The sequence below is a fragment of the Tetrao urogallus genome, assembly GCF_951394365.1.
Source record: "Tetrao urogallus genome assembly, chromosome: 5".
NCBI lineage: Eukaryota > Metazoa > Chordata > Aves > Galliformes > Phasianidae > Tetrao > Tetrao urogallus.
Window position 1 is genome coordinate 1,868,481 of NC_136818.1, and position 142,963 is coordinate 2,011,443.

The 142,963-nt window shown below is 43.9% G+C and overlaps 1 protein-coding gene across 1 annotated transcript; it reads right to left on the reverse strand.

The window, feature by feature from the left end:
• Positions 1 to 10,486: 10,486 nt before the first annotated feature.
• Positions 10,487 to 97,250, reverse strand: CACHD1 (cache domain containing 1; the record flags this gene model as incomplete). The annotated part of the gene is made up of 27 exons (XM_079535561.1): positions 10,487 to 10,725; positions 13,295 to 13,396; positions 14,351 to 14,428; positions 15,254 to 15,415; positions 15,793 to 15,944; positions 16,903 to 17,019; positions 17,205 to 17,291; positions 17,960 to 18,120; positions 19,200 to 19,316; positions 19,442 to 19,541; positions 21,157 to 21,279; positions 23,569 to 23,679; positions 24,814 to 25,004; positions 25,621 to 25,763; positions 27,635 to 27,803; positions 28,456 to 28,573; positions 29,189 to 29,312; positions 29,892 to 30,041; positions 31,638 to 31,871; positions 32,874 to 33,023; positions 35,692 to 35,908; positions 37,165 to 37,309; positions 39,464 to 39,590; positions 45,522 to 45,628; positions 56,630 to 56,778; positions 66,720 to 66,782; positions 97,047 to 97,250. 27 exons carry the CDS (start codon positions 97,248 to 97,250, stop codon positions 10,487 to 10,489), a joined length of 3,840 nt encoding a protein of 1,279 aa, XP_079391687.1.
• Between the last annotated feature and the right edge of the window lie 45,713 nt (positions 97,251 to 142,963).

Sequence of the window (142,963 nt, forward strand, 5' to 3'; positions counted from 1 at the left end):
ATTCAAGCTACAGCACTGAGGAAGCCGTACTAAAAACTGCCTTCTCTAAACCTATCCAAATCATGTCACAGATTAGGAGATGTAAATTACTCAGAACAGAAGATGAACCACCTCCTCAGAAACACTCACCAGATGAAGCAATTAAGAGTAGAAATTACGGATCTGCCCAAACATCGTATGGTTCAGTGAAGCTAATGAAGCTGTGAAAGCAGAGTAATTAATTACCACATTCTTACAGTTTGAAGGTGGACATGCTGGTTCACCTGCATGTTGCTGGTAATTAATCACACCTGTAACAATTACCTTCTGAGAAGCTGCTGTTGTCTCCATTTGATGGGTGCCCTGCAGCCTAAGTGCAACTCATTCCCAGCTGTGGTGCACTGCTAGAATAAGCATTTCAGGAATTAACAGTTCAGTATTAATGGCAGAAATAAAACTGAACTAAAACTAAATAGCTCCAGGAACACACAACAATTTTTCTTGCTTAGTGATGCATATTTAAAAGTTTGTATTTTACAGCTGTATTTCTTTTTATGTATTTCTTTTTTCTCCTCCTCGCAGCATTCTCATTTCTTTCTGTCTGCAAGTCATTGCTGTTGCACAGGTGGACTAATTATAGAATCACAGAATGGCCTGGGTTGCAAAGGAGCACAACACTCATCCAGTTCCAACCCCTGCTGTGTGCAGGTCACCAACCAGCAGCCCAGGCTGCCCAGAGCCACATCCAGCCTGGCCTTGAATGCCTGCAGGGATGGGGCATCCACAGCCTCCTTGGGCAGCCTGTGAACAGTGCCTCACCACCCTCTGGCTGAAAAACTTCCTCCTCATATCCAACCTAAACCTCTCCTGTCTCAGTTTAAAGCCATTCCCCTTGTCCTATCACCATCCACCCTCACAAACATCCGTTCCCCCTCCTGTTTATAGCTCCCTTCAAGCACTGGAAGGCCACAGTGAGGTCTCCCTGGAGCCTTCTCTTTTCCAAGCTAAACAAGCCCAGTTCCCTCAACCTGTTCTCAAGTTCACAAATTTCACAAGTTAATTTTCTGCCCTCAGGAAATCTCCCATTTCACTACGTGGTTCCTGCCAAAGAACCAAGCCCAGGCTGATGGCACAGCTTCCCTCTACCCATGCAGCTGGTTTTGGCCAGCGCTCCTTCAGACCAGCCGTTGTAGCTCCCAGCTTTGTTCTTTGTGCCTGCTACCAGTTCTACCACTCCCACCCTCGCCATGAGAACCGACATTGCTCGGGGAACCCTCTTCTAATGAGCCTCTGCTGCTGCATCTGCAGGAATGAGAAAGCTCATCAGGAGGGTGGTGCTGAGCAAGAACCACGCAATGCAAGTGGGAACAGCCCCCACCAGCAGCACTGCACCCAGCACAGGAGGAGGACAGTGATCCAACACGTATTTTCCTTAGAGGATTTCCTCTGATTACAGACCATCCTTCCACACGCAGGCACAGCACACATGTTTCTATCAGTATAGCTACTCACTTTCTGTTGCTTTCAAAACAAGAACTACACGTTGATGCTCTGCACTCTGAGCAGTCTTTGGTTTTCCAATGCGCTTCCATTAAGTTTCAGAACTGCTGCATAAGCAAAAAAACCCAAACACTATTTAAACACTGTGGAAAACTAGAGTGATCTGTAAGTACAGCTTTGGTTCCATTGCTGGATTGATGCTATTACAGCTAAGCCACTTTGTAGTAATTCATTTGTAGCTCACTAAATTCTCTGTTAATTAAGAATAATGGCCTGTCCACAGGAGTGGCTTTTGCAGCTCTTCTAAGCTGGAGATTAACTTACCACATTTCTGTAGCTTTGAGCCTTCTTTTTGTCTCCCCTCTCCTAACAGGAAGAGAGCACTGAAAAGAACTGTGGCACAAACACCCATGCAGAATTAAGGATGTGGTCGGATGTGAGTATCCAGGTTCAAATGTACAAACAGGCTCTGATCTGTGCACATAAAAGCCAAAGTTTTTAAAATCTGCTGGATATCTGAATATGGGGGAAACTGGGAATGTATCTGTAAGCTCTTCAGAAAATGGATTTCTTACATGAAAGAGAAATCCAAACTGTTTTCTACAACCCAAAACAATCATTTTCCTACAGCAGGTGTCTGGAATCCATCACTAGCTGCAAAGTCCATGTTCACATTAAAATCCTCACTGCTAGCATCACTTCAAGCAGTGCTTTGTTAGTGGTCAAAAGCAACACCGTTCTCTTCAGTCTGTGCTCTCCCCGTAGCTGCCACCTCCTGCTGCTCCTTTTGTTTCATTTGGAACCTAAAATCTCAAAACCCAAAGATGTAGATTCACATGTCAATAATATTAGTTCTGTGTGATCATTACAGAACTTTTTCATTGCCGTCAGCAATGGAGCTCCAACGTTTATTTCACATTTCCAAATTAATTACCTCTAGAATACAACAAACATGCCAAAAGAAGTTCCTTTTACCTTATTTCTTACAAATCTGAATGCATTTGCCAGTCTCAGTGTAACATTCATGCAATAACTGCACGGATCATTAAGAAGCAATGGAACTTCATGTCAAATTCCCAACCTAGCACAGCACAACGAGCAACTGATACCAGCAGCACTCTGATGGAACAGAATCTTCATCATTGCCCTTGGCAGCTACAGCATCACCTCCACTGCACGTCCCTCCCACTTGGACAACACACTGCTTAGCCATCAGAATAACTCAGCTGACATTTTGTTGAGGCAAGTATTGTGGCATGGTAATTCTTCCCAATTAACTGCTAAGCTCATTTTAATACCAGAGAGATCTTGATTGGGCTTGAGTTCTCCAAGCACCGAGGAATGGCAGTAATATAGGATCAGACTTCAGGGCGATCAGATCGCATCCCAGCAGTGCCCATCTTGTCTGAAAGATGCCAGATGGGCAACAGATTGCTCCAGAGGTCACGGCAGACACATGCTTCTCTCAGAGATGCACTCAACAAACAGATATTCCCAGTTTAACTGTGCCTTATTTGCACGGTACGTACAGAATCACAGAATGGCCAGGGTTGGAAGGGACCTCAAGGATCATGAAGCTCCAACCCCCCAGCCACAGGCAGGGCCACCAACCTCTATATGTAATACCAGCCCAGGCTGCCCAGGGCCCCATCCAACCTGGCCTTGAACACCTCCAGGGATGGACGGGGCATCACAGCCTCTCTGGGCAGCTGTTCCAGCACCTCACCACTCTCTGTAAAGAATTTCTCCCGGCATCCAACCTAAATCTCCCTTCCCTCAACTTGAAACCATTTCCCCTTGTCCTGCAGCTATCAGCCTTTTCAAAGGGTTGATTCCCCTAAGTATTCCCCCGTAGCTCACATTCCCTGGAATTTGCCAGGTACTGCAGCGTATGACCAAAAATGGGCCTTTTCTTTACTCTGGAAACACTCTTCCATACAGACACAAAAACATTCCAAGTGACTTTGCCCACAGCTGAACGTTTTCTTTTTAAGAAGGACTTGATAGCTATTAAACTCTGTGTAACACTGCTCCTAACAGTCAGGGATGGTGGATTAACCCAGAGACTGGTTAGCAACATCTCGGTTTCCATTCTGTAGCACAGTGGTTTGTGAGTAAACAGTAAGAAGATAATAAAGGCTATAGAGTGAGTGACTGCTGTCAGGAAACCATTACACTGCAATATAATGTAAGGGGCTATTTTAGGAACCACAGTCTTTGCAGTAGAATTCATTACCTTTGTTGCTTTGTGCGTACCATCAGCAAACCAGCGTGAAGGTTATATCTGAAGACAGCAAAAGTGTAGTAAAATACCCAGCAAGCGTAGTGAAAAACCCCAAAAGCAATCAAAGCCAGTTTCCTGACTAGTCATGGAGAATGGAAGACAGTGAGATCAAAGAGCTGTCAGTGCAGTCCTCTCCCATTTCTGGCCCTGAGGGCTGGAAGCTCTGCAACACCTTCCCTTCAAACAATGCTCCCACTGCTTTAAGTCACCGTTCTTCTTTTCGTAGGCCTCATTTTTCCCTCACCCGGATCCAATTTCAAATTCAGTTATAACCTATTGACAGAAAGTATGTTTTGGCAATGTTAGAATAGAAGGGCTTCTTAGGTTTCTAGTAAAAGCAGGTACAGCCCACCCAGCATTCCTACAGGGTATTTTTATTGGCTGCCCTCTGTTGGGGTGCTGCAAATGCTCGTTTCAAATCGTTCTGTCTCAGCTTCTCCATAAGCGCCTGTTTTCTAGGAGCTGGAAATGAATGCTGAGGAAAACGTGAAATCGTTTTGTGTTAAAACACAGCAAAATCATAACACCAAACCAAAGCATTTCCCTGTGGAAATCAGCACGCCTCCATCACAGTCTCATCTGCAGCCCGTACAGGTTACAGACTTGAAGAATATCCTGGAGGTGAGCGACTGAATAACTGGTACGTACTGGAACAGGCATCATATCAGCAGTTTGTTTTGACTCGATGAACCAGCCCGTGATTTATCCCTGTTAGCAGAGGTTGGAGGTTTGAAATACCACCGCAATATTTTCTCCTTAAAAAACACAGTGAACTTGTTAAATATGGAAAACTGGCATGGAGGACACAATGCAAGCTCAACTTTCCCAATGCGTTCTTAAAAAAATTTATGAGTTTAAAGTGTTCTGCCATTCGGTTATAAAAAGGTTTCCATAGAAACAGTCATGCAACACAACTTTTTGCTATAAACACACTGAAGGGTCTAACTAACTTCTGCGTGTTTATTCTGCCCTGAGCAAAAAAGCCTCCTCCACTTCCTGCCATCCAGGTTGCCTGGCTGTTAGAACAACACACCCTGGCTCAAGCTGCAAATGAAATGAAGATATTAAAGAGGTTAGTATTATTTTGCAGGAATTAGATCATCTAATTACTCAGCTTTTAATCTCTCCCAGTTGCATGCGATTTGCATACATTATACCAGGAGAACGGATAGCTGAAGCAAATCAAATGTGGCAAACTGACAGAAAGTTGGACTACTGAAAATAAGCACACTGGCACTACCTGACCAAGTTCTTGGTTTCCTGCTGGTCTCAGTGCCCACCTACCCCAGTGTGTCTGATTTTATATCTCCAGGTGAGGTGGAAGAGCTTGTAAGTTAGAAAACACCAATGCTGACCACACTGGAAATATTCAGTAGCCTCATCTAAGGTCAACCCAGCTGTGATGCTGCCTATACTTAAAGAGCAGCCTGCCAGCTTTATCAGAACTTCAGCGTAGTGTGGAAATACCTCTTCCTTCACATTATTTTCATGCAGACATACTGCCTGTAAAAATTACCAGCTGGATGGTCTCAGGCAGAAGTAAAGGTTATTCACTTTATGTGCAGAACAGACACTGTCACATGTTGACACCAGGTGGAGGGTGGGGTAGAAAGGTTCCTGGGCTGTGCTTTTTGGCCAACAGTTTCCCTTCTTTGCTATCACTGTTTTTGCTCCATTTGTGGTAATAACAGTGGAGAGCAATTGTTCAGGCAGCTCTCAAAGGTGGTGCTTTTGCCAGTGTCAACTACAGAAATGTAAAACAAAACATAACAGCATCCGCTGGCTCCCAAGTTGTTAAGATAGTACCATCTACCACCACCATCACTGATGGAACCAGCCCAGGAATACAAATTACTTTGGGTTTTTTTCCTACAGAATTTAGATGAGGTCACTGTGGTTCATCTTTGAGCTGAAAGTACAAAGTCCACATCTCATGAACGTTCAGCCTGTCATCCAACTCACGCTCCTCACTCAGGTTCATTGGTATTGCTGCCTGGTATCACCACTTTCTGATGGCATAAGATCGCCTTGCATTACAGTAAAAGCCTTGGTTAAGCAGAGTAGATCTGATTATTTGAAGGAAACTCTTCTTTATGTACTTCGGATATTCGTTTCCCTTTGTTGTATCACTAGATCATCTATTCACTGAAAATCTCCATGGAAGTTTGCAGCAGAGATGTAGAAAATGAAGCCTTTCCCTGGGACTGAGCAGGCAATAAGTGCACGTCACAGTGCAGGCTGCCATGAGTCAGTAAGTCACTTTGGAAACTGCTCTCCATGTATGCCCTGAATTCCTGCCAGCTCAGGCTCCCTTTGGTTCCAAGGCAGGGGATGGGAGGACCCCAGTCTCAAAACGCAACCATCCAAAGCAGGTGATGTAAAAGGTGCCGGGGCAGGGAAGCATCAGCCTCATCTACTGAGATAAAACTGGCAGCAGTTCTGCACAAACACTGGCACACGCACCAGTTATGTCTGGCACTCTGCTAACAAGGCAGGGTTTGGAGGACTTCACTCTTGGACTTGAATGTCCAAATTCCACTGCAGCCTTGGCTCCAAATTGCAAGTCTTTCTGGGCCAAGGTCCTTCTGTGATTCAGTTCAAAGCACATAAAGTAGAGAAAATAATCACCTCTCCTAAAGGAGATGAGCTGCAAATAAGTAATATAAAATATTCTGATGTCTGCATTATTTTTTTCCTACTTAGGATCAATGGCAAAATGGACACTGTGCGGAAAACCACAGCCCAACAGCAACAGAATTAACCGCTGTAGGAACTGATATTCCAAACAGCACCGAATGACAGAAGAGGGGAAACTTCAGTGCAGGCTCCTTTGAAAATCTCAGCCATAGCTGGGATTCTTTTTCAGAAAACAAATGAAAGGGGTATCTAAGAGCTATGAATACTGCAAATTAATCTTTACATTTGCATACAGCCTTCTGGATCCAGGACTTCTTCATCTTATTTCTTCCCCTTTTCCATGCTTGCTGCCAGCTTTGCAGTTATTTCTGCTGTGACAAATACATCTTCTCTCCTCGTCTCCATTTCTGGGTTACTTTACAAAATAAAGCCTTTGAAAGCTAGAGATCTCCTTTTGACCAGTTATAGTCACAAGTTCTGCACACGGGAACACCTGATGAATTCTCATCTGTCTCCTTGCCAGGGGCAAGGATAAAGATAATATTTCATGGAGTAAGCAGCCTTGTTCATGCCCATGGGCTGGTTGTAACACACTCTTCTTTTCAAATCACATTTCAAGGCAATAGTGTAAACAAACAGGAAAGCCTCCATTTTGAAGCAACATACTCTGAACACGTTGGACAGCTTCCATCTCTAGCTTGGTGCCACTGATGGATGACCTGCTTGGTACGGACAGGAAAAGTCAATACACTTCAGAGTGCTCAAAGGCTCAAAGACTGAAAGCATTATGCCTCTTTAACACCTAGCATATGCAAACCAAAGGCAAAGCTCACTGTAATCTTTGGGGGGAAAAAACAAAAACCTGAAAATAACTTTTTTTTTTTCCCTTCACAAAACACACAGGATGTTAAAACAACCAAGTAACTTATGGCCGTAAAGTCTACCAGTTACAAAGGAGGATACAGGATACAAATCCAAGTCAGGCAAACAACTGCTCATTTGTGATCTTGCTCCACAGTCAACACAGTAAAATAATAATGAGGAGGGAAGGCCGTGGAACAGCACCTGCAATGAAAACGGGAGGCCTATCACACAGCTTCTTATAAACCTTGACTGTGTCAATGCCCCCTTTGTCATCTATCAAGGTTTTGCTTTATATGGACTCTAGTATCATTATCAGCATTATATTGATTCCTGCTGAAACAAGGTCAGCATTTGAATTTACATCTGACACACCTTTAGAAATGTGCTTTGTTTTTTTCCCTTGTTTACTCCTTAATAGCAACAGCTTTGGCACTTCTCATTACTTGGAGCACGAGCAAGGTTGTCCAGATCCATGAACCAGGAACACTTCGTATGTCCTAGAACAGAAATGGTGAGGCAGAAATGAGATGCAGCTCATAAAAAAATAAAAGCAAGATAAAGCAAGGGGCTTGTGATTGCTTGGACTTTTTGATAGCTGTTCAAAGAGCAGTGTTATATAGCACTTAGATATCTTTCTGGCAGAGCTGCAACAGAGAGCACTGCAAGCAGATTCTGCCCAGCAAGTAATTTTAACAACAGCATCTCTCCATTGAGACATTTAGTTAGAGCTGGAATTAATAATTTGTTTCTCACTACAGATGTGCTCCGTCCACAATCTTACCTGGGTTAAATTAAAACTGGCACCGGAGCAGACAGGCAAGTGCAGATCAAGCCAAAGGTGTTCCTTCACTCTTGCTAGTGCTGCCTTACATGCAAGGGAACTATTCTAATGTTGCTTGCCCTCAAAAACTACAACTGGGGAGCAAATACTCAGTTTGGGGAACTGCTAATGCACAGGGAGATTCCTCCATACGCAGACGGACAAGGTAACATTTGGGTTCTGTTCACAAGTTGGTAACTTCCAGGGACACTTTTGTCACACCAGGGCAGCTTTGGGCTGAACAGATTGGAACAAATAGAGTCCTGGATACAGCGTCACATCTCACCTCTGAGCTTCAATGAGAACACCTGCAGCTCTGCAGAATTGGGGTTAGGAAAGTTCATCTGCTACCTGCCCTTCATTCTTATGGATTCCACTTCTTGGTCACGGATGTTTTTGTTTGGTCAGGCAATAACATTAAAGTAATGAGTTCTCTTACAAAGGCACACCTGAAAAGAAACAACCATTTGAGCACTGCCCCTAAGCCAGTGTTATGTTGGATACAACATTAGAGATTGTAGCAAACTGTGTCTACAGATGGAACCACAAACTGTTACAGGACATCCAATTCAGCCCTCTGAAAACATAACACACTGCTCAATAGATTTCCACTGCTGTCTGCTCAGCAAATGCAACCTCACAGCCCTTCTTACACAAACACAGCACCAACGCCAACACAAAACATGACTGAGTTTTCAGTAGCACAAGTGAGAACCAAAATGATTAACCCTGGTGAGTCTGCAGCGTCACCAACCACTCTCAAAGCATTCCTTCCCCGAGCAGTGACAGACAGGCTCAGAAAAGCAAACAGCTCTAAAACACATCAACACCTTTATAGGTACAGTTTACATCATTCAAGGTGGCTCCTAAAAACAAGAGCAACCTGATCAAATGCTTCCCTCCTCATTCAGCTGGAATATTAAAGGAAATTGAGACCGAATGATTTCCATCTAGCCAGGTATCCACAGAACTATACTTTATATACAGTTTATTTCACTAGAGATTTCAGTTTTATACATAGTATAAAGGGGTATCCTGATATCACACATATAGTTATTTTACCGTACTGTTTAAGAACCAATTTTTTTTTTTACATAATACAGTATTAAGTACCATATTAATTAAAACAAGTGATTTAAAAGAAACTACATATAAATGGATGTTTATCATATGCACAGTGCAAGAATGATTTTATATCACCGTAATCACAAAACGTGAATCTAAAATACAACACTGTGATTTAAAACTAATTTATGATTATGCTGCAGTGTTGCAGTCAGATTGATTAATCTCTGTTTGAATTACCAAGCAATGTTAAATTCCAGACAAACAGCAGCAGCTTATAATTATGATTTCAAACTGATCTCTTCCACAGTAACCCAAGTTTTACAGAACACTGCTTTGTCCCTACTTCTGATCTTGATGGTGTCCTAAAGAAACATTACAATGGCACAGATTTCATTTGGAATGCTCTGGTAACCAATGCCAAACAAATCCTTTATTACTGCCATACGGGAAACCTTTCGGGATGATCAAAGAGTTTAAAGATGGAGATTTTAATGGGCAGAATTTGCAGAATTTTAGTAAGGAAATACAGGATTTTTTCCTCTGCAAATAGGAAGAAAATACTGCCATGTAAATCAGGTTGTAAAATTAACAGAAAACAATCGTGGAAAAGAAAGCATTCGTAATGTAAACACGTCGGAGACGACTTCTTCATTTTCCCTTTTGCAGAGCAGGGCAGTGGATGAATATCAACTAATAAGAAACAGACGTCTTCCTCAGAAGAACTACTTCACCATCACAGAATATATGTGGTAGCTGTTGAAAACTCCTAACATTTTCTCCCCTCCCTCCCCCCATAGTTTCAAGTTCAATAAATAGTAGAAAAATAATCCTTTACTTAAAAATCTTGAGATGCACTGTCCCAGGTTCCATACAGCAATTGTTGGAGCAATGAACTTTCTAAGAGCACAAAGCTGCAGAGAACCCGACTGACTCCCCCCGCTCCGTCTGGCACCTTTTTAGTCTTCAGCTGCACAGTTTTCTGCTCTTCCAGTTAAGGAAACCAAATCGTCTCTGGCTCTTTTAAGCTCTCCCTTCTCTTGGCTCAGCATAACAGGGCTTCCAAAGCTTCGGCTGCTGTATAAACTTGCATCCCTGGTTTTGGAGGTCTAACGTGCCTCCTGCTCCGTTTTATTAAATGTTATGGCAGGTCCATTCATCAAGCACATTTCCCTGCCATTTCTGAGCCAACCTTACATTTACGAGAACGTAAAGCTCTTATGCCTAAGAGTTTACTCAGGAAGTTCGTTAAACCGCTCCTGGTAAAAAGCACAGAAACAAAGGCGCCCATTGCTGCACGGATCATTGTTCGCAAGGTTTGCTGCTCGTGTTGTTCATTAGCATTCTGCATCCACAGTGTGTACGGTGACTGCAGCCTGTAAATGGTGGCTGTGGTGTAGAGTGGGGTGGTGCAACCGGTAGTGGTGAAACTTGTGGCTCAGCAGGGCCGCTGTCTGAGGTGGTGTGTCCAGGTCTAAGTCTTCGTCGTGGTTTCCAACATCAACACCAGCTGACAGCGGGTCGTTATTGCACGGCGGATTTTCGCTGTCCTCCTGAGGACTCATAGTGCTGTAGCCTAGAAAACAAAACAGAGGAGCTAAGGATGAAAAGCCAGACCTGGAGGTCAATATCCACAGCGCTCAGTGCCACACCTTGCTGCTATCAAACACAGCTGGCGCCTGGCAGAGAACAAATAAGGAGCTGCTGCAGCTGAGAGAAAAGGAATAAGGGACCACTGTCTGCACTGCCCCTCTTCCTTTATAAACTTTGGGAACCTACGGTCTGGAGGACGCACAGTAGCAAAACCATTCAACAGTTGGTTATGGAGGAATTGCTTGCACTAAATTCAGAAACAAAACACAGCAGAAGGGTTACTTTGCTGGGAGTTACGTTGGGAGGTGGCACCTTTAACACATGAGGGTGGTGAGGCACGGGAACAGGTTGCTCAGTGAGGTTGTTCTCCCTCCCTGGAAGCATTCAAGGCCACGCTGGATGGGGCTGTGAGCAACCTGGTCTATAAGGGGAGGTGTCCCTGCCTACAGCAGGATCTTAAAGGCCCCTTCCAACCCAAACCATTCTATGATTCTGTATTACTCGAATTTCACAAACAAAAACCAAGTGGGCCCCACGACCTCTGTCCCCAAACAGCTACATTCGTCCTAGCAAGGACCACTGGCTAATGCCTGGAGGTAACAAAACTTTTTCACATTATCGTGATGCATCATACATAATCACAGCATTATACTTTTAGAAGGAAAGGAACACTTTTCACCTGTTGCAAAAATCCAGCATATGTTTGCAAATGCTGGTCAGCTTTCCATACAGTTAAAGAAATTTACTGAATCCACATGGAAGCATTTTGCACTGTTCCATTAAGCCCAATAGTACCAACTCTTCCAGTTAGGCATGCACGCAGCATAAATTAACAGGAGGCTCTCCCTTGGCTAAAATAACTGCTACCGAAGGCTGAGAGGTTGAAGAAAACCAGACCAGCCATCTTTGTGTGTAATGAAACATTGCATTCACAGGGTTATCCTAAGGAAATTATGTCACCTGAAAGTCAGCTAACAGCTAACTGTTGCAAGACAAGATTGTGCCTTCTCAGGGAGAAAGTCATCCTGTAACATGTCCCTTTGGTATTTTCTGTCCTTTTCTTTTGAAGCAGGTGTTTGTAGTTACTGTGAGATTTGATTTAACATGGAAACCAGCTGTTGCCACTCAGACTCAGTTTGCAGTGTCCTAAACAAAAACACCTGAGTATTTCTAAACATGGAAATGCAGCAAAAGTTTAAAGAAATAAAGATATGTCCTTAATTAGAATAATAATCCTTCTGAGAAAATTTTGGCTAAGAGCTGAAAAAACCCCCTAGTGCTTCTGAGCATCTCCGTTTTTCAGCTTGAGACATCTAGACAAAGAGTGTTGGAAATATCAGGCCAAGTACTCAGTGCTGGTTCTCTCTTTCTATGGTCTGAGTGATGGTTTCTAGTTAGCAGAGGGGAGCTGGGGAAGAAGAACGGGCAGCCCTCTGAAGAAGATGAAATTACAGAGAGTAAAAAATAGAAGTGCACGTTTCAGGTATACGGGAACCCTGCTAGTCCTGTTAACTAGGAAGATGGCAAGGATTGGTGCAAAGGGATTATTAGTCAAGCAAATCTTTCTCAGCACAGGTAATCTGACCCCAAATCCAGGATAATGCCTCCTACAGCAAGATTGTCCCTTGGACATCTGCTCGCTCACATTGCAAGGTTTTGGCCTTGAGATTTCCTGTCCCCAGGAGTTCCATTAGTAAACTATCTTCATATTTGAACACATCTTCTACAAAGTAGATGGTCACTACAACATGCTGTAGTAGACCGCCTTGCTTAACCCTCTCTTAACTTCCATTAAGTCCTCCTCATCAGACAACAGCATGACATCTTTCTAACTGCTTTTAAGGTGTAAGTAGTCTCAAGGCATGAGAGGTGTATCAAAATTCTCTGAATCTAAACAGTACGTATGGTGTGTGGGGGAGGGAGAGGAAACAAAGGCACAAGGTTGGACACCCTTCACTGCTACCCATGTCCACGGTTAATGTTGATTATTATTTGCTTAACAGTCACATAAAATGCCCTCTGTGGTGATAGTATTGGCTGAACGTGCAGCAGAAAGGCTAAGGAGGCACCGGATCTGTAATCCACACCTACTTTACCCCCAGCAAATGCAGGCATCGTGGAATTTCATGAATGATACACATATTCCATCAAAGAAAAAGAGCAGGAGAGATGCTGACTTGATTGCTTTCTCTCACTGAGTAGAAGAGGTCCATTATCTCAACTGAAGATCAAAATTGTTCGGGTTGGTAGTGGAAAACCAGTATGGTAAATATAGTAACATATCTGTCCGTCCAAATTCTGGTCATCCAGTTAAGCTGGCAGATCCCAACAATCAGACAGGGGTAGGATGGCATTTAGCTGCTTTTACTCTACTGCTCCTTCGCTGGACAATAATTATCTGCTGGAGGGTGTCAAAACTGCTTAACTGTGAAGCAATAAAGTGCAAAGGTGGTTTGTTTGTTTGTTTTTTGCAGCCTTATCTGCAACATGCCAGACCTGTGAGTACCCACAATCATTAAAGCTGTGTCCAGGATGGTGATTCAGAGTCTTACCGTGGTCACTCTCCGTTCCTGATCGACCCCAGTATCGGCGTCTGCGTTCTGGGCTGTGCGCATGCCGCTCTATTACTGCTGCTATGAATCGGGTGTTGCTGACTGGGGCAGAAAAAGAGACAGAACTGGTTTAAAAGGAAGTGCTTTTACTGAATTTTATCTGTGGGACACATCAGGCACAGTGAAACAGGCTTTCTGCAAAATCACTGCTCAAACACTACTATTTTAAGACTGTCAAGTGACAGAGCAGTGGGAGTAAAGAGATTGTATCTAAATATAGAGTAGGTCAAGATTCATTCAAACTCATTCACTTGAAATAAGCAATTTAGAGAATTATCCTACCCATGCTAAAGAAACCACGGCAGCACCGCAAGCTCACTCAAACTGGAGCTAACAAGGACTTGGAGAAGCAGTAGATGCAAGCCATCAAACTCAGATGTGCTTATTTCTCCACCTGTAAGCACTGACACAGTTTAGAGTCTTGGGAGTTGTTTTTAGCTCTCTCAGTGAGGGATCAGAGCCAGGGACCTGGTCTGAATCCGGAGCTTTCCCAGGGTTTTGGTGCACCTGTGTCATTTTGCAATACAGTACCACTACATGCAAAGTGTCATTTTTACTGACTGGTTAATTAAAATGAGTGTCCTAAATCAAAGCAAGATAGATTTACTGACATATTTGTTGAAGACTTGTCCTCTCCTTTCCAAGGCTGAACAAAGGTAGCAGCTTTGCATACCCTGTATTGTCACAGTTGCAATTTCTAAGCTGTGGCTCAGCTGCTGCTGGAAATGGTCATGATAGGGAACATAAGAGACAAACTTCCTCCACAAGGATTAAAGTCATTTTAAAATAAGAAACATAATTCTAAAAATAAGAAATGTAAATGAGACTGAAAGTGCATTTGAAGTTACGACTTAAAACACTGTGAAGTCATTTTCTACTGCTCATCAGCACAGCACTGCCTCATGCATATGTTTGTAATTCCAGCTAATTAAGAAAACAAACCACTTGTTTACTCTTAATCTAACCTTTTTTACAGTGAAGTGATTTGGTACTTACTGATTCCTCTGTCTTCATGGCTGTCATCATCCCTCTCATCCCTGTCATTTTCCAGGTTCGACATACGCACGGACATTTCTACACACCATTACAAACAGAAAAATGCAACTGTTAACAGGAAGATTCTCCATCACTTCCTAATGGCTATCACCCTGGTAACGTAGTGGAAGCACCTTGCATTAATGTGCAGCCTTGCAGCCTGAGCTTGGCATGCTTTCTTTCCAAGACAGATGGGGCATAGGGGTATTTTTTCGTATCTGCAATCCCACAAACTGCACACTGAACAGAAGCAGGGATACACGGGAGAAACAGGCACGTTTCAAACAACACAAGGAGTGTAAAAAACTGTATTCCCCAAATTACCACTCCTGTGCAGGAATGAACATATATAACTGATGTGTTATGACAAGGCACACAGAGCTGTGAACTTGGGCTTATCGTTTGAGCTCTGGAAAAATCATAACTTCAGCTTCCTGACAGGAAATGCTATTGAGTTCCTTGGACAGTTTCCTCTGTAGGCAGCAGGTCAGACTGCACCCAGAAGAGGGCAGCAATACACAGGCACCCTTATGAGGATAGGACCTTACTTTTACAGAGGCTGGCATGGAGAAATTAAAAGGGTGAAGCATGGAAGAGAGAGAAACAAAACCAAGGAAGAAGGTGGTTCGTCTGTTTAGGTTGGATATTAGGAGGCTATTTTCACCCAGAGGGTGGTGAGGCACTGGAACAGGTTGCCCAAGGAGGCTGTGGGTGCCCCATCCCTGCAGGCATTCAAGGCCAGGCTGGATGTGGCTCTGGGCAGCCTGGGCTGCTGGTTGGCAACCTGCACACAGCAGGGGGTTGGAACCAGATGAGCACTGTGGTCCTTTTCAACTCAGGCCATTCTGTGATTAATCAGCTCACCCTGTGCTGCCAAAGGTGACATGTGCTGGTGACTCCTCCGATGTATCTGGTGACGATATGCATACACTGCCAGGACGAGCACCATAATGCAGCCCATGATGCCTCCAGCCACTGGGCCAACCGGTGCGCTTTTTATCATGTTCAGAGTAATTACTTCATCTCCTAAATCAACAAAGGGACAAAACAGAGGAAAAAAACCCAACATCAATGCTCTGCAGAAAGGTTTAATGGCTTCTAGGTGTGCAACAGCACACACAGGAGAATACCCTTTAAACAGGAGAAGAAATCTGGAGAGAGCACATCTGAAGATTGCAAATGTGCAAAGCATATTCAGCAACTTGTCGAGACTTTCAAAAATACCATGCCCAGGACTGCCCTGATGCCTTGTTTTTATTTATTCTTTTTAAATTCCTTTATGTACTAATTTATGCTCGTTTACCACTAACACAGAAGACGAATTTGAAGCATGCTGTGACACTGTAAGCATTCATTACTAACTACGAAGAGTTAACGGAGCATCTGTTCAGAACAGCAGTTACCTATTGCTCCCAGGTCATCCACATATGGGCTCTTGGCTCCCACGATGCCACCGAAGCATTCCTTCTGAGGGGCACAGTAGGACTTATCCAGATGAGTCTTCCCATCGCTGTCTACCATACACCACTCACAGTCCAACACACCAAAGCAATCCCTGAAAATTAAAACCAGAAGACCACCACATTTACTGTCAATTCCACAACTTTTCCCTTGACATAGCTCAGACTATTTTAGAATCAAGAGACAAAGAGAGGCCAAAATCATCTATAAACCTGTGCACTGTGTAACATTTGGCACAAAAACTTATCAGTGAAACGTTCAGGTAGCACAAGGTAAAGTTCGACAGGGGACCTGCATCTTGAGCTCACATTTCCAAGCCTGTTTGCCTTCTTTTTCTTCCTCTCTCACACTGAGTAAAGACAGAACTTCCTTTTTAGCTCCTCTAATATGACATTTCTCAGCATAGTAAAGCCTGACTGCAGTTCCACCCCTTTTCTGCAATCCTCTGCAAGATGTAAGACGGGATTTGGAAGACTGGTCAGAGCACAATGTGTTCTAGCAATCTCAGCTCCCTAGAGACCACTCATAACTAACAAAAAATAAATAGGCCCTCAAGCTTCTCTACATAATGCCTGGAGTGGAAGAGAGAAGCAGGAAGCTGACAGGCAGCTAACATCTCCAGTGTGCTCCGAGGTAACCCCAGTTCAAGTACTGTCTCATTTCTCTAAGCACTTTGATCCACATCTTCCCTCAAAAGGCAGACAAACATGGCAGTGCCGTCTGCTTTGCTAAAAGGAAGAATGTGTCCCTTCAACAGCAAGTCTTGTACTTGCACAACCCTCAGTTCTTCACAGAGTCACAAAGTGTGACTGGAAACCATTTGCTTGCTATTAACGGTGCTGTGTGGCTCGATGATATTGAGGTCTTATGCACTGCAGCATGATGTTATCGTTGGTGTGTGCTAAAACATCTCATCCTGGCACTGCATTTCCTTTTTTGTCCTTTCTTTTCTTGTTCGAACTGTGTAAGGAGGAGCTGTTTTCACTTTAAGGAACAGCATGAATTATTTCAGAAACAGTGCAGATCCTCAGGGAGGGAGAAGGGCCCTTTACCCGCTCTCTGTTCTCTGATTGCACTGAGTGTTAATGCACTGAGGGAGCGCATCCTGCAGACTCGGATCGATTGCTGTGAAAGTCATTGGCTCCTGGTGAACTTCACAACTAGGATTCCTAGATTGGGGCAAAAGGAAAAGCCTTGTATTAGAAGCTGCAGTCAAGTAATGAAAAATGTATCACCTTTACCCATTACAAATCATATGCTTAATTATCCCAAACAATGCTGTATATTTATCCTGCTCAGCATGAGCAAGCACTTTATTCTGTGTTAACTTTCACTACACGCCGTTTGCTCTCACCTGCTCTCAGCATTTGTGAGGTTGCCTGTGCATTCGTTTACCTCCAGAGGGCACTCACATGGGCATTCACATTCATTCTGCTCCATTCTGGAGAGACAAAAAGCACAAAAACAACGCATTAGACATCACTGCAATCTTAACCCCACAGTGCAGCTGCACCAGGGCTGCTCACCATGGAGAAAGCTGCTCGGTATCCTTTCTCTTACCCTCGGGAATGCAGGGATTGTTCCTGTTCTGTGCTGGGGTTGAGGACAATGCTCTAACTGAACCTCCCGATCAGTTACCCACCCACTGACATTAAAAAAGCAGGCAGCCCCAGGCAAGTCTGAGAGCCAGATGTAAGGATCCTTCTTTCCAGTGGAACAAACATATGGTGTAGCCAAAATCTCCTGCAGTCGCTGGGACCCCCATGATGAAAAACTACACGTCAACTCGTATAAAATTGTGGGTATTAATATGCCAGAACAAAGGGCCTGATCCACAGCTAACTCCCCCTGACAAACTAAATCAGTTGTGGTCTTAAACCTTATCCACACATGACATATGAACACATCAAGAATAAACTACCCTTAATACAGTGACAGTACAGATTAAAAGACTAAAGGAATACTAAATCACCACGTCCCTTCCAAACAGCACGGGTAAATTTTGTTTTCACTTCAGTTTTGCACTCCATGTTTTCATTTAACTTATCAAATAAACAGGTTATAAGAACCACACCATAAATGCCCACTTGTGCCCTATCTCCAGCTGACCTGTGGCAGTTCAGACACAGCCTGTCCACCATGCTGCAGGCGCAGAAAGCAAGTGAATCACAGGTCTCATTGACGATGCCCACGAAGGCATTGGTGCCCGGTATTCTTGTCAGCCTGTACTTGGAGCAGTGGCTGCCATGCACAAGGTTTGTCAGATCGCCCTAAGGAAAAACAAGCTGTTGTTAATGGCACAGCAAGAAAACAAAGCCTTAGGGAGCTTCAGTCTTTTCTCCTTCTGAAACACGCAGAGCAGAGGGAGCACGAACGTACAGAGACTCGCCTTTAGAAATAAGAGGCTTATACAACTGCTTAACAACCTGTTGTGTTTTGCTCATCTTCCAGACTACTACAAGGTGGAAGCATTTTGCTGAGGATGGAAAAAACGCACTTAGTTTGTAACCATCATTGTACAGCTGTGATCTATTTGGTGGCCAACTCCCTTCTGATTCTGCTTTGCACAGCACAGCTTAAGGGTTTGCTCTGTCCCATACAGTTTCCTTTAGAGTAATACGCTTTCTACTTTGCATTTCAAATGTGGGGGAAACGTTTAAGTCTACCTGACACAAACCATGGTATTCTGACATAGTTTTCAAACAAACCACTGTAGTTTTCATATAGTTTTCAAATATTTTTGACACTCATTTCCCACCTTCTCTTCTCATTAAAGGTTGAAAAGTACTATTTAAAGAACAACTTCTCTCACAGAGCTTAACATCTTTTCAGTAATTCTGCAGTTATCTTGCAAGGGTGGGTCTGTGGCACTGCAGTCAGCATTCATCATACAAACAGAGACGACAGACCCTGGCTTGGACTTCTAAGCATGGCTGAGCACAAGGGGAATCCACACCTCCAGCCTGCAGTCTGACAAGTGATATTCTGAAAATGCTCATGAACATTTCATCAGTAAAAACATCTGTTTTCTTGCCTAAGAAAGCTCTCTCCTTTTCGTGATGCTGGACTAGGCTTTGCAGACATCAACCACAGCTGCCCATCCGTAATCCCTTGTGTGTCAACTGACTTCTCAAGCGAGAACTATTTGTGCAGCCCGGATCACTGATTTCATGTTTGGATGAGGGTGAACAGAGGCCAACCCACACAGCAGGCTGGCTTAGACCCACGTCTGCTGATCCTGGCAAGAGTTCCTGTTACCACCAAAAGAAACCCAACCCAACCAAAGTACATTGAAAAGCAAAATAATAATTAAAAACAAAACAAAACAAAACAAAAACAACACACTTACCACTAGGCTGGTATTAAATTTATAAAACCGCTGAACTGTTCTGTCACTGAAGCTGTTGCAGAGGTTTTTCTTGACAAAATTTGGGTGGTTAAGAATGTCATTTGCTACCAAGGGCTCCTGAGTGGAAAAAAACACAGGATTTTATGCCTTTCAGATCAGGCACAATCAGCAACTTCTCTGCATTCCTTCCCACTTCAGAAGCTGGAAGAGTTAAGAACAGACTAAGGAAAAAGCAGCCAGACCTTGTGTGTAATATGCTGTTGCTCTACCGGCGCGTGTCCTTTGGGATCGATGAGTGTTGGGTGTGCCACCAGGTACCCTCTGTCCTCCATGATAAAGCACCTGCTCGTGGCAAGAAGAGCAAACAGCCTTCCTTTAGACTTCCTTACTAATTAAAGAGAGGTTTTACACTCATTAAATGACATCCCACCCCACAGAAAACACTTGGGCATCATTCACAACCCCCCCAACTGTTTCTTTCTAGCAGTTCCCATCAGTTTCCCAAGGGGAGGTGGTTACTGTGGCCACTCAACACTACCCAAGGTCTACAACGGAATCAGGAAAACATTTTAGAGCTTTGTTCCTTTATTTTTAAATTCTTTATTCCACCAAACTTATGGGGGTTTGCATTAGAAACTCATGTTGTGGATCTTATGTCTTCCCATGTAACATTTTCAAGATGTTGAAGAAAACAGGAGAACTAATAGGCATGTGACTAGAATAATGGAGAGAAAAGTTCTGCAGAGATCCATTTTAAAAATGAACGAATTCCTGCCAAGTAGTTGGAACTGATATCTCTTGATACCTGTAAGCACTTATGGAAAGGCTCTAAGCATTAGCTCCAGCTTCTACATTATAATATCATATATGATGCATATAATAATATGCTTGAAAATTCCAACTTAGAGAATGCAGAACAGAGGAAGCTATCTGATTCTTTTATTATTAACAGCTTTTAACTGGAGAAGGGAGAGTAAGAAAAAAAAAGAATGCCAAACCAGAAATCCTGATATGCATTTTAAACACAATACAAAAAGCACCCAAACCAGAAAAGAACCAGGAGGATGACAGAAAACCACTTCCCTTCTCAAATTTAGAGTTTAAAAACAAAGAAACAACAACAATGCTCAAACCATGTTATCATATTACATCAGATCCAAACTAGAGTCTTTCCCCAACCACGCGATTTTTCAAAGGCCAAGGAAAAAGGAACAATTCCATTCACACAGGTCAAACTAAAATTAGTTGCTCCAGATGAAACTGGACCTCTTGCAACAAATGCTGTGCTAGGTGGTTTTCAAAAATACAGCAAAAGTATATTTTAATAATAATTGTTAAAATGAATAGAGCTGGACTTATCATTACTACATGTGAATATCTGCTTGCAGTGACTAGGTAGGTCATTGTCCCCAAAAGGACATATCTAGGGCAGCCCCAAATGAAAACAAATAGAAGAGAAGTGTGTTCATTTAATAAAACTGTTTTGTTTTTTTTGTTTTGTTTTGACCCAGGGATTCAGTGAAGCCTAAATACAGTCAATGGAAATCTTCCTTTTTGCACGATCAATGACTGTTTTCTTAACTCATCTTGATCTTAAGCAACAAAAAGTCCACATAACCTTTAGGAGAAGAACAAGCACAAGTTCTAGAACAAGTCAGAGAACAGACATCGTTGCCCAAGGAGGCTGTGGATGCCCCATCCCTGCAGGCATCCAAGGCCAGGCTGGATGTGGCTCTGGGCAGCCTGGGCTGCTGGTTGGTGACCTGAACATAGCAGGGGGTTGGAACTGATGAGCGTTGTGCTCCTTTGCAACCCAGGCCATTCTATGGTTCTATCATTCTATGAATGTAATAGAATTCCACAGTAAGACAGGATGGAAAGTACCAGTGGGTTATCGGGTCCAAGAGAAACAGAACAGAACTGTGAAGACAATTATGAACAGAAAGAAAAGGCTTACCTGATTTTGTTTCCTCCATCTTGGTTACAAACTGGCAGCAGGTCCATGAGAACCTTGTAGAAGTACCGCAGGGTGAAGTCAATGCCCATCACAGCCACCGAATGCCCTGAAGACATCTGGGCACTGCAGAACAAGGGAAAAAAGGCATGTGAAACACCAACTCAAATCCATACCTACACACTGAAGCTCTATTCGCTCTGACCACATCTGAATGAGCAGGCACAGTGACTGTAAATAAAGAGAACAATCTCTTATCAATCTACTCTTTGCTTTCTAAATTAAATAGTCAGTGCACACCAACAAATCAGTTTAGATCCAATCACCATGCATCTTCCATCTATGACTTCACAACACAAACTAGGACTGCAGATCCCCTATCATGTTTTGATTTGCTATTTTCCCTCCAATGAAAGGCAACTACAGAACAAACATGTAGGGGAAGTGCAGAACATGAAGTCTCTGTGGATGCTTATGGACAGCAGCAGGAAGGGCTGCTGTGCATTGTAATATCTTGCTCACACTGAAAATATGCTCGTGTGCCTATTTCTACCAATTCAGGAATGCACTCAGTTGCCTTAGCAACTGATACATCAAAGCCTACAAGCCATTCTCAGGCTGATGCATGGAAGTATATTTTCTTATAGCTCTATAATGGTAAAGAATTGTGCTAATTTTGCTCAGTCTCATCTTTTTAACGTTCCTCACCATCAGTACTGTGATTGTACAGTGGTTTACTGATGCAAACTGCATTAAGTAACTTCTTGCATGAGTCTTCTATTCCCAGACTCTAAAGAAGGAAGATGTTCATGAAATGGGAGTTCCAGACAAACTAAGGTTACTGAAACCCACACAGCTGTTTCTAACAAGTAAATCTATTAACTCTACTGACCCTCTTCTTCCCCCCACGCTTTTTTTTTTTTTCTTTAGGGATTATAACTGCATGTGACTATAAGCTTTAGAGGTCATATTTACCCAGGAATCACACTTACATCTGCCAAACTTCATTTAACTCTTCGTTAATCATGTTCTAATAGCCCATGCAACCTCTACGTTCCTAAAGCCAGCTGGAATACCTCTGCCTAGATAAAAATCACAATTTTGATTAAGTGCACTTCTCTTCTTACAGAAGTGCTTATTTCCCTTGAAGAAATCTCTCTGTGAAAAGCATCACACAGGCATTAGGCACTGCTGCTCCTGTCAAAGAAGAGGCAGATGATGTGTGCTGGAAAACCTCAAATGGAGCCAAGATGTGTCCAAGAACAGAAAAACTGTCCCAAGCTCTGCTGGCTCTGAGATCTGGATTTACCAGTGCAGTGTTAGAACTCACCTCCTTATCAGTCAGCTTTTAGATAGAGCACATGAAAAAGCCATGTGCTCAGTGAAGAGCCTCCATATAGAAACCTGAGTATTCCTGAATCCTGGGAGCATTTATTACAGTAAGATTTAGTATATATTCTACCCACCAAACGCCTTTAAGCACCTGACATCTCAAAATGAACCCCTCCTATTGCTGGGGGCCTGGCAGGAGAGAGGTAAAACAAAGTCTGGTCCTCGAGGAAAGGGTCAACCTCAGCACTGACAAGGTCTGCAGTAATATTAACTGCATGAGAATGATGGAAACACCGAGATTCTCCTGACTGACTCTTAAAGAAGGTACCTTAGCATTTTCCACTTCCTTTTTTTAAATCATGGAAAACATCAATGAATATGCTTCTTCCTATATGGCTGTGACGTCCCTTTAGCTACATGTGGTGCTTCAACCCCAAAGGCAAAGGCTGCTGTTTTCATTCTCATGTTTTCTGCAGTCATGTAAGTGCAGTTTAATGCTTACAGACTTTTTCTTACGTTGTCCATACTCCTGAACTCCCACAGAAATGCACAAACTGACCTTTAAGAAAGCAGTTTTGCTGGGCTGGCCTCCGCCGGCAGTTTGGTAGATCTGCCTTCACCTTATTCCCTTCAAGCACCACCATGGTGCATGCAACTCTTATGTGTGCATAACTTCAACAAGCTTCCTCAAATTCAGAGACTGTCTTGATCCCAGCACTCCCAGACCTCCCAATGAAGGTCTGTGACTTCCAGTCACCTCCCCACAGTCCCTCTCCCTCTCCTCAATTCCCACACAGTCATCCAGCAGCACATCCTCCCTCACTCACTCATTCTTTATGCTCTTATCATTCTTACTCTAAAGCCTCCTTCTGAATATAAACCTATTCCTATCCCAGGGATATCCTATTTCCAGTGTATCTACATAAGGTTATACTGCATTTTGTCAAATGCACTTTAAAACCAGGTTGGTTTTCAGTTCTCACACAGCTGTCACTCTGTCTATTTCTCTCCTATCCAAAATAGATCTCTTCAGAAGATAATTGAGAATATTCTTACTTACACAAACCTGGAAACACAATTTACCTGGAAGAGTGAATGGTGTGACTGATGGTAACGACATAACCTGCCCCTCCTACATCTAAATAAGGACCAGTAAAGGTAATTAGCCCCGGATTGGCCACTGCATGTAAGTACCTAAGGGAAGCAAAAGAAACATTGGTAACTAGAGAGAAATTAGAGAGAAACTGTTACTTTAAAATTTAAGACCATATCCTTGATTTTGTAGAAATGCAGTCAAGCATTAAATTCTGCGCACTGACAACGATGTGCTACCAAATTCATGTTTCTTAGCACTAAACAAGTTCCTAAGCACAATTTATGAAACATTTTAACTGCTGAAAATGCTTTAGCGTATGAAAAAGCTGTCAACCCGTTTTCCTCTGCCCAGAACACCAGCTTACAGGGCTGTGCTGCACTGCACAAGCAGCCTGACTGACTTCTAAGTAAAAAGATGGCTTTTGTCTGATGTTGCATCAAAAATGAAAATAACGAGAGGCCTTTACAATCCCTTGTCTCACTGCAAAAACAGAGCAACATTCCATCACTTTCTCTGTCACTAAAAACATAAGCAACGATGAAGAGGAAGAAAACCTGAAGAATCAAAATGAGGGGAAATGATTCTTCAGGCGAAAAGTGGGTTGAGGAGCTCCAGCACGAGCCCCTGTGTGCAGCTGGAGGCATCGCAGCCATCCAGGGGCTCACTCAGAGTCACAGCAGGGCAGCACCTGGCTGCCTGCTTCCAACAAAGCATGTCACAACACACTGCTCGCCAGTCTCAGGCTCTCATTTGTAATGTATACAAATATTTTCCCCAAATCAGCTGCTAGTGCATAATTAATAGCTTGCAGACAAGCCAGCCAATTCGTATTTTACATCAGCGAGGGAACCCACTGCAAACAAACAAACAAACAAGAGGACTGAAATATTCACAGCCCAAAGAAGGCACAAGGAGCTGAAAACACTTCTGAGAGCTGAATTAGTGAATCCCTGCAGGGGCTGCTCATTTTCTGAATATTTATATTCCCATCTGCTACAGCAGAGATATGAAACAGAAGCTATCATTTAAAATAAAGGGGTTGGAATTAGAAGCAAGAGAGGCTCTAACTAGTTGCATGTACGCACGCAGCCTTTCACCCATGATGACAACATTTCTACTTAAGCAGTTTACAGCTGACCGTAACAACCCAGGCTATGAAATCGATACCAAATCTTTTCCTCATTGCCCGACCAGATTATCCAAAGCTTTGATAACAGAACCCTAAAACTCACCATTGTCTCCTGGTGGGATCAAATGCTTTGTCCATGAGGGAACCGGGGTAAATTCGGAGCACCCCATTGGGGGTTGCTATGTAACGGCGCACAATATAACTGTTCAACTGTTCATAACTACTCATTTCCATTTGTGTCATCCATTCATCTGTGACGTGACTGGTAGCCATTACTTCATTTCTGACAGAGAACTGCAAAACAAAGGCAGACCTAGCAGGGTTCCTCTAAGACTTGCATGAAAAGATAATAAGCTGCTCGCGGGGTTTCCTAAAGCTCCATCAGAGATCATCTAAACTCAATTACTTGTTTAAAGTCTTCTCACACCAGACAGATCCGGCACATTCCAAGCAAAGGAAAAGCTTATTAGAATGAAATACCGTTGTCATTACCTCTGTGGCTTTTTTAATTCAGGTAAATAAAAATAGCGCTCCGCTTGCAGAAAAAAAGAACAGAGTTTTCACCTTTACATGCCTAAAAACACCAAAATAATTTCCACTTGGAATTTTCTGCAGCTTTATTTATTCTCATGTTTATTTCAATAGCTGCTCATCAACTTTTTTTTCTCGGCCTCCTGGGGAAAGATGCTCCGTCCTCTCTCTGCTCCTTGAGGCCCACAGCCATCTCTCCAGGCACGAGGATACCACTCCAAAACACCACTACCACCCTATAGCCCTAAGAGCATCAGGAAATAAATGCAGGTACCGCATTCAGGTACCTCTGGGATGAATGACCATCCAGGAGGTCAAGCCAAAGGCCCAAGCTGGGAAGAAAGCAGGGACAGAAGTTTGGCCAACAGCAAGGATGTACCTTAAGGCCAGGATTAGCAATCAGGCGCGTGTTGTCGCTGAGGTACGCCGTGTAGTGCTCCACCATCCGCTTCGTCTCGGGCTGGCTGAGATGTTCATAAGGAGAAGAGAAGCTGCCCGCAGAGAGCATTACTGTAGGGCTTTCTGAAAAGAGCAAGATATTAGAAAGTTAAGGACAGTGAATTGGACGTGGTACATTGTAAACACCTTCATATCATGAAAGGGTATCTGATGTGGTGTTCTATCTGAGGATACATGGAAGAACTATGCAAGTTATGCTCTTTATTCCTCTCAAAAGCAAAGCCAGAAGCAGGCAGAGCAAGAGCTGGAGGAACCCAGCGATCACCATCCTGTCCTCACCCACCCAGCTGGTCCTATGAAAACATGGTCCTATAGCAAGCATCTGCATTCCTAGGCCCCCAAATGCTGCACAAAACAAAGGATGGGTAGTTGATGCAGCACCACGTGGCAAGGCATACAAAACGCTATGGGACTCCAGCTCTCGTGGCAAACAACACCACAAACTCCAAAGCCCAAAGCCAGCTCAACCCAACAGAGCATGCTTACTTGCTTACTGTTGGTGAACTACCTTTCTCATTTCAAACACAGAAGGGACAAAGTTATCCACTCGCTCTGTTCTCTATGGGTTATTTGATAGATTCCAGTGCCCTTGCTCTCAAAATCCAAATAACTTCTAATTGTTATTTTTTGAAAACCTACAGACGTTGGTTTCCATGAAGGGAACAAGACTTTGTGATAAAGAGGTAGAGATTAATTATCCCTGTTTAGATTGGCTATGGCAGAAGAAAACACAAAAGAGCAACTTTCAGTTCCAGCTAAAGAACAAACAGAATTACAAGAGCAGAAGAAGAAGCTCACCAAGAAATGTGCAGTTGGCTGGGCTGTTTTTCAGAACATAGCAGAAAGTAAATGTTCATTGTGCAGAAAATGTAATACCTGAGAGCTTTTTCTTTTTAAAAGAAAAACGATGATGAAGGTTGAGAAGAACATCTTTTCAGAACATCTGACCCACGGAACCCAATTTCTCAGTACATAATGGTCTCCACAGGAAAAAAAAATAAATCACTGGAGTAAGTGATCTGCTTTTATTCACATTCCTCTAAAACACATCACCACACATCCAGGAACCATGTGTACTGCAGCCATCACTTATGAACTTCTGATGTTGCCCTTCATCTGCTTCCCAGACCAAATATTCTGATATGACTGCATTTTGCTTTGTATGAAGTTTTTCCACTTGTCAGCTTAATACCGTGTTTTTGGGGTATTTTCTATTTATATCTTATCTTTTTGGATATAAGGCCATCAAGATAGGCTCCACATTAAAGAAAGAAAGAAAAAACCCTGTATTTTAAACAATTGACAAAGCAATTTCTGTAGGTTTCCTTTGGAAATGCCTCCATTACTTCTCCAGTCTAATCACTCTTAGCTATTTGTGGCACTGCAACACAGATAAGAAAATACCACAACTGTGGATCTAATGCACCACGAGACCCCTCAAGCTTTGCTACAAACAAAAGCAGTTAATTCAGAACTTCTTATGAAACAGCACAGATTTAAGCTCTGCTCTTAGGCTTTTTACTAAAGTGTAAATGCTTGCAACTTCTATATATCTAAAAAAAATAAATCCATGTTCTTAGGATATATTCACAGAACTAATCACAGAATGATGTCAATAAGCTGTTTTGCAGCCAAGAGAACAGAACTCAGTGAGCTATCTTTCCCCCTCCCCACTCCACTTTTTGGAAACTCCATGAAGCAAGACTGACAGTGCTGTGACCTCCTCCCCAGCCCCAGTGCACTCATCCACTCAAGTGCTCAGCAATGAGTAAGTTAGTTCTGGTCAACGGAGAGAACAGACCAGTGGGTATGGCTGATTAGAGAATCAGCCCTGGAGAAAAATGTCCCTCAAGAGGACGATACTGGCAGCATTTTATGAGCACAGTCTGACTTTCTGCTGCCACACTCTACAGAAGCATGCATGAGAGCTCTACCTAAAGTTGCCAGCTGCTTGAAGTGCAGACAGGCGTTTGGCTGGCCCAGCAGATCCAGGCGGTGATACAGGAGCTTGCTGCTGGGGACAGTGTTGAGATTCTTAAGTTGCTTCACAGGTATTTCTGGTTGTATCACCACAACACACAGAATAAAGGACGTGTCCTGAACCTGGAAAACATGAGCAACAATCATTTCTAACACACTTACTGGAGAGTCATTAATAGAGGCCAGGGTTCAGCTTCACAGGTGACAAACATACACTGGTACTCCCATTAGGAGGAATACTGACAATTTAACTCCAGAGGTTTTATCATTCTTAGTCGTGTGCTGCATGGGTCACATGCTTCATTGGTTTGCGTGTATTTAAGTACTCTGTAGTACAACAGAATGGCAAAACTTGCCCAACTGCTCAGTAAGGGTGTTTGGTATTCAGTGCAGCATTATAACATTAGCCTCCTCTGTGAACTTCTGTTATCCAGTGACAGATTTGATCTGTTAAAACTGCCCAGCTTAATCTTTAAGGCTGTATTTAACTTAACGCTGTGAAATGACCCACAGCTACCCTCCTAAGTTTGCTGGCACAAAGAAGTAGCCAATTATTTCGGGCATCAGTAAAATTCACCTGGATTACATTTAATTTTACGCTCTGTTTTAAGGGTCAAGGGTCAAGATTAGAGTTGAAATACATTCAAAAATTAAGCTGAAGAATCAAAGACCAGAGCAATATTTTGTACTTCACTATATTCAATATATTCATATATTCTCCTAAATATTAACTTACTCAGTGCCACCATGCAACAGTGTCACGTTAAGCACTTACCATTTTCCAGGCATAGCTGACATTGTAGGCCTCCTTCCCAACTTCTCTCAGTTTGTTTACATGCCAGGACAGTGAGGAGTTCACAGGGACTGTAATGATCTGGCTGCCCAGGGGAATGCTACAGTGGGAAAAACAGCATCCATCATTTCATTACACACTGAGAAAGCTCCTAAGCAATATGTTCATAAAAAATATTGGAAGCTCTGAAGAGGTCAGCTGTTATCTGTTTTAAGTGAACAAAAAGATGTTTGCCTATCACCACGTTTTGAGAAAAATCTTTTGCAGCAAAAGAGAAAAAACATTTCAGTGTCTGTTCTGTGGCTTCATACAGCACATAATCACCACTTGCCGCTGCCTGACCCATCAGTCTTCATTTATTGTCAATTTAAATTTAAATTAAGAACGACTCAACAGAACGCAATCTGATTGTGAGGAAGGGAAGATGGAGGCTCAAAGTGAGGAGCTGTTTTAACTCTAAAGCTGAAACAAAAATTCATAGTTAGATGAAGGATGAAGAACTGAAACCAAACACTGGAAAATCTTCCTGATGTGGAAGAGAGATTAGAAAGAATATCAGCCACGTTGGCTGTGGAAAGCTTGCTTTCCTTAGCTGCAGACAAAAAATCAAAACAGGACAGTTCTGCATTTTTTATGTTCTCTGAATGCTCCTCCAAAACCACGTCTGGTGCCCAAAGGACTGCTAACGTTCAGACTTGCATCCTGGATTCCATACCTGAGGATGTTCTGCCGCACCAGCTCAAATTTGGGGATGTTCTCATAATGTATGATATCCGTGTGGAGGGGTGGTTCAGACAGCAGGTAGGGCCTGGTAAGGGATGGGTGCATAAGAGTGTACCCTGAAAAATAAAAGACAACGACATGCACTGAACTCACTGACACAACCAAGCACAAGAGGAAAACTTCTAGGAAATAAAAAGCAAACTAACACAGTAATTAAGTACAAGCACTGATTAATTTTTACCCGTTAACAGAAGTAAACAAAATAGCAATATTATCAAAAAGGTTGCAAAGTAAGAACTTCCTAAGTTGCCAATGAAAGACAGCTCAAAGAGCCAGGCAATAAAAACGATGTGGGATCAAAGGAAAACAGCTGAACATACGCGTACACCAGCTCCGCCTTTTGCCCTACGCCACAGAAAACTTAAGGTTTTCCATGTGTACAATTCAAGCAGCAGTAAGCACTTCCACATCAAAACTCCCAGACAGAAATCTCACGTTACGAATCCACCCATAGATTCTAGCTGGCTCTCAGGCCAGCTAGAGAAACTAACTGAACACCACACCATTAATCCTTTCATAAACGCTATCATTCACTACTTACAGACAATTCGGATGCATGAGAATTTAGCACATACTTTTGATGGCTAATGACCTCAGTGGGAATAGAAGAAATTATTTTAACCAAAAAAAATTACCTTTATTATCAATGAGAAATGTGTAGGAACCCAATGAGTCCTGGTAATAGGTGACATCTTCCAAGATATATGCAAGATTAACATCTACTCCAACAATCCCTAGCAGCAGGTTCCCAAAGTAGCACGGTTTACTTACAGTCATTATCAGGCCTTAGAAGGAGACAAATAACATAAAAACATCATATAACAAATAATCACAAAATAACAAAGTGTTAGACAAATTTTATACAGTATTCTTTACTGGAATATGAACAAAAATGGTGCTTCTACATGGAAGCCAAGCAGGTTATTTGTCGGTCTGGCTGTTTTTAGCCACCCTCCCCACTTACTTTCTATGTTTCTGATAGTGCCCTGAGGTACCTTCCATCAGTTTAATAAAACATGGAGAACATTCAATGTTTTAGGCTTTTTGCCAGTTTACAAATAGATACCTTATAATTAGAAATGCATTTACACAATATTAATTTTGTTCCTTCAATGCTGTCATTTAAGACAGTTACAAAAAAAAAAAAGAGGGAGGAAGAAGTAAGAGGGAGGATTCATACCTGTAAAGCAACAACAGAGATGAATTATTGCTCATCTAATTGTGCATTCACAATGTTACACCTCTTCTGCTTAACTAAATCCCAGCATAGCCAGCACACTGGGAATTATTATTACACAAAGATTTCAGAAGCACCTCATGTGCCTGAGGTAAGAACTCTAGGTAATACCTTACTTCTCTTACTTCCTATGCCATTACTGTTTGGAAACTCAGCAATTTATAAATACATCATGAATAAACACTGAAGCATACTTAAAGCTAATGCAAGACAAACCTTCTCTGTTGCACCATTTCTAATCCTTTCCTTGCTCAAATTTTCCATTATGCTTGGATATGGCTTTGTGAGAGAAAGCTGATGTTAGGAGACAACAGCAAGTTGCAAGCATGCTGACTCAGAGGAGATTTATTCTGGAATAGCCTTAAATTTGGTTAGGGCCTAAACACTCAATCTAAACTCAAGTGCCTTTGAAAACCATTCAGCATAACCCTGACTATTACAGAATCACAGAACTGCAGCCAACACTAAGAACATGCAAAGTCTTGAATGAACAAATTACAGTTTTTTTACGTGGTCAGAACAATATGAAATCACAGGTGTAATCCCTAACACCATCGTGATGTTTTTAACAACCCTTTTCAGAACAGCCCTAGAGAAATGTCAGGTGAGCTACCCAAGACCAAGAAGGGCTAAACCCTACAGCACTGACCCTTCAAGTGACATCTATCACTTATCTAGATAGATATCACTGGTATCTATCATTGACACCCACTGATATCAAGAACCTCGAGTCTCTCTGTCATGTGGATATAGTAGTGAGATTAGGTAAAGCTGAACATACGGAGTTTGTTAAAGTGGCATCAAGTTTCAAGGTAAAAGGGCAGATTCATGTGCCTTCCACCTCGTCAACATGAATTAGACACTGGAGGGAGAATCACACTACAGCCATCTGCTGTACGAAGGTATTCTTCCGGATGCAATCACAGTCTAGGGAAAAACTGACCCTAAGACACTAAAAAGCATCCACTGAATTCCATTTACGCCGCACTGCCAGCCTGGCTGGGGGCACTGATAGCCTGCTCAGGCTTCCTGTTCCACCCAGTGCTGGGCGCAGCCCAACTCCGCTGAAGCTGACAGCAAATTTTTGACAACATACAACGATCCCTCTTTGATTTTTATACCCAAATTCAAAGTAAGTATTTACCATCTCCCATTTCATCTGAGAAAGGCAGACTGAAGACCGCCTCGTCGATCATTCGGTTGGGGAGGTTTGTGTAGAAGCGGCCAACTGTAGTTTCCAGGTTACTCAGCTGGTTTAGGACCATCATGCTGCCCTTGATCACAGGCAGGGTTGTTCGATCTGGAACGCCGTACTTCACTGAGTTCTGCTCTGCCAGGTCTCGGAGGAAGGCCAGTTCTTTCAAACCCGTCACTCCCTCTGGAACAGAAACAGAAGGGAGAGGATAAAAAGCTTACTTAGCATCAAGGCTTCTGTATCTGATTCTGTAGTACCATAAATACAAGTAATTAGCAAGTACAAAAGGTAATAAGGTTGCCTTTCATACACTCCATGCACAAATTCATCATGCCACTCACACCAGCACTTTAAACAAAGACTTTTTTAACGAAGACTTATGTGACCTATAAATCCACAGGACAGCTCTTTGTTCTCCACTGATGGCTAGTCCACAGAAAGGACCAGGAGCATATCATATGCCCATAGAGATAACAGGCTTTGTTCTTTAGCTTAAACACTAAAGCCTCCCACTTTACATAAGTCACAGGCTCAACTCCTGCAGGCAAATCAAAGACTTCTGTACATATCAGAACTCAAATGAGTATTTAAACTTACACTAAAATGACATATTAGCTTTAGCATTAGTTTCCTTGGCTGGAGCCTGTGCAATTTTCAGTAATACAATGTATAGCCTTCTTACTTAAAGCTTTGTTGGAAAAACACAGGAAGCCAAACTGAACGAGTGATCTTCATATCTGACTTCTTCAGTTAGGACCTAAGTTATCAAAGCACTTCAGCTTGACTGATGTTACATTTGTGCTCGGTGGCTAATGACTGAAATGCAAATCACGGGTATGCTCCTTTGTGCAAGAGCAAGAAACACCAGCAGTCCCAGGAAGGCTTACAGTTGCAATAGTCATCAAATTTTACTCAGTCTGGTTGAAGCTAGACATTTCAGGCAACAATATTTCATATGCTGAGCAGCTGCACTTTGATACATAAGCACATAGTAGCACAGAGTTTTATACATGAAAGAGGCAACATCTGGATACAGCCTCTGGATTACATGGGCCAAAATCAATTAACAAACTGCTCCCAACAGGGCGTGGAATTACACTTGGATGAGCTTAATAAACTGGTTGTGCTACAAAAGGGAATTTGCATCCATTGGAATGGATGCAAATTTGGATTTGCATTTCTCACCGTTCATAAGAGCGTAAGTGAGAATCATGACTGAGTTATTGAGGAAACTGTTCTCCTCATTGATGACACGTAGAGTAGCCTTTTTATCATCTTCTGAGGAATCTTTCGATGTGATCCCAGCAGAGAGAGAAATTATGACCATATCGGTATCTAAAAAAGAATTACAGATACAACAGAAATTGCATTAGATTTTTAACTTGGGAAAGGATTGCGGTAAGATTCCTTCCATCTGCTTACAAACAAATATAGCAATAGCTTCATTTGTAAGATTTAGAGCAATCCACAGTGGATGAACACAGCAGAGCCTTAAGAATTACTTCTTTCGTTGTTAAACTTCCACTCCCAGCATTTAACAACCACCCACTTAATCCAGTGCCCGCCAGGCAGCCAGCAGCCACGCTGATGGGTTTGGCAGAGCAGACCCACTGACACGTTGTGGTGCACTGGAGGAGAGCAGGCAGAGATGAAAGGCACCTTAGGTCTCCCTGTGTTGCAGGTTGGAGAGCAGTGCTTGAGAAACACACCACGATGCACAGCCCTTCTGCACCGCTCGCTTTGCATGACGCCAAACACGCTTTTCAAGCTGAGTTTGTTCTACACGAATGGCCTCGAAGCCTTTGAAGATGCACATTCAAATCTCTGCTTACACACAATCCGATTTCATCATGTTATATCTCTGTATTAGAAGTTTTATGTGTATAACTAAGGCACTTGCAGTGACCATGCCGCACCACATAATCCAAAGCACATGATGTCAGATGGTTACATGCCAACTTTGCTGACCCACCTCCTGTTGAACTTCTTCTTTCCTAAATAGGTACGAATGCCCTGAATGCTCTGATTTGTATGCTTTGTCCTCGTGACTTGAAATGAATTTCAATCAGAATTAAACACAAACAAGTATGAGGAGATATACTGTAATTCTATATAGATCCAGACACACTGCCCAGTTTCAAGACACGCTACCTAGTTTTCAAGTAATGTTGGCTCTCAGAGGCAGAGTATTTTCTTACAGTTTGGGATGAGGGTCTCCTGAGCAGGACTGCAATAGGAACTGGCACAAAGCAGGAAATCCTGACGTGATCAGCAGCACAATTCCTCTCTCACATCCCAGCAGTTTCCTCCTAAGCTTTCCAATGCAAATTCAGGAGCAAGGCTGTATCTCTATAGCTTCCCTGACACACCCACACATTGTTCTCCGGGAACAGGATGTGAGAAAATTAACAGTAATATGAATAATACTTTTTTCTACTTGTTTTTTTTTTGTTTTATGTTGTGTTTTTGTTTTTTTAAGATGAAAAGATTACTTTAAGAAGATAAGCTATGGTTTATTAACATCCTCTTCTGCAATCTACTGCATCTCGGTGAATTCTGAAGCTTGATTATACATATTAGGTCTTTAGAACCCTTCAACCTTAACAGAAGACACAAAGCCATTTGCCTTGTATTTTAGCTTCACATACCTGTGACCCCAAATAATTGTTCTACACGAAACCTGGACAAAATGTGTTTGTTCTTTTTTCCACATCAGTGAAGAACACACCGAAACCTTCTAATCCTAACACACAATGCCAAACAGAAAAGGTACGTAGGAGGATGTTGTAAGACTGCACAGCTGATGTTCTTGGAATAACCACCCATGACTAACATGCCTTATCCCAGCCAGCTTCAGCAGCAATGGATTTTTTTTCCCTCTAGAAAGTCGCACCCCTTTCATCATTTTGCCAGAGGATGGCAAAAACCTGCCCCTGACAACCCTGTCTTTCAGCTAAGCAACGTACAGACAGATAAACATTGCATTGTATCTGTGGCCTAAAGCTCAGAAATTGAATAAACCTTTAATAGGAAGAACCATCTTATAAACTGAGGGAAAGGGACCTGAAAGAGGAGCGCATTCCCCCAGTCTTTCAAAAGCACTTTCATTCCTGGGCTTTTCTTTTTAACTTTGTTATATTCTGCACTGCAGTCTGAGCCAGGGCCCTCCAGGACAGTGACAAATCTGCAATCATCTGAGCAGTCACAGCACCAAGCTATGGGATCTGCATTACAGAAATGAATTGACTGAAATGATAAAGATCAGCCTGCTTTCTCTCCACCCTGCCACAGCACTGGCAGTGTTACTGAGCTCCAGCACTTGGAGCACAGCTTTAAGAACTTGCTTTCCTCTGCTTCCTGGCAAGCAAAAAACGTGCCACTCCATTTCATATCCATCTTTTCCACATCTTTCACCACATCCTCATTACAACAAAAACACATAAAAAACCCCATGCTTGGAAATGGGAAGGAGAAAGCCCATAATGCATACTGCAAAATTCAGAAGAATATTCTTAGATGAAGGAAAATGTACCCAGCCAACCTCAGATCCCATAAAATATCACCCATAATTGGCATTCTCAAGGAAATCCTTCTCCCTTAGCAACCTAAGTTCCCTAAGTAGCTTCCCTAAGTAGCAAGGATGACTTCCCAAGGATTCCAGTTAGGGAGCTACCCCTACACCTACATTTTAGCAATCAATGACCCTGCAGCAACAGCCATTTTCATTTAAAGGACCCCTCTGCACATCTCTAGCAAGTAACTCAGCTATTGCAATTTCATATAATAGTTCAAAAGAAAGGAAAGTCAGCAAGTAGAATAAAGCAAAAGCGAATGGCCACATTCCACAGTCACCTGTGCAGATTTTGAATCAAGTTAATGCTATTTAATCAAAACATGAGCTTTTTTTTTATTTTAATTTTTGGACATTCGAGACACTACACTCCTTTGGCCTCTGTCAAAGTGAGAAGCTGAAATTTTAAAGAGGATTACAGAAGAGACTTACTTCCTTGGAGTTTCGTGCCATTGTTTGTATTTCGTATCAGCTGGAAAGCCTTTTGAAATCCTATTGCATGCTGCGTGGGGCTGTCAGATGACTTTATACTGCTAACGAAGGTGGACATCTTCCTTTTTGTCTCACTGGTGGCAGGAGACAGGAACGTCTTATAGCACTGATCCAGTGAGCAGGTTCTTACTGTGTCTGCCACGGTTAACACAGAGATCTTGAAAGAGAAGAAACTATATTGGATTATCTTACCAATTATAATTCTTTATGAACCAATACAGAAAACACAATGATAAGCCAACTGAAGAGATTCTGTGGATTTAAAATTCAATTGTTAAGAAATAAACGCTCGAGGCATAAATCCATCAGATTTGAAAAGGATTAGACTTATGGTGATTTCTAGAAAAAGAGACTTCAGTCTTTGTTTCCCAGATGAAGTCAGCTTCACACTGCTCACACATAATAGCTACTACACTGTTCTGGGCAGAAACCTCCACAGACTGGAGGTATCTGAACACAAAACCAGCGGACAGCATTTCCAGTATCCTTGGGCTCCTTTGGAGAAGTGGAGGGCACACAGAAAATGAAAAAAAGAAAACCCCTGAGGAAGTTTCCACAGGAGAAGCATTACAGCTTTTTAATGTTTCAATCAAAGCAAGCCCAATCTACCATCTCTTCTAATTCTGTAAATAAGTAATGGCACGTAGTGGCAACATTTGCATTGATATACGTTCAACATACCAGTCTTATTAAATGAGTGGCATACTTTATTATAAATTATGACTGATGCAAGAAAGTCATAGAATAAAGCAGTAATTATTTACTCGTGTAACAGGTTTCATAACCACTGAGCTACTGACCAAGTAATCTCTCTCTCAAATTCATTTTCTTCACTGGAGGTCTATACTCAGACAAGCATGTTTGACACTTACATTTAAGTGCTATTAATTCTGCTAAACTATAAGCATTTTTATACTATATTCTGGGTATCTTCCAAACATTTTAACACATGTTTCAGATCACTCCAGTGTAACAGCAGAATAAATCTTTTCCATTTCCTCCATGCAAGAAAACAGCCACAGAGGCAAAAATGAGTTACTCAAAGCAATCTCATACTTCAGAAGTCATCAAGCTCAGAGTGTGGTTCTCCTAATTTCACACTGTATCACACTGCTGACCAGTGCCTAAAGTCTGTGCCAAGACAAATGAGCATTTAAGGATTACTCAGAAACAAGATTTTCCCTTAGATCAGTGGTTTTCACTTTTTTCACCTCAAGATGCCCAAATGCTTCCGCCATAATAACACAGACTTCCAAACACGAGTTCAAGTCTTCTTCACTCATTGGAGGTAGACCACAGATCTCCACGAGTCAATGGACCACAAGCTAAAAAATACTGCTTTGGCTGAAGATATCAAGCACAGTTCAAAAAAAAAAACAAAGAAAATACAATCATTGCATACAGAAAGCTCACCTTATCGTGTTCGTCTATAGAGCTCAGAATGACCTGAGCAGCATCTTTGGCAATCTGAAGCTGCGTTTCTGTGACTGAAGCTCCATGGTCCACAATGACAACAATATGCTTGGATTGAGGTCGAACAGTAGAAACATAGACAGGCCTGAAGGAGAATGGAATGCAAACCAACGGCATGAGTCATCATTCCCACTAAAATACTTGTAAGTAAAATGGTCAAGAATTGAAACCCCCAGGAAGAAATAATAAAATTCAAAAGGAACTTTGAATTTTATGGAAGTTGCTACGAGAAGAGACCAGCAGAGGACCTGAACCCAAAGAAAATGCCCTCGTTCCCACTCCCTTTTGTTTTTAATCCAAGCCTGTGTCAGATCCTTCTCCCTGTATCACAGCAGTTGCTTTCAGCTAGAAATAAACAGCTTTGCTGAAGCAGCCTAATATTTGGGACCCCTGTTTGCAGAACTTACACCAGGCTTTGGACTATGCATGGCAAGCAAGAACTGCTTAATGATAAACACTGGGTGCCAGGAATATTACTCCCATCAGAAAGTAAGTGCAATGGTTGGTATTTGCTGGTAATGTGACAAGTAAAAACCTGTGTGCCCACGTAGAGCTGTATTAGCATAGAGAGCTTGGTTTATTTTAATAAGAGAAGGCTTCTGGCCAAGAAAGGGTTTTCTCTTGGTGCCCTGAAGGGTTTCACACCAAGAATTGTGGGCTATGCTCCACAACCCCTCAGGCCTGTGCAGTCTGAACCACATGGGTCCATCTGCCTCACCCCTGGTCAGGGCTCTCAGTGCTGCGTGCATCTATTTGTGCTAACATCAAAAAACTACAGTTGCAGTGAAGCAGCACTCAGATGTAGTCCAGTACTGTGAGGTATGTGTGAAAGATTTCACAAGCTCTACTGCCAAGGTTTCAGCATGGAACAAATTAGGAAGAACTTCACCAAGAAGAGAGAGGAAAAGACAGAACTCTCTTCCTTCTTAAGCCCAGACCCAAACCTACTTACAGTCAAGTGTTCTGGGTTCTGTTTTTATTCTATCAAAGCCACTGAAATCTTATTAAACAGTCAAGGAAATGCAGAATGTTTTAGACAAGTCACTGCAGCAAATAGCTGGCACAAATCAGTTCTAAATTGCAGAACAGCCTGCAGCTCTTCACTGGTCCTAATACCTAGAACTTAAATAGCATGTTTGATCTTCAAAGCACTCAGCATTAACTAATTAATCTGTTCAAACTACCCTCTTAGGTAAATGCTAGCAAAAAAAAAAAAAAAAAAAGAAAAAAAGAAAAAAAGAAAAAAAAAGCTCTAATTTAGCTATGGAGAAACTAAGAGCACAATTAGGTGACTTGCATGAAATCACCAATGGTTTTAGTGTCTAAATTCTGACAGAGATTTGGGTATTCCCAGCTCTCACGTCCTCAGATCACACCTTTCCAAGACCATGGCAAATTTAGTCAAGCCCAAGCTTCAAGCTTTGATGATACACAGCAGATAGCACCCGTAAACATTTGGTTGCTCAAACACAAGCACTGCTTGCTCTCTGTGCATTCAGCTGTGTGGAGATGTACTGGAATGGGTTAATGCTCTCCCGCACAGACTGATTAACTGGTGCAATTAACTAATGAGTGACCTAACAGTGACTAAAGCTTTCTCTTCTGACTTTCTCAGAAGAATCCACTTGATCCATATGCATAATATTGGCAGCAAAGGCCAGGGGAGAAACACCAAACCACAACCGCTTTGCTGCACGCTTACAGAGCAGGCAGGCTATTACCCCGAGCAGGAAAACCACGTCACCACTCAATCCTTTTTTTCCTACAATTTTCTGAGTGGAAACAGAAAACGTTCACTATTGCTGCTTCCCAGCTGCCCGTAATGGTGCAGACTGCAGAAGTGCTCCTGCCCACAGCCTTTCCAAGCTGTCACCCTTCCAGCACCCTTTCCCAAAGCGACGTGCCTGCCCAATCAGTACACTGTGTGCTTATTACTTTGTTAATAGGGACCGAATATGAGCCAAATACAAATCAAATCTTGCCTGTGGGCTGACCAACAGTTTACAGATTACTGCTACTTACAACTTATTTGATTTGGGAGACATGAGGAACCTGGATGCAATTTTATTTCACTTCAGTTTCTTGAAAATGAAAATCAGTACTTTAAAAAACAAACCTAAGAAAACCTGAGGTACTCCAATAGAAGCTGGTCATTAAATGCTGCCGGCTTGGAAAAGCAAAACACTGGAGGCTGTTTGAGGGATGCTGCGTCCACTAAAAGGGAGGGGTCACATCATACCTGCTGCGGTGTTCATAGCTGCCTTTGCACCGGAACTTGTGGGCTGGGAAAACAGTGAAAATGCCTTCTTCTGAGCTGAAATATTGCCATTTGATCCCCGGGTTTGACTTCAGATTATCAGCAAGAACTGAAAGTTGGACAGGAAAAAGCGGGGTTACAAATGGAGATGAGACTTGGAGGCATAATGAACAAACAACGCCTCACAGCTACTTGAAAAAGAAGCAGGGACCCAAGGCCAACCACAAGCAGCTGCAGCTGATGGCCAGAGCTTCATATCTGCTTCACAAACTGTTCAAGTCCTTTAGAAACCTAACAGGAGACATGATAGATACGGGTTCATAGGATGACATTTCTGAATCTCTGAAGTACAACCAGGACTGAAGAAGCCAAGGCAGGAGAAAGGAAGGAAGAGATTAAAGCAACTGTATTATATATGCACACACAATGATAAACCCAACAGAGTTTTAATAAAGATTTAAAAAACTGTTAAAAAAAATGCTGTTAAAAAAATTATACATTTATTACACTGAGGTAACCGCAAAATATAAAACAGGTTTTGCTGCTTACACCTCAGTAACCTCATCTATTAATATTACCTATTCTGGCATCTGTTAAAAAACATGTCTACATGAAGCATGTGATGTACAGTTCTGTACCTTCTATTGAGCATCTTGCTTTTAGTATTCCTCCTTGGAGGGAGGCCAAAAATAATCATAGACAGCTTCATCTCCTGGATCTCATTCAAATCATATCAAATACCCCAATATTGGGATTGGAAATCATTGCAGGGCACATGTCAAGCCTCAGCCAGATCCCCCTACAACAAAATACCCGAGCAGCCTATGGTTTCAGTTCACATCCACAGCAGTTTAGCACTTTCTCAAGTTTCCCAGACTGGCTGCAGCCACGATGCTCTCCCAGCATTCAGCTCAGGGTAATTACCCTGTAAAAACCACTATCTTTGTTCCCCCTCTTCTGCTGCAGCTGTTTATATTTCCACAGTGCCCAGCAGTCCCAGTGACAGCAGCTTTGTCCAATCCCTGCTTCGAAGCAGAAGCTGCAGGATGGGATGAGATGAAGAAGAGAACCAAGGAAGGAACAGAAGAACATGGTATCTGCTTCCCACACAGATGTCTGTGCTCATTTCTCTCTGCCCTGAGCAGAGGTAACATCAACCTGGTGATGCTTAAGAATGTGCACTGCTTTTCTCAAGAACTTCATAGAATGGCTTGGGTTGGAAGGGACCCCAAGCATCCTGAAGCTCCAATCCCCCCACTGCCACAAGCAGGGCCACCGACCTCCCCATTTAACAGCAGCCCAGGCTGCCCAGAGCCCCATCCAACCTGGCCTTGAACACCTCCAGGGATGGACGAGGCATCACAGCCTCTCTGGGCAGCTGTTCCAGCACCTCACCACTCTCTTGGTAAAGAAGTTTCCCCTTCCATGCATTGCACCCGTGATCCTGCAAGCACAAGTCCAACCAATTTGCAAATACCATTTGTTTCACTCGAGCTCTCACTATGCTGAAGTCCTGGTTTTGGCTTCAGGCATGAGATGAAGCAAGTTTATCAGTGCCATTTCTGCTTCGCAAAAAAGCAGGTTCCTTTGGTCACAGATGAGCAGTTTTGCACAGCAGGGAACAGCAATGTGAAAATTCATTTTTGCCAAAATGGAAACTTTGGGAAAGAAATCACTTTTCATTACAAATGAAATAAATCTAAACCATGCACAGTTTCTAGCTTTTATCACCAGGCCTTCCAGAAATTCCTCAGCTCCCTCCCCAGCACCTGCTGTATTCTACTCCCAAAATCTTGCCAGCAAAAACCCACCATCACTTCTGAATGCCTCAACAGCGTGCCAACCCAGACAGGAACACGATGCATGGCCATGGCTGTGGGGACCCAGGAAAGTATTTGATAACCTTTTATCAAGCTGAAAGATAACACTTCAAGTGGGGGAACAAACCAAACAAACCCAACTGCTTAAAAAGCATCAAAATCTTGGCTTATACAGATGGACAGATACACACATATATACAAAGCTATGTATGTACGTATGTAGGGCCAGAGGCTAACTGTGCCCAAATGACCTCTGTGGCAGCACTAGCAGATACGTGCACCAGGCACTACATTGCTGCTCATTTCCTAGGCTGCCATTTACTTGCTAAGACCCGTGGCTCCCATTTCAATCCAAACATCAATCACCTACTTTCTCATTTTCTGACACTTTCAAGTCATTCTGGCAAATGCAACCAGCTACCCATCGCCCTGCCGTACCACAAATTACAAACTGTTTGGTGCTGCTGACTACACCCAATAATTTGTTCACTTCTAAACTGAACTAAATCAAGGCCCAACCTCGATATCACACTGCTTGGAGTAAGTCAGAATCGAAGTCTAAACGCAAAGATGTCAGTGGTACCCATAGCTGGGTGCACAGCCTGGGGATACACGTGCCCAGCAGCTCCAAACTGCTGCAAAGCCACTGCTCCTCCACCACCATCAGGCACCAGCTGAGCCCAAACTGCTGCAGCCAGAAGCAGTTGGGGTTTGTTAGCATGAGAGCATTTGAATTGTCGTTCTCTCTAATTATAAATATCTAAGAAGGCAAAAAGGACTTTTAGAAAGAAAGTCCTGTGTGATAGTTTATAAAACTTCAAAGGGAATGCGATATGATAACACTTAGCACTTCTAGATACCACTTTACATCTTCAAAGGATAGCCAAATCATTAACTAATTAATCTTCAAAGAGAAGCACAAACAGCCTTAAAAAAAAAGGAAGAAAAAAAAAAAGAAGGAACTGCTGAACATAATTGCTCATTATAAAGGAGTTTCTTAGTCCTCTTCTTCACCATTACATTTATGGAGCTGTAGCCTTCAGGTTCCCATCATGCAAAAAAAAAAAAAGAAAAAAAAAAGATGAATTTTCAGAGCAGTGCAATCCTTTCTGGGAGAAACCTCCATTAAAAATAACAGTTCTGAAGATATTTTAACGCTCCTCAGAAATAACAGCAGGCAGCAAACATGCTTATTTTATACTTATACCCTAATTCTCCAGACTCACACGCCTGATCCAGGATTTTCTGATTCTAACTGTGCTCTGGCTCATGTGCTCTCATCAGAAACAAAAGATCCAATTAAAATTCTGCTGATGGCATGAGCCCAGCCTGAAGCTCACTCTTGGGGAGCCGTTTTGGCTCTGAAGGGCAAAGAGGTAACAAACCCTTCATTTAGAGGCTTTCTAGCTTAAATGGACTTGAGCAGATGGGAAGTCTTTGGAGACAGTGCTAGCCCAACTACTTTCACCCACCCTGCCTATCATTTCCAAGTATATATATATTCCAAGAAGGAGCACGACCACAGCACTCCATGTTTCGACTGACCAAGTGTCACAGGTGGGATGTGACAACGAAGCCTTGAACACAGACCTGCTCCCATCCCCTCATCTTCCTGGGGAAGAGCATTCAGCTAATGCTGCTTGATTTGAAACAGACATTTGGGTATTTTGGAGGCTGAGAACATGAAAGATTTACTGGTTCTCTGTTTATCCAGAAAGATAAGGAACGAGGAATCTGATAACACAAAGCAGTGGTGCTGGGCACAAGTTTGTCGTTTAATAAGTAAAGGACTATTCATATGGTGAGGACAGATCTCTTCATCTAACTGACTGAAGCCTGAGATTCCATCTGAAGAATAAAAACTCTCTCCTTATCTGTCTTGTAGTAATGGCTACAAAGTAATCCAAATGGAAAACTCAAGCCAACATAAAACAAACCGTTTCCAAGACTAACAAGACCAAACAAAAAACAAAAACAAAAAAACTCCACCTCAAGATAAGAAGAAATCCTGCTTTTGCCACTTAAGGGCTGCAAGAAATGCATCTATTTTTTTCTTCCCTTCCCCTACGGTTATATTTCCTATGGTATAAAATTCCAAAAGAGAAAAATTGCACAAAAAATTTAAAAATTCCTCATAGTTGAAAGTTTCCTGAGCTAAACTTATCCCTTTTAACAAATGGTTCTGCCTAGAAACCAAGCATGCTGTCTGCACCAGGGGCTCTCCAAGGCTTGGGTCTTGTGGCTTGCCTGGAGCCTGCGGTGCAGATTCCATTTCCTTCCAACATCTACAAGTTCCCCACTCCAACCCCACTTTCTTGCATTGTGCACGGAGCCAGCCAAGATTAACATTTAAAGAACTGAGATTGAGGCCAAGCACAGCTGAGTTTAAATTTATGTTTGACCGAGAGCTTTTTATAGGACAGATTATTTCGTAGGCAAAACTTAGGCAGGGAAAGAGAGATACCCATGGGAATTGTTTTATATTGAGAATGAACTGATCAGCCCATTCAGGAAGACAAGCTGGAAGATGGACTGGCCAGCCTGGTTATGAAAACCGTGGGCAAAGGAGAGCACAGGAGATCCTGCTTTTGGAACTGGGGGAACAGAGGGCTTTCAAACCTTTTCTCTAGATGGCTGACCAGTGTGGGGTCCCAGGGGAAGAGCCAGCATGGCAACAATCTGGGGGAAGTTGTGGCTGCCCAGCCTGCCTAAAGTCTGAATGAGCAAAGTGAAACAACATGAAGCACCAGCAGCTCCTAGGAGGCTTCTCAGTGCAGGGAAATACTTCAGCTAGGGTCTGGGTTCAAAGTGCAACAGATATTCTCACTTGCACTGCCATGGGGACACTGAAGAGAGGAGCAGGAAAAATCAGGGAAACCTTCTGTTGCTTGACCTTCACTCTCAAGGTGAGTTTTAGTTTAGAAATAACAAATACATTTACATAGCTTCATTCAGAAACAGCTCCTGCACAAAGTGCCCTCTCCTGTGTGCATCCTCTGAGGTAAATGGTACTACAGAACTGCACCACGAGCCAAAAAGCTGGTGCTTCTAAAAAACATTAGAGGAGAGGACTGAGGACTCATTGCTTGCAGCTCACCTACAGCAAACCTCGGTTTCACTACGTGTGTACCCATCAGCTGCCAGTTCTCAAAGAAACTTCTTGCTGCTCAATTTCAGTCTTTCCATTCCATTTTTCTCTTAAGGGCATCCTCTGACAGTAGAAAAGATCCCACCAGAGGCTGAGTTTGAGAGCTGCTAACATGAAAGCAGCTAGTGTGCATAACTTCAGGATAGAAAGCACCACAAAAATGATGGTGATGAAACATACCAGGAAATCAGCTTGTTTGCCCAGCAAAGATGTGCTGTACAGTGCACGAGATGGAAAGGAACCTGGGGGAGCTGCTTTGGTTTGGCTTTTTTTTTGGAAAATAAAAACAACCAAACCCAACAACACAACCAAATGACATCTACAACCCAAATCTATAGTGTTTTCTAATTTACAGCACTATCATCATAAAAAGTTGAGAAGCAAGATACAACAGCTAGACAAAAGCACTACTAAGGAACCTGAAAGCCATGTATTAATGCAAGTTGATCACATAAAAAAATAAACAAATCTGTGACACACTGGAGAAACAAAAGCTTAATTGCTCAGGGATAAATCACATGCATTTGGTTCTAAAGCACACTCCTAGCTCTTAAAGTGTGTCAAGGCAATGAATGAGTTGACAATGAAGGCAGAAAAGCTCTGAGAAGACAAAGAAAAAGGGAATATTTCAGAATGTTCCTATATTCTGCAGCTTTTGCAAACACAGCCTCACATTAGCTGGACTGGGCTAAGAAGATCAGAGAAACTTCTGTGTTTGGCCTCATCAGGAGCTGACACTATTGATGCCAAAGCAGACATGCCTAGGAAGGAAAGTACCTTGGAAGGAAAAAAAAAAGAAGAAAAAAGTGCATAAACCACAACAAAATTATCCACGCTAAGCTGAAATCAAATCTTCATGACATTTCTATATAGTACTTAAGGCTAAGGGCATTACTTTAGGTATCATCTTTCAATCATGCGATCTCAAATTAAGAGCATTGTGACAGTTGCAAGGAGAAATAAAAGCTCGTTGCTATGGCAATCAGTGCTAATTCCCTGTGCCAAGGGAATGTTACAGTCCAGTGGAAAAAATCTATAACAGAAGGAAAATAACCCAAACTCTACTACTTACCAGAATTTAAATCACGTCCAGGATTGAAGGCTCTGCTGTTGACAGTGGTGGACAGTCTATCACAGCTAATTGTCCTAGAAACGTTGGTGTTAAAATTGCCATCGAATCTGCAACGACAACAGCAAAATTAGCAGAGCATTCTGACATCACCTACTAAACATACACAGCATTTGCAATGGACATAAATATTTTTGAAGGCCCAGTGAGAAATGATTATTAGTTTAGGAACTCCAACATTACACATATTTTAAGGGCCCTTGAAAAACTGTGAAACCCAAAACCAGGGGATTGAAAACTCATCCCTGTTGGACTGCATCTGCTCTCTACCACAGTAGGTTGCATTTTTTTCCTTGCAGTGTTACTTGGAAGCAATGATCATGAGAGACTGAGCTCTTTCATCTAGATTAGTAGAGGTTCCAGCTTGGGATACATGCACAGCATCCAGGCATGCCATCAGCCTAGATTTCCTGTAGTTTCCTCCTGTAGTTGAACCTTCACCACTATGAATATTTCCTCATTCACCTTATAAAAAAGAATACCAAATATCTTGGAAGGAAAGGATTTCTTCTTTGAGCCCTTAGGAAAAAAATCTACGAGTCAGAGCAACACTAACTGCACTTTTTGTGTACTAACACTGAAGGGTTCTAAGTAACTATAAACATTTCTGAAGCTCTCAAAGACTTAAAGCTAGTTTTGTACCATTTACATAGGCTGATTTTACTCGTGAATATCTTTGTGATCTTGAGCACCTGATGCCGTTTGACTTTCAGCGATTATTCTGGGGCTTCAGAAACTATCTGCCTCCTCTGAAAGATTCTTCTACCATCAATTTATTTCTGAGCAATGACAAGAAACTGCAGGCGAGGCCTGCAGAAGATCACATTCTGGGTGAGGAGCCTTGCTGCAATGCTGGCCGTTACCAAGCAAGTCATGGGGAGAAAATGGGCAGAGCCAGAGTTTGTTCAGTGCTTTCAAGACTACAATAGCAAATGATAAAATATATCTACATCAAAAGATCCTGAACAACTTGATTCATACCAATGGCACCTCAATAACTTACATATGTGCACACAGCCCTCACCCAGCACCACCTGAATGCTTTCACTTCAGCTCCAAGCAATACACATTAAAGACACGCTAAACGTTCTTCATTTAGTTGCTTATTGCCAACTGCACGTAGATCTTTAACCAGTTATACTTTTTCACACGCATGCACATGTACATATAAGCATGTCTACAAACACACACACCCATGTGCTGTAACAGAATGGAAGCCCAAAATCTTGGGAGAAAATAAAGAAAACAAACACCATTCTTATGGCTGGAAATTGTAATTGAGAAATTGAAACTCAAAAAGCTGCACCAAGTGTGGAACCCAGTGGAAACACAGCAAGATGGATTGCCTCATTCTGTCCTTGTAGGGCACTTGGTGGGCTTCCTAGACACAAACAGATAATAAAACAACGTGCTTCTAAATCATCCCATTAAAACAACATTTAACAGAAACAAAAACTGAGGCCACAGACAGATGGAACTGTTTACTGCAAGGAAATGTCATGTTCTGACTGCAGGAAGCAAGTCTTTTAAAGCAAACTAAATCCCTCCTACTCCAGTATCTTTTCTTTCAGTCCTGTTGTTCAAAGCCCTTTCCTCCTAAAGGAATGAAGCAGCTGCCCCAGGACAGCCAGACAGAGGACCAGCTGTGAGCTCATCTCTTGGTTATGGGATACTCAGATGTGGGACACAGAAGAACCTTAGAGGAGATCTGTGAAGACTGAGGAAAAGTGCTTGTTAACGGGCTTAAGATCACCACTTCCATATATAAGTGGGTCCACTTGCAGAAATGCTGGTATCACAAAGCCAAACAAGCACTGCTGAAGCAGGAACAGGAGCTTGCAGAGACTGCAGGTTGGCATCCTGCACCCCACTCATGCCAGCACAGTCACACTGAAGGCTGGGTTGCATTTTTTGCTTAAAGCAGAGGCTTAGCTTCCAAGCAAACAGTGCAGCACAGCCTTCCCCATGTTCAGAAGTGCGCTCTTCAAGTGGAGGAGTCATTTCCTGAGAGCTTAGCAGTGCACTCCTGAATGATTTCCTGATTCACAAATAACCAGTCCTTTATGCAAACACACAACAAAACCACAGACACTTCTTTGGCCTTTGCATCAGGTTAGATGCCATGCTGCAGAGGCACAAGAAGCCCAGTCTTATTACACAGTTCAAGCTTGTGAGAGTAGAGGCTCTTTTCAAAGAAAACCTAATCAAATTTAATTTTTGAATATGCAGGGGAAAAAAATCATTATTGATTACTATTTGTTACCTTCTTAGTGCCTTCACTGTAGCATAGAAGCATCAATGAAAACAGTGTCTCCTTAAGCATGCTGTGAAGTCATTTCATCAATATTCATAAACACTGTATATGTTTTAATGCAATTATGTTAGTCGTAAAAGTGATGAATGAGTCAGTGCCCAACCGAGGCACCAATGCTCCATGACCCCCTCTCAAACTCAAAAGACTTAAAAGAAAGGGAAAGTGAGATGGATGTAATTAAGTGCCCTCCATACAGGCAATCCTTTAAGAATTATTTAGAATTGTAGCAGTTTAAACATAGCTCTAACATATAAAACACTGAAAAGATACATTTTTTAACATTGAAAATCACCGTATAGATACAGATAGGCACAGAGTGAACAGTTTTGCTTTTTTCTTCTCTGTACTTCAGTACACAAAGCACAGAGGGAATCCCAGAGCAGTGGGACACACATGGGTTCTCTCTCCTCTCTTTGCAATATTTCCTACACCTCAGACCTTCGACAGCCACATCAGTGCACACAAACTGCTCCTACCCAGCGAGCAGAAATGGTGCTCATTCTTTTGTTGGATAACGAATCTTAAGACTGAGATTAATTAGCAAAGGATGGGTCTCACATAGTACATGTTTATCTCTGAGCAAAATGAGCTGGGGAAGACCTAGAGACTGCAAATTACACATCTCAGTGCTAGAGAAATATTTCCAAGGGATACCCTTAGACAAACACTTAGGGAAGGATAATGACTTTTCAGGATGTTAGCTAATTGCCCCAGTGCTCCCATCAAAACCTATTAGCGACAGCAACAGGATACCTCATTAGCAACTAACATTATCCACGTCTCAATAAATGCTGAGTTTTAATTCAAAATCACCTGGAATTCTCCTCTGCCCTTACATTAGGTTTTGCCCAAATCACCTCTCACACTCGCTCAGAACGGCGCTCGCCTCGTGCCATGCAACTCTCACACCACTCACTCTACTGGCTGCCAGCTACCCATGGGGGGGGGTTGCATCTCTCTGGGTTTGAAACGTTGACTGTTTTGCTCCATCGTTTCCTCACCCCTGAAAGATGCTGAGCTGCATTTCACATCACTCCCTCGTGGCAGATCTTAGGGTTTCGAGCAGACGACCATTAGGTCCATTTCTGGCCCACTTCTGGGAAGGCAAAAACATAAGTGACCCCCAGCTGTGCCCTCAGCCATGGCCACCGCCATCTCTCGCTGCCCTGCCTCAGCCTGTTGGCATTGCTCCTCTTACTAGACCATGCCAAAGCACTTCAGTGCAAGAATGGACACAGGCAAGTCCCTTCGCTTTTGTTGGTGAGTATTCTATTGCCCATCAGGACAAAGAAGGGACAGATACCTAAATGATCAGCAGCACAGCTGGGAAAAGAAAGCAAAGAAGTCCTGCAGCCTAGGTCAGCCCTCCTTTCTCCTACTACAGCATACACGTAGCAAAAGGAGAATAAAGTTAAGGGGAAAGCAGTATAAATAAAACAGGCAGCAGAGGAATTTTTTATAAGGCCATGAATTAAACAGCAGCCCTCAGACAGAGCTGTCATCCCCAGCTCTGAGCTGAGCAGGTATCTGCTTGCCAGCTGCAGTTGAGCACAGCTCACCTTGGAATGCCTTGGTTTGCATCGTGCTGGACACAGCCAGCTCTGTGACACAGGGACCCAGAGGAAAGAGAGCAGCTCCTGGCACAGCTGTGGGTGGCTCAGGAAGCCCAGAACAGAACCTGGAGAGGCAGCATTGAGGCAAGCTGACACATCAACATTCACCCTCATTTTAATCACAGCGGAGAATTTCCCGCATGCTTCTTACGGCTGCTCTCAGCTGTTTCAGTTATGTGCTGTCAAACAGTTTGGTGATCATCAACATGAAAGCAGCAATTAAACCCAAAGCCTCAGCACTGCAATGGGTGTTTGCAGCCACCACTGCTTTCCTTGGCTGTACCTTTCCTACAGTTTGTGTACAAGTTCCATACAGCGTATGGACACGGGGCACATTTTCCAGAGTTGTTCATGTTATTTATTCTGGAAGAAATTATTTCAGATTTGTATTTCAGGATTTTCAGGCAAGCGCTGATCCCTGTATGAGGAAGGCTGAGGTTTTTTTAACAGCATTTCCCACTTCTGCCCGCAGAAAAGACAACAGATTGGGCAAAGAGAACAACTGAGCTGGCTGACCGAGGCTGCTTTTGGAATTTGGCTCCAAAGCTCGGTGGCACAGCCAACCCTTATGGACATCCTCCAAAATCCTTACCAGAAAAAAAAAAGAAAAAAAAAATAAGAACTCACAATGCTATGTTTAGATGCAATTAGTTTTTGTACTTACTCAAACAAGAGCAAAAAAACCCCCAAAACATTGGCTGAAATTCAGTTTGAAGACCAGCCCTGTTCCCCCACCTCCCCCCCTCCCTAAAAATCCCTTCCTTCTGGATTCACTTTAATGAACAACCGATCGAAACTGCATCCCGAGGGAGCAAACAGAGCAGCGACTCCCACTTTGATCTCTTCCCCATGGAGAAACGCACTCCCTGCCTGGCTTGCAAGATGTTCATTTGATTGACGTTTGCTCTGATGTGCAAACTGCTTTGAACTTCAGACATTTAATTCCCATCAGGCTGCACTCATTTTTATTCTCCTTCAACAGGATTTACAAGCAGGAGATCAGCAAATGCAGAAGATAAAATAAATTTGCAGGAGCTTTGAATCTTACATCAAAACAGCGTTCAAGTGAGCTCCAATTGGATTTTGTTTGGCCTGAATTTGCAGTGTAAATCAGCCTCTTTTGCACAGCTTCAGTCTGGGGACAAATAAGAGAGCAGCGCACAGAAATGACATTCGAGCAGTGACTCTCAATTGTTCTGAAACACATTTTGTTCTCTCCTGTTCCACCCATGCCAATTTCAGGACAATTTTAGTATGCAAATGGAACAACAGAAGATCAATGAAAATTTGGCATTTCGTTTACGATTCTCAGATAAGCACATCTTCCTGATAGTAGGAAAAGGACTTCACTCATATTCTATGTGCTTAAATCCTTAGGTACAGTAGGAACCACATAAACAGAATGTTGGAAAAACAGTTTTTCTATGATCAGTTTCATTAACAAGCTGCTGATGACTCCGTTTACCAATTTCTTAAGGCAAGGCACAGAAGTTGCTCTGATTACTTCACGTCTTGCTTGGAAAAGTCCAAGTATATTTGTATGTAAAGAGTATTTAGCCATTTCCTAAACAATTTCCTGCTGCAGTTCTGGAACAAAACAAGGTGCCACGACTGGCCTCATGCATGCTGCTTGCATCTTCTAGAAACCCACACTCCTGCAGATACTCCATAAGAAGAGGAAATGCATCTTAAATTCCCCTTAGCGTGGCCCACCCACTTCTGCTTTGGAAGTGCAGCTCTTAAGATATTGCAGCAACTGAATGGATCCCCGTTATCTCCCACTTGACTGCTCAGAGAGGAAAGATAAACACTGAAGGAGCTGCGATAAAACTGAACTGCATTAGCAAATATTTAACCATCTGTTTAAAAAGGAAAATCCAGACCACTTCTGAAGGCGGCACCATAGTCTGGGAGTAAATGATTTTCAAACATAGGTTTGTAAATTCACTTACTCAAACAGCTCTGCTATGGGTGCGTAACACAGCGCTGCCAACAAATATTCCTCCATTCCATCTCCTTTCATAAATTTAGATAAAAATGCATTCCTCGGGCACTTATCAGCATTGTTAAGTGAGGAACAAAACCAGATTTCCAGCTGCCTCGAAACACATACGTTAGCAGTAAAGCATTAGCTGCATAGCAACGTGCATCTCCAGGAGACCTGCGACCACCTTCCACAGACTCCAGCAGTGGAACCCACCTCTGTTTTCAGGGTGCAAGCAGATGGTGGGACATTCCCAGCACGTACCAGGACTGCACTGGGAGCCAGAGTGGCGCAGGGAGGAGAGGAGGAGGCCTGCTTTAGGAATACTTTGCTTCCCTTCAAAAACGTCCTCTCTGCCTTTGTGGTGGAAAAGCTGCAGAGGCAGCTGCACATTCCCTAACAAATGCAAGTGAATAAGAACCTATAGCTTTTTTTTTTAACTTTTTTTTTTGGGGGGGGGGGGAAGGGGGGACTCGGGGAACAGGGGGGGAGATGGGGAAAGGGGGGGCAAGCCATCCCACTGCAGTTACACAGGGCTTTCACATGCTGAGAATGCCAATTCCATAAAACCTGTACTCACAAATGGTGCCTGCAAGGCCAGTTGTGTGACAGTGCCTTTACCCTACCTGGTGAAGCTGGCCTTGCACAACCCCACCTCCCAAAGCTTCCCATATGAGACAGCCAGCAGTCAATTCCTCCCAAAAAGGCTGTTCTGCACACCTGGCAGGTGATGACCACTCCAGAATGCACACCACCAAATTAACTTTTTTTTTCCCCATGTGGAAAGTGTTCCATTTTCCTTCAGCTGCAAAAATTCAGTATAACTCACCTACTTGATCCACTCACTACTATCCAACCCAACACAATTTTTATTGGCTCCGGGTACAGGCTGCCCAGAGCTGTGGGTGCCCCATCCCTGGAGGTGCCCGAGGCCATGGATGGGCAGTGGGCAGCCTGAGCTGCTGGGGATGGAGGGGCTTTAAGTCCCTTCCAACACAAGCTATTCTAGGATTCTGTGAACCCAGTGAAGGCCTTCATGGGACTGAAGCATCTGTTGACAAGCAGGCGATACTGTCCTGCACACAAATGCGTATACTTTAATTAAAACATTGTCTTGACCACCCTAATAGAATGTCTGGAGACTGTCTGAGATCTGTTTTCATAGCCTCTTCGGCAGCCTTTATTAGTGAGGAAACACAAAGCCTTACTTTCCAGAAGGAGTTTCTTCAAGGATTAGCAGATTCACGTCACTTGACTTCCATCCTCCTTATCTCCCATCAGTTTACCAATCTGCCTTGCTAGGAGCCCAGAGCACTTTACCCATGTAAACCCTGCCTGGCTGGAGCAATGCCACAGGCTGTACTCATCTCAGTGGCATCAGGATCCTTCTGCACATGGCCACAGCCACAGAAAGAGGCATAAGGTGCCACGCTCTGACCTCATGGGCACTAATATGGCCCATATGTGAGAGTGGGTATGGAATATTAGTGCCATCTGCTTCTGTGCTTGTTGAAATGATGTTGTCTGGTTGCTTTTCTCACCTATTGTCTCTCCTTCCATTGCCACTATGTTTTTTTCATTTCCAAATCTTAACTAGAATAGAAAATGCAAATGGTAGTACCTGAAGCAAGGAACAGCAAAGCTAAAGATCCACCCTTGCTTTGCAATACTTGCATATATACTTAACTGTATGATTCATTTCCACTTATGAGAGCACAAACCAAAATGCTTTGGCAAACCAGATGAGCATAAGCATATGATTAAATGTTCGCTGAATTAAGACCTATGGAAGCATCACTTACACAACTGCTCAACAGCCACCAGCTGCACTGCTTCATCGAGTAGATCTGCCATATTTGGTTTATTAATTTTCACTATTTTCCAAAGCAAGACAGTGCCACTGCACAAGCTCACCTCGGTGGAGAGGACAAGTAGACGACTGATGGTAGATACACCAGTTTGGTTGCTGTATTTTGGATACAGGACAGCAACCAGAAGCAGCACAGTCAGCCTGCTCACTCCAATTCAGAGCAGCACGCATCTCACCACGGGCTGGAATCATAGCTGCATGGAAACTTACCCACTGGGGCTCCTCATTGCAGAAGCCAACATCACATAATGGCAATAAAATAAATGTTTTCCTTATCATATCTCAGCGCTCCACTGAGCAAGCACTGTAAGCGCCAAGTTCATTTTATGTTCCAGCTTGTGCTTTGTTGGTTCTGTTTCATATCATTTATTTACAGTCACAGAGTGTGGTATCCTCTGTCCTCACAGTTTATCTCAAGCAACACAGCAAGCTGTCTTGTAAGCCAGTGCTCAGATTTTCAAGATGAATACAAGCATACACAAAGCCACACGTGGATAATTTTGTTAATGCTAACAACAAATAAGATTATTTTGAGTTTTTTTTCTTTCTAGTGGCTTGGTATCTTCGTTTACTTCAGTTCTCTAGGGAGTATTTCATTATCTCCACTTCACGCAGACTAACAAAGATGCACAGCAATAGAACTTTCAAAGATATTTGGAGAGGAAAAATGCAGAGAAAACCACTTTAAATTATAACGTTCTAATAATCTTGGGTACAGCTTTCCAACAGAACAATTAACAGATACGCCTCATTTTAATGGTTAATAACATGCAATCAAATAACATGAAGGACATCTCAGGAGTTTTTTCCACTCCTGTCCAAACATTCAGGTTATGCCAGATGGACAGAAACAAAGTACAAGAGTTTTCAGTGAGGATCCATCCTTTCACAAAACAGCATCTTGAGTTTTGGTGTCTCAATGACTTAACTGGAAGGGGAGCCTTTCAACCACTTACACAGCCATACCACAAAGTGAAAAAATCAAACTGACAGATGAACAACCACCTCCTTCCACATCAACAACTTCACCTTCCTCTTGGCATCCCCGTGTTAGACACCAGTTCTAGTAATGGCACCTTGAATACCTCCATTACTTTTCGTTCCAGACAATTTCACCAAGAAGAGGAAAATCTCCCTGAGGAAGATGCCACAAAGAGATGGAAAGTGGAAAGAGGACCAACAGGGAGGAGAGGCAGGAGGGAGAGAAACGACAAAAGGAAAATATGGCAACCAGCACAACCCTAACAACTTGGAAGTTCAGTTTCACAGGAAAAACAAGATTTTACATTCCTTCTCAGTATGACTTGCAGACAGCTTCCTAAAGATGGCAGTGGCTATATTTCCAATGCTTCCACACTACAGTTCTTCAGTAATAAACACTCGACAGACTCTTGCTGAAGCAAAGTCTGGAAGATGCTGCAGAGTGACAGACCAACCTGGTAACCACTTCAGAAGGTTTGTTATTATGAAGCCAAATAACTAAATAATGAGAACAGTGTTATAGAGCCCAGATGAGTAGCCCTGCAAATAGAAAATCCATGCTTGTACTTTTCCAGCTGTGGCCTCCTGTTTGTTTTTTGAATTGTTTTTGTCGATGGATTCTCATGCGAGTCCACCGTAGGAAAAGAAACTTCTGAAGGACTTCCAAGGTGAGTCATTTTGAAGGACGATATGAAAAGAAATTCAGGAAAGTTTCCAGGCTAAGAGCAGAGCTCATTTTTTATTAGAAGTTATGCAATCCTGACGTGGGGGTTATAAATTTCCTCATTCTTCCTTTTTCTTCACCCCTTGCTGTCAAGTTTGCTGGTGGCTGGCCTCTGCACAGAGACACCAGGCAGCTGAAAGGTGTTCATCCTCAATTCATCCCTGATCTTTCTCCTCATGCTGACAGAAGCCTGCCCATTTAGCACCAGAGGCACTAGCATTTTACATGGCCACTATGTCCACACTGAAGCCACCAGACCTACCCCATAGCCACAACCAAACAGAGAGGTACTGGTGTCTTTGGAACCACCTGATGCTTAGCTCTATCCAGATTTCTTCCTTTTAAGCCAATCAAAATAAACAAAAGCTGAAGAAGCCTTTCTCTTCAGGCACAGATTCATACCACATATTTGAATGCAGTGAGCATCCTAAAACTGTGCACAAACAGAGGTTAGTGACATACATCAGGAAAGATGAAAGAACGCTGATATTAAGAGCCAAGCTGCCTTATAAAGCTAAATTACAGATGTTTTTAATATTTATTACCCAAATTACCTTCCTCTCTAAAACGTTTTGAAATCAGAATGAGAATAAATAATGAAATTTTACTCTGTAATCAAAGTTTGCTGTGTATAACAAATGACGAGAATGTTACTCTTGTTCTTTTCAAACGCACATGGAAGGGAAGCATTTAAAATGATGATTGTTTGAAAGAAATAATTGCACTATTATTGGAAAAAATCAGACCTTCCATCACACCTTCCTACAATTAGGAAATGTAAATAAGTTCCTGTAAATATGGAACATAATATAAGATGATTAAAGACAACCAACTGCCTGCATTTTCAAAACTCATGCATTTATAACCAAAACAAATTGAAAACGAACAAACTTGGGTTTCCAAGCAGTGTACTCGGTTTCTGTACACCTCTGTGTATCAAACAGCAGCAAATCAACTTGACTAAGCTGTAATGCAATACTTCTAGCATGTGATGGACTGACCAACTCGTGGTCTTGGTTTCTGAACTTCAAAGGAAAAGTCCCATGACCAGCTTCAGAAGAGTTACCCAGGCTAAGCAGCGCCTCAGTGCAAAGCAGGTACTCTGCACACAGACTCACTCTGTATAGAAGTCTATTTCATTTGATTAAAATTTGAACACACTTTGTTTGCTTGTTTGAGCCAAGTCCCAGACCTTGTTTATAGCTCCTCACTGAAACGTACACACAGGGGATAGGTTAAGGAGTGTGTTTGGAGTACTGCCTTCCCATTTTCCTCAGTTATCAAAGTGGAAGAAAAATCACAGAATCGCAGGGTGGGAAGGGACCTCAAGGATCATGAATCTCCAACACCCCTGCCACAGGCAGGGCCACCAACCTCCACATTTAATACCAGACCAGGGATGGGGCATCCACAACCTCTCAGGGCAGCTGTTCCAGCACCTCTATCCATTAAGAATTTCCCCCTGACATCCAAGAACACACGCTATTTTTGCAAAATAAACACCTTCCTTTTTTTTCTTCACATATTAAATGACAACAGCAGTAACTTCAGAATGTAATACTTACTCCATCATAGATGGTGGGATAGTGCAGCAGTCCTGGATTGCAGTCAATGGCGATGTGAGGTGGGCAGTGTACGATGCTTCCACCACTTGCTTGTTACGATTCACAACGTCCAAGTAACGGTTAAACTTCTCACGAATTTTTTTTGCCAACTGAAAAAATGAAAGAAAAAAAAAAAAAGTAGTAAAACGAAAATTCACTCTGTTTCTTTGTAATACTGTGTTCCTTAATAACAAACTTGAATGGAAAGTAAGGAATGGAAACCATACATGTTAAAAGCTAATAGTTGTCTGACCTGTCATTGTACTCCCTGTTTTGTTGGCCCAAGGCACTGCCAAGTCATGTAATTCATAGTATTGGCCACAGAAAACAGTACACACAACAAAATACGTTCACCATCTAGCAATGGGTACTTGAACACTGTGTTCTGCATGCACGAAGAGTGAAATTTCCTTCTGTTCTTTAAGGAGTAGCACCTTCATCTGGCTCTACCCATCCTACCATGCTCACTGCTTCCAGCATGAAGCTCTTTTGAGGCCTGATGAAGATGAGATGGAGACTAAGAGAGGCCCAAAGTCCACCTCAAGACCACAAATGGGCTCCTAAGAAAAGCCCCAATAACAGTCTTACAGAAGGCTTCACTCCAAATGTTATCCTCTACAAAAATGTAGCTAAATATTGCGCTGCTTCAGAAGCAAACAGATAATGGCACTGTCAGTGCACCAAATGTATTTAGGAGAACAAGCTCAGAATCCAGGCATCCCCAAATAAAGCCATGAACATTTTTCTCTTGACCAGCAGCCTCCTCAAGCAGGAGGATCTGTGCAGATGTATTTCACAGTTCTTTTCACATAGTTCTCCTCAGTGCAGTTTGGGCAAACAAACCCTCCCAGTTCTCCTATCTGTCCTTGCAGCTTCTGCTGTTTTCCACAGCCAGAGCTGAGCACCTTTCTGGCTGTCACAGTCCCCTTTGACGGAGGTAACCACGTGCAAACCAGGACAAGGTTTAGAAGTTGCTCTCTTAATTGTAGCAGCATGTGATTGTGTTTTTCTCCTTTCAGAAAGCAAAACCAACCAACCCGACACCACACCTCAACAGTTCTCAGATCTTCAAAAATCGGCCACTACGACAAAGTAATTTGCAATAAATAAAAAAGGAATGACTAAAAACAAATTCTAACTTCATCACAGAATGGCTTGGACTGGAAGGGACTTCATGGATTATGAAGCTCCCGCTGCAGGCAGAGCCACCAACCTCCACATTTAATACCAGACCAGGCTGCCCAGGACCCCATCCAACCTGGCCCTGAACACCTCCAGGGATGGAGCATCCCATCTTTAGAAATAACTAATCCCTAACTTTAGAAATAACTAATATCAGTACTTCTCTTTAATAGCAGGGCTGTGGAAGATGCTCTGCTGTCGGGTAAGGGCTTGCTGGTCTTCACAGCACGCCTGCCTAACGACTTTGCAGGGGGAAACTGGAAGGGAAATATCTGTGGCTGCTATTTGAGCAGTCGTGAGAGTAAACACAGTCACTAGGGAGCACTGGGTTTCGCAGGGAATGTTTACTAGGGCTATTGCTCCTTGTCTTTCATTCAGAGTGAGGGGTAAGTGAACTACATCAGACGTACAGCTCACTTGGGTGCACCCACTGCACTTCTCATACCAACATATCTCTCGTGCAGTCACCAGCCATAGCGCACTGCAATGCTGAATACTTAGAAATATTTTATTTTTTCCTTTTTTTTTTTTTAAACACTTCATTTGCTTCTCCATTTGTAATCACAAAATGAGGAAGAGTTTGCTGAAAAAGCGACCACAATAATCTCATCAGCAGAACAAAACCACCATGGAGCATCAGAACACAAGGGCTCTCGCTTGGAATTGCTGCTTTTCCCTGATAAGTAAACGCTGCACAAAGTGAGATTCAGGTACTGATGAGTTTTCACCTTCAAGTGGAAGGAAGAGAGCACCCACATCCTGAGTTCAGCCTGCAGATAGGAGCAATCTGCTGGCAGAGGAGCAGATAAAGAGCTTAGTGCCTGAACTGCACGTCCCAGCTAAAACCTTTCAACGGCTCAGAGTCAATGCATTATGTTTATTAAATGGGCCCCAGCACTTCAGCCACACTCATTTCAGCAGCGATGGAACCCAGCCTGCCCAAACCACACACAGGCGTGGATGGCAGGATGGAACTGAGCTCATCTGACAAATGCCATACTCCAACAGTGAGAAATAACCTCCCAGCAACCAGAGCACGTTCAAAACAACTGATTCAAAACCAGGCAACAAAGGCAATGTGATCCAAACCGAATTCTTTCATTGAGCACTGATCACAAAGCATGAACTGTATTAAGACTCAAAGGACAACACGTCAGCCAGCTGAAAAGTTAGTTAAAAAAGAACCCAAAATCTGGTTTTAATTCATCAAATTGAGATGTATGATGTGGGTGAAGATGAACAAAACTAAATTTTTCTTCCGTGGTTGAGCTCCACTGGAGCGCATGATGTCCTAAAGGCAGGACAGGGAGCAGTCATTCCAGATCTTGGTGATTAAAATGGCAGCAAAAAAACAACACATACTTCCCAGCTTCTCATATCTGTCTCGTGTGCTCCCACATCAGCATTACTCAGTTTGCAAAGGATGCACTGCACTGCTAGAGCCTGTCAGAATAACAGCTGCGGCCTTCAATCACCTTCTTTTTCTAAATAACGATAATAATAAAATCTTCTACCTGAAAATCACTCGCTATTTTTTCCAGCACTCGTCCTGCCTCTTCTAAGCTGCCCAGAGCTGAACTGCATACTGATGGATGCGACCCATGCCACATTTATGGCAAAAACTCGAAGATACAGAAAACAAAACACAGAACAAATTACAACACAACAAAGCATAGAAACACAACATCATCCCAACAGAGGTATGTACAATATTTTAGAGATAAAATGGAAATCAAGCACGTAGAAGGTGGCAGAGGCTCACATCCCAGAGGTACCTATGGGTGAGTATCTCTTCCTCCCACAGAAATGCTCCAATTCACTCTTTTTAATGTAGACTAAAATAAATTTGGATGTCTTGAGACTGACATCAAATGCTGTTATCATCATTTCAAAGTGTTCTTCGCGTCATTTTAGAAAAAAAAGGAAAAAAAAATCCAGGTTGCTCAGCACTCGTTATCTGTTTCTTTTTTAAGGCACCGAATAACAGCAACCCAGGGCTCACCCCAAACAGTGCAGCCATTAGCTCTGTTCTCCCCTCTTTTTGGCAGCTGGCGGGCAGCCAGCACATTTCAGTTTGCAGACAGGTTGGACGGTAACACCTGTTCCTATTACAGCAGCACCCATGGGTAATGCACTTCAGTTGTCACCACCTCCACTGACAACCTTTCATCACAACATCAGTGAGTTTCCCTAATTTTCCCAGAGACGTTTCGCTCATTTGCATCGCTCCCTCGAGCTTTGTTAGAGCTCTGCTCCCCTCAAAGCTCTGCTGCTGTGAAGCGTCCCTTTTTCAGAGAGCACCGAGGAAAGCAGAGCTCCAAGGTTAGGTTTTATTTCTGGCTGCAGCTTAAAAGCAGAGATACTTTTTACGTTACCAGGACTGTATATAAAATATGTATCAATGATGCTGGCAGGCACGGATGTCGGAGCGGACTTGCAGCTCCTCGGGAAGCACTGCTTACATGCTGAACAATTCAGTTGGTATTTTTATTTTAAGCTCCTTTGTGAACCGGCAGAATGTGGGACAAAATGCATCCACCATGCCCTCCCCTGCTGTATCACAGCTTCATTGTGCTGCAGATCCACAGACTTTGATTCTGGTAGGTTTTTAACACAAGTATATCCAACCTGCTTGGCGCTCAAAAAAGCCACTGCTTCTGCAGCATCTCAGAGCAGGGTCTTGTTATCTTCAGAAGGGGCCTTAGAGTCACGTACCTTTGTATCAATACATTCAAACCATTCCTCCTGCTCTCAATGATGATGGAAACATGGCCTTGACCATTCCATTGGGATGCAGAACTGCTTTCCCACACATTTCTCCAACGGGAGTAGCACTCAAATGAAGCAAGGGCCACTGAGATGATCAGAGGGCCAGAGCACCTCTCCTATGAGGAAAGGTTGAGGGAACTGGGCTTGTTTAGCTTGGAAGAGAGAAGGCTCCAGGGAGACCTCATTGTGGCCTTCCAGTACTTGAAGGGAGCTATAAACAGGAGGGGGAACAGATGTTTGTGAGGGTGGATGGTGATAGGACAAGGGGAATGGCTTTAAACTGAGACAGGGGAGGTTTAGGTTGGATATGAGGAGGAAGTTTTTCAGCCAGAGGGTGGTGAGGCACTGGCACAGGCTGCCCAAGGAGGCTGTGGATGCCCCATCCCTGCAGGCATTCAAGGCCAGGCTGGATGTGGCTCTGGGCAGCCTGGGCTGCTGGTTGGTGACCTGCACACAGCAGGGGGTTGGAACTGGGTGAGCATTGTGCTCCTTTGCAACCCATTTGGCCATTCTATGATTGTGCAGTAATTTTGGCAAGGCTTCCCAAGATCCACCAAAGGAAAGAGATTTTGAATGTGCTCCACAGCAAAAGCTAAAGGGCCACAATTCCTGTAAGTCTGGAATCCAGTATTTCTGGAAATGTGTTAAACACTGTATATAGTAAGCCTTTTAGCACAAGCTTCACAATTAATCGACATTGAATTCACATCTTGAGACCGCATCGTGCCTCACAGCCAGGGAGACGTCATGCTTAACACTAAAATCCTCATTTCTCACATACTGATTTTCTTTGGCAATTTGGGCTGTGCTGGTCAACAAGGACCACACTTTGAGTGATATGAGACAAGCCTCTTGCTAAAAGGTCAGGAGATTGCTGTGGCTGTATTTTAATTGCCCCTCAGCTCATTAACAGCGATGCAACACTTCCCAACCTCAGAGTACAATAACCACAGGAGGAGTCCCTAGCAGTCTCACCAACTATTGGTTACAAAACCTGCTTCCTCTTTCCTCAAAATAGTTGACAAAGTAAGAAATGGAACAGAAAAGAATGGAAAGGAAAAAATGTCTGTGGCAAGGGACACAGGTCAGTTGGCATGGTAGCTCAACATCCATCCTTTACTGCATTTTCAGAAGGAATGCTGTTGTTCTCTACAGATGCTAATTTTTTAACAGTCATACGAGCATAACCACACGAGTTATCACCTCAAACATCACAGAATCACAGCATGGCCTGGGTTGCAAAGGAGCACAACGCTCATCAGTTCTAACCCCTGCTGTGTGCAGGTCACCAACCAGCAGCCCAGGCTGCCCAGAGCCACATCCAGCCTGGCCTTGAATGCCTGCAGGGATGGGGCATCCACAGCCTCCTTGGGCAACCTGTGAACAGTGCATCACCACCCTCTGGGTGAAAACATCCTTGAGAACCAGTCCTACCCATGTGAAAAAGCCTCAGCAGCTGTATCCTACTTGTGCACAATTTCTGATTATTGCAAACACGTTTCCCAGAATTTGCCCTAGTATGACAGCAACATCAATATCCGGAATATTTTGTCCCTTAGGATACCAGATCAGTGCAGGCCAATGGTGGATCCTCAAGCTCTCATTTGAAGTTTCCTTTCCTGTCTAAGTTTTTTAATGATTTGATTTGGCTTTTTTGGCTCTAAAATATAAGCATCATTTCTGAATTATAAATACATTCTGCTGTTCTAAGAAGAGTGCATTGTATTTCTCCTGAAGAGATTTTTGTGGCAGACATAATCCACCCCACCCAACCCCAAGCCATTGATGACTTCAGCTTTTAGAGATACACTTGTTAAGTTTTTTTAGATAAATGATTGTGATCATTGTGATATATTATATGTATATATATATATACACACACACACACACACACACACTTCTGGTAACCTGTTTCTATTAGAAACAAACACATATACATGTGAATATTTGTGTTTTGCCTTAAAATTCTGTTCCTGAACCTCCTAACTAACTGCCTGCAATTATTGACTAGCTCCTAACAGCTTCACGCAGCATCAATTCTCCAGATATTCTTATAGCTGATAATTAAGCTCTGGAGGAGCTGGCAGGAAAAGAAATGACAGTTTTCTAGCTCTAAGCATAGGAGTTGCATGGAGAGTAGACTCTGTTAAACAAAGTAAAGTAAAAAAAGTAAAAAAAAGTAAATGACAAAAGACACATCTCACTGTTTACACGCTTATTTCCTATACATTAAAATCCATCCCTTTGTCCCCTGCCCTTCCCAGCCTTCAAATCCAAGTGCCTATGCTCAAGAACATTCCAGCAAGGTTTGTATATACAGCTGTATATATCAACTGATGTACCTGTATTTACAGCTGGCTATCTCAACAGAAGCAACTACCAAGGCTACACGGGTGGACCTTACAGAAGACCTCAAATTTCTCCTTGCAGAGATGTTGCTAGGGAGCTTGCTGCAGGACCCCTTGCTGCAGGACTTGGGACAGGACTGCCACTATCTGAGCTGCGTTGTGCCATCAGGGGCAGGGAGAACAAGGAAATACAGCCAGCACTAGGAGAAAGCTTCAGAACGCAACAGATTGTTTGAGCACACAGCATTTCCTAAGTTGGTTTTAAACCTAGAGGTATTTTAGCCTAGCTCACAAACCCAACGCAAAGGGGATGTCAAGAATCCAGTTTTACATCGGAATAACAGATGGCTGCACCACCATCCCTTGGATTCCAGCTCCAAGCTCTCCATACCACAAGGCCCAGATGTCTCACACGAGGCTGAATGCAAAACGACTTCCCTGAAAATGGCTCATCATCGAGATTCCCTTGACCAAAACTAACCATTTTCCACCATTTACGCTCAGTGGTTTGCGCCACTAAGATTTGCTTATTCTATCACTTCTCCAATATCAAAATCACCTAAGGAAAGGTATTCCAGCTCTTTTTGGCTATTGTCATCCAAATTTTATTAACTTATTCAAAATGAAAAACACTCTGTTACTTAGGATAGCAATCCTAAAGTGTAAGCAGCTTAACATCCAAAGGCAAACCACTCCTTGTGTGGCATGCAGTGAACCAAGCGTATTAAACTGTCCAGGCCGAAGGCCAACAGCTGTAGTTTTTCCTCTTTTCCCAACAAACTGAAAGTCATAATTTACACAGTTTAGTATATAAAAAGCCAATCCACACAACACTGCAGTGGTCTGCCAGAAAAAAAAAAAATCCCAGTTGACATAAATCCGTAATTAATTGCCTTCGGGTATCAGTTGCTGAGAAAATGTTAATGAATGACAAAAACAGGAATGAGCAACGGGGGATTTAAATTTGCTTACATTTGTTTGCATTTGCTCAAGATGATCCCATTCCATGTGCAACTCTTACTCATAAACCTCCAGCTACATTGCTTATGATTCATTAGAGCTAGAAGACCTGGTTATTAATGAAACAGAAATGCTCAATTATTTTGCTATCCACTTCACTGTTGAGCTTTTAACTGCAGTAATTATGCTTCACCAGGGCCTCGTTTTTCTCCTCTGACAGCTCAGAATTCATCACACTACCTTCAGTGTTTGGACAGTTATTTCCATCTCCTTAAAGCCAATGTGTACATCTGTGACCGGGAAACAAGCGGGATCTTTCTCTAAGCAGAGAATCTATAGTCAAGACTTCAAAGAAGTTTTAATTCGGTTTCTTGGTTTCCCAAAAAAACGCTTTTGGCTCTAAAGAGCCATCTGATACATATAATCTAGCCCACATGGCCCTTTTGTGGTGTGCGGACCACCCAGAAATACTTGTGAAAACCCTATCACTGAATCAAAGCCAGCGAGCCCTTCTGTTCCAATGTCGGGATGCTTTCAGCACATTCCTATAGCCATGTGATGGTTCTTGCTGTGCAGATGCATGCACACCTGTGCAAGAAGCCTCACTGCAGTGCCTGAGCTCTGACACCCACTCAGCACAGCTCCTCTCTGCTGTCTGAAGCCTCCCTGCCTGCATGCACCCAACCTGGGCTCTATGTGCAGCAGCTATTGGCAGAAGCAACAGAGCTGTGCTTTTTCAAGCAGCAAACTTCTTGCACAGGCATTCAAAAAAACTGTAATACCTTTCACTCAGTTTGGGATGAGAACAGCTTGTCTGATCTTTTATTTAGTTCCACTTCTACAGCTAAATTGCACACACAGGCTGGATTCACATAACTGTCCCCAGACTGCTGCTAGGAAAAACTGCTGCAAAGCACAGCATCTGTTGGAGGGGTTGAGATGCTATTATCTGCAGGTCAAGCAATTGTTCATACCAGAATTAGGGTAATTTACTAGAATTAATGCTTCACTCTTGTTTCTTCTGTTGTTTCCCACACACGTCTGTATCTCACCAAACAAAAATCTGACACGGACGGACTGAAGCAGCACCAAAGGTGAAGTGCAAGCAACCTTCTTTAAACACAAACCTCACCGTTCTTCTGATAACCCACACAAGAGATTCACACTAAAATACATCTGATGTCAATCCCACAGTCTAAATCCCACATCATTAATCACAGGATCTTCCACTTTCAAAGTTATCGGATAGCATTATTACACACCTCAGTTTAGCGCCAGTACAGGATGACATTTTTGCACCAAATACTTGAGTTTTGTCTAGCAGAAGCCCAGCGTTGCTGGAACTTTTCTTGCACTATTCTGTTTTTGGCAGATTAACTCAGTTCCCACATGGATCGTAATCCTATCAAAAGCCACCATGTTTGTTCTGAAAGAGAAGAGGATCTGAGCTCTGCTCCCCAGTTCAATCTCAGCCAAAGCTTAAATGCATTGCCCATACATTTAAAATCCCATTTGATCCACTTGTGCTTTATCTTTCCTTGGGGAAAAACAAAACAAAACAAAAAAAAGAATGTCTGACAGATTTACTATTTTACAGCAAGCATAAACTCGCTGCTGCTGGATGACTCTTTTTAATGCACATGTGCACACACGATACTCTCTTGGAAATGCACAAGAGCACCTCGCGTGCACACCAGACTAACCTTGCTGTGAGAGCACAATTCCCTTTTCCCCAGGGAAAACTCCACTCTGAGGCACTTTTGTTTGTACCGAACGTTAAAACTGGTTTGATAGGGGGCTACGAAGGTCAGGTTACTCGCAAAAGTTGCACAAATGGGTCTGTGCTTAAATGGGAAGGAAAAGCTGGTTCTTTGCTGCAGCCCCCAGGCAGCGCCTGTCACCGCTACCAAAACTCACTGCGCTCTGCATGAAGGTGCAACTGTGAGAATACAGAATTGGCACCTCAATGAAAATTGCATCTACCTGATCTGCCTTTAACACAGAATCACAGCATGGCCTGGGTTGCAAAGGACCACAATGACCATCAGTTTCAACCCCCTGCTGTGTGCAGGTCACCAACCAGCAGCCCAGGCTGCCCAGAGCCACATCCAGCCTGCCCTTGAATGCCTGCAGGGATGGGGCATCCACAGCCTCCTTGGGCAGCCTGTGAACAGCGCCTCACCACTCACCGAATGAATTTTTTTTAATAATTATTTTTTTAACATTTATCCACAATTATTCTTCCAAACTCATACACGCATTAAAGTGGAAACAGCTCACACGTTAAAGGATGTATCACTTCAATATTAAATTGAAGAGATTTTCCTCGCTTTTTCAAATCTGATCTCATACAGAGATCAGTTGTCCCATATTTACACGCAGCAACCGATACCATTTCCACATTTACAAACGATATTAGTGCTTTTAGCTTGAATGAAGACAATTTTAATAGTGAGCCTTTCAACATGAAAAAGAGTCGATTAATGTGAGATGCTACATGAAGGCCCCAGCTCTGCCTTTGCTCCTTTGTTTCTTGGGGAAGGACCCACACAAAGCAGATGGACAGCCTTTTCACAACAACAGAAAACAGTCAAATACACGGTCAGCTCACACAATGCACTTCCACTTACACTCTATTCTGTTTACTATCCTATGTGCCATACGTTAGAAAAATGGCTACAATAAATCCAGACAGAACTGTAATTGCTAATTCTCTTTGCAAAACAAAACCAGTGCTTTCATCAGCCTGCCACTGAGCAGCAGCAGGCAGGCAGGCAGGAGGTCGGACTTACCTGCTGAACTTCGCTTTCCCCATTCGATATTTTCTCTGTGTACATGAAGGAGTTGAATATCCTCTGCAAGAAAAATCAGAAAGGATGTGTAAGAGATATTTTGTCTCAAAAGCCAAGTTAAAGCAGTTTCAAAAGTCATACGTGGGGAAATCTTCACCTAGGAATCTCTAATGTCAGGTGTGCCCAGGGGGGTATCAAGTTCATTTATATCTGCTTCTGATCTGTTCACTTCTGCAGCATCTCTTCTTACGTTTGAAGGCAAAAACATAACAGTTCTTTCTTTTCCCAAGCATTTGTTAATTTACTACGGAGGACGAGATATTTACAACAATATATGAGAATAAAAGGGGAATAAAGAAAGTTTTAAAATAAATCAAAGGGATTTTCCTGTACCAGCCTGCAAGTGAGCTGGGCCTTTGCTGACAGAACGGACTCCACATTTATCTGCACAAAGTCAAATATGCCAGCAGGAAGACCTGCAGGTACGGCGGCATCTCACAGAGACAGCAATTTGTGAAGGCTGCACTGAGCCCTTCCTTGATGCGCCAATGGTGAAATAGCCAAGAATTAGCTCTCCAAACTATCAATAACTGCAATTACTAAGGAAGTCTAGATATCCTCCAAACACAGTGTAATCATCGGTCAGCAACTCCAAGAGTTTTCTTGATGCAGGTTTAGCTGATTTCCTCCCAGCAAGGGCCGCACACAGCCACAGCTGGCAGACACAGCCTGCAGAACCCTCTGCTGTGCTCTGCTGCATTTACCATCACGGCTTTCCCTTATCCCTCTCCCTCCTGAGGACTGCAGGAATTTCAGAAATTTGAACTCTTAATTCCAAACCTGCATGTGGAAGGGCAGCAATAAATCTCCTCGGTTTACAAGTCTCAGAGAGCCAAAGGGGGGTGGGAGGATAAGAAAGGCATCTACTCTTGAAAGCCGCCTGTATACTGAAACTTCCTTTTCTTCCAGAGCTGTTTTAAGTTCTACTTGGGCACAGTAACCATGAACATGTTTTGGGTTTTTTTTTTTTTCCTCCTCATGAGATGAAAAGATAATTTAAACATCAGAAGAAAGTACATTAAAGCATGTCATTTTGATGCAAAATGTTTCAAATGAATTGAATTTTTCTCTCCGCGCAGCATTTAGTCTGCAGACATCAAAAGGGGCGAGGGGGAAGCAGTCTGTCAGTTACCACCAACGGGGCTTTCTGTCCTCAGCACGAAGCTGACCCAAAGCAGAGCCACGAGCATGGGGAAGGCTCTGGAGGGCAACACACGTGAGGAGGTGCTGAGGACTTTTGGTTCCTGAGCACTTTTGGTTCGTTCAGCCCAGAGGAGGCTGTCGAGGAGCCCCATCATGGCAGCCCCATCATGGCAGCCCCATCCATTTCCTCAAGCAGATTTCTGTAAACTCTTTTCACTTTAAAAACTAATACATAAAAACAAAGCAACTTTGGTTTTCCAATCCAAATGCTGAATTAAATTGCAAAATGGTGTAAAACCCATCATTTTGTGACACCTCAGTGCCACCCCAGCTTGCCCAGCACGGCAAGCCAGCTTTGCCACACTCACTCCAGCCATCCTCACCACAAAGCATTAAGGCTCCAAATACAGTGGTAAGAAGCAAACAAAACTGAAAACTTCTTGCAAACCTACGTAAGATTGAAATAATTTGCATTTTCCATACTTCGTTCTCAAAGAAAGCTTTAGAAGCAATGGGTCATTCCAGATGTGGCCCTGCTTAATTTACAATATTGGAAAGTCAGTGGAAGCACAGGTTTTTTTCCATATCGCTTCAGTGTCTGAGATGCTCAGAGGGAGCTCGTGCTCATTGCTGGCTCACTGCACTGCCTGCTGCTTTCATATTGCTGCTTGAGCTGCTCTTCATCCTCCTCTTTCTGCACCAAGCACAGCACTCATGTCCCAGCTACACACAGAACCCTGGGGCAAAAATCAGCAGGGAGTGCTGCAGGACTTCCAGAGACCAGCAAGAGCTCCAGATCAGAGGCATCGGGATGTGCAGAAATCAGGAGAGCTGCACAATGCGTTCCCATCAGCTGCTGAGGTTGACCACAGCCTGGATGGAATCCTGAGAACCAGGTTTTATCTTACAAATGCACATTTCAGCACATTAGAGACTCTTGCTTCCCTAAGATCTTTAATTACCTGTCTGGTTCAAATTACTTGCAACTTCCCAGAAAATATTCCTCTGTGGCATCCACCTATCGACTTTGACTGTAACCAAGTGCTTCTCAGTGCCACCAGCTGCCTCGCTTACAGCTTTACACAGCAGGACATGTATTTGATAAGCAAGATAAATCAGAGCACAACGAGAGGTTCCAAGGGCAGGATCTGTGTGGGGACCCCCTGGGAGGGGAAGATTTGGGATGCTGCTGTTACGATGCCTTCCACAGGTGCATCTGACAGTGATGAATGGGAGCACATCCGCAGCCAGGGTCTCCTTCCAGAGAGCGGTCAGGTTTCCTACTGAGCCTCTGAGATAAGGGGTAGCTCAGGTTTGCCTCAGTGGTGCACTTAAGCAAGGCTTCAGGCATTCTTATTCCCAGTTTGAAGCTGGAAGCAGTGAGTTTTGCATTTGGGAGATGACTCTAAAGTGAGCTTAGCATAAAAAGCAAAGCAGTAACTGACTTGTTCCCTTAGTTCCCTGAAATTGAAACAAACCCAGCAGCAAGGCGCTGCAACAGAAAGCTCTTCAAAAGGCCACAACTCGACTGTGTTTGGATACAGCACTGCATCCAAATAAACAAAAAGACAACCACCCCCAAACCAGGCCTCCAAGATCCCCAACCAAACAGAACCACCAGCTGCTCCTGAGAGCATCAGCCACGTCATTATTGTCAGATGAGATACGAATCCATTTCCCTACCAACACATACAAAATGTTACAGGCCAAGATCATCAAGAAAAGCAAATACAAGACTAATCAAATATTCACTGAGCTGTAAATATTTTGAAGCTGCTTTAGCCTCTAATACTAAAGGATGTATTAAAGAAAACATATTTAGGCAGATTATGGACATAGACTGCTGCTACCCATCCTTCTTGGGTCACAATAGGATGAAAAAAGAACCGTATTAAAAAGGATACAGAACAGCAGTAGCACAATGTGCACGTGTCACATTGAAGCTGTATTAACTCAGCAGGACTGCAGTACTTCTTAACTTCAAGTAGCAACTAACCAGGGTCTGTTTCTTATTTTAAAGGTTAACGTTTTAAAGTGAGCAAACAAATATATAGCAAATCCTTTTTATGGTGAAACTTACAGAGTTGGATTGTTATGAGGGAAACCTGTGGCTTCTTTCTGGAGTTTGTTTTTGCAGCGTCTGAAGCTGTATCACGTTCTGTTTTGTTACCATTTTCTAAAACTGAGAAACATTAAATAGTGGGCTCCCACGAGATCAAGGACATGCTTTGTGTTTTCCTCCAAGAAATTATATGTATATATAAAATTTCACATGTATGTGTACATATATATATTAAAATTTTCTTGTGTGTGTATATATATATATATTACATATATATTTACACCTAGCAAAAGGGAAACTCAAATGAAAGCAATGCTGCCAGCAGCACAGCATTACAGCCCTGTCCAGCCCAGCTCAGCATTGCAAAAGAACGTCCCTATGTTGTACTGCCAATGTCTTTCTGGGTGGCTTTCTGACAAGAAGAAGTCTGCAGGAAGGGTTTCACCAAGGGGTGCTTTTCTGCTGCGCTGCTTGTTGAGCAGAACCAGAGTCCTCCTTAGACAGGAGATGAAGGAATGAGACACAGAGCTCAGAGCTGAGCAGGGTTGGTGCTCTCCCTGAAACCAGGGCTCCACAAGCAGAGCAGCACCTTGAAATCAAAAACACAGACACGTACAGCCCCACGTGGCCTGGGAATTCTGCAGTGCTGGCCCAGCCCAACTACTGCCATCTTAGAACTTCCTTTTCCAACTTCTTTTATTGCTGCCCTTCTGATCCTTTCCCAGCAGCTCCCCCAGAGCGCTGTCTGGCTGCAAGTGAACTGTGCGTCCCTCCACACCTACACACGTCCAATGGGAGGCAGTTCTGCAGGGATTCACTGCAGTGTCTTCATTGCTGCTCAGTAACCAGATCCCACAACAGCCTGGGATTCATAGGGAACACAACCACAACACATCTGCAGCAATCTCCAGGTCTTGATTTTGACTGGCAGATAAAAAGGAGCCACAACTTGTTCAAGTTTTGGTTTTGATCACCAATAACTCTGGTGAAATGCTTACTCATGTGTCATTAGGTGGGATTCAAGCAAAGTGTGATTCCTGCCTTTAAAAGGAAAACATGCAGGCAACCCTTATTTGATGTGCCTCTTATTCATCTTGCACGTCCTGGCATTCAGTGTCAAACACCAGAGGGGGGTTTGAAACCTTACACCACTGCCTGGTGGCCACCAGCTTTCTTGCTTTGAGGAAATCAATGGCAAAGGAGTGGAATGCAACAGTGCAATGCTGATATAAGAAACCTTCACAGCAATGCTCAGGACAGGCAAATAACTACCTTGGAAGCTGCATTTTGATTCATCATCCAGCACGCAGCGGGAAAGTAAGCAGAGCATCTGGCTTTGACCTCAGACGTCAGAACGCTCATCTTCCTTCAGAGTCTGACAAGGGCCATCACCAGTTTACCGTCCTGCAAAAACGGCTCTGTGCAAGTGGAAAAACTAGAGGTAATCTCTCCCAGAGCAGATGCAGCTGAGCCCTGTGTACAGCCAGTGCCAAAGTGCTCTGCTCCAGCCCCGTCATGCAGCAGGCACTCCAGGCACAGCTAGATGCTGAGACCTCAGGGTCCTTCTAATCCTCCAACTACCTGCAACCTCTGCTTGCTCTCCCAAACACCCACATTAGGTTTCAGACAAAGCTGCGGACAATCAATATGGTAAATGACTGCAAAATTGTGACAAGGTACATCTGGCTGAACTTAAGCAGACATCCAAGGGTCCCTATCTGACAACAAATGGCATTTGGACACCGTATGGAAACCCACTCCTGTTCACATCACACTTGCTCAGTGTAACAACAGTATTTGCTCCTGTGCCATCATCTGCAGTTTGCTCAGGGAGACTCTGCATGTTGCAAATCATTCTACACTTGCTGGTCCTCCTTGCTGGAGCGTCGTTAAAACACATCACCATCCTTTGGCAGCTTCATTCAAATGATTGTGTATATTTTGTGTGTCAGTTTTATAGAAGACTACTTGGAATGGACAGGAATATGTGGAAGAAATTCACTTGTGAGAAAAAGCTCAGAAGATCAAACACAGCCTTTCCATAAGCAAACTGAGCACAGAACTTCCTGGCATTCACGACACAAGCCTGCAAGCGTTTGCAGATGCATCACCTTCCCAGTTTTCTTACCTTCACGAAACACACTTTCACCAACTCTCTATTTACAAACCAAGCTACCACCATCTTCCACCAATGCTGCCAGCCCACTGTACCTCCTTGCTCCACAACCAGCACTGGAGCAAAACCCATGCATGAATCATGCATCAGGCAACAGAAGAAGCAGTATTCAGCTTTGATCACAATTCTGAGGAGAGAAAGCATCGCAGACAGCATTTATAATTTATCTACTACTTATAGCCCGTGGGTGGTAACAGCATTTTGGATAGTTTGAAGAGTTCGGTATTCAGAACTGGAGGTGGCGAGTACGTAACAACATTGCTGGAAAACTGTCCAACTGAGCACAGTTCTTAGAAACGTGTTTCCTTGGAAAAGTCCAGGCGTTTACAATGAGAGAAAACTATGGAAAACTGAGTAACTGCCAAAAATGCAATCAAGCATCAGTAGAGTTTTTTCCCCTCTTCTTTTTCAAGGGACCAGAGAAGAGGGAGGAAAAGAGTAAGAGGGGAAAAGACCCCAGGAAAATCAGTTCCACATGTTAAAATGATTTTGCATTTAGCCAATGTAACTTGACTAAAGTTATACTCGTGGCAATGTCTATCACAGTATTTCAGAAAAAGGAAAGTTATGCTACTCGACCTGAAAATACAAAGCAGATGGTCTTTCTCAACAAGATCAGCTCTTTTTCTCCCTACGCTTATCCCTCATTATAGCTTTTAGAATGTGAAATTTAAAATATTGATATGGATTTCTTCATATTTCCAGTACATTTAGAACAGGTTAATGGCCTATAATCAAATGCAGTTGAAATTACCAGAGCAACTCGAAGCGAAACAAGTTCAGTGAAATGTTGAATCCCAGTGTCCAATTTTGCTGCCCAAGTGCTTAAGAAGGCCGACAGCAATCACACCTCTGTCATCACTCTGTTGCTGAATGGCAGTGTGCCTTGCAGCCACCTCAGGGAGATATGACAACTGAACAGGACAGCGGCTGCTCCCTCGGTCGGTATCAGTGGCCAGAAGAAATCTGAACGATCCCCTTGATGAGTTCTGCAGAAGGCAGAATGCTCAGGTAGTGCTGTCTGCTCCTGCCCAGGTGCCATCCATCCATGCAGGCAGAGATGGGCCAACACCAACGCAGGCGAGCAGGTCCCCATCTCACACGCCTAAGCTGCACACCAGGGCAAAGTGCAGCACTGTAACACGGCTCTAAGGACTGCTCTGCAGGTAGGAACAACAAACAATGGCACTCAGCAGCACTTCGTTTGAGTCCTTTCTGATTAATGTGCATTTTCCAATTCGCTGCATCTTGTCAGCGCTCCTAAGTCGACAGAAATCTCTCCTTGGCATCTCTGACTCGTCTCTGGAAAGATCTGTTCCTTCTTAGGCAGTATTTGGAATTTGGCTCGACGTTGTGCCCATCGCTCAAATAATAGTACTGAATTACCTCTAGGCCACTACATCAGAATTATAAAACACAGTTCCAGTTTGTCATCCTCCCTGCCAGAGCCAGTCCCGCTCACCCAGAACCACCTTCCTCCCAGGGGAACAAACTCCAGCATTTGCCAGGAACAGAATTAAACTGAAACCTCTTTCAGTGAAGAGAATTCTGGGTTTCATTTTCTGGTTTCTGTTTAAGCTCATGTGAAAATGACTAACTGAAAATAGTGAAACATTTAAACAGCAGACTGATAGATGTAAACATGCAATCCTATAGCCAAAAGAATCGAGTATCATTTTAGTACAATTATCATGCCTGTCCAATTTGCTCGTGAATTCAGCATACAGAACATGTATCCATTTATGTAACATTCCAGCCAGGATTGTGTAATTGCACAGTGAAGTCAAAAGGAAAACAAAAAACGAGGGAGGAAGGAAAGGGGAAGCCTGAAAGCACACCGATTTTTTCACTGATCCATTGAATACAATCAAGGCAGAAGCTGTTTGGTTTTGTTTGGACAAATGCTGCAGCACAGAAACGTTAAGGCTAGAGAAACATACTAAAAAAAGATCTACTTGAATCAGGAAAAAAAATCCCAAACCGATGAACTTAAACATAGGAATTTATAGATCATAAATCATCACACTGAACTTCCGTGCATAAAATGAATGGGCTGATGCTAACATAATTACAGAACTGTTTGCTTTATATGTCCAAGAGTATCATTTTTCAGGATCTCTCAGCAAGAGCCATCAGCATACAGAGCCAACACCCTGATAACAGCCTGCCCCTGTGACCACTGCTGCAGTGCTGCCGAGCAGAGCCCCCATACTGCCTGTGTCCTGAAAGAGATGAGCTTCCCAACTCTGAAATGCATTCTGTAGTCAGTTCCCAAGCAAGGCACTTGCACCTCTGCCAAGAGAAAAGTAATTTATCAGTAGCAACCTAAAACTGACTGTCTGTAAGTCATCTGCTGTCTGAGTCAGCAGCCATAACAGCAAGTAGAATGTTAATTCATAAGCAGAAGTTTTAAGCTCATCTATTTCTACATCTCATCTGTGTTGTTTTTCTTTGATATATTGCGTACATTCCCTTGTTTTGAGAAGAAGGGAACAGCAGGAATTCTTTGTCCCAAGAATTTCTTGACTCAATTTTAAAAGGAGTTAAAAAAAATTCAGGAGACAAACACTTTGCATTACCTCGACCGTTCTCTCTAACCTGGGCATAAAGCTGTTCTCAAATGGCTGTTCCACTCCTGCTGGCCCTGGGCACAGCTCAACCAGAGGACAGCCCCAGCTGTGTGCTGTGTGCACAGCTCAGGCACATCGGCTCTGTGCCACCAGCTGACCTGGACACGTTTTGGAAAGTCTGTCCTAAACAAACTCCAGCTGCTCTCACGTGGATGGATCTGGCAAGGCTGCTCTCCTAGGAGCTGCAGCTGGAAAATGGTGCTCCTGGCAAAGATCTGCAGGGCATCAAATACATTAAAAAAAAAAAAAAAAAAAAATCTTCTAGCTCAATGTTAACAGATTTTACAGGTTAGAAAGAAAGAATTACTGCACAAGCTAGGGTCGATATCCCACTTACAAATGGAGCCTTTGGAAATACTTCTCCATCCAATATTACCCAGTTTACGTTATGGCCTGGAGAGGCAAAACAGATGTAGAAATGTAGGCATTTGCCTAAAAATGGACAGTGGAAACAGCATTTGGGGTAGAGGCAGCCAGGCCTGCATGCAGGGAGAGGCAGCACTCGTTACGCTTGGTTTGGTTGGAGAACACTGTGTTGGTACCTCCAGCCATGCAGACTCGTCCTGGGCAGCTGCAGCCGTGCTGCACACCATGCTCCAGCCCGGCTCAGCCCCACGGGGTGCCAGTCCTACAGCTGGGACCACCACAAAACAAACAGAAGTGGATAAATCCCCAGACTTTTTACAAAAGCAGAAAAAGCTTGGTTTAGTTTTCGCTCTCGGACCTTGGCGTTTGAAATCCCCCCATTGTCTCTGCCAGCTCCAGGAAACAATTTTCAGTTTTCTTAAGAGCTCGTGCCAACAGAACTACCCATCGGGTAGCAATGGAAAACTCTACTTCTTCTCTTGTTTCCAAAACAAGGATGGAATGAGCTCAGGTCATTCACAGACCCTTCATCTGACAATTTCTCTCCATGAGTTTCATGAACCAGAAGGCCATCACACATTACCAACAAGACAGAGCAGACCTGTAACAGAAACCAATGCTCTGTAGTGCAGCCCAGCAAACAATGCACAGATGCAAAGGAAGACGGTTGAACTGAGGATTTCCCAGGGAATCCCAGCAATCCAGTGGTCCCCAGGACCACTCCTCCCTCCTTTCAGAGCTGCAGTCAAACATGAGTCACTGCTGCACGGAACAAAACCTCCCAGGAGCGCCCAGGGTTCACCATTCTTCCTTGTGTTTAACTTATCTCAGAGCACAGGAGGAGGTCGAGCAACTTGCAGAAAACAAATACAATCTTTGGGAAAGAGCAGAGCCGTTAGATGTTATCTGCTCACAGAAAAATTAAAAATTGAGACCGAGAGGCTCATGAATTGAATTCCTGCAGCACTTCAAAGCAATATGTGCATGAATGCAAGCATTTATTCTTCTAATTAAAAAAAGAAAAAAAAAGAAAGCAAGTAAAAAAGCAAGGCATCATTTACATGAAAGGGGGGGGGGGGGGGGGGGGGGAGGGAAGAAAAAAGAACAACAAACAAAAACTCCAGTGTTAATCAAGAGCAGAGCAGATTCCAACCCAGAAATGGGAGAGAAAGCTCAATATTTAATGAGGGAAAGTGCCAAAGAAGAGGAGGACTTGCCTCAGTCTTTTGTGGCACAATCTCACTGGAGCCAAATTTCATGCCAAGCCATCCCATGAGAATTTCTACACCCAGCCTTTGGGAGCACAAAGTACCAGATGGTTTGCAAAGCGCAGTCCTTTATCTTATGTCCTCGTTGTTTCAGACGCTGAGCAAGCTGCAAGCAGGACACCAGGGCTGGGACCACAGACGTGCAGAAGATGGAACAGAACGATGCCACCAACGGAACCACAGGGAAGCGGGATGGTGTGGAGCTGAGCATCTGCTCCCTGGCCAGCCCCAGGCATGCTGGGCAAGCAGGAGGAGCTCGCTCATATTCTGCCCTTTAGTGGCTTCGTTTTGTTTTCACTATGAAGTCAGCCTAATAAAAATAGGAGAGGGCTGGCTCTTTGGCACATCTCTTTTCCACTTCTGTGCTGGGTCTTACAGACCCAGACTTACAGCATATTGTCCCTGTGTCCATTTCTGCATTGAAAAGAGCATTAGGAGGTTCAAGTTTGGTGAACAGCATTCAGGTCCGTGCTATCCATGGAGGGGCAATTATTTCAGTTAAACAGATTCCATGATTCAACATTTCACCATGAGTTTTTGTAGCTATTGTATTGGTTTCTAGAGCTCCCTGACATTTTGTGAGGGCTTAAGCAGGGCTTCAAAACAAAAGAAACGAGTTAGTTTGCTTTTCTTGTCAAAACAGCCACTGACATCAATCGTATTCCAAGGAAAGAAGACTACATAGCATAAAAGGCTTATGGAAAATAACTCAGAAAACAAAAGCAGCAGATTAGAGTTCCCAGTAATTGTGTGAATATCCGCAAATCAGCATTAACATCTTAAGCAAAGAAAATAAATGCACACCATGAAATCGACTCTGTCACTCCAAGTGGAATAGTCTACAGTACTTAATAACTGAAAATAAATGTTCTGGCCTCCTAAAAGGATATTTTTGCTGAAGTTATTACAAAAGCACTTATCTTTCAAACGCTTGGTAGCAAGAAATGATGAAAAGAAAGGTAAAAATCAGAGCATACACTTCTCTGATGTACTGATGAGCAACGCTGAGATGAAAAGTGCCTGAATTACTTCCATATTTGAAAACAAATGCTATAAATTAGCTGCTGAAGTTTGTAAATGTTGCCCTGGAGATGCAGGAAAACATACATCCCACCTACCACTCATCTTCCAGCCGCAGGGTTTTACCATCACTGTGCACCTCCCATGGCAGATGTTTCCATCCTCGTGGTTAGCGTAAGTTCAAGTTTTTAAGGGACCGTAGCAATACCCAGCCTGGCCATACATTTATCACCCCCATCTCCTGTGATATTCAACCATGTGATATTCAAGCCATGTCTGAGCAGGCTGAGTTTCCAGCACTGTCAATGGTGCCATTGAGGAATACAGGAGAATGTGCCAGCAAGGTCACTATGCAAGAAGCTGCAAAGCCAAGGAAAGAGGAAAAAGAGAATGAGAACGGCTTTCAGGATGATGAGAAACACCTTAGATTTTTCTTTATTTACTGATTTTAAAGATAGCATTGCTTTCTTCCTCTACTTTGAGCTGCTGTCGATGTTGACGACGGCAGAGGAGACTCAGAACAGCACTATCCCAGCTACAAGGCATGGAACGAAAATCTGGAATTGACTCCCATCAAATTCAAGTCTTCCAACCTAAAAACACAGAGAAGCCCTGCAGGGGGTTGCTACAAGCCTAGAGGCACAGTGCTGGGATCCTGCACAGCCACACTGTCTTGCAATTTATGGTCAACATTGCACAACACCGCCAGGGCGGGAGGAACGGAGCAGACAGCAGAACTTGGGAACAGACTTCCAGGCTAAGAATGGAAGTTTAATGGGAAGGAATCGACTTAAAGAAACACAAAACAGCCTTAGGAATGGGTAATGGTGGAACGACCTGATGTCATTGCCAGTTGGGCTGTACCTATTAAGATCCAAAAGGCACACGTTGTTAGCATTAAGACAACGGCTGAGGCGACTACTATTTTTCAGTGCTTCTATAAATATTCTTACAAGCTGCTTTTTCACAAAACGTTTACAAGCCATACATAAATGCTTATGCTGCTCCTGGTAAATGAACGCGATTAAAACAATTTCTGCTTCATAGGAACCCCAAGGTTGGAAAAGACCCCCAGCATCACCCAGCCCAACCACCCACCTACCACAGCATTTCCCACTGAACCTTGGTGCCACATCCACACCTTCCTTCAACAGCCCCAGGGACAGTGATTCCCCAATTCCCTGGGCAGCCCCTTCCATCTCCAAAAGAGCTTCAAAAGAGAAGAGAATCATTTGACCCCTCTGTAAATCTCAACACCTGATTAACTTTGTCTAAATAAAATTATTTTCGAGCCTCTGGAGATAAAATCTGCTCATCTGTTCTAAGTAAACCCTGCTGTGATTCCCTCCAGAAGTCAGCACTGACACAAACTCCCTGATCTAAGCCCTTGTTCTGATGGTACGTACAGTGTCATCTTCACAAAGATGAATCAAGAATTGCTGGGCAGTCATTTGCAACTGGAATAATCTCAATGACTCATATTTAGTTTTTCGAGGATGCTTCAGTGCACATAAAAAACACTGACCAGTCAAAAGAGATCTCAATTTGCAACGTTTACTATCAGCTTCTTCAAATTGCTTATTTTCAGTAAATGCAAGCTGGCATTTGTTACAGCACGTTTTAGCCAAATTCAAAAATAGCTACATCAGTGAGAACCTGTCTCTGCATCAGAAAAAAAAGCAGTATTTTACTGAAACCTGCAAGTCTAAACGCTTGTAAAACATTTGACAATTTGTACACGTGCCTTTCTCCCTCCCCAAGAGAGTTAACAGAACCAACTGGCAATCTGGAAGCTGAATTACAGATGTAAGGTTGTATAGAGACGGCCTCCGACTCAGCAACCCAAACACATCCCCTTTCTTTTGCTTTTCTGTGTGCTTATCTGTCTGCTGCATGTATGTCTGAACACACAGAAATGAAACTGTAATCCACTTCTGGGTCACAATTAGCAAGTTCAGCCACCGAGGAGAAATAAAGGCATTCATGGTGCTCTGAGTATTGACAGAACTGAACCAGATGAACGTTGCTCACAGAATGAGTATTCCTGGATGTCAAACACGGTTACTGCTGCCCTGCTGTCAGTATTTGGCAGCCAGAAAGTTACAGAAAGCATCATTTATTGGACAAGCTGATCTTCTTGAGGGAAAAAAAAAAACAAACAGTTGTTCATGTTAATTCAGCATTTTTTCATTTATTTGCATCCAATTTCCACCTATTCACAGCCACAAGCCATTATTCATATGAAAGCCACCCGAAAAGCTGATGCCTTGCTGCAAACTCCTCCTCTATTCAACTACAGCAGTGAGGACACCGAGGTGTTGTTCAGAGCCTGATAGCACGACCATCAGAGCAAAGCCTCTACAATCCAAGTCTACAACACATTTGCATGACAAAATATAACAATTACAAGGAGGGGTTTTTTTTTTCTTAATTAGATCAGCAATAGGGAGAATGAAGGAAGGAGTAATTTCCAGATGGTGCCCCGTGTTATTGCTTTATTTTATTACTGCCTCTGCAGCGCTTGGGAAGGCTTGCTGGCTTGATCCTGAAGTGATACCAGTCTTAAGGCCCTTTTGTCCAAACCCAAAGTAACAGTGTGCTTTCTTCCTGTCCTTCCCAACTCTTGGCCATACAGTACTCCAAAATCCTCCTTGCTTGGTCCCCCAGATGCTATCAGAGTTCCTTCTGGTTTAGCTCTGCTGGTGCAAAATGCAGCCTACAGCAAAGCAGTGATAAAGTGACTGTAACGTGAAAGATCCACTGCTTTTTTTCTTATTTGCAAGGAGAAGTGGCCATTTTTAATCTAATTGTATTCAGAGGTAAATCCAGATGTAATCCCCCTACTCCAGGCTGTAATTTTATAAGAGGAATTTCAGTACCAGTCTCACAGAGATTCATATGAAAAAAAAAAAGCAAACAAACCATCAAATACACAGAAGAAACTCGGGACAGGAATGCCAGAATGAGTTTTTTCCAAGTGTTTCTTGTTCTAAACACCTCAAGGATGTAAGATGATCAGTTTCTCCAGCACGTGCCACTGAATTCTCAACTACCAAAGTCAGCACTACTTCAGGGGTTTGGCAAGTCTGGTCCAGGCACGAAGGCAGAACAGGAAAGCGTACAGTGGGGAACAAATGCTCAAAGTAACAAAACCCAACCCTGCAAGATCCAACAGCCAACGAGGTCTCTGAGGCTCTGCTCACATCACAAGTCCCCTTGTGAGCACAGGGCAGGACTATGCCAAGCATCTGCCAAAGGCAAACTGAGCATGGAAAGCAACAGATAGCACAAAGACTTTACAGTTTGGGGAACGATGCATAAGCCAAACAGTGCTGTGAAGAGCTCTGCATGCCCCCTGTGCAAAGTAGGGCACCCCTGGGATGCACAGATGCTGTTCAGCACTGAAGGTTTTTTCCACCCTTGTATTATGACACACCCTCCGACAGCCTGGCTAGCACCAAATTGCTGCTATCAGCCTAAGGGTCCCTACACATCTCTTTGGGTATTAAACACTAATAGGCAAACCCTCCAATTTCTGCTGCATGAATGCAAGCTGCTGAATAACAGCTCTCTGTCTAGTTTATTACTGTACACATGGTACCTTCATGTGCCCAGGTCTGCTCAGTGCTCCCCCCTAAGGTTCAACCCCAACAGCTGAACCAGGGCAAGCAGCCACTGTCTCTCCACGTACCTCTCATACCAAAGCAAACAAGAATGAGCCTCCAAAGGGTGAATTCTTGGAGACTGGAATACAATCCTCACCAGCCTTTTCACCTGGAAGTTTTACAGACAATTATTCTGGACCTCAAAGGGCGCAGCTCCATGCAGACAGACATGAGCAAACCACACCAGCCCTGTGCTTCTGCAGGGCACCGTCACCCTCAGCTATCCCAGAATTACCACCCTGCATGATGCAAGCAGGACAACTGCTGGAAACAGTCATTGCCAGCGTGTGGAAGAGGCACAGCTGATGCAACACAAAGCCAGTCGAGCGCTTTTAGAGTCTGATGCTCATTTACTTGTTGCTTTGCACTTTGCTGGAAGCATACAAGATACTTGAAATGGAAATACATCCCACTTACAAGCCCCTAGAAGCATTTGCACCACTGTGTAAAGCAGTACTGGTGAAAAGGAGACCTGGGTTCCTATTTTTTTTTGTTTGTTTGTTGTTGCCTATTCCCTGATCTGCTTTACAGCCTACTGAGCAGTTTCAGACAGGCAGGTCCAAAAACAGTTCTTGTTATGCCTGTCCCAAAGAGAAATGTTTGAAAGAGATGCAGAAAGACTCCTTCTTTCCTGCTTGCTGACTCCTTCCCAGAACAGTACACATGAAAATAAATGCATTTTGACAGGACTCCAGCAACAGTATCTGTTTGAAAAACCTGTTTTGCTTACCATCAAGTTTCAAAATGATAATAAAATTGCTTCTTCTGGGATACATTGCTAACACTTTTCGTTTTCAGGCTGTTTTTATTCACTCTCAAGTGAAACTAGCTTTGTTGCAGGAAAGGGGCAGGGAGAGTGACCACAGAACGGTCACAGCACATCTGCAGATTGACTGTGTTTTATTTCAGCCTCTCACATTGCACATGTAATGGGATGACACGGGCAGAAGAATGGATTTTACAGTTTCTAAGTGCACCAAAACTTCTGCTGCAAGCACTGTGACTGGGAAATGCCACTCTCAGCACTGCAGGAACAAAGCTATCCTCCATGCTGCGCTCATAAATAAACACCCTCCAGTTTCAAGCTTGGGCACAAGTGTCCATTTCTCAAAATCCTCACCAAACACTGCCCACAGATCTGAGACAAAACACAACCCTGACAGCTCTGTCAGCGAAGGGAGCTGCTGGAAGCCCCCCAGGCCCATTGCAGCCATTAGCTTGCTCCAGCCCACCTGCATTCCCACCGTGTCAGATCGCAGCAAGCTCCTCCTGTATTCATTTTACATTCTCCTCTCTCGCAGACAGGCAGGCAGCTAACGAGCAGTCCCGGAGGCTCTGTCTGAAGAGAAAAACTGGCATATATTCAGGCAGCACGACCACAGCTGTTGCCTAATAAAATCTTCACAGGAGAAGGCAGAGGAGCTGCCCAGCGCTGGCAGAAAGCTGGTTTTGGAGGCCTGCACTGACATTAAAGCAGCAGTTTCAGACAGCAATCCTCACCATTTCAGAGGTTATGAAAGCAAGGCAGAGAAGCCAAAGGCTCTACTTCAACAGAGCTGTGCCAAGTTCCCCCAGACCCACCTCCTCTCCCAGTTAGCCACTGCAGCAGATTGTTAGGCTCACCAACTCTTCAAGGCTTTGTGAAAGAGCAGCAACTGGTTGGATGAGATAGCTTTCATTGCTGAGATCCTAATCTCCTGCATTCAAATAAGGCTCACTTTGATACGTGTGAGATAAAAGCAGACTGTTTCCCTTCGTTTCAAGTATGTCAACCTAGATGGCGTAATCTGCATGAAAATATTTCAGAAGGACAAAACAATGCGTGGAAATAGCTGGAAACATTTACAGGACCGGCAAGGGCCAAGACAGGTCCTCAAAACACTCCTTCAACAATTTTACCTTCCAGGTATTCAAAACTTCATGGGAAAATAAGGGTAACCCCCGCAGAGCAGCAAGAAATGGATTAGATAAGGCAGCTGGCTTCTCCACATGGACAGGAAAACACCTCCCGAAGAAGAAAGCCATGAAAGCACTCGTGAAAACCCAGGCTAGTGCTGGTCTGGAGTTGAGGGATTTAAACCTCACCTCTCACTTTGTTATCTGGATAGGGCAATTTCACAGAGTTTAGAAAACAAAAATGCCTACAATGGCTACTATTGAAGGGAGAGAAAACAGCATTACACATAAAGATGCTCCGGCAGAAGCAAACGCTGCCTCACACCTTGCTTTCGTTCACTGCTTATGAGGATTCCTTCCACCGCATCCCTCGAGCCAAGAATAGATGCTGGGCACCAATTAGTAACAGGAAGGTTATTGTCCATGCTGGGATGACATCTGTTAGCACTCTAATCAAATCCCAGCTATCACCATCATGTTTCTATGTTCCGAGAAGATCCATGTCTACATGCTGGTTCCCTGTGACATGTTTGATGTGCTGCAGCAGAGGAGGAGAAGGGAAATCTGCACTGCAGTGAGAGCAGGACACAGCCAGGCACACAGCTTCACAGGTAGGAACATTCTCAGCAAGGGGAAGAGGGGAGAACAGAGCACGCCACCATTTCCTTGGAATTTGCTTCAACACAAAACAAAATAGAGCCCTACAGCACATTTTGCAAGAAGCAAGAGACACTCTGATTGTCACTTCACAAATCCGTCATCTAGCAGCACCATTGGTTCAGGTCAGAATTCAAAATATGAGCTCCTCTCCTCCCCAGAGAAAAGTCACATTTATGCTTTCAACATTTCTCAGTTTTTCCTTTCACTACAGCACTGTTACATATTACCTTGTCCTTGCAGAGATCTATCTGGGATTGTATATCTGCACTGAAACACAGCTGTTCCACTTCTTTCCTGCTTTATTTTTTTCCCCACATAAAGAACCTGCCTCTATCAGCCTCCCAATTAGCTGCTCGCTATCAAAAGGCTGCTTTGGCCTTTCATCTTCTTGAAAACTGGATTCAAGTGACAGGGAGTCATGGAAACTGTGTCTGGGGTCATTTCCTGTTTCAGTATTTAGTCACCAAAAATAAAATAACAATAATAGTGGGCTTTTTCTCATGCAAAATACTGAACATTTATTATCCCATTCTGCAAAGCATGCAGTAGCTGTAAAAATACATATTCTTTGTGAGAAATAGGCACCCGACAAACCAGGAACCTGATTTTTAGTTCAGTATTCAACCGACTGTCCCTTAAAGAAACTGAAGTAAATGAAAACCAAAGCCCTCACTTAAAGTCCTCCCCGCTTTCCACTGTGCTCAATATGCAAAGACATTAATGAAAAATGAGAAGTTTCAGAACCTGTGTGCTCATTATTTTTCACAGTACAACCTCAGCAAACAGTGGGACTCTTCAATATTCCACTAAGCAACGAGGACAGGGGTGTATTGGAGGCTTGCTATCGCCCTGTAAGTTCTGTGAGCCCCAGAATGGCCTGGGTTAAAAAGGCCCACAATGCTCACCCAGTTCCAACCCCCTGCTGTGTGCAGGGTCACCAACCAGCAGACCAGGCTGCCCAGAGCCACATCCAGCCTGGCCTTGAATGCCTCCTTATCCTGAGAGATACCCTTTATGTTACCCAGGAACACAGAGAGAGCCCAGTTCACTGCACCTGCACCTCTGGATTTACATTCATTTTGGCTATGTATGCCCCTCCTGCAACATTTCTTGGTTTAATGCCTTCAAGCTTCCTTGCATTACCTCAGTGCATCCCAGACTTCTCCCAGCCATGTCACAACTACTCTGTGCTTTGGAACAACTGCAGACCCTTGGCTCAAGCCAGACACTGACCTAATTCTGCCCTTTCGTGATGATTTTTTGGGACTCCTCAGAATCTGTCACCCCACTGTGAGCTCACATGGAAGACATGGATGAAAACTCACTAAGACATCATGGAAGCCACAAGAAGTGAACATAGATGCACTGATGTATCAGCAGACACACAGAGGCTGGATGAGACCAGAGAGGGGTTAGTGAACTCCAGGAATGTGACAGGCAGGGCTGACTTTAAAAGAAGAGAAAAATGATATGAAGTTGGACCAATGCTGATGTGTGAAAAGCTACTCTAGTTCATGAATGAAAATGGAAAGTTAATACTGTGCCCACTAGGTTCTTGCTCTCATGAAGACATTTGCAAGGTCAAACTGAAGGGACCTGTGAGCTCACAACCTCATTTTTTTGTGAAAGAAAACCATTCCCTTGCCAAGAATCAGTGGTACACCGTGGATATGAAAAATACCAAAATCCAGCTGATGGATTAAATAGAAGATGAAAGACAACACTGGGTCTCAACTGAAAAAAAATACAATAAAATGCTGTTCTGGTGAAAAGGCCACTACAGATGAAATTTGGAATTCTTGGACTTAATAAAAAAGAAAAAAGGGACTACCTGGACTGGGAAAAGTTGTCTCAGTTTCCTTGGGCTGGGAAGCTGCTGTTGACTCAGACCCACTTTTACTGGCAGGAGAGCAGCGAGCTCATTGCAAATGCAAAGCCCCAGCTGGGGGTAGGAAGGACTGAAAGTGTGAAATGCTCGGCTCACGAGTGCCAATACCAATCACCTCTGCATTGCCGAGCCGGGGTTCCTCCCCCTTCCCTCTCGCTCCCCATTATTCTCCATTCAAGCTGAAAGTGAGAAGGTCTTTTCCTCTGCCATTCTGTGTCAGCCAGACTTGGGAAGCTCTGCAGGAATTGCTGAGAGATCCAAAAATGCACAAAAGCCTCCTTCCACAAAGCGCCCTTTCATCCAGGCAGTGTGTCTATTAAATACGTCCTGTTAATGTGCATACATTTTTATAAAGAGATTATAAAGTGAAGACTCAGTCACTAACTCGGCTGCACAATAAGATTTTTAAGTTTATTACCAGGAAATTGGGGTTTTAAATGAGTAGCTGGGAACGCTTCGTAACTCCTCTGCAGTATTACTCAAATAGGGCTGGTAGCTGCAAGCGACAGCCAGAGCTGTACTTGGTGAGCTTTAATGCTTTCATTTCTTTATTTGGTGACACATGTGCACCTCCAGTCACGATCCCACTGCATTCAGTGCCATTTAGATAGGAAATGAACCAGATGAGTCAGGTCCCAAGACCTTACCTGCACAAAACGCGATGCTCTGAGGACAGCAGCACCTTCTGCCTCCTTGGGGTTACAGGTGTGTCACACAAAACCCCAACTCACATCACTCAAACTGAGGGAGCACTGAGATCTCCCAGGCTAAAAGTCACCTATGTAGACCCTGCCTCTCACCCACACCTTCTTGAAGTGCTTTACCAGCTTCTCACTGACCTGTACCACTGGGCACAGCGGAAAAGAGGGCAGATGTTGGGGTCTCCTGCCCTGCTCCAGTCACTTCTCATCATCCCAAGACCCCTCTGGGTTTCCACTTGCAGCTGCCAGTGCCCTATCCTGGAGAGGCAGAGCCAAAATACCTGGTCCAGCTCAGCCTGCCATGCAGAACTGGCTTTGTGGAAGATCCACAGCATCATCTCACTGCCACCGGGAAGCTGCAAAAGAAATCTGATGCGGTCGCTGCTCTCCCTGGCTGCTCCAGATGAACTGGTGAGATGCCACTTGTTCCTCAGTGTATGTGTCCTCACCAAAACCAGAGCAGTAAACAGCTATTTGATCTACCTTCTCCATTATATTTCCCTTCCTATCTTTTTCCCCCCCTTCCTTTGCTCACAGGGGCTCAGACTCTCCCAGGAATCTGAATCACTCAGTCAGGTAGATTCACATTCCTGCCAGCCCTGGGAAAATGCAAACTTTTTTTTTTTTTTTTTTTTTTGTCAGCCAAAAGAGGAAAAGGAAAGAACACATCTTTTTTATTTCCTGCATCAAAGCAACACCACAAGTTGACAGTTTCCACCAGCGTGGCTATGGCTTCCTTCCAGCTTCACATGCCAGCCTTTGCTGATCTGCAGCCAGCCACACCACCAGCCCGCAGACTTACTATAACAAGATTTTAATATTTGTAATATATTTTGGGACATGCAGGCAATCAGACTGGCTCTAACCTTAATTTCAGAGCAGGACTCCCAAACAGACTGTGAACACAGCTGTTTTTAAAACCAAACATCATCTCCTTGCAGCAGCAGCAAAAAAATGTAGTCCCATTCCTCATTATAGACACAGGGATGGAGTGGAGTGCTGTGAAATCGCTGCCTTTTGTCACACAGACAGCGCAGTGCAGACCTTTGGGTCTGTAGATTTGCAGCCCCAGGCATCAGTCCAGCTCCCTGTCAGCCCTGCAGGGAAACCTCCCATCAGGTGCACACCACCAGGGATCCATTTCAGCCACGTTTTCCCTGGTCCTGCTGGAGCTGCTCTGTCCATCCACACACTTGCTGGAAGGCAGGAGACATCCAGCCCTGCTGCACCTTCAGTGCTAACAAGCACAGTGCTGTGGGAACACAACTCATCACCTACATTTCCATACTGGTCAAAGTTTGTCTCCTGAGGCCATGGACTCACAAGAACTCATATTTTTGGTATCAAAACTATCAAAACATGAAGTAATAAGAATCAGCCAAGAGCCTGAATGAGCCCCAGCTACACACCACGCACTACTAAGCCCAGCTGCTCTCATGTAACTCAGGCTGGATGTGGCTCTGGGCAGCCTGGGCTGCTGGTTGGTGACCCTGCACACAGCAGGGGGTTGGAACCAGATGAGCACTGTGCTCCTTTGCAACCCAGGCCATTTTGTGATTCTACGATAACTCGGCTCAGAGGTGGCATCAGCTTCTATTACATTTTCAAAGAAACCCAAAACAATGCAGCTCTTCCGCTAGAATTTGTAATGGCTGTATTATCTCATCCTAGCTGGTTATTCTTTTCACTCATAGCACGCATTTTCAAGTTGCAATAAATCATTCAGATGACACATTTGAAGCAAAGAACAATGCAGCAGGCTGCACTTCTCGAACACACACTCCCATTGCATGCATTTGTTTCTTGCAGGCTCTGCCTCTGCATTTTCCCTTTTCCTCTCAAAACAGCTCTGCACCTCTGCTCCTTGCAAAGAAATCCTCCTTTTCCAACACTGAAAGCTGTGCTAATTGATGTTGCTTCTCCTTCACTTTTGGAGGCTGATATTTTACTCTTGGACACGTGAGAAAGAAGCATTTGAAAGTCTGAGGTTGCAATGGCCAGACTCCCTGTTAACAATTCACCAATTGCATAAATACAAGAAGGGGGGTAAAATAACATTTATGTGACAACGTGCTGAAAAAGCATTTTACAATTCATTTGGTTTGATCTCTTACCAAAGAGAAATCAGTAACTGGTGGCTTACATTAAACTAGCTACCTGCTACTACACTGCATTTTAACAGAACTACAGCATGGCATCAGTAGGTCAGTATCTAAAATATTAAAAGCTGAGTAAAACTGTTGCAATTAGAGCCTACTGGGGCAGTTGAGTTTAACTCAGGATGGAAGGCAGGCTTCCCAAACCCCTCCGTTTCACCCTTGCAAACTGGACATTGGTGAAGCTGATCTAAAGCTAAAATAACTTGATGTTTGCAGGAGGAGGATGAAAACTGCAATGCATTTAGAAACTTTTCCCAAACGTGTCGTATTTACTTTCTTTAAATCACAGCCTCCCCCACACAAAACACAGGCTGCTGTGTGTCCAGGAATAACGCCTGCTAATTTTAATCTCGCAGACCAAAGACTTTGAAATTCACCGTTTAAAAACAGATGCCTGACCAACCAGCCTTCCTCCTGCCAAGGGTGTCTGAATACCTGCACCGCAGCTGTAGCAGGTTTAAACTCAATACCCTTTCATTGTTGAAACTGCTGAAAGCGTTACCCTTAAAATAAGCACCCTCCATGTATTATCTTCCATGTACGTTTCACACAAGACAAAGATTCTGTCTCCAAAGTGTTGGCACAGCCTCTGCTGAGCATACAGTCCATGATGCTGTGCCTGAGGGCCTGGAGCACACACCAGGGCTGCCATCAATGATGCACTGAAGTGGCCTTTTCTCCTTTGCTCTACATGCCTCACCACAAAGACAGGTGCTGCTTTTTCCTCCAAACAGCATTTAGGTTTCCAAAATCAAAAGCCAGACACCCCCTAAGACTCTGGTACTAGGGAAACAAAAAGAAGGGAAGATAACCTACAAGGCCTGAATGCCAAACAGCTTGGGCTCCAAGCCCCAGCTCAGGAGCCCAGGGGCAACCCATGGCTATGGGCACCTCCACGGATGGGCACCCATGGCTATGGGCAGCAGTGCGAGGCCTCACCACCCTCTGAATAAACTATTCTCTCCTTACATTTAAGCTCAATCTCCCCTCTTTTAGCTGAAAACTATTCCACGTGTCCAATCACTACCTACCTGTGTAAGAAGTTGGTAAAGTGCTAGCTCACTGACAAGGAACAAAAGGAAAAGCAAACAAAGGAGCCAAAAGCCACCTTCTTCTGCACCAGCTGGTGAGATTTCTGCTCATTTGGTTAAAGCCAAGATGCTCCACTAACTCACCCTTTGTTTCAGTACCAACACTACATCCACACAACAGGAAAGCCTGCTGTAAGACCTCCTGCTCCAAGCCCACGTGTTTTGGGTTCCCATCTTTTCCAACAAACAAAAGGCAAAGCAGATCTCAGAAGCCTCTAAATGCTAGAAAATAACTTTCAAATGCCATCATCTAACAAAACTTTGATTCAATGCAGTAATTTACCTACGCTTTCCTTGGCAGCTTCCCACAATCACAGCACCTGAAGAGCCACCATCAAAGGATCAGGACTCAGAAGGGCAACCCCAGGCTCGCTCTGGGAAGCCAGCTCTCACCCCATACAGCTGTGTGGGGAATCCATCCCTGCTCCCCTCTGCTCCAGCATCACAAACACCTCCCTTGGCTGTGCTCAGCGTTACCTCTGAGGGGAAAGCACAGCCCAAGAGGAAATATTTCTAATAGCTCCTTTGCGGAAAGCAAGGGAACCAAGAGCTGAACTGGAGATGGGGAGGTGATGAAAGCACCCGGCCCTTTTGGTGTGGCTCCATCACATTCTGTCAGGATGCTCAACACCCTCAAGTCTGATACGGGATGAAGGCTCAGAGACAACTTTCCCCAAAATTAAAAAATAATAAAATCTAAGAATTACAACACATTCTTGGTCTAGAATGCACAAAACTGGCACAGAAACCCTCCAGTAACCCTACCAGAGCAAATGCACAGCCACCTCCTCTCGAGGATTCCCACCTCCAGATGCCTTTACAGGAACTGCCAGGTGTGTCTCTTTCAGAGCCTTTTTCCTCTAGTCCTATTCCCACCTGTAACAACCCTTAGCATAGCCGAAAATGCCTTCTGCATCGCAGCAGTATGTGCAGAAGAGGGCCAAAATGGACAAGGTGCTCACCAGACAGCCCAACACAACTGCCCAGTCACATCACAGCTTTTCTCAGCAGCGTGGGGTGGCTTTTCTCCCTGCCAGCAGAGAGGCCACAGCCTCGAACCACACAGTCAAAGCTGAGCAGAACAGTGCATTCAAAGGGAAATGACAGCAGTGAAAAGTTGGTTTTATCAGCTGCTTCTGGCTGAGAAGCTGGCAAAAGGAGATGTAATAGTTTGTTTTAACTAACGATTGGAAATGTGCAAATAGACTTTTGCAAAATCGCTTGGGAGTCTCTACAGAGACCTTACCCACAGCTGATAAAAGCAGTGCCGGTAAAACCTTTTATGGCATCAGGAATGGCTGTTATTGATTTGTGACACCATTGTTTCAAAATCAGCTCAGATTTCCTTTGAAAATTCACAGGCAGAACAGCACCTTACAGAAACGTGGAGCAGATTGGAATTCACGTAACACAGGATTCCAGCCATGCCTCTGCACATTCTCTAGTTTGTGCTACAAGTCACATCTCATAACAGCCACTGGATAAATATCAATATTATTAAATTCAGTTTTCCATGGGAAAGAGAGCACCCTTACAGAGTCCATTAACACCACACGTTACGTGACAAGAAAAAGCTACAGGGAAGCACTGACAGCAGAACACTCTGCTTTTTATGATGCTCTGTAGTTCGTAATCTCACAGTTTTATTCTGTATTAATCCTACTGAACAAGAAAGGGTAGAATAGCAACTAGCTAGAACTGCTGGAATCTCTGACACGCAGACACAAAACCCACATGTCAAATAAGTTACTTAAATGTTTAACTTCTATTACCCATGTTTAGAAAAAAAGAAAAACCCAGAAGTGATCATTCTCCTACCCAACTACACACAACCCCATCACCACCAGGATGTTCTCCCAGCTGTCATGAGCTCCCAGATGCAGCAGGCTGCCAGCCCACCAGCCTGCTGTCACAGCCACGGCAGCTCCAGCTATGGTGTGGCAAAGGAAATAGGGAATGGAGGACACTCCCTTCAGCTGGGCACTTCCACACCAATGTGCAGAACTGATAAGGTTGTGATCTTTTTTTTCTTTTTGGCCAATCTCTTCACTGATAATTGATGAAAATACTAAGTGCTGGAGATCCTGCTGCACTACAACCATCAGGCACCGACCTCTCCTCCGCTGAATGAAGCAAAGAAAGAAGCTGGCTAACACACACTGAATTGACCTCCCTGCCATCTTAACACACGTGTTATCAGCCCTGCCACGGCTGCGAGAGCCCCAGTGCTTCGTGGCTTACCTGGATGCCTTCATGCCAATGAGAGCCCTGTCCCCACGCAGGGTCCCTCAGCAGGGAACAGCTCATTATCTACCAGCCCACCTTGCCATGGCGCATCCAGCACCTTTTATCTGCACAGGACAGCTGCGTTCGCCCTGTTTGAAGCGAAATGTCAGTCTGCAAAGCACAAAAGCAAATGCAGCACAGCTTACACCACTGACGATGCCTCAGCGCTTTGAAGGAGCGGCTCAAAGCCGAATTAAACATTCCGATTGCATCTCCCGTGTGCGACTGCTCTCCTGCCCTTCCACTTGCACCTCTCCCTGCCTTCCTGAAATGTCTCATGCTGGAAAAAAGGAATCCGAGTGGAACAGGATGAAAAACTGCTGCAGTCTTGAGCTTTCACAGTGTCTGTCAGAGCTGGATTTGGACCAGGACATCATCAAGTCAGATAGGTGAGATGCTCCACTGGTTTCTGCTCTGTAATTATTACTAAACTGAGCACCACTGCCAAATGGAAAAAAATAAGAATAATTCTACTCAAACATTAGTCAGCCTTCCTTAGTTTTTTTTTTCCTGTTGCGTTTCAATTCCACAATCTTGAAACAACCTGAAAATAAGAAGAACAAAAGGGAAGCAGTTTTCTCTGCAAAACGTCCTTGACAGAAGGGTAGAAGCATGCGAAATTCCTATTTCAGAGTAGAGAACTGCAGTTCTGGTACTTGAGCTGGTCTGCAGTGCAGCTTGAAATGGGATTTCTCTCTTTCAGGCTGTAAATCCACTGTTGCTAACCAGAAGAGCATCCCACCAGAAATATATATGTATATTATACATACATATATTTGTATTCTGCCAGTGTTCATTTCCAAAGTGATTATATGGGCAAACAGCTCTTGTGGCTGTAACTCCTTGCCATCACCCAGAAATCCCTACAGGTTTTCCAGAGGAAGGAGGCACGTCAGCTTCCCCCTGAGCCCCAGGACATCTCTGCAGCATGGTGGTGTTCTGTGCCATCTGCTCCTTGCAAAACACATGGCTGGACAAGTTAGCAGCAAAATAAACACAGTGTGTCTGCCAGCCAACCTGGAGAAGCATGTGCTGCCCTGTTTGTTGCTTTTACACACTGCTATGGCATCTGAGCAAGTATTAACATTAAAAGAAAAATAACAAAATCCACAATGAGGAAGCAAGGGGAAAAAATGGGCATCAAACTGCTCTTCTCACATCCAAAATACATTTCCTCCAATCAACACACAGTGAGGAAGAGCCCCGCTTCCATCATGAGGTGCCGAGGATGAAGGTGGCAGAGCTGTCTTCAAAATATCAAAGGCCCTCTGGGCTTATAACTTTTGTTACTATCTGGCTAGAAACATCAGTGTGTAGCTGGAAAGTTATAGAAGCACTTAACAGCGCTTTTCATCTTCAAAGCATTGCTTAATCCTTTCAACTCTCCCCGAAAGCACCGCATCCCCACTTTGTGGGTGGAGATGTTACCCTGCCCTGCGCAACCCAAAAAGAGCAACTCAACAGTTCTCACCTTGCCCTGTACCCATCAGAGGGTTCAGCCATACCAGAAACAAACCAAACGCTCACGAAATATTTTACCTATTCTCTTTCTGCCTTCACCTCACAAGGAAAAGAACTTTGGTTGTGCGAGTCTCCTCTGTAATTTCAAACGTGTTGGAGAATTCAGGCAGAGGTTGGCCAGGTAACGGAGCTGAGGGAAATTCCACTGTTAAATGAGGTCACAACAACCATCAATTTTGCTATAATTTCAGTATAAAGTGCCCTTTAACTGTTAATTACTGCTGAGTGATGTCTCTGTCCAGGAGAACCTACTACAGCCTGCTACCTGAGCTCCTGCTTCCCAGGCTCCAGCCCTCAGTGAGCCAGGACACGAGGCTATTTCACACCAAGCCTACTGAATAACAAAAGGCAGTTCTGCTGCTCAGGCTCCAGCAGAGATGTGACTGCAAATCATTTTCCAAGGGTGAAGTCTGCTACCAAACTAAAACACCCCTGATAAGCACAGGGCTGCTGTCACCTTGCACACTTCTGCATCCCGCTGCTGCTTCCAGCCCTGCTTCTCTGCATGTGTTCTCTCCACAGGGCAAACAAGAGTATGTGAGCTCGCCGCAAAGAAAAGAACTCTCTTCCCTTGGATTTCATCTCTTGAGTGCAGGACTACTGCAGTTATAACAATAATGCTGCAGCTTAAAATGGCAGATTTCTTCTGCATTGCTGTCGCTTCATTTACCCACGTGCCCAGCAAAGGTTTCCTCTCCCGCACTCCAGGAATAAAAGTGGTGCAGCTGCTTCTGGTTAATTAGGGTGCGACGCTGATGAACTTTGGGGAGAAACTCAAGCAGATCACCCTGAACAAACACAGAAAGGTGGGCATACATGCACACGCACCACTCGCACCACAATACATGTGATGTTCAGCTACAGCACTGCCATCAACCTCAATTTTTGCAGAACCATCAGAGCAGGAACAATTAATTGGTGCAATATAGGAAGTCAGACAATTGATGGATTCCAATGTAAGTGCTCACAGCAATTAAGTGCTGTGCTGTGACTTCCAGCACACAGCAGGAAGCAGTGGCACACGGGTGCTGTCTCTGGGTACATACCTTGTGTGCAGCACACTCAGCCGACGATGCATCCCACAAGCTGTCCCCCATCTTACACTATTCTAGCTGCTCCATGCAGCACCACGAAAGGAGTAAGTTTATAAATGAACTTGGAGTACTTGCAGGTATGAGAAAAGAAAGCACTACTTAAAAGCAGGAGTCAGATACAGCATCAAACTACACACTCATGCACGTGTCTATAAATAGAGAGCTGTGATGTGAGTGCCAAAAACAACGGTCAGAGCGATGCTGGCATCAGGAATCTCCCATCCCCATTCCTCCTGTAGCTTCAGCCTGTGTTACAGTGCAGATGAACACACACCTCACTTCTCCCAACTATGGAAAGCAATGCAATTAGCTTAAAGACACTCAACTCGTCTTACTGCTGTGCTAACTATGTGAAATACTGGCAGAAGAAGAACACGTTGCAGGAAGTAGATGCTGCACAGATGAGATGGATCTTGTTTGCAGACTGATGGCTGCTCCAGCAGAAACCCAATGTATTGTCTGTCCCCCAGTTCCAAACCCATTACACCCTGCTCCTCTGCACAGGCATTTAAGGCTCAGACATTTGGGGGTTCTCCTCCTACCTCTTCCACTCACTCCTCTAATATCTGCTCTGGAAGCTCCACCTCATGCTCCTTCACGGAAGCTCTGTCTCCAGTTTTCTCTGTTTCCAGAGCATATGACTCAAGCACACACAAACCAGCCCCTCACCTGCCCTCTATGTAACCTCTATGTAATCACTTCCACCTGCTCATCCCTCATTGGATGCCTCCTCCCCACCTCTAACCCAGACCCACCCGTGCTCAGAACTCTCTCCTACAGTTCTGCCCCATTTCAGTGAAGGTGACACCACCTCCTTCCCACCACCAGAACATAAGATAGGAGCTGAGCTGAGCAGGACCAGAGCACGAAAGCAGTGTGCAAGAGGAGCATTCGGTCCTGGTGCTTCCTCCTCTGCAATTCACAAAACTAAACAGAGTTCCAGACGACAAGTGTTAACCCACAGACACCTGCCTCCCTCCTCTCAAAGCCATCTACACTCATCCCATCTCCTAATTCTGATGGTTCCAACATCCACCTGCTCATCACAGCCGCTGGCATCCCCCACCTCTGTGCTCTCACCAGTCCCTCCTGATTTTGGACCTATCTCCACATCGCCTCAAAACCAGGGCAAAGCCCATAGGTTTATAGCCAACTAAAGCACAGAAGTGCTCTCAATTTCCCCAAAATCCCACTCCTATCCCTCAGCACCTGCTTGCACCAGGCGATGGTCCCACAGCACCACGCTCTCCATAGCTCTGCACAGGCAGAGAGTGGTAACTGCACCAGTCTGGGCAGGTTTGGGCAACTTCAACCCTAAAATCAAGCACGAACCACAAGCTGCAGTGACACATGTCATAACATTTTTTTGTTCTACTGTAGGAGGTCAGCAAAGCAGCTTCAAAAATCAGGGGCAGTTCATTTTCATTGGGTTTTAATCTTAAACAGCTGTAATAATGTTACAGGGGAGAGGAAAGCACAGGCTGAGCATTAGTTTGATGGGAGTTAAGGCAGCCAAAATATTAAGCATATAAAAATAGAGCTCAGTATGAAAAGGGTTTTCAGAGTTTAACTACCAGTCTCACCGCATTCAATTACTTTGGGGCTTTAAAAATCCAACTGATGGTAAACACGGTGCTTTCACATTACGTGCATCCCTGTGCACTGGCACCCAGATGGCTGCAACCAGCACCATCCCTAGGAGGAAGGTTCACTGGAGTATTGCAGGGAGGTAACCTTGTGCCTGTCTGCAAAGCTGCCTTGAATAAGACAACAGCGAACCACAGAATCGTTTGAGATGGAAGGGAGCTTTAAAGGCCATCTGGTCCCACTCTCTGCAATGAACAGGGACACCTACAGCTCCATCAGGTGCTCAGAGCCCCGTCCAGCCAACATGTGTCAGCCACGACCCTGATTAAGTTCGTGGGGTTGTGATTTTCTTTGTTCAGTTGGTTGGGTTTGTTTTGTTTTCTGAATGCACCCGAAGCAGATTCAGCGATACAATTACCCTGACTTAATCCGCACTGAGCAGAGACCCCACCGGTACGTTATAACGGAGAAACACACACATATGCACACACAGCGCGGGGAAAAGTGACTTTCCTGCACCCGGCATAGCAATAATCCACCTTGCGAGCGGAATCATTCGCATTCGCGTCTTCTCAGCATCGAGGACACGAGGCAGCACGGAGCTGCCCGGACAGCGCGACACGCCGCTGCCTCGAGGTGACAGAACGGAGGCGGCTCGGAGGAGATCAAAGGCCATTTGGGCAGAGACCCCCGCTGCTCATCGCCCTTTCGGCTCGGAGCTTTTAAAGCCGCATTTGCCACCGACGGTTCCTTTTGCAGAGCCCCCCTCCGTCCCCACCTGCGCGCGGGGCTCGGGGCGGGATGGCCGGGGGGGGGAAAGGGAGGCTGCGCTCTTTGTGCCGCGCGGGCATCGGGATGGCGGCACACAGCGCCGGGCCGGCACAAAGGGAGGGAAAGTTTGCAAAGAAGGGAAGAACCGGGGGGGGGGGGGGGGGAAAGGGGGGGGATGAGGAGGAAGGGGGGGGAAGGAAAAAAGAAAGGAAGGGCAAAACCCGGAGGGAGGAGGCAGGGCGATCCAGGCGGGCGGGAGCGGGGAGAGGCGGCCGGGCCGTACCTGCATGGTGACGACCCCCAGCTCCTCGGTGGCGAGCTTCCTCATCTGCGTGGCCAGAACTTGCGCTTCCTCCAGGATGGAGAACTCCGCCTCGGCGGCGCCCAGCCCGCACAGCGCTGCCAGGCACAGGAGGCCCAGCGCTCCCCGGCCCCGCGGGCGGCGGCCCCGAGCGGCGGCCTCCAGCCTCCCTCCGCCCCGCGCCATGCTGCCGCCGCGGGAGAGCCGAGGGCGCCGCTTCCCCCGCTCAGCTCAGCTCCGCTCCGCGCCGCGACGCCGCTCCCGCCCCGGCCGGGGCTCGGCTAGGGCCGCGGGGCGGCCGCCATGCGGGGGACGGCGGCTCCGAGAGCGCTGCGCCCCGCGCCCGGCTGCGAGGACTGAGAGCGGCGGCGGAGAGACGCAAAGTGCGGAGCGGAGGAGGAGCGGGAGCGGCGGGGCCGGGAGCGGAGCCGCGGCGGGGAGAGGCGAAGCGAAGGAGGCGTCTGGAGTCGCGCGCTGCGGGCGGGGGCAGCGCGGGGCCGGACCCCTCCTCCCGTCCCGTCCCGTCCCGTCCCGTCCCGTCCCCTCCCCTCGGCCGCCGCCCCCCGCTGCCGCCCGCTCGAGGAGCCCGCGGAGCGGAACGGAATCGGAGCGAGCTGGGCACGGCACGAGCGCGGACATCTGCACGCGCGTTTATATTGACTTCTGATTTTCCTTTTTTTAAATCAGAGTTCTCCCGTCCGAAGACCCGCCTCCTCCCCTCCGGCACCCCGAGGCCGAGCGCCAGCCCTGCGGGCCTCACCTCGCCTCGTGTCAAAGCCTCGAGGGTCTGCGCAGTTTTAAACACATCTGACCTGCAGCGATGAAATGCTCCGAGACCCGCTGCGGACGTGAATCTTTTGGTGGCAGCGCGCTGGTGTCCTGGAGCAGAGCATCCCACGAGTTAACGACCCATCGGCACCGGGACCCGGCTGGGTGGCCTGACATCTCCGTGCCTCGTGCGACCCTCGTGGCGGCCAGATATGCACACAGTCTGTGCCTAGGGTACAAAACACCATTCGTACAGCTTCCTTGTTGTTTCACGCGATAGAAAATGTCTATAAATGGAGTTTTGGCCACTTTTTGTGGTCGGTTTCCTGACGTTTCCCACGCACTGGCAGTTCAGCACAGCAATGCCCAGGCCCTGGTTCCCTGCCACCAGACTTACATGTATTAATAGATTCATAGAACCATTAAGGTTCCTCAAAGGAGGAACCTCAAAGATCCCCCAGCCCACCCCCCATGTCCACTGCCCATATCCCTCAGTGCCACATCCCCACGGCCCTGGAACCCCCGTAGTGATGGTGACCCCACCACCCTCTGGGCAGCCTGTGTCGGTGTACACCTGCTCTTTGGAGATGAAATTTCTCCTAACAACCAGTATGCCCCTCCCCAGACACAGCGTGAGGCCGTCACCTCTCGCCCTACTGCTGTTCACTGGGAGCAGAGGTCAACTCCCACCTCACCCCAACCTCCTTTGTGGAGGAGTTGTAGGGGGCAATGAGGTCTCCCCTGAGCCTTCTCTGCTCCAGACTGAACAGTCTCCATTCCCTCAGGCACTCCCCACAGGACTTGTGCTCCAAGCCTTTGTGCTTGGGTCGAATAAATAGAATATACAAATGCCTTATCTATTCATCCCTGGCTTTTGCTCTTTTAGGTGACTTACAACTCTGAAATAAGATATTTTTTCACTTACCCTGTGCAGTACTTTTGGTTTAGGACTGAACCAAATGACACGTCTCCAAGCTGCTGTGTCTTTTATTTCCATGGCTAAGACAGCATTGGCCACCTGCACGACAAGGCATTTTCTTTCCATCATGCTGAGGCTCTTGGACTTCTGTTGGAATATTTTCCCTGGGCCCAAAAGAGAAAGAAGCTGAAGGGAGCCAAATTCGCTCTTAACACCAGTCATTTTCATATTACATTTTATGATTTTTTTTTTATTAGATTCACTAGTGGAGGACACAAAGGTTTTGCATTATAAAAGCCAAGTGGTTTTCAAACATCTTGGCTACATTACCCGCATTTTTAAAATTTCACTTCTGACCCCAGCTGCATGTTTGAAAAGAAAAATCTCTTTCTGTAAACTTTGTCACATAAAAAATTATCCCATCGAGGCAACAGCTGGAACCACTGAATCACCATCCATCGAAGGCACCCAAACTCAAACTCCCAATCATGAAATCACTACAAATAGTCTTTCTCTTTTTCGTTTCTAGTTAACAAACTAACCTCAGGAAATGAATGAGGCAGCTGTCCTGCTTCCACAGTGCCAGCATCCTGCTGATGGCAAGGTAACTGATGGAACAGGATTATGGCTTTTATACATAGCCCAATGATGCACCTGGCAGCCCCGGAGGCAAAGCTGGCTGCTGGCACTGCAGCCTCGCAGTGCTGCCTCCCACCTCCTCCTGGAACCATCGCTGCCACCTCGAGATCAGCTTCTACACATCTGGAGTTTTAAGGAAAAATAGGAAATGACTCCCTCCAAAATATCACAGGGGGAAAAAGAAAAAAACAATGAATGTGATATCTAAAAAATGCTTTGCTATTCAAATGGTGTGATAGTTGGAGTCACGGAACATCAGCCAAGAGCTGCCCACACAAACAACCCGAGGCTGAGCGCTCTCGAACCAGGCTGCTCTTTAAGTGTTTGGATGGTGATGCAGTTGTGTATTAAATCCTTCTCCTGTTCCTTTGGGATAAGCCTTGAGGAAGAGAGACAAGGCCCTGTAGGTGTGGTTGTGTCACGGTGCACCCAAAAGAGGAGGAAAAGATGGTGAGATGCAAATGCCAGGAGAAGAGATCAAATCTCTCCTGCGCTACCAGCATTTGGGCATAAATAATTCAGCCGTTCAGATTTGCAAAAATGAGGCCATGCTAGAAAGATGTCCTTTTCCTAAACAGCAAGGGAAAAATTGAATCTGAAATTTAAGTGCCAGGGAATGGGAAGAAGAGGAACTTATGCTGAGAGTAAGAGTCCTTCTGACACAGCGTAAGCAGACAGGTCACTGTGTGCTAACGTGGGGAACAGAACTGTGTGATGCCTCTGCAGGAGCTCGTACACATGGCAGCACCAAAGGAAAGCTGCTTCTGTAGCACATGATGCAAAATGTACTGAGCCAAGGTTAATTCACTGCATATATCCCTCTGTTGTGATCATGACTTTCCTGATGTACCTTCTGAAGTTCCTTTAGTGATGCTAAATTTGTGTTTTCAAAACTGTAAGCTAACTACATACCCAGGTACAGACCCACATGAATACCAAATTCTCTGTGGGAAAAAAGCAGCATCCTCAGCTTGCTGTACTTGCTTCACTTTGTGGCAAGTCTCTGTGCTGTCTGAGCAAATCAGGAGCTTTGTGAGTTGGAAAGGCACGGTCTGATCTTTGGAAAATCTCCTTGAAAGTGGCACTTCTTGATGATACTGATCTTCACACCTGCGAGCAATACAACATGTTCCAAAAGTGGTGAAGCAGGCAGAAGGCTTGTCTGGCAGCCTCATGCATCCTACTGGATCCTCCGCAGCCTTCTGCTGGTTGCTCAGCCTGCAAGCTGTGCTCCGTGAGTCCCTTAAAGGCAGCAGGGTACTCCCAAGGAACTGGGAAACACTTTGTGGCTCTCCTTTCCAATCTCAAAGCAAAGACTTAAATTTTTTCATGTATTATACACTGGAATCAACTGTCCCTTGAACATCCTCCATTAATTTCTGACAGGGAGAGCATTTGTATAGCTGTCTTTTTACCCATAGCCCTTACACATGTTCATATTCACATCTACCTGGCAGGACCAATAAGGCTGTAAAATCCAAGTTCTATCCCAGTGCAGCTTCTGCCCACCTAATCCATCACTCCCCTATGGATTACAACCAGTGAAGAAAATGGAAAAAATGCCTGCAGTCCTCCCCCGTCTGTAAGTGTGCCTGTGAGAGCGTTCTTTCCATAACACCATCATCACCAGATAATATTTTTAATGAAAGCCATCACGTTATGTAGTTTCGGAGTGTGTGGTGTGGGATTTCAAAGTGAGCATTGTGCCCAGCTGTAGAGCTGGGGATGGGAAAAGCCTCATATGAGCAGCACAGTCAGGTCACCACAATTGGAGTGTGGTCTTCTGTCAGGTCAGCTGCTTTTCTACTAATTCTAACCAAGAGTTGATGTAAGGAAGAAAATCCCTGCCACAAGAGGAAGACAACAGGGTGGAGGGATGGGGCAGAATGGGAGCTGGAGGCCGATGGATGGCAATGAGGTTTGCTATTCCTGCTGGCTCTAGAGAGAGAAAATGGGCACCATCCAGATGGGCATCTTCTTAGTCTGCACTGGGAAAAGTGGGCACAAGGGCAGTTCAGCACATCTTGTTTCTCCTAGCAGAATATCACCCAGACAAAACTACTGCAGGAGTGTGATGTTACAACAGGCATTCAGAACAGAGGAAAGATAACAGACATAATTTATCTCAATGTAAAGAGAGCGATGACCTGACAGTGCAGGAAAGCTGCAGTCTGGGGTGAACAGAATCCAGCCTGACTCTGACTGAGCACCTCCCCTTACTCCAGCAGCCCATATGTATGTGCAAATATTCATGTATGTGCATATATACATATGCTGTCCTTATACAACACATGCAAACAGATCTTTCAGCAGCATGGCACCCAGTTCAGGAGGGAGCTCTATTAAGGAATGATTCATCAGATGGCAACCCTGACAAATGGTGAATGGCAGTCAGGCTGCTTTTGAAATACTCTTAGTATCAGTGGTTCTCTCCTGAATCATGACCATGTGAATTATTAAGCATTTCTCATGCTCATGGATGAAAGGATGTGCCCATGCTGTCGAATGGAGGATGCAAATTTCTAACTCACATTTCTTGACCTCTTCATTCTGCTGTGGTTCTTCTCATTCGGATGAATTTTTATCTACACACATATAATGGAAAGATCAAACATGATTAGGAAGACCCAATTTGTGAAATTATTGCTAAAATCAGAATATCGTGCTACTTGCACTATTTTATCCTTGCTTGGAATAATAAGAAAAAAATATTTCTGAAAAAAAAAACATTTCTGAAAAAAGCAATAGATTTTTTTTTTTTTTTTTTTTTTAAATTAGAAGTAAAATAAAGGGGAAAAAAATCTAAAATGCCAAGTGAGTGTCACATTTGCTGTTATTTGGAAGGTTGTGCCTGAAGGCAGAACTCCATCGGTTCATGACTGTAGGGCCCACCAGCACAGCCAGTGCCATTGTCATCACACAGACTGTGTGGCACTGGGGACAAGGATGTGTCCAGCTGCTCTGCAATCCTGCTGGTCACTGCTTGGGTTGCACTGAGTCCCACATCAAGGACAGCTGTTAAGATCCTTGGAGCTGCCAGGCCCCTGCAAAGACTCAGGGAATATATGCAAGCCATAGTTTTTCAGAGACTTGTAAGAGGGCTAAATCAGGCTGGGTTTTCAAAGGTCAGATGGCACGCTGCTGACCAGCGTGGCATAACTTAAACCAAGACTTTTCAAAGAAACAAGTTTGTTTATATTTTTCTATTATTTCATTTGTAGAAATGGCTGAACCTTCAGCATGAATACCTTGGACCCTACAGCAGAAAATAGCTAGGAGCTTTCCAACACAAACAGAAAAAAACTCCGAAAACTTGGATCTTATCACTGAGAAATGGCAGGCAGCCTTGGAACAGGCACTGCTACTGGCAATATTTGTGATAATTCCGATACTGTAATCTCTTTATCTTCCTTCTGCATCTCTTCTTTTATCTTCATGTTGATGTCATGGAACTCGGCACCAAATTGTTTATTCTTCTTTTCTTTTTCCTTTGGCTCCATTCTCAAAATTGAAATCAGTTCATTTTTAGTATTTGAAAAAGGCAAAAGGCAGTGGTGTATTTTCCACGAGCTGCTGAACTCCCGGTGACAAGGAGCAGCTCTCTTCTCTTCTTGCCTGGAGGACCTTGCCATGAGATTGAGCACAAACACAGCAGTGATGACTGCGCTGTCACAGGGAGATGATGTGGATGTGGAAGTGATAACCACTTGTGCTGACAGGGGGAACGTGAGAGCTGCCCACCTCTCTGCCATCCCTTGAGAAACAGAATACACCTCAGCTGTCACTGTAGTGGCAATTCCTTGAGATTCCTGAGCTGAATCCCCCTCGATGCGCTGAGCGCACACTTTATACACAGCGTTGCACTGCTGTTAATGTCAATGTCACCCAGGGCCCAGCCACGCACGAGGCAAAGCTTGTAAGGTGAGGTAACAATTTCTGCTCCACCCCCCGATAGGTTTGACGCAGTGCTTTGTAAACACAGGCTGACAAAACTCTTGTTTCCAGGAATGCATCCTCTAACTCAGCAGGGGCCCAAGCATGCTGCTGGGAGCAGGGCAGTGTGCTGTGCTACTCTCACCAAAGGGTCGGCACCAATGCTCCCATGAAGTTAAACCTCAACTCCAGCACCTGAACAGAAATTGAGAGGGCTACAAACAAGAAAATGTGAGCTCCGAAAGATGCCAGCTGTCTTTCTGGTCTAGGGATGCAGGCGGTTTGCCATCTGGGGTTGTGTGCTCAGCAGGACCAGGACTCTTTCCATCCCTCAGCCATCCTGGGGAGCCCTTTCTGATGATAGTGCAGGGTGGAGCTTCAGTCACCATGCCTAGTGAAGCCATCTCTGTAGTGTCATCACTCTCCCAGATGTACCTGCTGGCTTGTCCCTCAGCAGCAAGGCTTCCAAGCCACAGGTCTTTCCTCTTCTCTTCTGGATTTTACATTCAACAACCATGGATTGAAATATAATCCCAAGAACGAAGGCCAGAATCCAGGGCTCTTTCCTGCCTCATGAACACCCTCCTCCGGCCCAGAGTCATGCCCTCCCATTGCTTCACAACATCTGGCATCCCTTAGTGCGTTGCAGCTGTGCTGTATGGGGGTCCTCACCCAACTGCTGCTGCAGCCCAGGAACACCTTGAGTTGGTTACAGTCTCTGAAATTAGGCACTCAATCAGTGGAATTCTCCTTTATTACGTTTTTAAAGATATCTAATGTGTGCCTAAGTAAATGCCTAAATTACACCATGTGTAAGTAGTTACGTTCGCACTGTATCCAGTGGTTTGGAGTCTGGCCACTCATTACAGCCAACAGAAGTAACAGAAATGCACATTCTAATAACTGAAAAATAATGTCGGAGGATTTTTGTTGAAAAAGCAGTAAATGTCATTCCAACATTGATGATGGATTGCATGTGCAGAAACACTCCTCCAAAATTTGACTCGTGATTAGATTAGATGTTGTTTTCAGTACTGTAGCTACTGAGGAAGCAGGAGGACGAGTGATATCTGCATGCCTGACTAACATCATGTGCCGCTCCTTGCCTCCACAGGTTTTTTTGGCTTACTCTTTGCCCATGCCTATTTTTGTTCTTTGTTACAGCAAGAGTCAACACAAAGCTCCAGTCCTGCCTCTGTTTTACTGTATTTAAAGCACACCAATATTCGTCTGAAATTCTCCTCTAGCATCAAGTCGGACACGCATAAGATACACTTGAAGCCCAAGTTATCCTACAAAAGACAATCTTTTAGCAGGCAATGTATAGGAGTATAGTGAACAGTGCACATTCTGTGAAAATAAAACCTCAGACTCACTAAAGATCATGGAATTGTATACTTGCTTTCTTATTCCAGTACACAAGATGAAGACTAAAACGGGTATTCTATTTTTTAAATGGAAGGCCAAGAGGGCAAGATGTGAAGTCACCTCTTTTATGTCACTTCCCTGCCACTGATGATGTAAAATTCTTGTCTCACGGGAACCAGAATTGCTGGTTTAAATGTATTTTACAGACTGGGAAGAAAGAACATTCCTGCCTTTGAAGCTCAGCAATGTTCCATTAAGAAACGAGGATCCCTATAACCAATATTTCTTTCCTAACCCCCTTCTCTGCTCATGCTTTTACTTTGAGTTTTGACATAATAATCAGAATGCAACTCGATAAATATTTCCAGATATTTCCACACTGCACAACACTTAGAGTCTAGGCTTAATTAAAGAAACAAAGAGTGAAAAATCCCAGCTGGCTTCCTTTTTCTTCTTCCATCAACAGGATTAGAATACTTATCAGTTGGGCTCTGCCTCCCGATTCTTATCGCAGATTTCAGCTCCACCAGTTAATGAACAGCTGAAATGTGGTAAGGCAATAGACCTTTATTTCCCAGTTATTCATGCCCTTTATCATGAAGGCTGAACCCAGCACATCTGAAATGCCTCTTTTGGGTGAGTGCATCTAAACGTCAGAGAGCATTACTTGCAGTCCTCCTCATGGGAGAAGAGGAAAGTAGAGTCAGAGGGCAGGCAAGAATGATAATAACATTTTAAAAGGTTCATTTATTAGATTGGCCAGTGACAGTGAGTGTAATAAATAATGTAATCATAGCTTGACTTTGCTTATAATTTCTCCCTGTGCTGTCAGGCTTAGGAAGAATGCAGTCAAGACACCATGGTCACTCTGGAGGTTTTTGAAGGCCCTACAAACATCCAATCAAGAAGGAAAATGGGGGAACACCATTAAGGAAGGACTGAAAAAAGTTAAATATACTTTTTTTCTTAGGAGAAAAGAAAACAATCCCTTGTTAATATGTCACCCAACCTGTCTGTTTTTCATGTCTTCATTGCAGCAGCAGTACACTGAAATAAATGTGATGTAATGAGAGTTAACATTCTAAATGGATCACAGCTCCACAGGAAATGCTGCAGTGATTTTTTGCCATAGAGTACAGGCACTGATAACCTTCCTGAGAGGGAATCTACCTGTTTACACGTATAGATATTCAGTGTGGCCTGAAATCAGCAGAGCCATTATCTTTAATGCAAGAGGCAAGATTCTGTTGTTTGCCATCCAGATGGTTCGATTGTGGAGCACTGCAGCCCTGGATGCTGTGCTACATTATGGCAATGATGAGCTCCAGGACAATCGTGGGTTTGTCTCAATCCCCACCTGAAACAGTAGGTTATACCATAATGTGAGTGTACGATGAATGCAGCATTCTCCAGACATCAGGGGAGGTGATCCTTGCCATAACCACAAGGAAATGTCTACTAGATGCAATTGCTTTAGTGTGCTATAGAGCGAGCATTTTCCATATGCCTAACTCTAGCCACTAACAAAATAATAGGAAATTACTGTTACTGCACTGTGAAAAGCACTGGGGCTTTCCCTGAAATCTCTTGAAAATTAATGTCTAACAATTCATCAAAGACAGGGGCATTTAATCATTTATAAGACGCTCCTGCTACCCTTGTTGGTTAATTATTCACCCAACAACACTGCATAACCCCTGTATATATTCTTCAGAACGTGTTTGTACCCAACAGACTTCTTGGAAATGACTGCATATTTAAAATGAGAGAAAATTAGACTAATCCATTTGTCATACTGGATATATATAGCCTGCTGGACTCAAGTGGTTGCAAGGAGGCTGCGTTCTTTTGATCATCTTATCACCAATGCCCATTTAAAATATGATAGACATGTGCAGCCATACCTCCTGCTGTTATAAACAAGGCAGAGACAAATGGCTTGCAAAGAAAATGGCCTTCTGTAACAACAGCAATGAAAAGATCTCCCAGCAGACCCTTTAGTTGCTTTCCAGTGTGAATGACAAATTAAGATGGGGCCATGGATACAACAGCATCAGATACATCAGAGCAAGCCTACAAATAACAGCCCATCCTTTGGAGTGCACCTGTTTAGGTCTGACTCCACAGACGCATTAATTTTCTCACTTTCCTTATGTATTATTTAACAATTAGGCCAATTTAAACTGCATTTCTATTATAGGAAAAGTGTGTGTCGTAGTAGCACATCAACTCAAATCTGCTTAGATAACAACATAGAAACATTCCTCTTGCCTACATACAGACCTCCTTTATCCCAAGTTATAAAGCTGCTACTATGATAGAAAGTTTTAGCTTGTGCAAAGTAAATCTATTTTAAACATACAAAAAAAGAAAAAGAGTTTAAATACACCTTCACCTACTGTTACTAGCTCTGAATAAAGAGCTTGCTACAGTAGTTTCAAATGTACCTTAAATTGGCCAAGTTAGGCTGGTGTAAACTCGTTAATATTCATACACTGAGAGTCAAACCATAGCCCCATAGCCTTTCTCTAGCTCATCACCAACCTCACAAAAAACCCTGACAGACCTATGGGCCAGATTAGTTACTCAAATGCATCTTTGCACCTGCTTAGAAGTTACAGTGAATTACACAGAATCACAGAATCACCCGGGTTGGAAGGGACCTCAAGGATCATGTAGTTCCAACCCCCCTGCCTAGCAGGGCCACCAAACATCCACATTTAGATCAGGTTGCCCAGGACCCCGTCCAACCTGGCCTTGAACACGTCCAAGGACGGGGCATCCACAACCTCCCTGGGCAGCCCGTTCCAGGGCCTAACCACTCTCCTCGTAAAGAACTTCCCCCTAACATCCAACCTAAATCTTCCCTCCTTCAACTTGGATCCATTTCCCCTAGTCCTGCTATTGTCAGCCCTTTTGAAGAGTTTACTCCCCTCCTGGGTGTAGGTTCCCTTCAGGTATTGATAGGCTGCAATTACTCCAGAATGATATTTTAATTTAATTTGTTTTGACTCAATAGTCTCATCAGTTTCAACTGTGAAGTAAAGCAGTTGCCCTCTTTTATATGTTAGAATCATTTACTCTCTTTTCGTTTTTCTTTTGAATTGTCCACGTAAAATAGCTTTAAAAATAACAGAAAACAGATGTGCTGGAAACAAATTCAGCATCATGTGTGGAATGCAGCAACCTGCAGTGAGCATGGCTTCATGGGACCATCGCCTCGTGCTCACGGGTGCTGAGAAATGACAGCAGGACAGCACCATCCGTACCTCATATCTGTATCTTCACCAGTAGGAGCTGCACGTATTTCTATCTACAGGCCATCTTGAGCTTTACCTCAAAAGACATTCAGAGATTGTACTGGTAATATTGAAGAAATACGTATAAATACTCTAAAGCTTCTTCACTTGTTTTTTTTTCCCAGACACCAAAGTATAGAAATAACAAATTGGAACAAATGAAGTTATTTTTTTTGTCTAAAGCAGACAGTGGAATGTATCTGTGTGCTTCCACAGAAGAATATCTGCGCACTCAAACAATGTCTTGACTTGCTGAGCAGAAACAATTTAGAAATGTAAAATTTTTGGCAGTAGACAACTGCAGGAGTCAACCTGAAAGATAGGCTGGGTGTACATGCAAACAGATGAGTCATTTCAGGGAGATGCTTAACAGAAGTATGCACCAAAGCGGGTGCTGCAGAGCATGTCTCAGTCCAACCCTTGTGGAAGGCTGGAGGGGCTTAGAGGATGGGATGCAGTCCCCCTCATGCCTAGGAGATACAGTGTGTAATCAGCATGGCAGACAGGGGATATGGTGTCCTTTCTGCTTTTGCTTTTAATGCTGAAAGAAGAGTTTGTAGAAGGACTAGACACAACAGTGCAGGTGGAAACCTGCCAATATGGGTCAAGGAGGATATTGTGTCTGAAGAAAGCAAGAATGTGATACAATATACAGCTTGGCAAGAGGTGCAGAGATTGTTTGGTTTGAAATAAAAGATAAAAAGACCCAAGAAGGAAGATAGGAAACTATTACAGCCCATCTGGAGCAAATAAAGAAACGACCTCAAATACTGGTGCAGATTAAGAGCTCACAGAAAAGCCTCACGTTGTCCTCTGCAAACCTCTGCTATCCAAGATGTGATGGTGAAACCTGCATATCCATCCCAACTGCTCTCCACCCCTGGCTGTGTATCCCACCCTGCACTGCCCTCTTCTTTTCTTTTTGCAGCTCAAAATTCACATGGACAGATGAGGAGTCAGCCAAGGTCACGCATTCAAGTTAAACTTGAGCTGCTGGTGGAAAAAAAGTGATTTTCACCCTGACCAGTTCCCCCAGCTGGCTCAGACAAAATGGAAAGGAAAAGATTTTCAGCAGCAAAAAGCATCCAGGGACGGAGGTGTGGGACTGCTGAGCCAAGAGAGCAAGTTTCTAAGATATCATCAGGTATCGTTAAGAGCACTGAAAATATTCAGCTGTAACTTGCACAAGGTCAATAGATAAAAATAGAAAGAACATCAGGAAGGTGACACCAGAGGCAGAGAGCAGGAGCAGGGGAGAAGGTCTGTTTGTGTTCAGGAGCAATGCTAGCCTGAAGAACACACAAGTAAAAAACAACCAAGCATGCTTGGATGGGAGGTTGGACAATCCCTAGCCACCGAGACATGGCATTTTGGAACAGCCCTAAGGGAAGAGCAGTGGGAAGAGAGCCTCGTGCTTCACTGAGAAAAGCAGTTGGAAGATGAGTTGCCTGGCTGAGAATCTCTTGTGAGCCTGCTTTCCTGTATTTCTATGGTCCTAGCAATAAATAGTGGAGCAGATAATAAAGGCTACCCCACCATGAAATATCACACCTGAGGCAGAAAGCTGCTGCAGGCTGCTTGGGGCAATCAGAGTCCTTTGGGAAAGCAGAATTTATTCATGTGTGCAGAGAGAAACCAAATGCTGGGGTAGAGCAACTGTTGTGATAGTTTGGGTGTTTATGGGTGATGAGTATGATTGTTATTTCTGTATTTCTTTATGTTCAGTGTTCTATACTTCAGACTGAAGTGCTCACTTAGCATTTTGTAAGCCAGGGCACCATTTTCAGGAAGTCTCCTCTCAAAGCAAGTTTGACTCTTATTAGTTTGGAAAAAGACCTGAAACCAAACTGTGCACCACAGGGCAGTGTTGTTCCATAACATTCACAGTTACTCTCTGAATGCAGAGAGGGCTAATCTCAGCATGGGTTATGGACTGCTGCCCTGAGCAGCTCCTTCCATAGGGATTTACTCTCATTGCACCCAGAAATCTCCTTCCTCTCCCTCCCTGAGCCACTGCACCACATTCCAGTGCCTGGGGAAGTTGGCTGCTGCTTTATCCCTTCATCTACCTGTCTGACAGGTGTGGTGTCACAGTTCACTAATGCTCTTAAAAGACTTTGAGATCTTCAGATGAGAGATGTCATAAAAATGCAATGTTATTGCTAGCTGGCAGAAAGCCTGCCATTCCCATTTCACGGAGGAATCATTACAGATAATCAGCAAAAATTCCACACGTATCAAATGCACTAAAAATCTAAACTTTAAATTGTTTAAAAGTTTTGATGGACTCGTTAGCCTTGCCAGCTCCTGATCAGTATTACCTGTTTGAATCCTAGAGCATTTCAGTCTTTCCCCGTGCCTCTGCTGTGCGTGGTGCAGAGGTGGTGTATGAGCCTTCAGGACTTGCTAGTGAGGGATGCACATGTGGTGATGTGAAAAGATTATCTTTGTATTAAAAAACGCTGAAATGGTGCTAGGAAAGAAGAGGTGCTTGTGCTGGACACTTTCATGGTTGTTTCCATGTGATTCTGTGATGTGGGATGCTCAAACACAGTGTGGCAAGGAAGACTATGGGTTGCTCCTGCCTACACAAGTGGTAGCCCAGGTCTGGGGTTGGTTCCTCCAAGGTCTTGCCCAGCTTTGGATGCTGGTTGATAGACATCATTAAGAAATTTCTGTGAAGACAGGTTGCTAAAAGTAGAAATAGATGATCAATTTTATTTTTTTTCTGGAGCTTCACTGCTTTGGTTCAGCTGCCAACCTTCAGCGCTGCTGCTTGTGGTTCTACCTGGGTGGAAGCTGACACACTTCCCTGTTCTCTAATTATGGTTGAATTCTTTATTGTGCAAACACACCTTCACTTTCTATGCTGAGCACAAAGAGTGCGTCAGGGAAAGCCAGTGAGTGGCTGTGGGAGATCTAAGAGGTTGGGGAAATTGGTGCAAGATGGAGGACAACAGAGCTCCGAGTTCACAGATGAGAAGGATGTGAGGGGAACAAGATCAACTGCTACGAAGAAGCACTCAGAAGTTTGTTTCCATCTCTCAGGTGAGAAGTCTAGGTGCCTCAGATTGCCTCGGTTCCTTACTGGCTCTGGTGGGGCAGGGAAGATGGGGCAGTGGCCTCACGTTCTGGCTTGTCCTGAGTGCCTGCTTCCCCTCTGCCTCCACGAAGTTTACTCCAAGTCCCCTTTTGTCCAGTGCCAAAGGTGGGTCAGGTTGTTGTTTATTTCAATCACCTGTGTTCAGAGAACGCAGCTTCAAAACCAGTGCAGCGAATGCTTCCAGTGATGGCATGGGGCTGGCCTGTTTAATTCTGTCCCACAGTCCCAGCAGAAATCTGGAGCTTCCTGAGGGGCAGACACTGGGACGTCTCTTGTCTCACCGAGTCTCCTTGGGACTAGTCACAGGACATTTCCTCTTTTCAACTCTCTCTTCCTTCTGTCCTTATTAAATCTTTCACAGTCAAAAGGTGATAGTGAGAGCCTGGGCACAGATGAAGCTACACATTCATTGCAAGATGAAACAGCACAGTGACCAAAAGTTAGAAGTGTTCCCACCACAAGGAGCCTCTCAAGCTGCAGTGCACAGAGGTGTCTTGCTGCCACTCATTTCACGTTATAGGACTGCAGCATTTTGTGTCTTAGTACGTTTGCCTTTTTCAAAAGCACCAACTTGAGAACCTGTCTGGTCAGGCCACTTGTTATCTTAGCTCTCCATTAAGAGGAATGGACAAAGTTCACATTTATCCACTGTTATTTTAGCTCACAGCCTGCACACTTAACCAGGAAGCTTCTCAAGGACCTAAGGAACTTTGTCAACATAGCAAAGCCCAGACGTATTTTATCTGATGATCCAAGTCTCTCCTCAGCTGCACCAGTCCTGCATCTCATTCACATGCTGGTTTATTGAGAGACAATCCAGATCTGTTTTTGTTTCATGACATTCTAGTAGGAACAGATACGACTGAACCAAACATTTCTGTTTCCCATTCAGGGGCTATTTTCCTCGATAATACACTAGCAGCTTCTGCCATGCTCATCATCACTCCATACACCTGGAAAATCTGACCATGAGAACTGTGCCTTGATTTCAGTTGAGAGCCTGAGCTCTGCTGCTGCAAGTATTTTTCTAGGACAAACGTATCCAGAACCTGAAATTACATCCTGGCCTTTGGGAAAAGCTTAAAATCTCTCTTTGTCCCTCAGGCTCCTCTCAGCTCTCAGCCTGCTTTATAAATTCTGCTGCTGTGACAGGTAATAAGAATCTGCACTGTTCTCCAAAGGCTGAATTTTGCAATTCCTGCTCAAGCAGCATTATCAGAGGTCAAAGAGAATATGCCCCATTAAGCACTGATTAAACGCTGCTAAGGGAACTCAGGTCCTCTGACTGTTTCCAAGCATCAGCAAAGCAAATATTTCAATCAACTTTTACCTGCATGACAGAGGGTGATAGCAACCATCTGGTCATGTTTACAGACCCAGCGTTTTTTTATAAAGTGATATTTTGGTGATGCAAGAATAAAAAGCAATTAATGCATTCCAATGCAAATCATCTCTTAGCCCTCTTCAAAAAGGAGAGCTGCACCCCCTCTGCTGGGCTGCTTCTGATATGCAAAGATTTACCTAAAAGTAAATGCCAGATGAAGAGCCCAGAACTGGCTGTGTCTCAGCAGAGGAGGAGGGAGCTTTGCAGAGATAAACTGCTCATTAGTCCTCCTTCTGAGCCAGGCACAGGCAGAGCGTTGCTGCAATATTTATGGAAGAGCCTGGTCTGCCAGCTACTAACAGGAATGTCATGTCTGACTAGATGTGGTTATTCTGGGCCCACACAACAGACAGAGGGAAAGAGGGTCGGAAAAGAGCAGTGGAAATGCTAATGGATTTCTAAAGATGTATGAGGAAAGCTGGGAAACAATGACTTGGCTTAGTACAGAAGGATGAAGACAGATAAAAGGCTGTGGCAATCCTTGTAGGTTACTTTACAGGAGACAGTTACCAATTAGTTTCCATCTGCACTGAGCATAAAACTAGCATAAAACTCACTAATTCACAGTGAGAGGGATTTATAACAGATACTTAAAAAACTCACTTTCTTAGCCCTCTTTTTACAGCTCCAATGTTTATCAATAACACATAGGAATTGCTGAGATCTGCCAGGCCCAGCAAAGCAAAGGAGAAGGTCTTATGGACACTGTGTGCCTTTCTCACCCCCAACTCCTAGGGCTGAGCTCCTAAATCTGCAGTGGGGTCTTGTGTAGGTTCCCCCCAGCTGTCACTCAATGTCACAGTGCTGATGGGAATGGAAAAAGCAGGGGAGCAGCTCTGGACAGGTTTGTGCACTCCCCTACGAGGAGTGTTGTGATTAACCAGGCTAATGCCTAAGCAAGAACACGACACAAATGCTAACTGCTCTATAGGTTAGTGAATGCATATATATTTCATGGCTGTGCATGTATGCACGTACACACATCCTAGGTACTGAGATTGTAAAAATAAACATTCAGACTGAAGGAAATGCCAGAGCTGAGGCTCTGTGCAAGCTCAGCTGAGCCCTGCTGGAGGCAGGTAATCTGTATGACACTTTAATTGATATTTTCTCCTCAAAATACCACTGATGCATTCAGTACCTTGTTTAGTGCTCTTCCAAAGAGCAGACATTTAATGATTTACTCAATTCCAATCCTATTCCTATTGTCTTTTCCAGTCCAATTCCTATTGTCTTTTCCAGTCCAATTCCTATTGTCAATCCACATTTACAGCTCCACACTTTTTTGGTGCAAGATCAAGAATTTTCCTTCTGCATTCTGTTGTCGTGCTTGCAACTAGCTTATTGCATGCTTCCAAAGGGATGCAGGCTCTTTTGCCTTTCCCCTTCAAACTCACAGTTTGACACTTCCATCTCTGTTGAAAACCCTGGCTGTAGCCACTGCCCATATCCCACTGCCACGTGCAGAGGCTCACCTGTCCTCCGCATGCCCTGCATGAATCCTATCCTCCACTCTCATCTTAATCTGATTTCAATAAGAACAGAATTTAAACTCAGACAACACCAGCGTGTGAAAAAACCCCTTATATTGGTAAAACACCACAGGCTGCTGCTCAGCCCTGCCCTGAGAGGAAGAGGCAGGAACACAGCAGGGTTTCCCCTCTTCCAGTTCTGCTCTGTTCACACGAGGATGAAAATTGCTTGTGTCACCGGGGTGTTGGTGGCATCACCCAACTGAGCCAGACATGGACGCTGCTGCTGCAACTCCAGCACAACCCACACACCTCCCTGCTAATGCCTCGTTACTGCTTTACTCCAAATGATTCAAGCCACAGCACTTCATTTAAAGAGAAACTGTCAGCTTAATGGTGAATAAATTGCTAACCTCCAGCTTATTTGTCATTATTTTTGCTCTTTGGCTGTATTTTACATTTCAGTTCAGACATAGGAGCCTTTGAAGTCAGCCTCAGTCACAGGCTCTCTGGGCTGTAATGGTTGGATCTCGAACACTGTGAGGAAGGAAAGCTATTATTTTATATTAAAAATATTTTCACTGTAAAATGTTGCTTTATTTCACTGTAGAATTGACTTTATTTTACACATATTTGAAACACAGCCAATGGACAATTGATGTATTAAACAACCTATGGTTACTGAGTGCAATGCTGTTCTTAGCTGCCACGTTTAAAGAAAGGAAGCCTTTAAGATGGTCCAGAACATTCCCCATAAGCCTAATTGTGCAGGAGAGCAGCCCTGCTGCCATTCCCACGCATCCAGGTCACATGAATCTGCCCAGGCAGCACACTGGGCTCTGTTAGAGCCGTTCTTTCCTCTATTAAAACAGTTATTATTGCTTTGAGTACATATACAGCAGTGAGAGTCAAGCTGAAACGTTTTACACCTCAAGTGTGCTAAGAGCAACTACTGTGTGCATCTACAAATGGCTCTGGGGCTACGATTTGCCCCCTTAGAGGGACACAGACCCTGTATTTTAATCCAGCTCTCTAGTATATTTCTATCTAGATGATGGAAATATCTGGGGGGCATGTAAAGATCATACAGCGACACAACTCATTCTAAGCATTTACAGCACATTTTAGAAAACGTCTCTGTTAGGAAGAATAAATAAGTCATTTTGTTTACTTGGATGAGAAACTGTGGTTTGCTGACAGATGTGCAGCTTAAAGTATATTTCTGCTCCATAGAAGTTATTATGCGCAAGAAAATAAAACTAGATGATGAATCACAACTGTCATGCATGATGACAAAAATAATTGAGATCACATTTTGGGTTGGGTGCATCTGCAGGAAAGCTGGGAAAAATAAACACAGCGGACTGCCTTCAGCCATTTTCCTACACTGAGGCACTGAGACTGAGATAGGCCATGGGGCAGGACACGGTTTTGTTTGGTGTGGGGTCAGACAGGGATCAGCGAGACTTCCTTAGTGGGAACACGTCTTCCACACAAGAAGGGAGTAATGGCAATTTGCAGCCCACAGTGCCTGTAGGATCAAATCAAACACCTCCCCCAGTATTTAGATTTAATGATGCTGATATTCTGTTGGTGTAAATTAGCATCACTTTGCTGCAAAACCAGGCTGTCGCACTGGGCTGCGGTCTGCTGGGGAGTTTCAGGGGAACACTGCTTGCCATTGAGAGACTGGGGAAAAGAAGAAAACCATTAATTCATCACGGATATCTGCTGAATGCTACCTCGGCCTCCCAGCCAAGAAGGCAGCAGAGGTGGAGGGATGTGACAGCAGGAAACTTTGGGACTTTTGTTCTTCAAGGTTTGAGACTGAGGGATGTAGAACTGGAGAAGCTGCTGCGCAGAGCCTGCTACGTGCCTCAGCTGTCTGCTCTCCTCCTGGACCAGCTGTGCAATTAGATATACAGCCACATCATGGTTGGTATATATAAACAACATGTAAGTATCTGTACGTGTGTGTATGCACATACATGCTATATTTAAGTGTAGATGTACCAGGCTATAACATCGTAAGCTACATTAATACAAAACAAATGCATTACATTATTAGCTGCATGTGCATGCCTGCGTAATTGAGTACTCATCATTTAGAAATACTGCCTTTTGTTCTACTTCTGCATATGTACTGCTCCTACATATGTTTGCTAAGTACATAAGCAAATAAAAGGATAGGATCTGATTGCAGCATTTACAGACAAATCCTCACCAGGAGCTAAAGCCAGCAGCAGGTTTCAGTGGGAGCAGGAGGTACGTTGTCCAGTACATTTCTACTGAAGCATCTACAAGGAGAGTCCAAAATTAGAGGGCGATTTTAGCATTACGCTACTGCACGTGCACTGCCCAACCTGCTCAGAGCGTGCCAAGCAGTGCTGCTTGTTAACCAGCTGTGCAAACCTCTGATTATTATTTCTTCCAGATGCTCCCCCTGTGATGTTTTTGAACCGTTAAACCTCCAGCTCGAGCCACGGCTGTAGGCTAGACCTCTGCCTTTGGTGTTCAGTTCCCTGTCAACATACATTGTGGTATTTCCAAGGGGCAGCGCTCTTCTGACCATAGGCAACATCGCTAACACAGCAGCAAGATGAAAGGGTTGATAAATGCAGTGGATAGGAGATGGAGGAACTGGAAAGAATGGGTGAGCATACGCGAAAAGTTAACTTTTCATTCATCACAACTGCAGCCTTGCTGACAACAGCTGTTTTTCTGACTCTTGTTCAGCTTTTGCCTTCATAGGAGCAGCCCTAGCTGAGAGTCTGCCTTTAGAAATGGGATTGCCAGATGGACGCAGCCTGGATCAGCCCCAGCTGGAAAAGCCACCAGAGCAACAGCAAAGAGAGGAGTGAGAGAAGGACCATGCAAGGGTGTGGGTGTAGTGCTGAACTGCATTATTCTTGACGATGTTGGAGACCTACTCGATCCAGACATTGCAAATTATGCTCCATGTGCCATGTAATCAAAATGCATTGCTTGCCTGTCCCTGGAGAGGTGGGGAGAGGAGCTGCTTGAAGGAAAAGAAGAAAGATGCTAGATGCTGTTGCTTTGCTCCCTGCGCTCTGGCTTCTCTTGCAAGCCTTTCTTTTCCAGTATTTTTGTGCTTGGAGGGAACTGTTTCTCCAGACTACCGGTGAATGTTATTACTGAGTCCATACATGTTGCAATTGAATTCTTTAATTTATCTGTATCTCTCATGTGGCTTTAATAAGAGGCTTACTGACATACTTGCTTTTGGTAATTACAGTGGCAATACAAATCACTCACGTTGTTCCCAGTCTCTCTCCAGTCCTGGGCTGCAGCAGACTTAGTGCTGATAAAAAAAAGCTTCAGGAGGGAGCTGCTTGGGGTCTGCTGTGCATACACAGCATGCCTGCAACTACAGCAGTGTTTGCAAAGCTATTTTCCAGGTATTTTGTTAATCCAAGACAAAATAAGCAGATTTCCTAGTTTTTAAATAGTCAGCTCCCTCAGATGTTGTCTAAGACAAGCAGGGTCTTGCAAATCAGCGGGGAGCCCCAGACTGCCCTTAGCTGTGATCCTCAAAAATGGTTCCAGTGCCTGGGAAGTGTCTTTCTAGGGATGCGTCAAAAGAAGAGAGAAAGATATTTCTAAACTCAGATACATTCCAGAGGGGATTATAAATAATGCAGATGTTTTGGTATCTTTGGGCTCACAGAGAAGTCACTGATAAAACCAATTGCTTATCTGTCTGCGACGGGGGATGTCCCATATGTCAGGATATTCCTATGAATGTTCAGGAATGACCTTTAAAATTTCTTTGACTCAGAAAAATTGAAGTGCATGAGAGACTTGGCGATGTTGTCCTTTGGGATCAGAGCACACCTCTGGCCATTTTGTGCTGGGCTGCATAAGATTCATTCGTAACCACACATCAGTGTAGAACTGCCCTTTTTTTCCCAGGCTTACAAATCCCTCAGGGTCTGTGGATGGTTTGTGCAGGCTGATCAAACCTGACTTCCACTCATCTTGTTGATGAAATCAGGAAGCTATAGGGGCTGTTAGAGGAAAATATAACTGCTGTCCCATACCCCACACGCGACTTGATTTCTCACAAAGTACCTGCAGTAGATCCTTCCAGCCTTGATGGCTCCATGCTCATATTATATTTGCTTGGAATAAACATATGGAGCCTTATTTAGAGCTTGCAGGACTAGACTCCAGGTTTCACCGCAAAGAAAGGCTCTTATGCCAGCCTCAGGTCAATGTAGAGCAGTTTCCTACAGCAAAGTGTTCATGGCTTTTACATTTCACATCTAACTGAAAGTTGTTTTGTTTTACGCTTTTTCTCCTTCTCCTTGAAAATTATGAAAAGACCTCATTACCAGCCTGGGCATTTTTCCCCCAATGATCAACCTAACCAATGCATTTGCAACTTCAATTTTCTGTCTATTTGCATTCCCACAGCCTCAAAAATCTGTTTCTTGCCCTCCTGGGCACACATGCTCTGCAGCACTTGCAGGTTGTAATTATTAGTGAGAAGAGGTGCTGGGGAAGCTGGTAAATGTCAAGGTCTGCTGGAGGGGAGAGTCAAGAATTCAAGCCATCCCACTACATTAAAGGCTGTGGGTTTTTATTCAGAGCTCAAGCCAAAATCTGTAGCTACAGAACATACCACAGTAACATAATGCAGTTCCCAGGTGAGTTCTTCTGATGCCAGTGCTGGATACAGAGTAGATCCCAATTTACCTTCAACAGTCCAAGCCTTTAGCAAGCCAGAGGAGCTGGCTGTGCCCTATGCACACACAGCTCCCTACAGTTCTTGCTGCTCTGCATTATGCCTGCTGCTACTTCCCAGCTAGCAGCACAAAGGAGATGTATTTTCCCTACTTGGCACGCATGCAGTGCATTCAGGAATGCATGTTCTGCTAGTGACGGACACAAGAAGAGGATGCACAGATTTAATTCCCAAATATTAGCAAAATTAAATGTGTAACTCTTGGCTACAGATTGATTGATTAAAGAAATGTGATAGGAAGGAAAGGAAGGAAGGAAAGCTATGCTGCAGACAAGGGGCTGAGGAAGGTTGGGAAGGCAGCTCTCAGGGGAACATACTTACTGCATTTCAGAGGGCAGCTGATTTAATACATGATTATTACAAATTAACCATAAATTGAAACCCAGACAGTTTCCTGTCCATGCGGGTGGAGGAATATTAAGCACTTCACGCAATTATGAGGAATTGTTTCCATTTGGTGTAAATCATTCTTCAGTCTCCATTATCTGCCCATAAAAAGCACAAGTGTCTTGGCTTCTCCATATAAATAACTTCCTTTAAAATTATACTTGCAGGGTCTTTGAGTGATGGGGTAATCCTGTTATGAGATTTTAATGCCAAATTACGTATTCAGAGCGGAATGATGCTATTTAAACTACTTTGCAGATGAAGGAAGAGCATAATCATAGTTTTTCATTTCATACACGCTTTTCTCTGTTAGTGCCTAATAGCATTTACATAGACAAGGCTGTCAGAAATAGACAATGCCATCTGAAACCCATGTACACATAATACTTGAGGCTCTGTGATATCATAAATGTTCCTCAGATAGACCAGATTATGCTTTGTTATCCACGCACTCACAAAGCATGATCTGAAGAGTCAGCGAGATGTGAGATGTGCCCCTAACTGGGAGATCAGCTGCAAAGCCACAACCACCTCATTACACTGCAGCAAACTGTTGCTATGATCAACAGGGATATTTCTTCTTGACCCTTTCAGTGCTATTTTTCAGCTTATAAAAGCAGGCTTTTAGTTAAGCCTATTTAGTTGGACTATTATGGCACAGCCCTATGTGCTGCTACATTAACTGCTATAGAATTAATTTTGTTATACTTGAATATTCATCAGATGCAGCTTTCATTCACAAATAAGAGCAAATCAAAAGGAGCTGTTTGCTCTACAGATCAACTAATAATTCAGCTCACTGATAAATATATTAACCACAGAGCCTCTTACTTGTTCAACTTGACGATTATGGTATTTCAAAGACCTACATTTGAGAACAAACAAACAGAAAACCATAAGTGATCAGATGTCTACACAGGTATTCCTTAATTAGAATATTATATGGAATTTGCAGTAAGCAGCTTCGTAAAGAGTTTAAATAATCAGTTTGAACAAATTTTTGAATAGCTTCAGGTACTGCAACGTGAATGGGGGTTTCTCTGACCCTGGGTTTCTGTGTATTTTGCTGAATAACAGCACAAAGATCACAACTTAGTTTTCACAGTAGAATATAAATAGCTTAATTAAACCTGAAATGTTTTCAGATCTACAAATGAAAGGTGTAATTAGATAAAACTACAGGACCTACTGGTGACAGACCATGACAAAGGATTTCCTTTTCAAGGCTTTGCATCCCAAGCAGATGGAAACCAGCGGAAACCCTTCTCATAATTCCTCTTCACATTTGTGTTTCAGGAGAGAAGAGAGGGGGAAAAAAAAGGCAACATGCAGTTTTCATTCTAACGATCAGGAGGCCATGGCAAACTTGATCTAAATATTAAGATGTTGTACAGAGACAGGTACAGACGATGCTTCAGGTTTTCATCACCAGCTCCTACAGAATTGCTCCTGGTTTCTGCTGGTGTAAGTTTCTGGTTTCCAAAGTTGTACTTCACTTTGCAAAGGTGGCTTGGCTGCTTAAAAGCCAGTGTTTTTAAAGCTTGTCTTCCTCTGACTGTTTTAAATATTAAGAAAGGCTCTCGTGGGTCTGGCAATCTGTACTTTAGGGTTTAAGGCTTACAACATCCAACTAGTTCTGCTGTGTCCTAACCAGTGAAAATTGTGCTTGCCTGAACCTAGATCCCAGCTGTCAAGAAAGCTCAGATACAGCAGGCATGGAGAGCAAGGCCAACAGGCATTTCCAGCCTGCTATGGAGAGAGCTCTCTTCTGCACTAAAAACCTAAAAAGAATTTCCATTCTCCCAAAAATATGTGAGCAGCAAAACACATGGCAAAGCTCAGTTCGTGAATCACCACGGTGGTAAATTATTTTAGCAGAGGCAGATGTAGTCCGTGGCATTTTGCTATGAATAGATTGGCTTCAGAGGTGTGTCCTGTGGCCACACTGCAATCTGCACCACCAAGGCCCTTTATTAACTTGTTTGCCTTCCCTGCTGCACTTCTCACAAGCTCTTAGCAAAGCCAGCAGGCAACAAAAGGGGAATATTTCTGGTAGTAGTGCAGACTGCTTTATTCTCTGGTCTGAGCTTCAGGGATGGAAGGAAACGTTAACTTGGAGAAACGACTTGGAAGGACATTCATCCTCTGGGCTCTTCTGGCAATCAGGCTTTCCTACAGTGGTTCCAACATTTCCTTCTCCTTTCTAGCTGGATCATAGCTCTGTTACCTTAACAAATTTTTACAGTACAGTCCAAGGCTGTCAAGGACACACTTTCTTCTCAAGTACCAATTGATGTTGAACTACCAACACCCAAAATGGCAACTGCGAGGTACTGACACGAGAACAAACTGCATATATCTGAAAGATACCACGAGGTCTTTAGTGAACACTCAGGACAGAAAGTAGTTATTTTGTCTGAGAAAAGAGAGTACATGAGGGACCAAGGTCCACTCCCAAATTAAAAGCCATAGGTTAAAAAGAACGTAAACTCACAGCACCTACTGACTGCACAATAAACACAGAGTATGAAGAACCAGGAGCAAAGGGTAAGAAAAATGAATTAAAAAGGGGTATGGAAAAATCGATAGAGAAAAAAAGAAGAGGAACTACTGCTGGAAGAATTGGCTAATGGAGAAAGCTTTCAGTGAGAGAGAAAAAGTCCAATAAAGTAAAGACTAACCCAGGTTAAGAACTGTCTTGAATTGGGAATATTACACAGCTTACACACAAGAATTGCAGTGAATTGCCCTGATTTCAGCCACAGCAGTACAATCACTCCTTCAATTTCCTCCTCATCACCTTGCTGCGTTATAAACCAGGCACACAAAAAATGACCAAAGGAAGTCAAAGTCTCTTCTTGCTGGCCAAACAGCTTTCCATTCAGGAAGAGAGGCTCTTGGTGGAGACCTGGGATAGTTTCCAAATAAGCTCAAATCTGCACAGGATTCCTCTTAAGAAAATACTGACCACATAATGGTCATAGCTAATTATTAGATTATTAGATAACCAACCCATTTGTCCCTGTGTGCGTGCATGACTGGCTGCCCCACCACAATCTGCAATCAGTCTGGCACCACATTTCCAGATCCTTGGGATGAGTGGCTGAACTGATATTCAATATCAGCTCTTCCTGCAGCCATGCAGCCTCCTTCCAGGGAGCATGGAACCATCCATGGCACTCTCAGCAGTCTGTCTTGAGTTTCCTGCCTGCAGCTGCTTTGCACCAGCCTGCTCCATGCTAGCTCCCTCTAAGAGAAAGCAGCCGGGCTTCATTACCTCTTAAATCTTATTTTGAGAAAGTGGCACAGAAATGTCACATCTTCCTTCATCCCTAAGCAGTGTGGTTTTTTTTTCCTTTGCCTCTTGCTTTAATGCTGCCTATGATACCAATTCCAAAAATCCCTTCCTCCCACTTACACGGATACAGACTATCGACATTCAAAGTCCTATCAGTCCCTGTGACTTCAAATCCAAAGCAGGGAGGCACAGTCTGGAGTGGGAGCAGCACAGGGGTTGAGAGCAAGCGTCCCACTGTTGGCAGGCATGGGGTGAGGAGGATGACCTGCCCCCCCCCACAGAACTCTGCTGCTGGTATCAGGTATAAGATTGCAAGAGTGACTGAAGATCCTCTCCTCTTCCAGCTTGCAGTGCACATCTGGGTACAATCTGGCTCCCATTTAACCCCATCAGACTTGAGCTGCTGGTTTCACAAAGAAAAAGAGCATGCTTTGTCGTTTACTTTTGGGTATAAGGAGGATATCTGTTGTTCTTAGGAGAGGTGCATCTTTCAAAACAGGGAGTCAGAGCTGGCACAGGTCCATTCAGCTAATGCAAACACATCCACTTACACCAATTAGGATCCAGTTGCTGCAATACTATACATCAGTGCATTTTAAAAATAGCATGCCATTAGGTAGAGTCTAGGCTTGCATGTGTCAGTATCGCTGCACAGAAAAGGAGCCTGAGAGGTTTAAATATTTAATTGCCCCTTTTTTGTTTCTTTTTCAGTCTTATGCAGGGAGGGAAAAAGTTACTGTGAGACTGTGGTTTTCTACTTTAATAGATGAAGCCAAACACACACCCCTAGAGAAAGGGAAAATCAGCTGCCAAAATGGTTTCTACTCTTGACTTAGCCAGCATCTTACTTGTTTTATATTTAGAGCCACAGCCTGGAAGCTATTAACCTCCAAATTCTGCTAAGCAAAAGCTTGAAATGGTATTAGTACTCTAAGAGGTTCCTTGGGGTTTTGCACAGATACAGCTTGGCCACAATGCCATCCCTGGTATTAGAGGCAGCAGCGCTGGTGGAAGCTGCAATCCACTCCTGTAGGGTTTAGGAAGCAGCCTCTTTCTCTTACTCACAGTCACTGGAAAACAACCCACCTTATTACAACTTCAGCTTTGGAGATGATTCTTTTCCTAATAAGGTGAAGAATTCTTCTTTCTATGCATTGTCACCAGAAAGTGCAGCTTTCCATTTTAGTTTGAGACTTGTGAGAATTAATAGCTTTACTTAAAATCAATTTAGAACGGTGGGCAAGGACAAAAACATGCTGGATTCAGCACAGCATGAAGAATACCTGCCCCAAGGAGATGCTTTTGCTCGTCTTTGCTCCTGCATTTTTCTTTTTTATTTCACTAATCAATCACCAATGGCCATTATGTCAGCTTGGCTTCTTCTGACATACATACACTGGTATAATTACCAGTATGAATGGATGACTGGCTGAGGAGGGCATCTGGGTGTTGTCTCTGGAGCCTGGCCTTTCTCTCCCATTGTATGCGCCTTCCTCTCTTGCCGACAGCTGATCAGACAGTGGTGTGGAATGCACTATTTAATTTCTCTGCAATGAATCCACCAGCTCTGCCCTGTCATTGCAATTAGTCATACCCTCTCGGTGCATTATAATCCTCACATATCACATCTCACCGAGTCGTTCCTATAGTGTTAGGAACAAAGCTTGCTCACGATCATCACCAAAGAGAAGCATCCCGAGGAAGCTACTGCTGGGCACTGGGTTTGGTGAGAATCTCCACATACAACAAGTTTATCCCAAATTAACCCATGGTTAAAAATTAAGAATATGCTGGTGCCTTTGTAAACTCAGGACTAAAAGTACCCGGTGCCACTCTGAGCTGGGCACAAAGTAGGACTTGTCAACAGGTAGAAACAATGCCCAGCTGTGGCTGAGGCTCCTGCACCTCATCTCACTCAGAGGGAAAACAGTGGAGCAAGCACAAATGAGTTTCACGTCAGTGTAAATCCCACTACGCCATACTACACAGGCTCGACCCACAGTGCACAGCACTGAACTCAAGGCAAGAGCAATCAAAATCAAAGCTGAGCTTAACATGCAGGACCTGTCAGTTTTCTTCTCCCGCAGTAATAGGTACTCAGGGGCAACTTGCTGCCCTTCTTGGTTGTACTTCCAGCACAGTTTAATTCCCCAGTCCTTAACAACATACCGAATGCTTCTAGATTATTTAGCCTGTGTCTACACTAAACTTTAATACCTACTCATCCAACCACTGAAAACAGGAAAATTGGCATCTGTTACTTGTGGGAACGTAGATAATGGTTCATCACAGAGTTTTAGCCCAGAAAACGGTGAGGGTAATACTTATCACAAACCACCATGCACAGTAATGACAGGCAGCTGTTACGGTAATAAGAGAGCAATCAATAATTCATTTGATATTCCTTGTGCAATTAATCACAATAAATTAACGTGGCTTTAATGTGGCTCTAACAAGCATTTCCTGGGCTCTCCGATGTAATTTAACAATTAATGTGCCATCATTTTAAATTGCAGCTGTCCTTGCTCTGCAGACACATGAAAATCATCAGAGCCGCAATATCCAGCAGAGATGGGATAATAGTTGGAAAGCTTTCAAAGCCTCGGGTTCTGGGAGGCTCAGCTGCCCAGCCATGAACATTCTGCTTTGCCCCCCACCCTTCCCCCAGCCCATTTAGGACTCTTACTGCCTTCAGGGCAGAACAACACTGCTTGCACCCAAGGAAGTCTGATCACATATTTGCTGTTACTAACTAATTTTTCATTAACCACAAGAGCTGTGCGAGTTCAGGTTGTTTAAACTATACTCAGATACATTAAAGAAGCAGTATTAGCTATAGCCAAGGGAAGATTAAATAAAGGCAGAAACTATATAGAGAAATTTTGAAGCTCTTTTTAACTTGCCCACTGAAAGAAAGTTTGCTTCATTAAGAGCAAGATCTACAGCTCTTTAGCTTTGGAACTGCTAAACTAGCCAGGTTAGAAGATTCAGAGCCATCCCCTGCAGAAATGATACACCTGTGTAAAGTCTGAGGTGGGGAGGAACAAAAACTAAATTAGGTAATAGGATGCTGTTAGCAGAAGATGGGATGCTACTCTCTGGAAAGCACAAACAAACATAATAACCACCTCCCTGCTCACATCCCAAAGCATGGGACTGTACAGGGAGGCTGTGCCACTGTACAGGGAGGCTGTGCAGCTTCAGCTGAGCATCCAAGAATCTCCTTTGGTTATCTAAGAGCCTCCTAAGATCTAAGATCTTTGAAATCTCAGACTGAATGCAGAAAAGCAGCACTCGAGGCCTGACTTGTGCCCTCATGGCTGCTACCCAGAGCAGCTGGGAGAGAAGGGCAGGACAGGAATGATGATGCTGGCAGAAATTTCTCACAGGTTGGGCTTTGCTCCAGGGGAAATCTTGCAATCTTTAGGGCTGTTAACAACAACAATCAACAAAATGGGGACCTGGCAACAAAATTTCAGATTGTTTCTTATTTTATTTAAAAGGAAGCTTAACTTTAGCATAAAGCTCTTTGCCTTGGGCACCGTTAAGAATTTGTTCACACCTCTTTCTTATGCTTAAAGACAAATGAAAGATCTGTTTGATTTAGCTGCTTTCAAGTGCTATCTTTTTGTCCTTGGATGCTCTAAATTATTAACATATTTTACAGTGTGCTCAAGATAAAAGAGATCTTTCAACTTTCATTCTCTCACCCCTCGCTTGAGCCAGTCACGTTGTTTCTCACTGGATACCTTTGATCAACCTGCTTGTTGGATGTCGAACCGCAGGACACCCGTGGTGAGAATAAAACCGGAGGAAGCCTTTCAGCAATCCCTTGCCATCCGAATTTTCTGCTGATCTAAGGCAGCGCTTTGAAGTCACCTAAGCTTGCAGCCAGGCTCTCAGAGAGGTCACCCTTAATGTAAGGAAAGCCATAATTAAAAAGGGGTATGTGGTTGTTATAAACATCCTACAAAGCTAAATAGGCAAAGCAGTACATATGGCTACATGGACTGCATCAGTGGAAGTCACTACTGGGGGTAACAAATGATTTCTTGACTTGTTTGACTCCGGATTGGTCTGCTGTACTTTACTAACCCTGTCTAACCTATTCTTCAGCCCATCCTTAGTGTGCAATATAACTCTGATCCTGTTGCATGGAACAACCAATACATTTTTTTTTCCCTGCATGTAACCCTGCTGATTTTCCCAGGATTGCTTAGGGAGTATTATTCAGAATGGGAACAGTGCAATGAAGCCCACAAAAGATACAGTGAGCAGGAGACACTTCCAGCTCCGCGTGAGCGTGCCTATTCGCATCGCTGCCGTCTGTATGGGAGATAGAAGACAGCAGAGCATCTCTGCTCATTAACAAAAGTCCATTTGTTTGCCGCCGACCTCCGGGAGCTGCCGCCGGAGCCGAGGCTGCTTCTCGCGGGGGTGCGCTGCCACCTAGAGGGGACTCACGGCGGCTCCGAGTCCTGGCAAAGGGATGAAGAGCGATCCCGATCCCGAGCGAAGCCCCACAGCTCTGCGCTGCCTGTCCGCAGCAGCTGGAACTGCCCACGGTGTGTTGTATGAAGCAAAGGTCACAGATAAGAGCCCATAAAGAAGTGTGAAATTTAAAAGCCTGCAGTTCAGTGTCCCATTACTCTGTACTGGGGAAAATCTGGAGCTGGATTTTCAATAGAAAAGCTGCAAAGCATTTGGAGCTGCAGATATTTTTCAGTAGGATTAAAGTGCTTTCATCTGCACCCACAGGCTGAAGGGCAAACTCCACACAGCTCTTAGGAAAGCACAGTGGGCACAGCACAGAGCCCTGCATGCCTTCAGGAGCTGTAGAACAGAGCCAATACCCACCTGGACTCACTTCACATCCTGTACCTGCTGATGGGGAGTACCACCTTCAGTCAAGGTGCACTGATTTTCCAAGATGTACACATGTAGGTCTCAAGAGGATGCAGAGATATTTATCAAAGCCCTGGTTATGTTCCCTGCTCAAACTAAGGAGATGTCAGAATGCAGAGATCGTAATGCACAAAAGGTATATTGCATCATACTGCAAGGCCAGAGTGAGAATTTTATTAGAGAATAGAGTAAATTGATCAGTTCCAAGAGTCCTGCCTTGCTGGAAAAATGATGCAGTCTTTTCAGAGCAAGAAAAGCATGTTCTGAACATGGAAGTACATCTCACAGAAACAAACTCTGCACCTTGACTATCCTCACAAATAAGAGATCAGATGAGAAGGAAGCCTTACGAAGGTGAAATGACCTAACCACTGTCACATCATAGTGCCACAGCTGTGGAGAGATGTGAAGATCCATCCTCCAGTCCTATGCTCTCTTCTCAGAGACTGCAGTGCCTACAAGTTTGGTTGCACTTAGGCATCGTACTGTTCTCAGTGTTTTTATTCTTTCAGAACCATCCTCACAGTCATAGAAATCACAAGATGTCTGTTACTGAGGAGAAATGTCACGAGAGTTACAGACACATACAGCCCCAAGCCGTGTCACAGGGCTGCTTTATGACAGCTGCTCTGCTTGCCCGCTGTGTCAGCTTGGGAATGGGTTTCAGAGGTCTGACCTTCATATCTTTCTTATCTCTAGATATTCCAATAGGAAATATTTTTGAAGTTTAATTATATGACTGACATTTCTAATGGATCCCTACAGCAAAGTACCCGTGTCTGTCACCATTGTGCTCCACTGCTAGGGATTATTTTTTCCCTGGGACACAGTGTACAAGTATTAAAATATACTTACATCTCTCATTAGGCAATTTATAGACATGTTCAGAAGCCAGTCCCTTGAGGAGTGCAAAAACATTTCTTTTGTAACCTATGAGATGTTCTGTGAATGCGACTTTGTTAACAGGGTGGCTCTGGTTTACTTAATGACTGTATTTGGCTGCCTCTTGAAACCTGAGCCTCGAGCCACATCTTTACTGTCCTCTCTACCTACGTGTCATTTGTCCTTTTTATAGGTCTCAGCACAGCTGTGTTGTTACTTAGTGATGGCTGCAGCTGATAAGCCCCGCAGAGATGAGCACAGTTCTTTTAGGAGAACAATAGGCCACATTCACACATCGCGTGTTCAAAGAGCAGAAAAACATAGGAGCTGATTTAAAGTTAAGAGTACAAAGTTCGCCTTGTTGGTTTTTCAGTTCTGAACATTACCTGTCTGATTTTCCACTGAATCGTTAAGATTAGAAAAGACCTCTATGATCACCAAGCCCACCAACCGTGTCCACATCTCCACAGTTCTGGAACACCTCCAGGGATGGTGATTCCACCACTCCCTGAGCAGCCTGCTTCACAGAAGAAATTTTTCCTTATATCCAACTTGAACCTCCCCTGGCACAACCTAAAGCCATCAATTCTCATCCTGGAATCTTCTGATACAAGCTATGGCATCTCCTTGCTCAACAAATTTACTTTCCTTTGCATCCAAAGCTAGATGTTTCTTCATAGGAATGCCAACATCGGCCACTGCAATGGGCCCAGGAGAGTTTAGAACACCTAAAGACACCAAACTGTTCTGGTAAAGAGAGCCAAACAATTACAGCAGCAAACCACCAAGAAGAAGAGGAAGGCACAAATCCTGATAAAACAACAAGCCACAAAACAGATTCCCATTCCCTTCCTACTCAATCTCTAACTGAAGATGATAGCACCACGCTAGAAAACAAACAAAACAAGCAGTGAAGATTTGCCTGGTAGGAATTGCATTAAAAAAAAATAATCCTGTGATTGTTTAAAAATAATGAAGTACTTACTTCTCTGTCCATGCAGCCTGTCTGATTTAATCCTTTAATGTAGACAGGGAGTTAGTCCAAGCTGCTGGATTGGCCCGCTCCCTCTCCCATAGTTCTACTTGCTTGTCATGTCCATCTTCATCAGCTGTTTGCCTTTCTGACAGGAAGCCAGGCACATCTGTTTGAAATAAGAAAAATTAATAATGACTGAAGGAAGCGAATGGCACAAGGATGAGTAGAAAGGATGATTCTAAAACAAGCCAAAACATACTTATTGTTTCAAATTTTCAGACCTAAATTTGTCATAATACATGAAACCGCATCTGCTGGAAACTCACAGGGAGCAAGCAGATTCACAAGCACTAAAAATAGAGAAGTATTTGTGTAACAAGTTGCAGAATAATGTAATAAAATACATCTTTTCTCATCTGTCTGACAGTTCTGCCTGAAATGTGACCACTAACCCATTTAAAGTCTAACTTCATGTGTTCTTCCAAGTTATTCTGGCCAAGTGCTTTTCAACCTGTCAAAATTACAGGGTTGGTTTTTTTTTCCTATCTGAGGCTCTGACCATGGCAATGTTCTATATGAATGAAATATCCTTTCTACCACCCCCAGCATTATCAGTATTAACGATTCTGTCAGCAGGATTCCTATTTGGTCTTTTATAGCTCTAAGTCTCTGCCGTGTTAACGGTATTATAATTTGTTTTTGTCAGTTAAGTAAGCCCATATGCCTCTAATGCAAACAAGGGACAGATTTATTGAGAAAATGGTGCTATTTTTAAACATTTTCCTGACTAATTTCCAGCCAGTTAGTGATGTCATTTACTTTGAATGCTAAAAAGTCACAATGCTCCAAACCACTAAACTCTTGCTTTGTATACTATACTGAAAAAAAAAAAATTATATATATATATATATACATATACATATATATATATGTTTAATCAAATGTTTTTTTCACAAACAAAACACACTGCAAAACTGTTTCAGGTCATGAAGAAATGCCCCATATTCCCATGAAGTACATTACAAGAAAGATATTTTCCTTTTGAGGTACTGACAAAACAGTTGGTTTCAATGTGTCACCTATTATCTTTCCAAGCCCAGGCCTGGTAATGAAAACAGTTAGGCTTATAAGGGAAAAAGCAATTAGAAGACAGTGTAATCTAGCTGCAGAGTTCACCACTCAGGCATGTGTTCTCAATAAACAGCTTCCCCTGCCTGCTGCACTGTCAGCCAAAGCCCTGCCCCTCTCTTGCTGAGGATGGAAGGTTCGAGCTGCAGCGATTGTGGTACAGGCTTTTACAGGAGTCTCTTTGTGGTCTCTGCAGCAAGGGAGTTGCCATTTTGGCAGCCCTCCATGTGACAGCAAGCCAGGAGGGAGGGTGGTGGTTGGGGTCAGCAGCTCAGTGGTGGCTCACAAGTCCTTGAGTCACCCATGACACAGCTCTGGTGCAGAGCAGACATCCTATGTCTGCCAGCTTCTTGCCTTGGGCAGGAAAGGGAAGATTGTCCTCTTACTAGGTACAGCCTCAAGCTCTCCTCTAGGTCTAGATAACAAACTATGGTGCCAATATATTCTTTTTTTCCTTTTTCGTCTTAGGCCTTGAGTCATTTGCAACAAATGAATTTAATGCAGAACTATTCGAGCCCCTGATAATCTGGTATTTTAGCAACCTTAGTAAGCATTGCTTTGAAAACAAACAAACAAACAAACCAACACAGGGTTGTATCAGGAATACTACAAAGACTTATCAACAGACATTGATTATCTTTGGAGAGCCATTAGCAGTGCTCCCCTGAAGTAATAAATATTTAAAACCAATGTGCAACAGCTGTATTTCAACAGCACCACTATCTAACAACTTTACATCTGTTCTTTTTTCTCTATTGGGAAATGAAAAAAAAACCTACAAACAAAACCTTATGCTAATAAAAGCATGTAATCCACCTCCTGACTTTAGATATGTAGAACTCAGTTCTTCTTTCATTTATATTACTTCTATTTTGGTTAAGCTACATACGTGAGTCAAGGTGATCCTTATTTCCTTCAGTTAGTAGAGAAAATGCAACCTACAGACTTTAGTAAAAGTAGGATCTATTCCTTGGCTTAAGGCAGGCTCCCAGTCAAGCAGCAGTGAATAAAAGGTCATCTATTGTTAATGCTCCCAAATAGGTAAAAACAAACAAACAAACAAACACCAGTGACCATTACAAATATACTGTGGATTTGGATCTTCAGGTATATTTATACTAACATTGATTTTATTCCATAAAATAGTCTTTTTCTGGCCATCATTTCCCTTGAAGGAAACACAGTCAAATCCATTAATGACAGCATTAAAACACGTCATTCAAGACTCCCGAGATAACTGAATTACAATGAAGTTGTGAAGATTCACACTGGGGAAAAAAACAAGAGGAAAATCTTGTCACAGGAAAGATGAATGCATGTGATACCGACTCGACCTGATGGTGGGTAGTCTGCTGCCTCTGCTCATTTCCAGCAGTCCCAGTCCTGTCTGCTTCCTTCGTTTTCTGATGAGCCAAGAGATGACAGTGTTGCATCTGTAAGCAAAAATATCACTTGATGAATAAAATGAATGTAGCATACAATAGCTTCAGATTGTTTTATACTAAAGGCACTTTTATACAAAAAAAGGGGTTTATAAATTGGAGGCAGAGCCTTATGGGAGTTGACCAAATGAATGTGACAGGTGGTTGGTTTTGCTCTTTGCTCACGAACCAAACTTGAGGTGATGCACACACACATTGCCACACTTGTTTTGACCAGGCTGTCCTTCCTGTCGACATCTCAGGATCTTGAAGTGTCTAAACTGAAAAAGACCTCCTTCCCCTTCTGTGCCAGGCTCTGTCCCATCGCTTTGGTCTTGGAGATCAAAGCCAAATTTCATGCTCAAGTCAAAGCAGAGAATTAGACTATCACATCCTATATCCACAGCCAGCAGTACAGCACATACATTTGTCTTTTTCTGATCTCTTCCTAAGAACACTTTTTAAATGAGAAAGCATTAGGAGATGGAAGAGTCACTTGACTGAGCAGCTGTAGTAAACAAAGAGCAGAAAATGACATGGGAAATGGAGGCTTGATCCTGTGAAATGCTGAGAACTTTGATCCAGCCTCAGGACCTAATCACATAACTGCACACACCGTTAAGTCACTCCAAATTAACAGCTCAGAGATAATTGCCGAGTTGTCTGTTTTGAAGACTAATATTCAGTAAGAACTTTGCTGGCTCATAACTGCTGAACTCCCCAAGGGACCAAGTCTCAGAAAAATACAAAATGGGCTGAAACGGTTTACATTCCCCAAGGGAAAGAAACAAGAAAAAACACCAACGAATGTACCACTCTGCATGTAACCTAACAACAACAAGGTGATACTAACAACATCTGTGCACGTGGCTTTGTTCCTACCACACAAAACAGTTCTCAGACTTGCCACATCTCTTCCAGTAAGGAAACAACTTCCCTTCCTATTTTAAATCTGGCAAACTAAAGGCAGAAGCCTGAAAAGCAGTAGAGAACTAGGGATGAAACAGTACAAAAGAGAGATAAAATACAATTATTAAAAATTGTTCACTCCCCATCAGTGAAGCACTGCTCTTCAGTCTGACCTCCCTGCCCCTCTGCTCTGTCAAAATAAAACTGAGGCTGGGAGAGAAACTTCTGAGAAGAACGAAATCAGGGAATAACATCCTGTACAACACAGGCCAGCCCAACAGCATGTCTAACACCAAGTGCCACTCTGCCTTGGCTTTTAGAGCATATTTTTTTGTGTTCGTGCTTTCTGGAACATTCGTGAGTCACTTGGAGTGGGGGAAAACGGTCCCTCACTATACTGCTGTTAATCAGTTGTTTAATTTTTCTCACGTGAACAAAAACCAAGTGGTCATCGGCATAGAGCACCTGGTTCCCGCGTTCTCTCTGCAGCCACTAGATGGCAAACCAGCTTTTAGCATGCAGCTGGATCTCAGCACCTCTGGCTTTAGGTAGTTTTGCAAAACACAGGCAGCACGTCTCAGTGAGTTTGCTCATCACTATCTTATCTTAGCAACAGTGGGTTTTAGAGAGCACAGGGCAGTTGATTTCTGCGCTGAGAATGCCTGCTATATCAGAGAGAGAAAGGGGAAAAGACCTAGAGGGTTTTAGTACCTTTCTGCTGTGCACATTTTTGATGGGTGGATTTCATTGGTGCCCAGCGCCCTTTCCTTGGGCACTTGGACACCTGCACTGTGGTGGAAGCACAGCTGCTGCAGGAATAGGGCAGCTGGCTGTAGCCTGGCTTGTAGCACTGCCTCAGAGCCTGCAGAACAGCTTCTCTCCCCACCTGAACTTCACTCATCTTCTCTGGTGGCTTTTCCAGCCTGTACTGAAACTCGTTACAGCCACACCTCTGAAGTACTCTACCTCACATTAAGCTGGTACAAACCACAGGCACTGAAGAAGCAGCAATCCCCTCTGCTTGTTCAAAAAACCCTCTGAAAATGTTTTCACTTCTATTTGTTGTATCCCTGCACCGCAAGCACCGCTTCTGCCTCTCAGCAAGCAGCCCTCAGCCCGCACCACTGAAATGCCACTTCACCATCCACTCTGCTTCTTGCATCATGAGTTTCATTGCTCCCCAAGTTATGGTCACACTTTTATCCCTTACAACTACACATTTTCTTGTGTTTCACCATCGCTTCCTAACGGGTTCTTCCTACAGAGGATGTGAAGCAAACTGCTCATTACAGCAGGACAAATCGCCCGTCCCTGAAGGCCTGCACCAATTTAATGAAGTAGGATTTGCCTTAGTGCCACTGTAATTAATGAACATGTAAGAACTCAACAACTGCTCGCAGTAATGCAAAGAGCCCATGACACAAAACCAAGCCATATTTCAAATCTCTTTTATAGAAGTAATTGAAATTAGAGATCCAATTTTACGAAGAAAACATATTTAAGTACGAACATTTACCTCGTTATATAACTGAAATTAAGATTTCTCCTCCCGCACTTATGTCAGCAAATTTTGGCCTCTTTCCTCTCTCATCCCATGCCAGGAGTTAAGAATAGACTGCGAGCTTTTAGAAAACAAGCATGTTTTGTGAGCTGGTTGCAATTGAGGAAAAAAAAGAAAGGGAAAAAAAAAAAGAGCACACCGAATGAGAGGCAACCCCGTGTTTGAACCTGCAGTGGGAGGTTCGGACCCGCCTTTGATCAATCAGAGCCAGCAGTTCAAAGGCACGAAGCAATCTGCTGCAAGCACATTACCTGCTGCCGCCAGGTGGCACCGGGCTGCTTGTCCCCATCCTCGCAAAGCAGAAAGTTCACCTTTGCAATTTCCTCTCCAGTTCTGCTGGATTTATTGGGGGGGGGAAAAAAAGTCACTCCGATTGCAGGTGAAGACCCCGTGCTAAAACAGCTCCAGGTTGTCTGAGCTGCGTGCACACGAAGGGACATTTGGAGCCTTTCCCGCGGTCTCACAGGATGGTGTGCCACTACATAATGAAACAATTATCAAATGTATGAAACAAAGGGGTTCTGTTAAAGGAAATAAAAACAAGAAAGGCACGTCAAAAGAAAATTAACCCTATATTCTCGGTGCCTCTTGCGAAAGAAAAAAAAATCCCCTTCATCTGAATTCAGGATTTACTGTCCTTCAAACTCGATGAAGCAGTACTTTCCTTTCTAATTGATGTTGAAAACAAATGGGATCCAAAGGGAAAAGGGATTTTTTTTGAGCAGTTATAGAGTTACCACATAAGAAATCAGAAGGAAGAAATCTCTAGTTCCCTGGAGACAAGACACCATCCTGCTTTGCAGTTTCCTTACAATTTCCCACAGACTCGGTGTCACGGGCAGAATGTGAGAACCTTGATCACACATTACAATGACCCTAAGAGTGCAACCTCCCATTAGAGCCAGGAGTTGGTTCTGGCACCAGAGCTGTGTTTGGTGGAGAGAGCATCCCTTGTGAGGGGGCCCTGGCGCAGAGCTTGTGGGCAGGGGCCTGGCGTTCAGACAAGGGAGAACTGCTGTACCTTCAGGTCTCGCAGGGACTATCGGCCAGATGTGAACGCACCCAAATGCTGCCCCTGCACTCACCAAGACCCCTGGTGTAGATGTTCAGCAATTTAAACTTCCACACACTCATCCCAATCTTCTGCTTTGTCCTCATTTTTTTTTTTTTAACCTTCCAGCCATAGGATTTCTACACACATCTTCAGAATCTAAAAAGACATAATTATAGAGAATTACATTTCACTACAATTACTCACCAGCCATTAAATTCTCCAAATCCAGTCACTGTACAAATCCTGCTGATATTTGCAGCGCTTATAAAAAAAAAAAAATCTGATTTTTATTATACTTTGCTATACATATTTAATTTTATTATAAGTCACTACGGATTTTCCTGCAGATTTCCACAAGAACATGGCCAATTTAGTGCTGAGCACTGCCATTAAATACAGACCTCATGCCGTACCTCTCATCTCACATCCATGGGTGGCAAACTTAAAGGAACTCTATCAAAATCACTTTAACACTTTATGGCATGACATAGGGTTGAATTTGTCCACTTGCACCGACAGGGGTACAGCACACTCACAGCCACTCTTCTCTGCCTGTAAGTGGATCATTTGGGCTGCCAGCAGTTTTACACAGGTGCATTTGCATTTGCTCTGCATAGACCACAGCTCTCTGCACTTCCTAGCTCAGATGCCTCTCCATGTAAGTGCATCTCTACCACATTTAAGGCCACCAGAGGATGAGAGGAAGGGCAGCTGCCTTTGTTCAGAATGGTGTCCCCTCCTCGAGCCCTTCAGGATCTGTGCTTCCAGAAGAGTTCAGACCATCTCCACAGGTCTCACACTAACAGAACTCTTCAAAGCGTGGGCACTGCACAAGTGTGTGGGAGCAAAGGAAAGAGAAGAATGATGTGCTCCCTCTCCTGGAATTCCACGTTGGTATGCTGCCTGAGACCCCATTTCTTCTGCCAGCAGTTTGCCTGGACCAACACAGGGAATTCAGCACCTCGCAGCTACCTGAGCTGGCAGCAATAGCGCTGCTGGAGGCTTTTCCTTTGGTTGTGTTGCTTGGCTTCCTCCCTCCCCACCACCTCCAGCCTCCTGCATAACCAGCTAGAGTTGTCTTCAGAGCGCAGTCCAGAATTAGCACAGAGTTGCTTGGCAGGAGGAAAACCCCAAACGGGAATTGCCTGCTGTTTGTTTTCCATACAGCACAACAACGACTAATAAAACACGCTCATGCCGCAGCCCCAGATTAATAGTAAGCCCATGTAAAAGCTTTGTAAATCATTACCAATTACCTGGCTTCCAGCAAAATCCAGCAGCAGAATGTTAGTCTCCACAAAGACCACAGCTGACACACGCACACACGCCTCGTCACCTCACGATATTTAATACCTGCAATCAACGACTGCTGGGTTTGATGGTGTCCGGATCAAACTGGGACTTGCAGGACTGTCCTAGGGCATACATGAGCTCACAGCAGCATATAGGGCATATATGAGCTCACAGCAGCACATAAAACTGCAAGTTTTAGACACCCGAGGTCTGCGGTTTGCAAAAACAGCCCACATCCCATCAGAATTGTTACACCAGGATAAACCTGGCACGAGGACAGCATCAAATCCATTATGTTCATGTTCTTACAACAGCCCTATCATCTTACACCAACGTACAAAACGCTCTCTTGCTTTTGATGTAGAGATTCTAGACCACGTCCTGTGGTAATCTTCAAATGAAATGCTTGTAATCCCTCTGAAAACATAAGGGCAGAACAAGGGAGGAGTTCCTGGCAATTACAGAATTTGTTAATGCAGACTCAGGTATAGCTTTCACAAAAGAACAGGCTCACTGAGGAGGATTTAAAACCCTTACAGTGTTGATGGCTGACAAATGACAGGAAGAAATAGGCACAAAGCTCTGCAAACCCGAGAGGAATGACTTCCACAAGGCATTGCTATGGCTGCTCAGTTCTGCTGTTAGAAGCAAAAGCAAAGATTATTTTAATATTCTGCCTTTTCCACCTACGCCAAGGAAAATAAAATATTGTTTAAAATTGTTTATATAGCAAATCTTGCTAAGGCAAGGAATATTTTTACCATTAGGTAGAGTTTTGTGAAATCCACTTGGTGTTTTTTGGGTTCTGTCTCATTGTTAAAGTTACCAGACAAACACTGACAATAAATGAAGCAAAGTGCATAAATGAGATTGCTCTAAGGCTCACCACATCACTGTGTGGGCTATTCATGCCATATTCCTGCCTTGGTTATGCTCTATGCCTGCTTCACCTCTCACTAAATTAAGTGAGGGAAGCTGAACCTACATAAGGTAGGGTGGCCTTTGGTTTCCTGGCAGCTCTAGGAGCCCAGGCCATGACCCCACCTTCTGCTGTACGTTTGCCCATACATTCCTGTCCCTCCCCAGGGTTCAACTGATCCTGCTGCAAACTGAGAGGGAAAAGCATCACAAAGCTAAGGAAAAAATGAAAAGGATCCTATTTCTCCTAGTTCAGCTTCCTGAGCTGGGACACCAACGGGTCACGAAGGCTCCGGTGCTGCGGTTGGGGGGAGGGAGGCAGGAGCACGGCCATTTTAGTGAGGTTTAAAGTCCCATGGAGTGCCATCCTTGAAAGAGGCTCCCACGAAGCTGAGCTGATCCATCTCAGGGAACTTCATTTGAAATGACTGCAAATGCTGAAGATTTTTTTTTTTAGGAAGATGTTTTCCTGGGAAGAAGGAAAATTAATAATTGCATCCCCTTTGCTGGCCTCCACCAAAAGCTGGCACTTTCCACCAGACTCTTGTTGACTCCTGGCCAGCCAGCTCTGTCTGCCTTGGCGCCCTCCTAAAGCTCTGCGTTATCTCATTCTTATTGCTCCTGCTTCTATAAAAACAGTTATTGGGGTGGGGGCAGACTAAACTGTAAACAAAACATACTGGACCAGTGTAATTTTATACATAACAAAACATTGAATCACCCACTGTCTGAATTATGAAATCCCCTGTGATCCCAGCACTGTCTACTATCTTTCAGGAGGTAACAATGAAAGTGAGAGGAAGACACCAGTTACGAAAAAATGTGGGCCCTCGAGCTCAGCGATCAACATTATTTTTGTCTCTTTGATATCCTTCCAACCTCCCTTGCCATTGTAGTTCTGTAAAACGTCATAACTGCTTGCCAGAGGCCTTTTGCTTTTAGCAAAATTTAATGCCGTGTCCATAAAAGGAAACATTTCCATTACAGATTTCAATTTCCTTCCATTCCACACTTGGAATTTGGGATGAAACCAGGCAAAACTACCTGAACACGGAGGGCACAGCTAGAGCTACAATGTTTTAGAGGTAAATAAGCTATTTGTTTGGAGTCTGTAATTGATCTGATCTTGCAGTGCCTGACAAAGAGCAAAAGCTGTACAATGAAATCCTGTTTCCACAAAAGTGCAGTAGAATTTAGCATCGGCAGGGCCAAGATTTTATTCTTAACGTCCCACACACACCTCCGTGGCTCAGGTCTGGAAACAGAACAAGTCAGGAACCCTCTGCACTAATATTACAGGGGCTGAGAACTTCGTGTCCTGAAGAAAACCGTCAGCAGGCCAAGTCCTGCCAAATGCTGGAGTGAGGCAAAGGCAACTGAACTGAGAAACGGAATCTGGCTCCCACTGCAAGTCTGAAAGTTAGCTTCAGAAATATTTCAACAGTGATGCCATGTACAACCCGAGCACTACAAAAAGAAATACATCATAAAAATGACCTGGTGGGTTTTTTTTGTGGTTTTTTTAGACTGAATTCACTGTTTTCCTTGTGACATTTATTAATATAATAAATGACCTTAAAATATGTATCCCCTGAAATAAATGTCATTGATTAGGTCAAATAAAAATATCACTTGGCCCAACAATGACAAATTTCCTGGCAGTGCTCCTGTAGGCCCAGAACTTGTTTCATTTAGCAACAAGAGTTACTGGCAGTAGCTGGGAAGGAAAACTGCTTGCCAAATGTCTCCATAGGAAATTAAATAATTGAGAATATTCACTAACAAGAAAAAGAAAATAACTGCTCACTTTAGGTTACAGACCCCAAGCATCCTGGATTTAGCTGCTTTTTCAGAAACAGCGGCAGTGATATCAGAATGTTCACTGGAATTTGTTACCTGGCAATGCCAAGAGAAGACCCTCTGGTTGGCTGGTAAAACTTCAGAGAAGAAACACAGCCCTTTCCAAGACAAGGAAGATATGCAAAGAAAAACGGGGTCTTCTAAAACATCTCATCTCATTTAGTATAAAGTTAATCTGTTCAGTGCAAACTGTGCTGACTTTAAACAGAGGAGGAACGTCCTCTCCATCCCCAAAATGTAATAGTCCTATTGGCAAGAACTGTGCCTGCATTTGGATTGGGATCAGAGTTGATTCCCGTTTGTATGCAATATATCTCCCCCCAGCAGAACATTACAAGAACATGGGAAAGGAAGGAACTTGGAAAGTTCACTGCCCCAGGATGATGACGGCCTTCTGGAAGCACAGCTTCCCCGCTTTCAGAGGGGTGGGAACTCCTTCATGATCCCCAGGCTCCTGACACTTTTGTAGCCCGCAAGCAATCCATCCTGGCAGCTGAGCACTGTAAAACAGAAGCACTGGGTTTAGTCAGCTCCATCCTGGTGCTGCAAGTGGGACACAAGCATCCTTCACAAGCCCTGGGGATGAACTCGCCCCACTGTGTTGAACAGCATCCCACTGCTAGGAACCAGGGAGGATCAGGATTCCTGGCTGAAGGGCTTGTCTGAGGGCAGACCAGGGAGGAATGGCAGAAATCAGTATTTCTGAAGATGAAGGAATTTTAGGGGCTTTCCTTTGGGAAAGAAGATTTTTTTTTTCCTTCAGAAAATTACTGAAACAGCTGAGCAGAGGAGAAAGAGACTCGAATGAGGGTTTCTGGATGCGTTTCATTAGATGGTTTGAAAGGACAGAGCTTTGTTGTCTGTTTGTTTCCTTGAAATAAAGCCAGTGTTTGTTGAGTGGCTGCACTGTGCTTAGGCTGGAGGGTGCAGAAACCAGCTGGTGTGTCGCAGAAGTGGTCAGCACTTCCCAACTCCCTGCTTCATCTCAGCTGTGCTCTCCATAGCACATGAATTTCTCTGGGTCTCATTCACCACCATGTTCCTTGTGAAATGCAGAGACCCCAATTCAGGCCATATCTTGCCTCGCTTTTTTGCAGGTTCTTGTTCATTAAAACTACATCACAATTGAAGTATACTTCTTTTTTTTAAAATTAGATTTTAAAACTTTTATGAGAGATTTAATCATTCTGAAACATTTCTTTATGAATAACAACAAAATAGAGACAGTGCTACCCCCTGGGTGTAGGCTTTTTATGTCACGTGGCAAAACTCTGCCTGCACAAAGATGTATCAGGCTTTGGCATTACTACTGCATCCACATTCACTGCATTTTCTGTCACTGAATGTGAAAACATGGGCATCACTTGCAGAAACAAGAACGTGCACGTGACTATAAAGCGTGAGCTATCAAAAGCCCACGTTCATACTTAATGAATAATATTACATGGCTCTATTTTGTTAAACTGGCTGCTTTGTGGCTGGAACAATCACATTAGTCTTTTAATTTTGTTATTTTGGAACAGAGACACCATCTTCTCGCTTCTTTCCATTTCCCCTGTTCCTTTACAAACCCCAGCAGGCAGACACAGATGACACACGGCTTTGCCATTTGTTTTATTCATAATCAATATGAAGTTGTCTGGAAAAATCACACGTATACCTGGGGGACGTACTTAGTTAAGAGACTACAGTATCATTCAAGGCAATGGCAGACAGTGAGGCTGGAAATGAGGACAAAGAAGAGCGAAGGCTACTTCACAGAAAACCAGTCAAGATGCTGCCAAATCTGCTGAGCAAACGCTGAAGGGAGAAGAAATAAGTTCTGTTTAGGAAGAAGGGCCAACAGATCCCGTTTACCCAAGTTCTGGAGTCCACTTGCTTTGGCAGGGGGGTTGGACTCAATGATCTCTGGAGGTCCCTTCCAACCCCTACAATTCTGTGATTTTAAAATCCACAGCTACTGCAGGGAGCATTTTAACATTTTCTTACAGAGCACACATAGAAAAGTCCAGCTTTTTCCTTACCTGGATTGCAAGTAAAATATTACCTACTGTTTACTGTCCATTTCTCAGGGTTGTAGGGGAAATTTATACATGGCCTCCCACCATACCAATCCACTGCACAAAGGGGAGACCTTCAGATGCTGCACAGCTTCAAGAAACACCAGCTTTGTTGCCAGGCTCTAAAGGAACTAGAGATCGATGCTGTTTGCCCTGTATATCTTCTGTTTTTAAATGACTCAAATCCTATTTGCACATTTCCTGTCTAGGGGTCTACTTGCATGGTTTTCCAAATATGTACTTTTTTTTTTTTGTCTATCCAGAAAAATCTCTCTTGGCAAAAACTGTTAACATGTCTGTATTTGTCCAAGATTTTTGGACATTTATTAGCCAGGTTAGAACAACAGCTCGGTGGTTCCAACCAGCCTGTTGCTTTTCAGCTCTGTACATTCAGATGGCTAAAATGAAGGGCAGTATGCAGCAAGTCCTACCTGCTGTAACTGTCCCTGCTTCTTCATCTGAAGAGAAACATAGACATGCTGTAAAGGTGACCCAATACTCATCTTCCTCATTCTTCTCTTTCCTATTTGAAAACACGTGCCCACATCTGGCCACATGCCCTGAAAACATTTTCTCCCTACACAGTCACATCCACTTTTCCTCCTGTTTACACCATTTTCTGCCAGCTTAGTGAGCAAAACTGGATCATCAACAGGTCAGACACACACGCAGGAGCTAACAAAAGTGAAATGGGTGGGTCTGTCCTTTCCCTCATGGCAAACAGCTTTTAGGTTGACACCATCCGCCCCCTAAATATTTTGAATTGCTCCAGGGATGAACCAGGAATTGAATTCTGCCCCCAGCAAGGTGTCTGCCACTCTCTACAAGGTGCTTTGAGCAGCATTATTTTGAAGAGCTGAACAAACAGGCACAAAGCAGCCTGCACTGAATAAACACACGTTTACAGGCAGCAAGATGAAAAGCAATGGCATGCACACCAGGCTCCTGTATCCATGCAGTTGCTGCAACAGTAGAATAAGGGAGAAACAGTGCAAGACCCTTCCTTTTGCACCAGCACAAAACAATCCAGCATCTACAGCATATTCAACTGTAGCAGCACGTGCAGCAGCACGTGCAGCAGCAGCATTTGTATGGTACAGACCTATAATGTTAAGGCTTGATCGTGGTCTGTAAACGGTCTGCGTATTTTCAAAACTGAGTCTAACTACCAGATAAGAAAATAAATACATAAATTATATTGCAAAGAAATTGCCTACAAAGCAATGTTTGAAAGGAATATTATTTATATTGCAATGCTGAGCACTCAGAAATTAGGAAATGCCAGATTTATGGCTTCTTGTGCAATTTTCATGGCGTGCCTGCTTAGGAAGGCCAACTTCCTTTAGATTCGAGGCCTTGTTAGCATAAACTAACTTGTACAAAAGCAATTTTAACCTTTTTATCCTATTCACTTGATGCCAACTGTTTTTGGAAAAAAGCAGGCCTTTCCGAGGATATTGGGGTTTTGCAAACCTAGTTTGGAATGATTATTCTGCTTCTGACACCACTTGCTGCTATACCATAAGATAGTGTCCAGATCACCTGTTTATTTGTGTCCTAACACGCACATGTTAGTTTGCCTGGATGGGACCTC